Source organism: Choloepus didactylus, chromosome 3 (assembly GCF_015220235.1).
Source record: "Choloepus didactylus isolate mChoDid1 chromosome 3, mChoDid1.pri, whole genome shotgun sequence".
NCBI lineage: Eukaryota > Metazoa > Chordata > Mammalia > Pilosa > Megalonychidae > Choloepus > Choloepus didactylus.
The window spans coordinates 53,385,260-53,529,438 of record NC_051309.1 but is presented as its reverse complement, the minus strand read 5'-3'; the positions used below and the strand labels follow the sequence as shown (position 1 = coordinate 53,529,438).

The following is a 144,179-nucleotide window of genomic DNA, read 5'->3' as shown; positions in this document are numbered from 1 at the left end:
CATTTGTTTGTCTGTGAAAAATTTAAGCTCTCCCTCAAATTTGAAGGAGAGCTTTGCTGGATAAAGTATTCTTGGCTGGAAATTTTTCTCACTCAGAATTTTAAATATATCGTGCCACTGCCTTCTTGCCTCCATGGTGGCTGCTGAGTAGTCACTACTTAGTCTTATGCTGTTTCCTTTGTATGTGGTGAATTGCTTTTCTCTTGCTGCTTTCAGAACTTGCTCCTTCTCTTCTGTGTTTGACAGTGTGATCAGTATATGTCTCGGAGTGGGTTTATTTGGATTTATTCTATTTGGAGTTCGCTGAGCATTTATGATTTGTGTATTTATGTTGTTTAGAAGATTTGGGAAGTTTTCCCCAACAATTTCTTTGAATACTCTTCCTAGACCTTTACCCTTTTCTTCCCCTTCTGGGACACCAATGAGTCTTATATTTGGACGTTTCATATTATCTATCATATCCCTGAGGTCCATTTCGATTTTTTCAATTTTTTTTCCCCATTCTTTCTTTTATGCTTTCATTTTCCATTCTGTCATCTTCCAGGTCACTGATTCGTTGTTCAACTTCCTCTAGTCTTGTACTATGAGTGTCCAGAATCTTTTTAATTTGGTCAACAGTTTCTTTAATTTCCATAAGATCATCCATTTTTTTATTTAGTCTTGCAATGTCTTCTTTATGCTCTTCTAGAGTCTTCTTGATTTCCTTTATATCCCGTACTATGGTCTCATTGTTCATCTTTAGTTCTTTGAGTAGCTGCTCTAGATGCTGTGTCTCTTCTGGTCTTTTGATTTGGGTGCTTGGGCTTGGGTTATCCATATCGTCTGGTTTTTTCATATGCTTTATAATTTTCTGTTGTTTTTGGCCTCGTGGCATTTGCTGAACTTGATAGGGTTCTTTTAGGGTTTGTAGACCTATTGAAGTCCTTATCTCTAATTTATCAGATCTACAGCTTCGTGGAGTACACTTTCTCTAACTAACCAGCAGGTGGCGTCCACGAGCCACTTGTTCTCCACAAGTCAGTTCTCCCCTGCTTAGCCTTTTTGGTGAGTGGGGGAGTGAGTCTTGTGGGGCCCAATTGGTGTACCAAGCTTGCGTGTGTAGTTGGTGTTGCCTGCACTGTATGTGGGGCGTGTTTCTAGGCAGTCGGGGAGGGGGGGTGGCCCTAACAATCAAATCTCCCTGGTGATCCTAGAGTTTTAAAGCTGCTGCAATAGTCTAATCCTTCAGTTCAGTCCTGCCACAGTTTGTCTCTGCCACTGACCCACAAGTCCTTGGTATTGGTGTATGGCTTCTGAGACTTGCAAGTGGGCCCCTCTTCCAGGCTGTGCACCCCGGGTCCTCTGTTGGGGGATGACTGTGCTATGTCACAGGTGAGTGCCGTCCCCCCAGGGCAGTTCTGGGCTGCTGGGCTGTGTAGGGAGGCTCCCAGTCTGCTGAAATGATGGCTGAATGGGGCTTTGTTAATTCACACTGCTCCACCTTCCCAACTCTGGGACAACCAGCTGAGGGTGCAGGGAAGGCTAATGTCCATGCCCAGTTTTGTGGTGTGTGCCTGTTATTTGAAGCACTTCTGTCACACTGGGTTGTCTGGGGCAGTTCTGGGCTATGGGGCTGGCGATGGGCAGGAGTGTTTCCTGTCCACCAGGATGGTGGCTGTGAGCGGACACCCCCCTTTTCTTGGGAAGTTGTGGTGTTTAGTGAATTTTCTCAGCCACTGGATTATTGCCTTTTGTCTCAGAGCTCTCTTAGTTCTGCTCTTGACTTGACGTGCCCAAATTGAAAGTCTTTGAAGCTTTCTGTATTAGGCTTCTTAGAATAATTGTTTTAGAAAAAGGAAAAAGGATTTAAAAAAAAAAAACAAAACAAAAGGTCCCTCCTCAGAGATCTAATGGGTTATTGAAATGCTAATAGACACAACAACCAGGGCCATTAAGGAAAGGTCCACAGGGCAGAGAGATCAGCTTTTCTTCGGGATTTGCATATGCGCCTCAAGGCCTGAGCTCCGCCCTTCCCCTTTCTGTGTTCACCAGAACTCCAAAAATCCTCTGCTTTTATTTTGGAGCTTTTCGTGTTGTTTTTTTTTTTCTATGCCTGTCTCCTCTCTGCTGGGCTGGCTGCTCTCAGATTCTCTGGTGTCTGGTCTCAGTCTATCTATGGTTGGAGTTTGGATCAGTAGAATGAGTTTCCGATAAGGGCTGCCAGTGCCGTTCTCCCTTCTCCTTCCCGGAGCTGACAGCCCCTCCTCCCATGGGACTGAGCCTGGCAGGGAGGGGCGCGGGTCCCCTGGCCGCAAAAACTTACAGATTTCGCTGATCTCAGTAGTTCGACATTTTCATGAGTGTTGTATGAAGTATGCCCAAAGACAGATTGCTCTGTGGTGTCCAGTCCACACAGTTCCTGGCTTTCTACCTACTTTCCTGGAGGAGTAACTAAAACATACAGCTCACCAGTCTGCCATCTTTCCCCGCCTCTGCTATAGCAGCTTTATTCATAATTGCCTCAAACTACAAACCCAAATGTCCAGCAAACAGTGAATGTATAAGCAAATTGTAGTATAGCCATACAATGGAATGCTGCTCAGCAATAAAAAGTAACAAACTACAGATGAATCTCAAAAGCATCATAAGTGAAAGAAGCCAGAAAAAAAGGTTACATGGTGTAGGATTTATTTATATTTACATGACATTCTGGAAAAGGAAAAAAAAAAATCATTGGTTTCCAGGGTTTGGGGGTAGAGGGAGTGAATTTCTGCATAGAGTATCAGTGAACCAAGCACAGGTTCATATACAGGTCTTTTTGTGGATATAAGTTTTTATTTCTCTTGTGTATGTTGGAGTTTTATTTCTCTGAGTATTAATACTTAGGAGTGGGAGGCACACATACAGCTTTCATGCCTCAACCTCCTAACTCCTGGTCTGGTAGACTTTTCTTTATACTGTGTGACATACCTAGTAAATGCCTGGGGTGGAGACAGACCTGGGTTAAAATTTTAGCTTCCCCACTTTCCAGTCACGTGATTTTAGACAAGTTACTTCAACGCTCCGAACCTCAGCTTCCTCCACATACTTCACATGATTGTTGAAAGATGTTAAAAAAGTTAAACATAAAGTATGTTTCCTGGCTGTCTTTCTCTTTGAAAGGAGCTAAATGATGTCAATAAGCCACCAACAGGCTTCTTGACTATCCTTCAAATCCACTACAGCTTGCTGGCCTCCAGGCTCTGAAGCACCAACTCTGAAAACAGCTCTGAAGCACTGTGCCAGCTTGAATGTATTATGTCCCCCCAAACGCCATTATCTTTGATGTAATCTTGTGTGGGCAGATGTATTAGAGGTGATTAGACTGTAATTCTTTGAGTGTTTCCAGGGAGATGCGCCCCACCCAACTGTGGGTGATGAGTCTGAATGGATAATTTCCATGGATGTGTTGGCCTGCCTATTGGGTGGGTCTGAATTAAATTACTGGTGCATTATATAAAGATCAGACAGAAGGAACAAGCTAGGACAGCCAAGAGGGACACTTTGAAGAAAGCACAGGAAGTGCAGATGAGAGACATTTTGAAGACGGCCATTGAAAGCAAACTCTTGCTCCGGAGAAGCTGAGAGAGGACAAATACCCCAAGTGCAACAAGAGTGACATTTTTGAGGAACTGCAGCCCAGAGAGGAACATCCTGGGAGAAAGCCATTTTGAAACCAGAACTTTGGAGCAGATGCCAGCCATGTGCCTTCCCAGCTAACAGAGGTTTTCTGGATGCCATTGGCCATCCTCCAGTGAAGGTACCCCATTGCTAATGTGTTACCTTGTATTTTATGGCCTTAAGACTGTAACTGTGTAACCAAATAACCCCCATTTATAAAAGCCAATCCATCTCTGGTGTTTTGCATTCCGGCAGCATTAGCAAACTAGAATAAGCACCAACTCTGAAAACAACATCCATGAGTATGCACATTCCATCAGCATGCCAAACTAATGAGGACTGTGTTGAACCAGGGAGATAAAAAACCTATTTTTTTTCTTGTTTGGTATCTTGAACAAGATGGTCAGAATTCAACAAGTAGTTTGCCTAATAGGACCCACAAAAGACTGCTCCCTTATCTCCAAATCTTCATGCTGGGGGAGGGGAGAGATGTTTACAGGAAAGTAGCAAGGTGGAGAAATATGAAAAATGCAACCACTTAAATGCAAAGATTTTAGTGACTTGACTGAAAAGAAAACTATGCCATAATTGTATCTTAATGTTATTTAAAAAGCAAACAGCCAGGGGGAAAGTGCGGAAGTGTTGAACTTCCTCACCTGGACTGATGCTGATGTTGTCACGAACATTAGGACTGGTGGTTTGATGTGCTGAGCCCTCTATCATGGGACTTGCCCTTATGAAGCTCATTGCTGCAAAGGAGAGACCAGACTTGCATATAATTATGCCTAAGAGTCTCCCCCTGAGTACCTCTTTGTTGCTCAGATGTGGCCTTCTCTCTCCCTCTAACTAAGCCATCTCGGCAGGTGATCTCACTGCCCTCCCCACTATGTGGGACCCAACTCCCAGAGGTGTGAATCTCCCTGGCAACGCAGGATGACTCCCGGGGATGAATCTGGACCCAGTGTCATGGGATTGAGAATATCTTCTTGACCAAAAGGGGGATGCAAAATGAGACAAAATAGTTTCAGTGGCTGAGAGATTCCAAATGAAGTCGAGAGGTCACTCTGGTGGACATTCTTATGCACTATATAGATAACACCTCTTAGGGTTTAATGTATTGGAATAGCTAGAAGTAAATAACTGAAACTATCAAACTCCAACCCAGTAGTCTGGACTCCTGAAGATGACTGTATAACAATGTAGATTACAAGGGGTGACAGTGTGATTGTGAAAACCTTGTGGATCACACTCCCTTTATCTAGTGTATGGATGGATGAGTAGAAAAATGGGGACAAAAACTAAATGAAAAATAGGGTGGGATGGGGGTGATGATTTGGGTGTTCTTTTTTGCTTTTATTTTTTATTGTTATTCTGATTCTTTCTGATGTAAGGAAAATGTTCAGAAATAAATTGTGGTGATGAATGCAAAACTATATGATTGTACTGTGAACAGTTGATTGTACACCATGGATGATTGTATGGTATGTGAATATATTTCAATAAAACTAAATTTAATTAAAAAAAAAAAGCAAATAGCCTGCACTATGTGAAAACAGAAATGCTGTATAAAAACTGTCAATTCTGACTTGGTTTGCCTGCACCTCCCCCCGTAAATGTTTGAATGCTGGCAATCAATGCCTCTATGGTAGATCTGATCTACAGTATGAGTTCTAGGGCTCTGAAAATTTGCTAGCAGATAACCTTATTTCCCACTTAGTTCTCCAGCTCTCTCCCTGTCTTTCTCCACTGAGGCTTCCCCTTCACTATAACTCATTCCCTGTGTCTAGCCCTCCTCACCTCCCAGTAAATCACTTCCCTCTCCCCTTCCAGAATCTTTGGGGTCTTCATGCCATAGGCTGTCCTATCTTCGAAAATGCCTGCTGGGCCTGGGGAGCATAGTTCCTGGAAAAGTGAACTTCCCATCACCCAGTCCTGCAGTGAATGTGCTTGGGGTATTCTGCGTTGGTTACTTCAATTGGGCCAAAGTGAGTGAGAAAGGCAAAAACAGCATCTGATGCCTGGGAAAATCCTCACTCTGCAGTGGTTAAACCCATAGTTGGACACAGCGAACTTTGAGGATCCAGGAAACAGTTCCTCCACTGGGGAATATGTTTGCTATCTCCTAATTTATGTAGCTGCCATAGCACATTTCTACGTCCTTTATCATTAAAGTTCCCATCCTTTGTGTTGGCATCTTCTCCTCAACTGTATCACTATCTCTTGGTGATAACCATATCCTCTTCTACCCTGAAAAGCCTACCTCTCTGCTGCCTCTATTCTGTCCTTGCACACACTGCTAGCCTTCTCTAAGGAGAGCCCTACATTGATTCCTGACCTATTCCTATAATGTCCTACTCTCCAAAAGGAACTCTCACTCGGTGTCCTTCTGGTCCATCATTTCTAAGTGGCTCATGCCACATACAATGGTCATAAGACCTCCCATCCAGAGGTTCCTCCCAGTTTTTCAATCTGTTGATTTTCCTTCCATGTATCCTTCCCCTTTCTGCAATTACAAATGTTAATACTGATGTTGCCAGTTTCACATAGGAATTCCACTTATAAGACATTATATGTTTGTTAATATAGATGATTATGCCAAAAATTTGAAAATCAACCTTAACATAAGAGGAATAGGACTGGAAGGATTTATGAGCATTTTAAGACCTACAGAGTAAGTTGCTAAAAGGCATTTTTTTTTTCAATGATTTTGGGAGTATCTGTGATAGGATTATAGCCCTTGTCCAACTTCTACTCTCAGGATGGAATACAGAGGAGCTGCCATAGGTAATGAAGCAAAAATGAATAATAACCAAGAGGGACAGAGAAAGTGCAGTGGCTTTCAAAGTATTATACTATTCAAAGTTGGGCCCAAAACTTTTGAGAGAGTTAGTTCCCTGGTAATGAATACAGCTGCAATTCTCTTTATCATCACACATTTATCCTAAGATTTCTGCAGAATATTGGTTAGTAATTTCAGATATTCAAATTTAGACAATTTTGAGATGTCTCTGCTGGAAAGTGTCAGAGGAGAAAACAAACCCTCTTTAGCTTGCTTTCTCTCAGACAGGATTCTTCACAATCCATATTCTTCAGAGTGATTGCAAAAGAATTTCTTTCAAAGGACTGAATAAATTTCTTCAAAGAGATTTACATTTTAAGTGGTTTTTTAAAATTTCCATTTAATTACTATCACCAATTTGTTTTTCAATTTCAAATTATTATTCTCTACATAGCCCATTTAGTCATCATGATTTCTAAGCAAGTACTCCTAGACATCAGATGATTTTATTTATTGTTAAAGCAATTGGAGATAAATGCTAAGTACAAAGTCAGAGAAAAAAAATTTTTTTTCCTGCCAAATATGCCAAAAGTGGTGAATGTGCCCTATTTTGGACCACCTTCTGCCCTAAGCTTAGAAAGGGCTGGAAAGCTTGATGTGTAATTTCCTCACATGGTAGCCTCTGTTTTGATAGCTGTAACAAAGTCCCACAAGCACTCTTCTGTAATTTTCTGCCTAAAATTATTCTTCACACAGGATCTGTGGATGGCATTGAAGTTAGTCATTTCACTACAACATTAACACACATTACAACCATGGACACTGTCCTGCCTTTACGTAGGTTCAAACAAATCAAGAAAGTTGTCCAGAAGCAGCTAATCATTGAAGTAATTTTCTTCATTTCATTAGCCCTGGGGGTGGACCCAATGATCTTGTAGTTTATTCTGTGGATGTTTTTTCAGTTCACTTTGCTTTCCATCCATTATTTTGAACAACTGTGTTTACAAATGCCTTGCCTTTAAGGTTACCTTCCTGTAACTTTTTTCCTTTGTGGGTGCTATGGGTTGAACTGTGTGCCTCCTACCCACCTCCCGAACACACCCCCCAGAAAATATGTTCATGTCTTACCTCACAGGCCTATGAATGTGACCTTATTTGAAAACAGGCTCTTTGAAGAAGAGATTAGTTAAAATGAGGCCTAAGTGCACGAAGGGAGCACTAATCCAATATGACTGATCTGCTTACAAAGCGAGAATTGGATAGAGACAGAGAAGAGAACTGAGGCTGAGAACACCATAGATCATCAAGAAGCTGTGGCCAGAAGCCAGGAGAGAGGCATGGAACAGATTCTTTCCTGCAGACTTCAGAAGCACAGCCCCGCGGCAGGGCAAGGTGGCAGATTGGTGAGGTGTATGTTTTAGTTACTCCTCCAGGAAAGTAGGTAGAAAGCCAGGAACTGCGTGGACTGGACACCGCAAAGCAATTTGATTTTGGGCATACTTCATACAACACCCATGAACACGTCGAACTGCTGAGATCAGCGAAATCTGTAAGTTTTTGCGGCCAGGGAACCCGAGCCCCGACTTCCCAGGCTCAGTCCCGTGGGAGGAGGGGCTGTCAGTGCCGGGAAGGAGAAGGGAGAACTGCAGTGGCAGCCCTTGTCGGAAACTCATTCTACTGATCCAAACTCCAACCACAGATAGACTGAGACCAGACACCAGAGAATCTGACAGCAGCCAGCCCAGCAGAGAGGAGACAGGCATAGCAAAAAACAGCAAGAAAAACTCAAAAATAAAAACAGAGGCTTCTTGGAGCTCTGGTGAACATAGAAAGGGGAACGGCAGAGCTCAGGCCCTGAGGCTCATATGCAAATCCCGAAGAAAAACTGATCTCTCTGCCCCCTGGATCTTTCCTTAATGGCCCTAATTGCTTTGTCTCTAGCATTTCAATAACCCATTAGATCTGTGAGGAGGGCTTTTTTTTTTTTTACCTTTTTTTTTTCTGTTTCTAAAACAATTACTCTAAGAAACCCAATACAGAAAGCCTCAAAGACTTGCAATTTGGGCAGGTCAAGACAAGAGCAGAACCAAGAGAGCTCTGAGACAAAAGACAATAATCCAGTGGCTGAGGAAATTCACTAAACACCACAACTTCCCATGAAAAGGGGGCTGTCCGCTCACAGCCATCATCCTGGTGGACAGGAAACACTCCTGCCCATCGCCAGCCCCATAGCCCAGAGCTGCCCCAGACAACCCAGTGTGACGGAAGTGCTTCAAATAACAGGCATACACCACAAAACTGGGCATGGACATTAGCCTTCCCTGCACCCTCAGCTGGTTGTCCCAGAGTTGGGAAGGTGGAGCAGTGTGAATTAACAAAGCCCCATTCAGCCATCATTTCAGCAGACTGGGAGCCTCCCTACACAGCCCAGCAGCCCAGAACTGCCCTGGGGGGACGGCACTCACCTGTGACATAGCACAGTCATCCCTCAACAGAGGACCCGGGGTGCACGGCCTGGAAGAGGGACCCACTCGTAAGTCTCAGGAGCCAGAAACCAATACCAAGGACTTGTGGGTCAGTGGCAGAGACAAACTGTGGCAGGACTGAACTGAAGGATTAGACTATTGCAGCAGCTTTAAAACTCCAGGAACACCAGAGAGATTGATTGTTAGAGCCACCCCCTCCCTGACCGCCCAGACACACGCCCCATATACAGGGTGGGCAACACCAACTACACACACAAGCTTGGTACATCAATTGGACTCCAGAAGACACACTCCCCCACTCACCACAAAGGCAAAGCAGGGGAGAACTGGCTTCTGGAGAACAGGTGGCTCGTGGACGCCACCTGCTGGTTAGTTAGAGAAAGTGTACTCCACGAAGCTGTAGATCTGAGAAATTAGGGATAAAGACTTCAATTGGTCTACAAATCCTAAAAGAACACTATCAAGTTAAGCAAATGCCAAGAGGCCAAAAACAACAGAAAATTATAAAGCATATGAAAAAATCAGAGGATATGGGTAACCCAAGCTGAAACACCCAAATCAAAAGATCAGAAGAGACACAGTCCCTAGCACAACTAATCAAAGAACTAAAGATGAACAATGAGACCATAGTACGGGATACAAAGGATATCAAGAAGACCCTAGAAGAGCATAAAGAAGACATTGCAAGAGTAAATGAAAAAATAGATGATCTTATGGAAGTTAAAGAAACTGTTGACCAAATTAAACAGATTCTGGATACTCATAGTACAAGACTAGAGGAAGTTGAACAACGAATCAAAGACCTGGAAGATGACAGAATGGAAAATGAAAGCACAGAAGAAAGAATGGGGAAAAAAATTGAAAAAATCGAAATGGACCTCAGGGATATGATAGATAATATAAAACGTCCGAATATAAGACTCATTGGTGTTCCACAAGGGGAAGAAAAGGGTAAAGGTCTAGGAAGAGTATTCAAAGAAATTCTTGGGGAAAACTTCCCAAATCTTCTAAACACCATAAATACACAAATCATAAATGCCCAGCAAACTCCAAATAGAATAAATCCAAATAAACCCACTCCAAGACATATTCTGATCACACTGGCAAACACAGAAAAGAAGGGGCAAGTACTGAAAGCAGCAAGAGAAAACCAATTCACCACATACAAAGGAAACATAAGACTAAGTAGTGACAACTCAGCAGCCACCATGGAGGTGAGAAGGCAGTGGCACGATGTATTTAAAATTCTGAGTGAGAAAGATTTCCAACCAAGAATTCTTTATCCAGCAAAGCTCTCCTTCAAATTTGAGGGAGACATTAAATTTTTCACAGACAAACAAATGCTGAGAGAATTTGCTAACAAGAGACCTGCCATACTGGAGATACTAAAGGGAGCCCTACAGACAGAGAAACAAAGAAAGGAGAGAGAGAATTGGAGAAAGGTTCAGTACTAAAGAGATTTGGTATGGGTACATTAAAGGATACTAATAGAGAGAGGGGGAAAATATGTATGACAAACATAAACCAAAGAATAAGATGGCTGATTCAAGAAATGCCTTCACAGTTATAACGTTGAATGGAAATGGATTAAACTCCCCAATTAAAAGATATAGATTCGCAGAATGGATAAAAAAAAAAGAACCATCAATATGTTGCATACAAGAGACTCATCTTAGACACAGGGACACAAAGAAACTGAAAGTGAAAGGATGGAAAAAAATATTTCATGCAAGCTACAGCCAAAAGAAAGCAGGTGTAGCAATATTAATCTCAGATAAAATAGACTTTAAATGCAGGGATGTTTTGAGAGACAAAGAAGGCCACTACATACTAATAAAAGGGGCAATTCAACAAGAAGAAATAACAATCGTAAATGTCTATGCACCCAATCAAGGTGCCACAAAATACATGAGAGAAACACTGGCAAAACTAAAGGAAGCAATGGATGTTTCCACAATAATTGTGGGAGACTTCAACACATCACTCTCTCCTAGAGATAGATCAACCAGACAGAAGACCAATAAGGAAATTGAAAACCTAAACAATCTGATAAATGAATTAGATTTAACAGACATATACAGGACATTACATCCCAAATCACCAGGATACACATAGTTCTCTAGTGCTCACAGAACTTTCTCCAGAATAGATCATATGCTGGGACATAAAACAAGGCTCAATAAATTTAAAAAGATTGAAATTCTTCAAAGCACATTCTCTGACCATAATGGAATACAATTAGAAATCAATAACCATCAGAGACTTAGAAAATCCACAAACACCTGGAGGTTAAACAACACACTCCTAAACAATCAGTGGGTTAAAGAAGAAATAGCAAGAGAAATTGCTAAATATATAGAGATGAATGAAAATGAGAACACAACATACCAAGACATATGGGATGCAGCAAAAGCAGTACTCAGGGGGAAATTTATAGCACTAAACGCATATATTAAAAAGGAAGAAAGAGCCAAAATCAAAGAACTAATGGATCAACTGAGGAAGCTAGAATATGAACAGCAAACCAGCCCTAAACCAAGTAGAAGAAAAGAAATAACAAGGATTAAAGCACAAATAAAGGACATAGAGAACAAAAAAACAACAGAGAGGATAAATATCACCAAAAGTTGGTTCTTTGAGAAGATCAACAAGATTGACATGCCCCTAGCTAGACTGACAAAATCAAAAAGAAAGAAGACCCATATAAACAAAATAATGAATGAAAAAGGTGACATAACTGCAGATCCTAAAGAAATTTAAAAAATTATAAGAGGATACTATGAACAACTGCATGGCAACAAACTGGATAATGTAGAGGAAATGGACAATTTCCTGGAAACATATGAACAACCTAGACTGACCAGAGAAGAAATAGAAGACCTCAGATAACCCATCACAAACAAAGAGATCCAATCAGTCATCAGAAATCTTCCCACAAATAAATGCCCAGGGCCAGATGGCTTCACAGGGGAATTCTATCAAACTTTCCAGAAAGAACTGACACCAATCTTACTCAAACTCTTTCAAAATATTGAAGAAAATGGAACACTACCTAACTCATTTTATGATGCTAACATTAATCTAATACCAAAACCAGGCAAAGATGCTACAAGAAAGGAAAACTACCAGCTAATCTCCCTAATGAATATAGACGCAAAAATCCTCAACAAAATACTTACAAATCGAATCCAAAGACCCATTAAAAAAATCATACACCATGACCAAGTGGGGTTCATTCCAGGCATGCAAAGATGGTTCAACATAAGAAAATCAATCAATGTATTACAACACATTAACAATTCGAAAGGGAAAAATCAAATGATCATCTCAATAGATGCTGAAAAAGCATTTGACAAAATCCAACATCCATTTTTGATAAAAACACTTCAAAAGGTAGGAATTGAAGGAAACTTCTTCAACATGATAAAGACCATATATGAAAAACCCACACCCAGCATAGTACACAATGGTGAGAGACTGAAAGCCTTCCCTCTAAGATCAGGAATAAGACAAGGATGCCCGCTGTCACCACTGTTATTCAACATTGTGCTGGAAGTGCTAGCCAGGGCAATCCAGCAAGACAAAGAAATAAAAGCCATCCAAATTGGAAAGGAAGAAGTAAAACTGTCATTGTTTCCAGATGATATGATCTTATATCTGGAAATCGATGCTACAGCTACTAGAGCTAATAAACAAATTTAGCAAAGTAGTGGGATACAAGATTAATGCACCTAAGTCAGTAATGTTTCTATATGCTACAAATGAACAAACTGAAGAGATGCTCAAGAAAAAGATACCATTTTCAATAGCAACTAAAAAAATCAAGTACCTAGGAATAAACTTAACCAAAGATGTAAAAGACCTATACAAAGAAAACTACATAACTCTACTAAAAGAAATAGAAGGGGACCTTAAAAGATGGAAAAATATTCCATGTTCATGGATAGGAAGGCTAAATGTCATTAAGATGTCAATTCTACCCAAACTCATCTACAGATTCAATGCAATCCCAATCAAAATTCCAACAACCTACTTTGCAGACTTGGAAAAGCTAGTTATCAAATTTATTTGGAAAGGGAAGATGCCTCGAATTGCTAAAGACACTCTAAAAAAGAAAAACAAAGTGGGAGGACTTACACTCCCTGACTTTGAAGCTTATTATAAAGCCACAGTTGTCAAAACAGCATGGTACTGGCACAAAGACAGACATATAGATCAATGGAATAGAATTGAGAATTCGGAGATAGACCCCCAGATCTATGGTCGACTGATCTTTGATAAAGCCCCCAAAGTCACTGAACTGGGTCATAATGGTCTTTTCAACAAACGGGGCTGGGAGAGTTGGATATCCATATCCAAAGAATGAAAGAGGACCCCTACCTCACACCCTACACAAAAATTAACTCAAAATGGACGAAAGATCTCAATATAAAAGAAAGTACCATAAAACTCCTAGAAGATAATGTAGGAAAACATCTTCAAGACCTTGACTTAGGCGGCCACTTCCTAGACTTTACACCCAAAGCACAAGCAACAAAAGAAAAAATAGATAAATGGGAACTCTTCAAGCTTAGAAGTTTCTATACCTCAAAGGAATTTCTCAAAAAGGTAAAGAGGCAGCCAACTCAATGGGAAAAAAGTTTTGGAAATCATGTATCTGACAAAAGACTGATATCTTGCATATACAAAGAAATCCTACAACTCAATGACAATAGTACAGACAGCCCAACTATAAAATGGGCAAAAGATATGAAGACAGTTCTCTGAAGATGAAATACAAATGGCCAAGAAACACATGAAAAAATGTTCAGCTTCACTAGCTATTAGAGAGATGCAAATTAAGACCACAATGAGATACCATCTCACACCGATTAGAATGGTTGCCATTAAACAAACAGGAAACTACAAATGCTGGAGGGGATGTGGAGAAATTGGAACTCTTATTCATTGTTGGTGGGACTGTATAATGGTTCAGCCACTCTGGAAGTCAGTCTGGCAGTTCCTTAGAAAACTAGATATAGAGTTACCATTCGACCCAGCGATTGCACTTCTCGGTATATACCCGGAAGATCGGAAAGCAGTGACATGAACAGATATCTGCACACCAATGTTCATAGCAGTATTATTCACAATTGCCAAGAGATGCAAACAACCCATATGTCCTTCAACAGATGGGTGGATAAATAAAATGTGGTATATACACACGATGGAATACTACACAGCAGTAAGAAGGAATGATTTCGTGAAACATATGACAACATGGATGAACCTTGAAGACACAATGCTGAGCGAAATAAGCCAGGCACAAAAAAGAGAAATATTATATGCTACTACTAATGTGAACTTTGAAAAATGTAAAACAAATGATTTATAATGTAGAATGTAGGGGAACTATCAATAGAAAGCAATTAAGGAAGGGGGAACAATAATCCAAGAACAGATAAGCTATTGTGGGTAAATTTAACGTTCTGGGAGTGCCCAGGAATGACTATGGTGTGTTAATTTCTGATGAGTATAGTAGGAACAAGTTCACAGAAATGTTGCTATATTAGGTAACTTTCTTGGGGTAGAGTAGGAACATGTTGGAAGTAAAGTAGTTATCTTAGGTTAGTTGTCTTTTTCTCACTCCCTTGTTATGGTCTCTTTGAAATGTTGTTTTATTGTATGTTTTTTTTTAATTTTTTATTTTTTTAGTTTTTCTTACAGTTGATTTAAAAAAAAAAAAAACAAGGAAAAAGAATAGCCCCATTGACACCTTGATTTTGGACTTCTAGCCTCCAGAACTGAGACATTAAATTTCTGTTGTTTATAGCTGCCCAGTTTGTGATACTTAGTTATGGCAGCCCTAGGCAACCAAGACAGTAGCTATGTTTGCAATATACTTCAGCAGGGTTTTTATTCTTGCACAGGCACTGGTGATTTAGTCTCATCCTTGTTTCCAACTACACTGCTAGGGAACATCACTTCAATCGCTGTTAATTTACATGTGGACTGCTAGTATTGCCCAGCAGAATATATCTCATATTCCCATTTTCTACTACTGAATAATGTGCATCATGACTTTCTATTGTTTGCAACATCTCAAGTTAAGAAGTCCCTGTCCTAAGGTTTCTCACTACCCATTCCTTTCCGTTAATTTAGGATTATGGTTTTTCCATTATCTTTAACCAGCATTCACTTTTTCTGGGTGTCAGAAAGAACAGAGATTTCCTTGGTTGGAACCTCAGCTTCTGACCCAAAGTACCGTTGAAAGAATCTATGACATCACCTATTTAAACAGCAAACAGATTCTGGGTTCCACTTTTTAGGAATATTGTTTTCTACCTCCTCTCTTGCTTTCTAAAAATCTTAAAATCTTTATAAGTTCCTCCTGGATTCCCTAATCTTTACAACTAATCATTTAGCAACTAAAGGAATAAAATATCTAGGAATAAATTTAACCAAAGATGTAAAGGATTTGTACATAGTAAACTACAAAACATTGCTGAAAGAAACCAAAGAAAATCTAAATAAATGGAAGAACATTCCATATTCATGAATTGGAAGACTAAATATCATTAAGATGCCAAGTCTACTCAAACTGATTTACAGATTCAATGCAATCCCAATCAAAATTCAAAAAGCCTACTTTGCAGAAATGTAAAGGCAATCACCAAATTTATATGGAGGGTGAAAGCATTCCTAATAGGCAAAGAATGAAAAGAATGAAAGAGAAGAATGAAGTTGGAAGACTCATACATTCAATCTTAAAATGTATTATACAGCCATAGTAATCCAACCAGCATAGTACTGGTACAAGGACAGACATACAGAACAATGGAATTGAATTTAGAGTTCAGAAATCAACCCTCACATTTATGGCCAACTGATTTTTGAAAAGGGTGTCAAGTCTTGGGAAAGAATAATCCCATCAACAAATGATGCTTGAAAGCCAGATGTCCATATGCTAAAGAATGAATGTGGACCCCTACCTCACACCATTTAAAAAATGAAAATATATCAAACACCTAAATGTAAGAATCAGCACTATAGAATTCCTAGAAGAAGACACAGGGAAGCATCTTCAGGACATTGTGTTAGGGAACAATTTCTTAAGAGTTTACACCCAAAGCATAACCAACAAAAGACTGAGAAGTGGGACCTCATCAAAATTAAAAATGTTTGTGCATCAAGATGTTATCACAAAAGGGAAATGACAACCTACACAATGGAGAAAATATATTTGGAAGACACATATCTGATAAGGATTTGATATCCAGTATATATAAAGAAATCCTACAACTTAACAACAAAAGACAAACAATGCAATTTAAAAATGGGCAAAAGACTTGAATAGATATTTCTCCAACGAAGATACACAAATGGCCAATAAGCACATTAAAAGATGCTGAACATTATTAGCCATTAGGGGAATGCAAATCAAAACCACAGTGAGATATCATTTCACACCCACTAGAAAGGCTGCTACTAAAAAAATGGAAAACAACGTGTTGGAGACAATGTAGAGAAATAGGGACACTCATTCATTCTGGCGGGAATGTAAAATGATGCAGCTGCTGTGGAAGAGAGTTTGGTGGTTCCTCAGAAAGCTAAGTATAGAACTACCATATCACCTGGCAATCTCACTTCTAGGTATATACTCAAAAGAACTGAAAGCTGGGACTCGAACAGATATTCACATTGGTGTTATTCACAATTGCCAAAAGAAAAAAGTGTCCATCATCTGATGAACAGACCAATACAATGTGCTATATACATATAATGGAGTATTATTCGGCTGTGAAAAAGAATGAAGTTCTGATACATTTGACAACATGGATGAACCTTGAAGACTTCATGCTGAGTGAAATAAGCCAGACAAAAAAGGACAAATATTGTGTGATCTCACTGATAAGAAATTAGAATAAGCAAATTCAGAGAATCAGAAACTAGAATACAGGTTATTAGAAGCTGTGGTGGGTGTGGGGAATGGGGGAGTTAATGTTCAACTGGTGTATTTTCTTTGGCGTGATGGAAACGTTTTGGTAATGGATGGTGGTGATGGTAGCACAACATTGTGAATATAATTAACAGCATTGAATCATATATTTCAATGTGGTTAAAGGGGAAACTTTAGGTTTATATATGTCACTAGAATAAAGTTTTTAAGAAAATCATAGGACTGTACAACAGAAACAATGAAGTCTAATGTAAACTCTGGACTATAGTTAATAGTATAACTATAATAATATTGTTTCATCAGTTGTAACAAAGATACCACATTAATGCAAAGTGTTAAAAGTAGGGGGAGGGGGCGGGGCAAGATGGCAGACTGGTGAGCTGTATGTTTTAGTTACTCCTCCAGGAAAGTAGGTAGAAAGCCAGGAACTGCGTGGACTGGACACCACAGAGCAATCTGAATTTGGGCATACTTCATACAACACTCATGAAAACGTGGAACTGCTGAGATCAGCGAAATCTGTAAGTTTTTGCGGCCAGGGGACCCGCGCCCCTCCCTGCCAGGCTCAGTCCCGGGGGAGGAGGGGCTGTCAGCTCCGGGAAGGAGAAGGGAGAACGGCAGTGGCAGCTCTTATCGGAAACTCATTCTACTGATTCAAACTCCAACCATAGATAGACTGAGACCAGACACCAGAGAATCTGAGAGCAGCCAGCCCAGCAGAGAGGAGACAGGCATAGGAAAAAAAACAACACGAAAAACTCCAAAATAAAAGCGGAGGATTTTTGGAGTTCTGGTGAACATAGAAAGGGGAAGGGCCCTGAGGCGCATATGCAAATCCTGAAGAAAAGCTGATCTCTCTGCCCTGTGGACCTTTCCTTAATGGCCCTGGTTGATTTGTCTCTTAGCATTTCAATAACCCATTAGATCTCTGAGGAGGGCCCGTTTTTTTTGTTTTGTTTTGTTTTGTTTTGTTTTGTTTTAATCCTTTTTTCTTTTTCTAAAACAATTACTCTAAGAAGCCCAATACAGAAAGCTTCAAAGACTTGCTATTTGGGCAGGTCAAGTCAAGAGCAGAACTAGGAGAGCTCTGAGACAAAACGCAATAATCCAGTGGCTGAGAAAATTCACTAAACACCACAACTTCCCAAGAAAAGGGGGGTGTCCGCTCACAGCCATCATCCTGGTGGACAGGAAACACTCCTGCCCATCGCCAGCCCCATAGCCCAGAACTTCCCCAGACAACCCAGTGTGATGGAAGTGCTTCAAATAACAGGCACACACCACAAAACTGGGCGTGGACATTAGCCTTCCCTGCAACCTCAGCTGATTGTCCCAGAGTTGGGAAGGTAGAGCAGTGTGAATTAACAAAGCCCCATTCAGCCATCATTTCAGCAGACTGGGAGCCTCCCTACACAGCCCAGCAGCCCAGAACTGCCCTGGGGGGACGGCACTCACCTGTGACATAGCACAGTCATCCCTCAACAGAGGACCCGGGGTGCACGGCCTGGAAGAGGGGCCCACTTGCAAGTCTCAGGAGCCATACGCCAATACCAAGGACTTGTGGGTCAGTGGCAGAGACAAACTGTGGCAGGACTGAACTGAAGGATTAGACTATTGCAGCAGCTTTAAAACTCTAGGATCACCAGGGAGATTTGATTGTTAGAGCCACCCCCCCATCCCTGACTGCCCAGAAACACGCCCCATATAGAGGGCAGGCAACACCAACTACACACGCAAGCTTGGTACACCAATTGGACCCCACAAGACTCACTCCCCCACTCACCAAAAAGGCTAAGCAGGGGAGAACTGGCTTGTGGAGAACAGGTGGCTCGTGGACGCCACCTGCTGGTTAGTTAGAGAAAGTGTACTCCATGAAGCTGTATATCTGATAAATTAGAGATAAGGACTTCAATTGGTCTACAAATCCTAAAAGAACCCTATCAAGTTCAGCAAATGCCACGAGGCCAAAAACAACAGAAAATTATAAAGCATATGAAAAAAACAGACGATATGGATAACCCAAGCCCAAGCATCCAAATCAAAAGACCAGAAGAGACACAGCACCTAGAGCAACTACTCAAAGAACTAAAGATGAACAATGAGACCATAGTACGGGTGATAAAAGAAATCAAGAAGACCCTAGAAGAGCATAAAGAAGACATTGCAAGACTAAATAAAAAAATGGGTGATCTTATGGAAATTAAAGAAACTGTTGACCAAATTAAAAAGATTCTGGACACTCATAGTACAAGACTAGAGGAAGTTGAACAACGAATCAGTGACCTCGAAGATGACAGAATGGAAAATGAAAGCATAAAAGAAAGAATGGGGAAAAAAAATTGAAAAAATCGAAATGGACCTCAGGGATATGATAGATAATATGAAACGTCCAAATATAAGACTCATTGGTGTCCCAGAAGGGGAAGAAAAGGGTAAAGGTCTAGGAAGAGTATTCAAAGAAATTGTTGGGGAAAACTTCCCAAATCTTCTAAACAACATAAATACACAAATCATAAATGTTCAGCGAACTCCAAATAGAATAAATCCAAATAAACCCACTCCGAGACATATACTGATCACACTGCCAAACACAGAAGAGAAGGAGCAAGTTCTGAAAGCAGCAAGAGAAAAGCAATTCACCACATACAAAGGAAACAGCATAAGACTAAGTAGTGACTACTCAGCAGCCACCATGGAGGCAAGAAGGCAGTGGCACGATATATTTAAAATTCTGAGTGAGAAAAATTTCCAGCCAAGAACACTTTATCCAGCAAAGCTCTCCTTCAAATTTGAGGGAGTGCTTAAATTTTTCACAGACAAACAAATGCTGAGAGAATTTGCTAACAAGAGACCTGCCCTACTGGAGATACTCAAGGGAGCCCTACAGACAGAGAAACAAAGAAAGGACAGAGAGACTTGGAGAAAAGTTCAGTACTAAAGAGATTCGGTATAGGTACAATAAAGGATATTAATAGACTGAGGGGAAAAATATGACAAACATAAACCAAAGGATAAGATGGCTGATTCACGAAATCCCTTCACGGTTATAACGTTGAATGTAAATGGATTAAACTCCGCAATGAAAAGATATACATTCGCAGAATGGATCAAAAAAAATGAACCATCAATATGTTGCATACAAGAGACTCATCTTAGACACAGGGACACAAAGAAACTGAAAGTGAAAGGATGGAAAAAAATGTTTCATGCAAGCTACAGCCAAAAGAAAGCAGGTGTAGCAATATTAATCTCAGATAAAATAGACTTCAAATGCAGGGATGTTTTGAGAGACAAAGAAGGCCACTACGTACTAATAAAAGGGGAAATTCAGCAAGAAGAAATAACAATCGTAAATGTCTATGCACCCAACCAAGGTGCCACAAAATACATGAGAGAAACACTGGCAAAACTAAAGGAAGCAATTGATGTTTCCACAATAATTGTGGGAGACTTCAACACATCACTCTCTCCTATAGATAGATCAACCAGACAGAAGACCAATAAGGAAATTGAAAACCTAAACAATCTGATAAATGAATTAGATTTAACAGACATATACAGGACATTACATCCCAAATCACCAGGATACACATACTTTTCTAGGGCTCATGGAACCTTCTCCAGAATAGATCATATGCTGGGACATAAAACAAGCCTCAATAAATTTAAAAAGATTGAAATTATTCAAAGCACATTCTCTGACCACAATGGAATACAATTAGAAGTCAATAACCATCAGAGACTTAGAAAATTCACAAATACCTGGAGGTTAAACAACACACTCCTAAACAATCAGTGGGTTAAAGAAGAAATAGCAAGAGAAATTGCTAAATATATAGAGACGAATGAAAATGAGAACACAACATACCAAAACCTATGGGATGCAGCAAAAGCAGTGCTAAGGGGGAAATTTATAGCACTAAACGCATATATTAAAAAGGAAGAAAGAGCCAAAATCAAAGAACTAATGGATCAACTGAAGAAGCTAGAAAATGAACAGCAAACCAATCGTAAACCAAGTACAAGAAAAGAAATAACAAGGATTAAAGCAGAAATAAATGACATAGAGAACAAAAAAACATTAGAGAGGATAAATATCACCAAAAGTTGGTTCTTTGAGAAGATCAACAAGATTGACAAGCCCCTAGCTAGACTGACAAAATCAAAAAGAGAGAAGACCCATATAAACAAAATAATGAATGAAAAAGGTGACATAACTGCAGATCCTGAAGAAATTAAAAAAATTATAAGAGGATACTATGAACAACTGTATGGCAACAAACTGGATAATGTAGAGGAAATGGACAATTTCCTGGAAACATATGAACAACCTAGACTGACCAGAGAAGAAATAGAAGACCTCAACCAACCCATCACAAGCAAAGAGATCCAATCAGTCATCAAAAATCTTCCCAAAAATAAATGCCCAGGGCCAGATGGCTTCACAGGGGAATTCTACCAAACTTTCCAGAAAGAACTGACACCAATCTTACTCAAACTCTTTCAAAACATTGAAGAAAAGGGAACACTACCTAACTCATTTTATGAAGCTAACATCAAACTAATACCAAAACCAGGCAAAGATGTTACAAAAAAGGAAAACTACCGGCCAATCTCCCTAATGAATATAGATGCAAAAATCCTCAACAAAATACTTGCAAATCGAATCCAAAGACACATTAAAAAAATCATACACCATGACCAAGTGGGGTTTATTCCAGGCATGCAAGGATGGGTCAACATAAGAAAATCAATCAATGTATTACAACACATTAACAAGTCAAAAGGGAAAAATCAATTGATAATCTCAATAGATGCTGAAAAAGCATTTGACAAAATCCAACATCCCTTTTTGATAAAACACTTCAAAAGGTAGGAATTGAAGGAAACTTCCTCAACATGATAAAGAGCATATATGAAAAACCCACAGCCAGCATAGTACTCAATGGTGAGAGACTGAAAGCCTTCCCTCTAAGATCAGGAACAAGATAAGGATGCCCGCTATCACCACTGTTATTCAACATTGTGCTGGAAGTGCTAGCCAGGGCAATCCGGCAAGACAAAGAAATAAAAGGCATCCAAATTGGAAAAGAAGAAGTAAAACTGTCATTGTTTGCAGATGATATGATCTTATATCTAGAAAACCCTGAGAAATCGACGATACAGCTACTAGAGCTAATAAACAAATTTAGCAAAGTAGCGGGATACAAGGTTAATGCACATAAGTCAGTAATGTTTCTAAATGCTAGAAATGAACAAATTGAAGAGACACTCAAGAAAAAGATACCATTTTCAATAGCAACTAAAAAAATCAAGTATCTAGGAATAAACTTAACCAAAGATGTAAAAGACCTATACAAAGAAAACTACATAACTCTACTAAAAGAAATAGAAGGGGACCTTAAAAGATGGAAAAATATTCCATGTTCATGGATAGGAAGACTAAATGTCATTAAGATGTCAATTCTACCCAAACTCATCTACAGATTCAATGCAATCCCAATCAAAATTCCAACAACCTACTTTGCAGACTTGGAAAAGCTAGTTATCAAATTTATTTGGAAAGGGAAGATGCCTCGAATTGCTAAAGACACTCTAAAAAAGAAAAACGAAGTGGGAGGACTTACACTCCCTGACTTTGAAGCTTATTATAAAGCCACAGTTGCCAAAACAGCATGGTACTGGCACAAAGATAGACATATAGATCAATGGAATCGAATTGAGAATTCGGAGACAGACCCTCAGATCTATGGCCGACTGATCTTTCATAAGGCCCCCAAAGTCACTGAACTGAGTCATAATGGTCTTTTCAACAAATGGGGCTGGGAGAGTTGGATATACATATCCAAAAGAATGAAAGAGGACCCCTACCTCACCCCCTACGCAAAAATTAACTCAAAATGGACCAAAGATCTCAATATAAAAGAAAGCACCATAAAACTCCTAGAAGATAATGTAGGAAAACATCTTCAAGACCTTGTATTAGGCGGCCACTTCCTAGACTTTACACCCAAAGCACAAGCAACAAAAGAGAAAATAGATAAATGGGAACTCCTCAAGCTTAGAAGTTTCTGCACCTCAAAGGAATTTCTCAAAAAGGTAAAGAGGCAGCCAACTCAATGGGAAAAAATTTTTGGAAACCATGTATCTGACAAAAGACTGATATCTTGCATATATAAAGAAATCCTACAACTCAATGACAATAGTACAGTCGGCCCAATTATAAAATGGGCAAAAGATATGAAAAGACAGTTCTCTGAAGAGGAAATACAAATGGCCAAGAAACACATGAAAAAATGTTCAGCTTCACTAGCTATTAGAGAGATGCAAATTAAGACCACAATGAGATACCATCTAACACCGGTTAGAATGGCTGCCATTAAACAAACAGGAAACTACAAATGCTGGAGGGGATGTGGAGAAATTGGAACTCTTATTCACTGTTGGTGGGACTGAATAATGGTTCAGCCACTCTGGAAGTCAGTCTGGCAGTTCCTTAGAAAACTAGATATACAGTTACCATTCGATCCAGCAATTGCACTTCTCGGTATATACCCGGAAGATCGGAAAGCAGTGACACGAACAGATATCTGCACGCCAATGTTCATAGCAGCATTATTCACAATTGCCAAAAGATGGAAACAACCCAAATGTCCTTCAACAGATGAGTGGATAAATAAAATGTGGTATATATACACGATGGAATACTACACGGCAGTAAGAAGGAACGATCTCGTGAAACATATGACAACATGGATGAACCTTGAGGACATAATGCTAAGCGAAATAAGCCAGGCACAAAAAGAGAAATATTATATGCTACCACTAATGTGAACTTTGAAAAGTGTAAAACAAATGGCTTATAATGTAGAATGTAGGGGAAGTAGCAATAGAGAGCAATTAAGGAAGGGGGAACAATAATCCAAGAAGAACAGATAAGCTATTTAACGTTCTGGGGATGCCCAGGAATGACTATGGTTTGTTAATTTCTGATGGATATAGTAGGAGCAAGTTCACAGAAATGTTGCTATATTAGGTAACTTTCTTGGGGTAAAGTAGGAACATGTTGGAAGTTAAGCAGTTATCTTAGGTTAGTTGTCTTTTTCTTACTCCCTTGTTATGGTCTCTTTGAAATGTTCTTTTATTGTATGTTTGTTTTCTTTTTAACTTTTTTTTCATAGAGTTGATTTAAAAAAGAAGGGAAAGTTAAAAAAGAAAAAAAAAAAAGAAAAACAAGGAAAAAAAAAGATGTAGTGCCCCCTTGAGGAGCCTGTGGAGAATGCAGGGGTATTTGCCTACCCCACCTCCATGGCTGCTAACATGACCACAGACATAGGGGACTGGTGGTTTGATGGGTTGGGCCCTCTACCACAGGTTTTACCCTTGGGAAGACGGTTGCTGCAAAGGAGAGGCTAGGCCTCCCTATGGTTGTGCCTAAGAGCCTCCTCCCGAATGCCTCTTTGTTGCTCAGATGTGGCCCTGTCTCTCTAGCTAAGCCAACTTGAAAGGTGAAATCACTGCCCTCCCCCCTACGTGGGATCAGACACCCAGGGGAGTGAATCTCCCTGGCAATGTGGAATATGACTCCCGGGGAGGAATGTAGACCTGGCATCGTGGGACGGAGAACATCTTCTTGACCAGAAGGGGGATGTGAAAGGAAATGAAATAAGCTTCAGTGGCAGAGAGAATCCAAAAGGAGCCGAGAGGTCACTCTGGTGGGCACTCTTACGCACACTTTAGACAACCCTTTTTAGGTTCTAAAGAATTGGGGTAGCTGGTGGTGGATACCTGAAACTATCAAACTACAACCCAGAACCCATGAATCTCGAAGACAGTTGTATAAAAATGTAGCTTATGAGGGGTGACAAGGGGAATGGGAAAGCCATAAGGACCACACTCCACTTTGTCTAGTTTATGGATGGATGAGTAGAAACATAGGGGAAGGAAACAAACAGACAAAGGTACCCAGTGTTCTTTTTTACTTCAATTGCTCTTTTTCACTCTAATTATTATTCTTGTTATTCTTGTGTGTGTGCTAATGAAGGTGTCAGGGATTGATTTGGGTGATGAATGTACAACTATGTAATGGTACTGTGAACAATGGAAAGTACGATTTGTTTTGTATGACTGCGTGGTATATGAATATATCTCAATAAAATGAATATTAAAAAAAAAAAAAAAAAAAAAAAAAGACATAATGCTGAGCAAAATAAGCCAGGGACAAAAAGAGAGATATTGTATGTTACCACTAATGTGAATTCTGTGAAAAATGTACAATGTTTTATACTGTAGAATGTAGGGGACCTAGAGATACCAATTAGTGGAGGGGGAATGATAATCTAATAAGAACAGATAAACTATGGAGGGTAATCTCAAGGTTATGGGAATGCTCAGGAATGTTTATGGTTTGTAAACTTTCTTGGATATAGTAAAATCATGTTGGAAGCAATAGAGTTATTTTAGGTTTTTTTTTCTCTTATTCCATTGTTTTCTTAGGGGTTGTTAATTTTCTTGGGGTATGGTAGGAACATGTTGGAAGCAATGTAGTTATTTTAGATTATTTGTTTTTCTTACTCCTCTGTTTGGACATGGGTTGTTAATTTTCTTGGGGTATGGTAGGAACATATTGGAAGCAAAGTAGTTATTTTAGGTTATTTGTTTTCCTTAATCCATTGCTTTGTTTGAAATGTTGTGGGGTTTTTTTGGTTCTTGTTTGCCTGTTTGTTTTTAATTTTTTGATAAACAAAGTTAAAAAATTGAAAAAAAATCAGTAGTAAAAACTAAATGACAAATAGGGTGGGATGGGGGGATGGTTTGGGTATTCTCTTTTCACTTTTATTTTTTATTCTTATTCTGATTCTTTCTGATGTAAGGAAAATGTTCCGAAATAGATTGTGGTGATGAACGCATAACTCTATGATCATACTGTGAACAGCTGGTTGTATACAATGGATGACTGTATGGTTTATGAATATATTTCAATAAAACTGAATTAAAAAAAAAAGGGGGAAAGTGTGTGTGTGTGTGTGTATGTGGGGGGGTATATGGGAACTATTTTCTGCATGATTTTTCTGTAAACCTACAATTTCTCTAATTTAAAAACAATAAATAATAAAATAAGAATTATCATTTAAAAAAGAGACAGAGGCATGACAAATGTAATGCTTATCCAAACTAAAATCACGATCAAGGATATTATTGGTACAAATGCAGAGATTTTAATCTTGACTGTATGTTAGATAATAGTATTGCATCAAAGTTAAATTTCTTGAGTGTGATCATTGTATGGTGGTTTCAGGAGAATGTCCTCATTTTGAAATAATAGATGTCATGATGCTGTAATTTACTTTCAAATGATTAAAAGCATATCTATCTATTAAGAGAAGTATACATACACAAACACACATCCTGGTGGGAGAGGAAATGTGGCAAAATGTTAACTGGAAAATCTAGGTGACAGGTATATAGGTGTTCATTATATTATTCTTGCATTTTTTCTGTAGCTTTGAAAGACCATCTTGGGAAGTTTTTAAAGAAAAAAACAGAGAAGAAAAGAAAGAATTCACAAATCAGTTCTGAAACCAAACACAAATACCTTTTATTTGCGGAGTATCATTTTACATCAATTCCATTAAAACCTAAAACCAGTTTGCTGTACTCAAGTTAGGTGGCATAACAGTATTTTAGTTAAGCTTGGGAGTCACAGGACTTGCACACTTTTATGAATGTAATGCAAATACTGACGACATGAAGCATTCACAGTTATAGGTTAGCTGTTGTTCACTTAACAGTAACCCTCAACAGAAATTATTTTATGAAACAAAAGCAACCCATGTTTTGGTCTCATTTACATACACCCAACATTTTAGTTGGTCAATGAATTCTATACATTTATTATACAACATATGAAAGATAAAGAATAAGGCTTACAGAGGTATTTTAGCAGTTGTAAGAATTAAAACCAAGGACACAAACTAACTTTTAAAGTTTTCTGTATAAACTTCAAAAGCATTGTTAAAATGGAGACTGAGAGGCAACAGAAACCTGTTGTTAAATCAGAATCTAGAGTTTTAGTTAGAGTTTATAAAAACTTAATTCAGAGTTCATGCTTCAAAAAAAGGTGCACATTGCATTATCATATATGTTTGTAGAGAATTAAATAATGGAGTTTCTGGCCTACCACAGCAGTAAACACCTAAAAGCTGTATTCCATTACAACCGAGTATTACAATGTGGAGTTTAAAATACAATGGAAAGAGAGAAAAAGGTTGTATACTTAGATACTAAAGAAAAACCCAAAGAAGGCACCCTAACTTATTTAACATTAGCCAGTAAATAAGTGCTCAATGATTGTTCATCAGTTTTCTGTAACTTAGAGAAATTTTTAATAAAAAGTGTCTTGTCTTTAAAAAAAAAAAAAAACTTACTGTTTCACCCCTATTTCTCCCCTCAGTAATAACTACATAAAATGAGGAAAAACCAAGGGTAAACACTCTGCAACCCAGCAATCACAGAGGGTTTTTTTTTTTTTCCAAGGGCTTAAAGATTATTTACAGTTTTCTAAGTATGCAGGATTAAGCCTTTGGAATACTTACTTCCACATTATACATCATGAAATAGTTTTTACTTGGGCTACCCTATCATGAAAATGTTCATTTAAATGAAATGTAACAACTCCCCTTGCAAGAATTCCAGCCCCCCACCCTTTTTTAGGATTATCTGTGCTTTAGTGTTTAAAAAATTCTCCAGATTCTAACAGTAACTTTTTAAATAATTTCACTCATGATTTAATTTGCTTTAAACAAAACTACAGTTGATGAAATTTAAGGACTGTTGCTTTTAAAGTGTGATCTGTTAACTTCATAAGATACCTGTGAAAATCAAGTGTCCCACAGATCTGAATCTGCTATGGCCATTCAGCATGTAGCATACACACACCCATAAGAATCCCTTTCAACAGAGTGGTCTCAATAGCTGTTGCTTGCCATAAACAATTTCTATTATTTTTCAGATAATAATTTGTGCAAACTGGATTTTAATTTGTAAGGTGGAAGTGAGTTTACAAACAAGGAATGATTAAGTATGCTTAGTCATTACAGAGTTTTTGAAACTTCTGCTTTATTTCACAGCAAACCAAACTTTTCTATTTGGTAAAGAAAGGAAGTAGTTGCTTTCTACCATACCATGATTTTGTATATGCACTCACACTATATATACATACAAAATTTCTGTCTTTGGTGGTTCAGTTAGGAAAAAAAATGATCTGAAAATCTGAACACTGTTTACAAAGAAACTGTGAAATAGTGGTCAAGAGCAGCATTGTCTGTGTGCTTTACTTACTGAATGTCATTTAAAGGTTCACATTTAATCTGAAGGACTTTTTGGCCAGATTTTGAAATAGTCCCAAAGCTCTTCCAATCATTACGTGTTCAATCATGAATCTTGCTCACATACCATTCACTTCTTTAAATGCACCATTACTTTTATACTTAATTAAATCATTCGATTTTTATGTTTTCACAAAACCTTAGGGACTGAATTAGTTATTCAATAGCACCAGATGGTTGGGGGAAAAACATGTTAACTACATCTTCTAAACAAGAGTAAGGCAAACAAAACCAGACACTAAATACAAATCTAAAAATACCTTCCTGCTGACTATTGTTTCCTTATCCACATAAATAATGGCTATAACCTTTCTGTACAAATTACTCAGGTAATGAGGAGTGGCCCCTCCAGGAAACATCCTATCATTTAATAGATTTAACTCAATGCTGGTGGTTTTGTGTCCACTGCCTGCAATGGACATTCTGCCAGGAAAAGCCTAGCATGAAAGAAACAAAAAAAGAAAGGTGGGGAGGGGAGGCATAAAACAAAACCCAAACCTCTCACTTACAGTATCGTTCTTCTTCCAAAAAACTAGAAAATTAAGATATCATGAGAGCTTAACTAAAAATTCAAGCCACAACTAAAAGTGCTCTGCAGTTACAAATTGCCAGCAAACCATTAGGTTTTCATGGAGGCAGCAAAATAAATTTTACTTAGGATGGCATGGAAAGCATTAGCAGACCAAACAGTGACTAGAAGAATGCAAAAGTTAAAAAGTAAACCGCTAAGTAAAGTTTAGAAGAATTTAAACCCCACTTTTTTTTTAAAAAAAAATACAATTTTAATTTGTTCACTTGTACCTATACCCAAACTACTACAGTAACATTAAAAAACAAAAAACTTTACTTTGCATGGTGGAAATGATCCATAGCATGGTACATATCTGTATGTTAAAATAATTATAACTTTCATTATTTTAAGATGCTACTAGTAAGTAAACCAAATAAAATTTGACATACGTCTGAAAAATTATGATTCTCACTTTCTTCCAAAAGTTGGCCTCTTAAACAATAAGGTTAATTCTGGCAACATTTTGCTCATAGTAACAGTTGTTTTGTCTTGTTTTCTGAAATGCTACATTTGAGACCAAATAAAATATAATAGGTTCATTTGAAAAAAGGGACTAGAAATATGCCACAAAATTATTTTTACAATACATTTTTGCAGAAATAATCTCTAGGTGAAGCTTTTTCTTTTTATACACATATACAAAATTTAAACAGCAATATACACATAATCACAGTGAGGACGTTGGCAAATTGACCAATCTGTAGTGTAAATAAAAACTGCAAAGCAGCCTTCCAAGAGAACAATGCTACACAGCAAGCAGAGCTGGCCCATTCAAGCAAACACCAAAAACGTCCCTGCAAAAGGGAGACAGTGCAAGAAAAGCAGCATGCGCTTTGATACGAACAGCAATTTATGGCTAATGGTTGATATAACTGTGGTAACAGTGACTCTCTCGCTGCTATGCATAAAGTCCTATGACATCTGTTTGTCTTTATACCACTCCACAAACTCGTCCAACAAAACTGGCCCTGAAGAGAGAGGGGAAAAAAAAACAAAGCCGTGAGGCTTTTCATACGAGAAGTTGTACAAACGTACACCGCTACGGAGCAGTGAATGAACACCCAACACCAGTACTTACATGCTCCATCTTCGTCATAGTTGCTGAGGTCAAGATTAATTGTTCTGCTAAATTCTAGCACATTGCACCACTGGTCTTTGTTGATAACTTTATATTTTGATTGCTGATGGAGAAAAAAGTAATAGGAATTACTGACACTTAAAATTAACACATGGGATGGTTTAAATAGCTGTATGGATCAACTAATAAAGTTCATGTAAGGTTAACTCTTTCTATTTGAGGTGTGTTAAGCACTAAGCTAAGAGGATGGTGAGAGAGAGTAAAGAGTATAATTTAAGATGGCAATTTGCACTACAAAAATACTACGAGGGAGCAAAACAAAATGACAAGCACATCAAAGAAACATGATTTTATATCCCTGGAAATGAAATTTCTAAATATAAAATAGGGATAAATACCTGCTTCATAGAGATGTTGCAAGGATTAAAAGAGCTAATTTAATAATTTATGTAAAGCTCTTCACTCGATGCTTGGCATAAAGTAAGTGCTAAGAGTAAAGGGTAGCTCCCATTAATGCTCCCTGCCATGGCCAGCACTGCTCACTGTCAATTTGTCAGCTTAAAGTGTACGCAGCAGTGGGTCACGCGACAAGAACCTACTAAGTGCTGCAAGTAGTCTCAGAACTCAAAGCTCTCGCCAATAAAGAAAATTACTGTTCTAATAATCCAAAACCTGAATCTTATCATAAAACAAACTAGAATACCTACCAGGTTGTTTTTCTATTCCTCTTAGATAAGAAACATGCAATATCTAGATAGGTTTAAAACACAGCACCTTGTATACCAGAACCAAAAGTATTTAAATCCTCACACTAAAATATGGAACATATTAAAACAATACAAGTACATAAAAAAAGCAAAGAAATGAGCCAAGGATTTTGAGGATGCAAAGACAAGAAAAGCTGAAATTAAGAAATTAAAGGATTACTATTTAATCCTCCTTTTCAAAAGAAAAACACAAACTAACATAAGTAATCTCAGAGATAGGGAAAGACAGAAAATAAAGCACTGACTACAAAGTTTAACTTTCTAAACAATTAAAAAACAAAACCTAACAACTGAAACCCTTGATGACGCTCCTGGAATTGTGCAAAGTCAAATTTGCTCAAGCCGAGCCAGGTCTTTCCGCTAAAAAACCCTTCACATTTGGACTCAAATTCTTTTAAACTCTCTGAGAACAAGAAGCTACTTCTATTTATTTTCCAAACAGAGCTAACTTATCTCTCAGAGTTGTCAGAAAAATTAGAACAAATCATTTGTAGATATGAACTCATGTAAAAAATTTTTTCTTAGAGTAATAACTAATTTTTTATACCTTTTCTGAGCAGTCCTAGTTGGTAATGTTAAAAGCAAGTTTTATAAGAGTCCTCAAAGAATCATACCAGTTGGAAGTTTTTCTAGACCTTTACATAAAATAAGTTTTAAGAAAGATTTTAAGAGGGAAGCTAGAATCAGGGCAGGGCCCAGGATCTAAAGACCCAACACCCTCATCCTTGAATGTGAAGAACACTTTTTAAAAGGGTTTGGGGTAGGAGGGCAAGGAAGATGCCTTTTATGACAACCCAAGTAAACCAAACTTACACTGAGATACCTCCAGATTCTGCAGTATTACATTTCATCAAAACGAGCTTCTAATAGCCTGTGGCCCAAAACTTCTATCATTGATAATTAAAGCAATCAAACAAACAACAGTAAAGTGCTGGATTGTTTCTAATATAGGTCTGAAAAACACTGATGCAGAAAAATTTATTGTCTATTTGCCTAATATTTAAATTAATCTAATGTCTCCAAGTCATTTGGAGGTAAAGAGTAGATATGAGTAGATTACAAATTTTAAATACCCTAAAATAATTTTGGTAAGATGGCTGTTTTTTTTAACCTTTGCTTAATGAAAATGGAAATTCATATAAAGCCACAGAAGAAAGTGGATCCTATTTATATTTTTATAAAGAGCAATAAATCTAAGCAAAAAAGTAAAGCTTATAATGGGAATGAGAAAGGACAGGAAAGGACACAGCTGTGGCTATTTCTGATGCATTTGTAACGTGGAATGATGCAACACATTAAACGCAGACACGGATACACTCGGAGAAAACAGGTAGTTGCTGATTGACGGCAATTATGTCACCTATAAGCAGAAAAGTAAAACAAACAAAAAATTACATAAAATGGTTAAATAAAATGTATTTGGTAGTTCTAAGCAAGTAAACATACATTTCATAAAATAACTATTTGGTACCTCTAAGAATTGGTGAAAAACTGGAAAAAGGGGCCACATTTTTCCTAATAACAGTCCCAACATGCACTTGGCAGTATTTATGTCTAGGCTGCGCTGGTCCTTTTCCTGTTTAACAAATAAAAACAAGGATGAGCCAGATGCCACCAAATAATTAATACAAATAATCCAAATTTGCATTTCACATCAACAAGAAATTAGTAAACAACTCATTTATCATATACCATAAAAACCTTGAATCAAGACTAAGGCTGGGGGAGGAGGAGAGGTAGTCAAACACAATGGAAGACTCGATTCTTTTGGCACTATATAAATTTACTGTGAGAAAGATTCATCAACTGAATGATCACCCTACTGCAGAATCAATTAGTTATGTAGTAGTAGTATCCACGATTATTTCATGGGTAAGTAAATATCTGTAACTCACTCACTTGCTTGTTTGACATTCATGATAATCACCAAATTCATAATTGTTGACCCTAAAGCCTATTAGTTTAACTAGATGGAGTTTAAACATTTTGATTTCCATACTTAGGAATCAGATTTCCTTAATTAATGTCAATTTTCTAAAAATTACACTTCATTAGTAAATATTTTTTTCTACCTAAATATGATGGCATTAAATTGAGCTCATAAAAAAATTTTGGAGCTTTGGAGATTCTTTCCAAACAAGAGGATGTATCATTCGCCTGCTCTGTGGGAAGGCAATGTGTCTATCTACATAGTTCTCCTTACCTTGAATTTGTTGGATGTTAACCTCCTAGCAGAATACCCTTGACTAGTAACCAAAAGACAACATTCATCAAGGCAACCAGAAAAGAAACAGTACATAAACCAAAATATGGGCAGAAGATTGAGTTCATTCCCATTATATTTGCAATTAAGGATCCTAATTTCTCATTCCCATCTTTCTTAGAAGTTTCTATTCTGAGACTACAAGTGGGCAATTTCTATGGAAAGGCATAGAGGTCCTGGGACCTTGAATGGTAACCTTACATATGCAAAGCCAGCCTCCAGGCGGTAATCTGCAGAAGTACTTTTCAACAAAGGAAGAAAGTGCCTGGCTATCCCATCTTGGGTAGAACATAAACGTTCACCAAATTAAGGGATAATGCTGTGATCACCACTGTCAGCAACATATGTAGCCACACATACCTCCCAATAAAACAGATATCTCCAGGACTCTTAACAGTGAAGTTCTCTTTAGTACACAAAGAATTTCTTACTATGACACTGAAGTTAAAAGAACTGCACAGCAAATATTAGGGCCTCACTCAACAACAGCAAACGGGATAGATGAAGGTATAGAAACATGCTCCTAAGGAAGACGTGTGATAGGTCTGTGTTTTGGTCCCAGTCATAAAGTATTATTACCATTCATGAGCAGACCAACTCAGATGACCCTGCATTACCTTTCTCTTGTTACAGGCCACACAACTCAAGTCTGATGAGGGCAGGCATATCCCAATTCCACAGTTCTATGCAAAAAGGTGGGTCCTCCTTTCCACAGGATTCTCTGCCTGCCTTTTGGCCATGCACATAGCCCTGCTCAGGATTAGAGTACTCACTCCCAATGAAGAGGAGGACAGCAGAAAAGGCACTCTCAAGTTTGCCTGCCATTCACCAACTAAACCTCATTGGCTGCTGCATTTCAAGGGCTTACCCTTTTGCAATGCACTGTTGAAGCAAAAGGAAATCTTCCTCTTACCCTATTAACACAGGTGTGGCAGTCGGCAATAGTGCATCACACTACAAAGCAGTCCAGAAGGAAAATGAGTAAGGTGTTGAGAAACACATGCAGCAGCCACAGTATTCAGCCAAACTCCATTTGTCAAACAATAGTTCATGTAGCACTGGGTTGATGACACTGTTGCTCTAGAAAAGTATTCCTTTGTGGAGTTTGTGCTCCTTCACTAAACCCAAAATCTCTAATCTTGCCTTAATATATATTTCACCTTCTTCCAACATCAACACCTATGTCCCCATCTCAATGAACATACACTAGAATGACAAAAAAAAAAAAAAAAAAAAAAAAAAAAGATACAAAAGACCTGGACTGACTGGACAGACTCTTTGTAACAATATAATCATCTGACAAACTGATGATCATGAAAAATTTCAATGCATGTGTTTGGCAGTGATGCCAAAACATGGAGGAAAGGCATCGGACTCACAGGATTGGAAAGCTGAACAGCACTCACTTACTCCTGCTCTGCAAGGGTGCCAGACAGCAGCTCGCAATCACTAACACCATCTTCTGCCTAGCAAATAAGAGAAAGATATTATGGATGCACTCAGGATCTGAACTGTGGCATCTCACTGATAACCAACATTGCCTGCGGGTGAACTTGAGGCTAAGTGTAAATAACCATAACTGGAAACACTCCAAATTCCTGGGAGCAATAGTCAAGGAATCCCACAGCCAACATATACTAAACATTAAAATGGAGACACTCTTGAGAGGTTTCTCCGACAATGATCCTAATAGCATTCTCTGCAAATGAGTTCCCAATTAAAAATGAAACGAATCTCCCAGAATGTTATCAGGCAGCCATCAACATGAAGGGCATTAAAAAAATAATAATAATAACCAACTTAACAAATCCAAGGAGTACAGAAAAGACATTCAGAAGTTCCTTGTAAGAAATTCAACAGCACACTGCCAACACCACTCCTATAATCCACTGCTTGTGGAGTGCCAAGGAGGCAGGGGCAAACCAACAGATTCCTGTCGTCCAAGGTCAGAGTCAAGCAGAAAGTACCTAGGGATAGCCTGCCAAAGGTTACCCAGAATCTGCAGAAGGCCAGTCAAGGTGAAAAGAGAAAGAAATGGAAACTTTCCTCCCTGCCTATCGCCGGACCCAAAATGTGTGGGTATGTATTTCACAAACTTAAATTTTCCAAGATAATAAATAGAAGAATAATTGTTGTATTTTTCAGATAGTAATAGGAACTTAACAGTTTCCATACACCTAAGATGTGCTTATCACCCACAACACAGAATTAGAATCTACCTTGGTGCCCTCCTTAAAAATAGATTAAAAACAAGAGTTACAGAACGAGACCAGGCCCCTTATAATAGAGCTGCAAAGCCTAAATTTCCTACTCTGCACATCCCAAGAAATTATCTTTTATATATGGAACAGAGGCACTCAAGCTAGAGACTAATAACAGCTAATGTACAGTAGAGAAAAATTATGCTTTATTAAGAACTTATCTGGAGTTTAATATGAAAAAAGTAGTGTCTCTGTTTATGTAAAACCATTCCCATATGATTTCCTGTAAGACGTGAAAATTAAGCATTTTCTCCTAATTGGCATACAAGACTTAAGAAATAATACTGAAACAAAATAATTAATTAACCAAAATATAAATATGATCTTAAGAAAATGAATCTTCAAACATCTAGGTATTCAGATATGCTATTTCAGAGGACCCCAACTGTTTCAGATGATCTATTTCCTTTCACTTGTATGTGAACAGAAGAACCTCGAATTAATAAAATTACAAAGAAAAAAATGTTAAACAGGAAAGAAAAACCTCAAAGATTTTTAAGAGAGACTAGCTGGACTCAAGAAACATATATGGGAGTTCTGCTCCATCAAGATGGTGGTATAAGACATTTCAGGGTGCCACCCCCCCACCCCCCAAATCTTTGAACAACTAGGAAAACCTGGCAGAGTCATCTTCCTCAAAACTCCAGAAAACAAAGGGTTGCAGTAACTGGACAAGGGCCGAATCAGGAACACACAGCTCCAAAAACAGTAGGTGGAGCTGTGGCACCTGGCTGGGCTCTCCCCCACCTCCTCCCTGGTGCAGTGTAGAGCCAGTATGCATTCCCATTGTGGATCCTTGGATTTGTTCCAGAGGGAGCAGTTGACCCCCACGCACATACTGGGGTGCCGGTATGTCAGTGTCAGTCTCTCTGGTGGAAGACTGAAATATGAAACTAGGAAACTTGTCTTGGGCTCACCCTCCCAGAACTTGTCGTGTAAGCAGAAGCAGCTTGCAGACAGCTAAAGGAGCATCAGAAACAATTAAGTCAAAGTGGCAAGGGGCAAAGGATTACCTGTATTAGACATATTAATATAGCATCCAAGAGGGGAACAAAGACTATTTCACAGGAGTAGAAGGTGCATTTGAATTCCTATAAATTAGGGAATTCCTAAGGCCACAAGCAAATACAAGCTCAAGATAAGAAGCTGATTCCATGCAGGCTCAGATAAGACAGAGAAGACCCTGGACTTCACATTCACCTCAGGCTGATCTTGACTGGAGGGCCAAGCTCCGAATGACGCCAGCCAAAGAAAAGCCAATTTGAAAAGACTATGAAAAGTGCTTTTTGCTTTGGTTTGTTTGTTTTTGTTAGCTCCTGGCACTCATGGAAATCTGTCACATCACTAAATGGATATATACTTAAGGAATACACAGCTCAGGGACTAAATCCCAGAGTTAACACTTTAAGTTATTAAGGTGTACAGTGTGCAACAAAAAATTACAAGACAAACAGGAAATGATGATCCATCCAAAGGAACAAGATAAAAATCCAGAAACCATCAACCATGAGGACCAGAGTTGGGATACACTAGACAAAGACTTTAAAAAATTGATCTTCAATGTTCTCAAGAAGACAAAGGAAAACTCATAAAAACAACTAAAGGTTATGAGGAAAACAATGAATGAACAATATGGGATTTCAATAAAGAGAGAAATTTTTAAAAGGAACAAAACAGAATTACTGGAGTGGAAGACCACAATAACTGAAATGAAAAATTCCTTTGAGGGTTTTCCTCCAGGCAGGCTGGAGCTGGCAGAAGACAGAATCAGTGAACTTGAAGACAAGACAACTGAAATTATTTAGGCTAAGGAGGAAAAAGAAAAAAAAAAAAAAAAAAAGTATAAAAAAGCAAATAGAAACTAAGAGATCTGTGGAACACCATCAAGTGTACCAAATGAACACTACGAGGGTCCCAGAAGGAGACAAAAAGAGCGAGGGGAAGAAGAAATACTCAAAGAAATAATGGCAGAAAACTTCCCAAATGTAACAAAAGACATTAATATGCACATTCAAGAAGCCTAGAAAACACAAAACAGGATGAACTTGAAGAAAACCACACCCAGACACACAGTAATCAAACTATTAAATGTCAAGGACAAGGAGCGAGTTCTGAAAGCTGCAAGAGAATAGCAATGTGTTATGTACAAGGGAGTCTTAATAAAATTAAGTACTGATTTCTCATCAGAAACCATGGAGGCAAGAAGGCGGTGGGTTGAAAGAAAGAAGAGCTGAAAGAAAACTGCCAATCAATTTTATATCTGGTGAGACTTTCAAAAATGAGGGATAGATTAAGACATTCCCAGATAAACAAAAGGTGATGGAGTTCATCACCACCAGACCTGCCCTACAAACAATGCTAAAAGGGAGTTCTCCAGCGTGAAAGTAAAGGACACTAGTCAGTGGTTTGAAGCAGCATAAGAAAATAAAGATCTCTGGCAAAGGTAACCATTTGGGTAACTATAAATGCCGGTACTGTTGTGTTGTACATTTTGGTATATAACTCCACTTCTTACTTCTTACAGGTGCTAAGATTCAAATGGATAAAAAGTAACGATACATCTATGGTTTTAGATGTACAGTGTATAAAGATATAATATGTAATGAGTACAACAAAAAAGGATGGGGATGGAGGATACAGGAAGAGTGTAAGTGCATGATATTGAAGTTGATATCAAAACCAAATGTGCTTGTTATAGATGTAGAATGTTAAAATAATGGGCGTAATATGGGACCTCTATTTTCTGCACGATTATTCTGTAAACCTACAAATTCTCAGTTAAAAATTATATTAAAATATATATATATGATTCACAAACAAGCCAGAGATTAGTATATGAAATCTAAAGTCCTAAGTTGAAGACCTGTAACACATACCACGTCATTCTCATTTGAGACCACAGGGATTACAAAAAATAATGAGAAAATGGAGTCCTTCTTAACATGGCTCTCTAAGTAAAGGAACATATATAAAAATGAAGACTTCTAAAGAACATAAATCTAAAGAACACCAAGATTCAGTTTATGAAACAAATATAGCAGTTTTTTTTCTCCATATACCCCGGGATGCTCTCCCATTAAGAAAAATGAATCTGAAATAATTATGCTTTTAGGATTTAGCCAATATCAGTTTACAGATAATGTTTGCAAGGAAATTACTTAATAACCTGAACTCTTGACACTTACTTTAAAAAATGAGAAAAAAATCTGACAAGTCAGTTTTTCCTTGTCATTTTATCTGGCACAATTAGATTCTATTACTGTAAGCCCTACTCTCAGAAAACACGCCATCATTTGAAACTTGATGTTTTCAAACATATAAGTAATGTCAGTAAAGAATAATTCAACTATTTCCAATTCAATGGTTAACTTTTACTGAGAACTTACTCTGAGCCAGCAATTGTTTTAAGTGCTTTTTACTTAAACTCATTTAGTACAACAGCTCTACTGTAATAGGTGCTATTATTATCCCCAATTTATAAATAATGAAACTGAGGCCCAGAGAATTAATAGTCAATAAATGATGGGTCTAAGACTTAAGCCAGGTGGTCTGACTCCAAATCTGAGCTCTTCATTGCCCACCATATCACTTCCCTTGAAGTAAAGAGAGAAGAGAGATTTAATATCAAGAGACAGTTAATCCCATTAGCTTTACAAATAATTGTTGAACAACTCTGGGTGACTCTTCAATAACCAAAGAAGAATCTTTAAAGATAAAAATGACAAGATTTTCAGGGTAATGGACCTGTAGATGACTATGTCACATTCTTCCTATTCTTGCCCTCTCCTAGACCAACTTACCATTTTCTCTGTAACTTACAACAAAAAACATGAGAAAAAATTAGAGGGCTGTGTGTGTGCAAACACATGCACACACGTGCTGGAGGATAGTGTGGAGAGGAAAACTAGACACATACATTGGTTAAGAACTGAGAAACTGACTCAAGTTAGAAGAGGAAGTGAATCCAAATGGTAACAGATTTAGGTTAGATCTCAGGAGGAATTTTTGGATAACAAGGGCTGTTGAACACAAGACCCAGCAAAATTTTTCTTAGTAACATCCATAATTATTTCAAGCTTAAATAGGAATGACTTAGCTGTTGTTTTACTTAGAGGAGGAAGATAATATTAGCTTTAATGTAGGTGGCCTCTTGCATCTTCCTGAAACACCTCCTCGGAAAGATTCAACAAAAGTAGTTGGTACCTACTGCTGGAAAAGTGAACACATCGAGAGACAGACTGTTAAGGTCTAATGTGTAAAAATGAATCTGTCATCCACATACAAAGGAAACAGCATAAGACTAAGTAGTGACTACTCAGCAGCCAACACGGAAGCAAGAAGGCAGTGGCACGATATATTTAAAATTCTGAGTGAGAAAAATTTCCAGCCAAGAATACTTTATCCAGCAAAGCTCTCCTTCAAATTTGAGGGAGAGCTTAAATTTTTCACAGACAAACAAATGCTGAGAGAATTTGCTAACAAGAGACCTGCCCTACTGGAGATACTAAAGGGGGCCCTACAGACAGAGAAACAAAGAAAGGACAGAGAGACTTGGAGAAAGGTTCAGTACTAAAGAGATTCGGTATGGGTAAAATAAAGGATATTAATAGAGAGAGGGAAAAATATGGCAAACATAAACCAAAGGATAAGATGGCCGATTCACGAAATGCCTTCACGGTTATAACGTTGAATGTAAACGGATTAAACTCCCCAATTAAAAGATACAGATTCGCAGAATGGATCAAAAAAAATGAACCATCAATATGTTGCATACAAGAGACTCATCTTAGACACAGGGACACAAAGAAACTGAAAGTGAAAGGATGGAAAAAAATATTTCATGCAAGCTACAGCCAAAAGAAAGCAGGTGTAGCAATATTAATCTCAGATAAAATAGACTTCAAATGCAGGGATGTTTTGAGAGACAAAGAAGGCCACTACATACTAATAAAAGGGCAATTCAACAAGAAGAAATAACAATCGTAAATGTCTATGCACCCAATCAAGGTGCCACAAAATACATGAGAGAAACACTGGCAAAACTAAAGGAAGCAATTGATGTTTCCACAATAATTGTGGGAGACTTCAACACATCACTCTCTCCTATAGATAGATCAACCAGACAGAAGACCAATAAGGAAATTGAAAACCTAAACAATCTGATAAATGAATTAGATTTAACAGACATATACAGGACATTACATCCCAAATCACCAGGATACACATACTTTTCTAGTGCTCACGGAACTTTCTCCAGAATAGATCATATGCTGGGACATAAAACAAGCCTCAATAAATTTAAAAAGATTGAAATTATTCAAAGCACATTCTCTGACCACAATGGAATACAATTAGAAGTCAATAACCATCAGAGACTTAGAAAATTCACAAATACCTGGAGGTTAAACAACACACTCCTAAACAATCAGTGGGTTAAAGAAGAAATAGCAAGAGAAATTGCTAAATATATAGAGACGAATGAAAATGAGAACACACATACCAAATTCTATGGGATGCAGCAAAAGCAGTGCTAAGGGGGAAATTTATAGCACTAAACGCATATATTAAAAAGGAATAAAGAGCCAAAATCAAAGAACTAATGGATCAACTGAAAAAGCTAGAAAATGAACAGCAAACCAATCCTAAACCAAATAAAAGAAAAGAAATAACAAGGATTAAAGCAGAAATAAATGACATAGAGAACAAAAAAACAATAGAGAGGATAAATATCACCAAAAGTTGGTTCTTTGAGAAGATCAACAAGATTGACAAGCCCCTAGCTAGACTGACAAAATCAAAAAGAGAGAAGACCCATATAAACAAAATAATGAATGAAAAAGGTGACATAACTGCAGATCCTGAAGAAATTAAAAAATTATAAGAGGATATTATGAACAACTGTATGGCAACAAACTGGATAATTGTAGAAGAAATGGACAATTTCCTGGAAACATATGAACAACCTAGACTGACCAGAGAAGAAATAGAAGACCTCAACCAACCCATCACAAGCAAAGAGATCCAATCAGTCATCAAAAATCTTCCCACAAATAAATGCCCAGGGCCAGATGGCTTCACAGGGGAATTCTACCAAACTTTCCAGAAAGAACTGACACCAATCTTACTCAAACTCTTTCAAAACATTGAAGAAAAGGGAACACTACCTAACTCATTTTATGAAGCTAACATCAATCTAATACCAAAACCAGGCAAAGATGCTACAAAAAAGGAAAACTACCGGCCAATCTCCCTAATGAATATAGATGCAAAAATCCTCAACAAAATACTTGCAAATCGAATCCAAAGACACATTAAAAAAATCATACACCATGACCAAGTGGGGTTCATTCCAGGCATGCAAGGATGGTTCAACATAAGAAAAACAATCAATGTACTACAACACATTAAAAACTCGAAAGGGAAAAATCAATTGATCATCTCAATAGATGCTGAAAAAGCATTTGACAAAATCCAACATCTCTTTTTGATAAAAACACTTCAAAAGGTAGGAATTGAAGGAAACTTCCTCAACATGATAAAGAGCATATATGAAAAACCCACAGCCAGCATAGTACTCAATGGTGAGAGACTGAAAGCCTTCCCTCTAAGATCAGGAACAAGACAAGGATGCCCGCTGTCACCACTGTTATTCAACATTGTGCTGGAAGTGCTAGCCAGGGCAATCCGGCAAGACAAAGAAATAAAAGGCATCCAAATTGGAAAAGAAGAAGTAAAACTGTCATTGTTTGCAGATGATATGATCTTATATCTAGAAAACCCTGAGAAATCGACGATACAGCTACTAGAGCTAATAAACAAATTTAGCAAAGTAGCGGGATACAAGATTAATGCACCTAAGTCAGTAATGTTTCTATATGCTAGAAATGAACAAACTGAAGAGACACTCAAGAAAAAGATACCATTTTCAATAGCAACTAAAAAAATCAAGTACCTAGGAATAAACTTAACCAAAGATGTAAAAGACCTATACAAAGAAAACTACATAACTCTACTAAAAGAAATAGAAGGGGACCTTAAAAGATGGAAAAATATTCCATGTTCATGGATAGGAAGGCTAAATGTCATTAAGATGTCAATTCTACCCAAACTCATCTACAGATTCAATGCAATCCCAATCAAAATTCCAACAACCTACTTTGCAGACTTGGAAAAGCTAGTTATCAAATTTATTTGGAAAGGGAAGATGCCTCGAATTGCTAAAGACACTCTAAAAAGAAAAACGAAGTGGGAGGACTTACACTCCCTGACTTTGAAGCTTATTATAAAGCCACAGTTGCCAAAACAGCATGGTACTGGCACAAAGATAGACATATAGATCAATGGAATCGAATTGAGAATTCGGAGATAGACCCTCAGATCTATGGCCGACTGATCTTTGATAAGGCCCCCAAAGTCACTGAACTGAGCCATAATAGTCTTTTCAACAAATGGGGCTGGGAGAGTTGGATATCCATATCCAAAAGAATGAAAGAGGACCCCTACCTCACACCCTACACAAAAATTAACTCAAAATGGACCAAAGATCTCAATATAAAAGAAAGTACCATAAAACTCCTAGAAGATAATGTAGGAAAACATCTTCAAGACCTTGTATTAGGCGGCCACTTCCTAGACTTTACACCCAAAGCACAAGCAACAAAAGAGAAAATAGATAAATGGGAACTCCTCAAGCTTAGAAGTTTCTGCACCTCAAAGGAATTTCTCAAAAAGGTAAAGAGGCAGCCAACTCAATGGGAAAAAATTTTTGGAAACCATGTATCTGACAAAAGACTTATATCTTGCATATACAAAGTAATCCTACAACTCAATGACAATAGTACAGACAGCCCAATTATAAAATGGGCAAAAGATATGAAAAGACAGTTCTCTGAAGAGGAAATACAAATGGCCAAGAAACACATGAAAAAATGTTCAGCTTCACTAGCTATTAGAGAGATGCAAATTAAAACCACAATGAGATACCATCTAACACCGGTTAGAATGGCTGCCATTAAACAAACAGGAAACTACAAATGCTGGAGGGGATGTGGAGAAATTGGAACTCTTATTCATTGTTGGTGGGACTGTATAATGGTTCAGCCACTCTGGAAGTCAGTTTGGCAGTTCCTTAGAAAACTAGATATAGAGTTACCATTCAATCCAGCGATTGCACTTCTCGGTATATACCCAGAAGATCGGAAAGCAGTGACACGAACAGATATCTGCACGCCACTGTTCATGGCAGCATTATTCACAATTGCCAAGAGATGGAAACAACCCAAATGTCCTTCAACAGATGAGTGGATAAATAAAATGTGGTATATGCACACGATGAAATACTACGCGGCAGTAAGAAGGAACGATCTCGTGCAACATATGACAACATGGATGAACCTTGAAGACATAATGCTGAGCGAAATAAGCTAGGCACAAAAAGAGAAATATTATATGCTACCACTAATGTGAACTTTGAAAAATGTAAAACAAATGGTTTATAATGTAGAATGTAGGGGAACTAGCAGTAGAGAGCAATTAAGGAAGGGGGAACAATAATCCAAGAAGAACAGATAAGCTATTTAACGTTCTGGGGATGCCCAGAAATGACTATGGTCTGTTAAATTCTGATGGATATAGTAGGAACAAGTTCACAGAAATGTTGCTATATTAGGTAACTTTCTTGGGGTAAAGTAGGAACATGTTGGAAGTTAAGCAGTTATCTTAGGTTAGTTGTCTTTTTCTTATTCCCTTGTTATGGTCTCTTTGAAATGTTCTTTTATTGTATGTTTGTTTTATTTTTAACTTTTTTTTTCATACAGTTGATTTAAAAAAGAAGGGAAAGTTAAAAAAAAAAAAAAAAGAAAGAAAAACAAGGAAAAAAAAAAAGATGTAGTGCCCCCTTGAGGAGCCTGTGGAGAGTGCAGGGTTATTCGCCTACCCCACCTCCATGGTTGCTAACATGACCACAGACATAGGGGACTGGTGGTTTGATGGGTTGAGCCCTCTACCATAAGTTTTACCCTTGGGAAGACGGTTGCTGCAAAGGAGAGGCTAGGCCTCCCTATATTTGTGCCTAAGAGTCTCCTCCTGAATGCCTCTTTGTTGCTCAGATGTGGCCCTCTCTCTCTGGCTAAGCCAACTTGAAAGGTGAAATCACTGCCCTCCCCCCTACGTGGGATCAGACACCCAGGGGAGTGAATCTCCCTGGCAACGTAGAATATGACTCCCGGGGAAGAATGTAGACCCGGCATCGTGGGACGGAGAACATCTTCTTGACCAAAAGGGGGATGTGAAAGGAAATGAAATAAGCTTCAGTGGCAGAGAGATTCCAAAACGAGCCGAGAGGTCACTCTGGAGGGCACTCTTACGCACACTTTAGACAACCCTTTTTAGGTTCTAAAGAATTGGGGTAGCTGGTGGTGGATACCTGAAACTATCAAACTACAACCCAGAACCCATGAATCTCGAAGACAGTTGTATAAAAATGTAGCTTATGAGGGGTGACAATGGGATTGGGAAAGCCATAAGGACCACACTCCACTTTGTCTAGTTTATGGATGGATGAGTAGAAAAACAGGGGAAGGAAACAAACAGACAAAGGTACCCAGTGTTCTTTTTTACTTCAATTGCTCTTTGTCACTCTAATTATTATTTTTGTTATTTTTGTGTGTGTGCTAATGAAGGTGTCAGGGATTGATTTAGGTGATGAACGTACAACTATGTAATGGTTCTGTGAACAATCGAAAGTACGATTTGTTTTGTATGACTGCGTGGTATGTGAATATATCTCAATAAAATGATGTTTAAAAAAAAAAATGAATCTGTCACAAGATCACTTCTCAGAAAAAGTATTCCCACTGTTATCTTCTGCCTCCATAAAACCCTCCATTATGACTTTTTAAAGGTTTATTTTAAAGAGTAGGAAAGCAAGGACTTTTCTCCCCCGTAGAGAAATCTCCTGTTCTTTTGCTCACTCCTGTATGTTCGTCCTCACCTTCAAGGTATCCCTTTCTCTCTATTTAGCAGCTTCTCCTAACTTCACTTCCCCATTCTGTCTGGATGGCTACTCTCAAATCCCTTCTGCCCTCTGCACCCACAAACTTTTCACTCTGAATTTATCCCCTCATCCTTTCCTTTCTGCATCAAGACTGGACTGCACTGCTAGAAAAAGGCCTACTGCTATGGAGAACGGCATCACTGTAAATTCACATTCTCTCCTCTTAGCTGGATCCTCACCGTTATTGCTTAATCCATGCCCCACTTAACCCAACACAGACTCTTCTCAGAATTCCAAGTGTCAATTCTCTCAATGACTCTCAGCATAGTTACTTGCCTCTGCCACAGAGAATGGAAAAGATTTCAATTTATTCCTATTTAATAACTGTTCTCAGATCTATGAAAAATTTATGTATTTGGTCTTTTATCCCATCCTCTTTAGCCAATCTTGCTAGGTCCATTTTTACAAAGGAATCAAGAAAAAAATCGCTATTATATTTGAAGTATATTTACGAGAATATTTGTTTTTTATAGTAACTGAAGTGTACACAGGGGAAAAAAAACCCTATGCATAAAAATACTGAGACAAAATTTCACTTATATGAAAGAACCGGCCATTTCAGCCCTTGGATTTATATCGCACTATCTTCCTCTAACAAGATGCCGTAGGATGGGGGCAGTTCTCAGTCAGCAAAGGTGGTGTGGCTGTGTGGAGAGGATGCCAGCCTGTGTGTAGGGGCAGGACCTCGGGCTCACAAGTTGACCCCTCCTCTCTGGCTCTCAGTTTCATTATCTGGTTAATGACAAGACTGGACCAGATGACATCAAGATTTCTTTCAGCTTTAAAGTTCCAAAATTCTCTGGCATCTCTAAGACTATAAATAAATTCAAGTCAAGGAAAGCCTAGGAGAAAAATAATACAACTTTATAGCCAAGTACTATTTTTAATTGAGTACAAGATTCGAAGGTGAGGAAAGAAACTGTCACACCACTGGGACTGCAATCTTTCTGGGGACTTGTTAAAGGGGTCACGTCACCATTTTCTGGCATTGCACTCTAATTCCTTCCTGACAGATTAAGTAAAATTCAGAATATTTAATACATTATAGGCAATTGTTATTTGGGATCTAATATTTAGGGTTTTAAAATTGTACTGGATAGTTAAATTCTCATTAAAAGTGTTATTTTAAAAGGTCTGCTGTGACAGGGTGTTAATCTCCCTGGCAACGTTAGACATGACTCCCAGGGGGGAGCTTGGCCCTGGCATTATGGCATTGAGAAAGCCTTCTTGACCAAAAAGGGGAAGAGAAATGAAACAAAATGGAGTTTCAGTGGCTGAGAGATTTCAAATAGAGTCGACAGGTCATTCTGGAGGTTATGCTTATGCATTATATAGATATCCCTTTGTAGTTTTTAGTGTATTGGATCAGCTAGAAGGAAATAACTGAAACTGTTGAACTGGAATTCAGTAGCCTTGATTCTTGAAGATGACTGTATAATTATATAGCTCTTAAGGTATGACTGTGTGATAGCAAAAACCTTGCGACTGACACTCCCTTTATCCAGTGTATGGAAAGATGAGTAAGAAAACAAAGACAAAAAATAAATAAATAATGGGGGGGGAGATTAGAGGTATGGAATATTTTGAGTGTCCTTTTTATATTTATATTTTTATTTTTTTGGAGTAATGAAAATGTTCAAAATTGATGTGGTGATGAATGCACAACCATATGATGATACTGTGAACCACTGATTGTACACTTTGGATGATTATCTGATATGTAAATATATCTCAATAAAATTGCATTAAAAAAGGTCTGCTGAGATAATTATATGTTATTACCTAAAGGAATTATTATTTTTTTAGTATAAAAAAATAAAGACTGAAAAAGAAAAGGGATTTTGAATTCTGCTTCCAACTAAGATGAAATAACAGAGACCAAGTATAATTTCACTTCAGACAACCAGAACACGGGACAAATATACAAAACCATGGTTTGCACACATTGAACAACAGGCAGAACAGGTCTGTAATCCTTGAGAGAAGAAAAACAAATAAATTAATCCCTACCATGACACCATCTTATTGTGCAGAAGCATTTTCCAGACTGTAACTCGGCCCAAAAAGAGCCCAGCAGTCTGGCTGAGTTGGAGAAGACAGAATTTAGAGCTCAAGGAGGCAGGGGTGGCTATAATTTGAGGGGCAAAATACCAGCAATGAGGGGGCTACACAGAGAGAGATCTGGAGATTTACAGAATGGTCTCCTCAAGTCTTTGGCCGAGTAGTTATCTGCACATGTGTGAGAGGAAACTATCCACTCAAGTCCAGGGAAAGAACTACTGCAAAAGAGTAAGCAGAAATTCTCATAACTTGTAAAGTTATTATGAGAATACTATGTATTCTTACCAAGTAGAGAGGAAAGACCACATAATATACAAAGGCCTTGGGTAGAATATGCAGAAAGATGTTGCCTAGAATTAAGGATTCTCTAATCTTTCAAAGGATCAAACTGATTCCAAGTAACTTAACTATGCACCAGGAAAAAACAAACCCAATTTTATTTAAAGTAATACAACAAAACACAGCAACCAATATAAAATTCACAATATCAAATAGCTAACAAAAAATCTGCTAGGCAGGCAAAGAAGCTGGAAAATACGACCAATAACTAAGAGGAAAATCAATCAATATAATGAAACCAAGAAATAAGAGAGACAATGGAACTGGGAGACAAGGTTATAAACATGTTTTAGATATTCAAGAAGGTAGAAGAAAACATTATTATGAGTAGAGAAATGCAAGATATATAAAAAAAGAGCCAAATGGAACTTCTAGAGGTGACAATTACAGTATCTGGTATGAAAACAATACTGGCTGTAATTAACAGCATTAACAACAGATTAGACACTGCAGAAGAAAAGATTAGTAAATTTGAAGACTTAATAATATAAACTATCTTAAATAAAACACAGAGTAAAAAACTGAAAAGAAAATGAACACAGCTTCAGTGGCTTGTGGGAAAATATCAGGCAGTCCAACATAGGTATAATTATAATCCCAGAGGACAGCAAAAGGGGAACAGAAAAAAATATTTGAAGAAATAACAGCTGAAGAATGTCCTAATTTAATGTAAACTATAAACCCATAGATCCAAAAAGTTCAACAAACCCCAAGCAGAATAAACATAAGGAAAATTATGCCAAGGTACATCATCAGGAACCTGCTGAAAAGCAGTGAAAAGAGAATAAAAGTGGTCAGAAAACAAACCCAAAAAAAGATATTATGTTCAAAGGAACAAAGGTAAGAATGATACCAGACTTACCATCAGAAGCTACACATCAGAAGACAATAGAGACATCACTGAAGTACTGAAAGTATAAAACTATTAGCCTAGAATTTTTTACCCAGAAAAATTCCTTTAAAGGCAAAATAAAACTTTGGATAATTCATTACCATCAGATCTACACTATGAGAAATATTAAAGTAAATTTTTTAAGTGGAAGGAAAATGGTAACAGATGGAAATCTGGATTTATATAAAAGGAATAAAGAGCACAGAAATGGTAAATATTTGGGTAAATATAAATGATACTTTTTTTACATTTTAATCTCCAAAAAAGAGAATTCCTTTTTTAAAGTAAAAAGGGATAATCTACAGTTAAGATTTATAGTACATATTGTATGAAAACAATAGCATAAATAATGGGAAAGGAAAATGAAACATACTGTAAAAGGTTCTTACATTTATATAAAATGGTATAATAATATCTGAAGATAGACTGTGAAAATTTAAAGATATATACTGTAAAGCCTAGAACAACTACAAAAATAAAACAGAGGTATAGCTAATTCGGCAACAGTAGAAATAAAATGGAATCATTAAAAAAAAAAAACAAAAAAAAAAACAATCCAAAAGAAGGCATTGAAAAGAGGCAAAAAGGAACAAAGAGTAGATGAGACAAATATGGGGAAAAAAGCAAGACAGGAGTTGTAAACCTCACCATATCAATAATTATATTAGATGTAAATGATTTAAGCATCCCAATTAAGACAGATATTGTCACGCCCAACTATATACTATGTACAAGAAACCCACTTTAAATATAAAGACAGATGTAGGTTAAAAGTAAAAGGATAGAAAAAGATATGCCAGGCACTTAATCAAAAGAAACCTGGAGGGCTATACTGTATCAAACAAAATACACTTCGGAACAAGGAATACTGCCAGGGATAGAGAGAGACATTTCATAGTGTGAAAGGGGTCAATTCATCAAGAGGACATAACAATACTAAATGTCTATAAACCTAATATCAGCACTTCAAAATATATGAAGCAAAAACTGATAGAAGTGACAGGAGAAATAACTATAATTGGAGGGTTCAACACTCCTCTCAGAAATTGATAGAACAAGTAGACAAAAAGTCAATAAGGATATAGAAAAGCTGAACAACACTAACAACCTACTTGACCTAACTGACATTTATAGAACACTCTATCCAACGATAGCAGAAAATTCATTCTTTTCGAATATTCATCACAGCAGACCACATTTAGACCAAAAACCAAGCCTTAATAATTTTAAGCACTTAAATTAGATAGGGTTTGTTTAAAGTAGATATTAACAGAAAGATATCTGGAAAATTCACAAATATTTGGAAAATAAATAGCAAAACAACACACTTTAACATAACCAACGGGTCAAAAAAAAAGAAATCACAAAGGAAAATGGAAAACATGTTGAACTGACTGTAAAGGGAAAATACAACATATCAGAATTTATGAGATACAGTTAAAAAAATTCACTAACAAATTCATCTTAGAGCAGATTTTAGCTTAATTGAATCTATTTAGTAATTAAGTAATGGATAAACACAGGTGGTTCTTATTCACCATTAAGTAAAAGTGCTTAATTTACCAATATTTACTGAGAACCTCCTTAAAAGCAAAGAACTGTGCTGGCTGCTACTGGGAATACAAAGAAAAGACACAGTCAGTCAGTCTGCCAGGAAAACTTGACACGTGAACCCAGTCTGCAGAGCCACGCTGGAAGACAGCAGGGCTGTGTAAGTAAAGGCAGCAAGGTCCCTCTCATCAGGAAGATTCAAGGAGGCTGTGTGAAAAACGAAGCATCTGGCTGGGGCCCAGAAGCCTGGCACCAGATAGAGCTGTGAGAGAAGAAACCAGGCTCTAGGCAGGGGCTCAGCTTGACCCAGAGCAAAAATGCCAAAAGGATAGGCAGTAGGTGCAGAGAATACAGGTAATTCAGTTTCACCTCAACATGGGCCACATGTAGGAGAGGAAGCTTGGGACTCTACTGTGAGGGCCAAGAGTGACTCACAGTCTGGACCTGGAGCCAAAGACATGGGTTTATTAAAAAGGTGACCATTTTTCCACTTTTCTGAGGCCCACTTTCTCCTTGTGAAGTGGACTAAAACCATTGCTGTCTGCCACTTATGGGTGTTGCACAAGCAACTGCACTATACATGGCCTGAGGCACCACAATAATATAACGGCAATGGGAAGGCTTTGGAGAGCAGGAAGATGACCAAGTGACACTGGGGCAATGGCACCTCAATGATGTAAATGCCGTATGAGAAGTGAAAGAATGTGGAAATAGTGCAGGCAAGGAGGAACAGTGGACTCAACTGATAAGGATGCAGTAGAGACACCAAGGAAGAGGCACCCACAGGAAGCCCCTGTGAGACGGGCAACAGTGAGCAACCGAAAATGGAAGGCCAGACAGGAACAAAATGGGACCCTGCAAAGTGAGGGATATCTGGGAGAATTCTGACACCCAAACAGGAAAGTCAGAAAATAGGACTGATTTTGGAGGAGAAGGTATAATGCTCCAAACAAACTTTAACCCATACTATAAGAAACAGCTGACTGGGTGGAAAAGCTTCAAGGTAATAAAATATTTAATCCTAGAAACTACACATCTATTTTAAAAGCATTTACCAAGTAATGTCTATATATATTCACACAAATACCATTTAGCAAAATACAGCATCTGAATCTCACCTCATCATTTTCTAACATTTGTCTTTCTGCATGTTGTGATTTGATGAGAAAGCTGCAAGAATGCAAAAAATCTGAATGAGGGCACCACACAGAACTGCTAATGTTATTGCAGATGCATCAAAATTCACCACCAAATAGACCTCTGGTGCTGAAAAGCAGAGCCAAAGGGGGGTAAAAAGTGAACAAGATCAGTATGGTTGTAGGAAAAAGAAAAGAACCATCTGCTACCAAGACCGCTGCTTTAAAAAAAAATCATTAAAAAAAAAATGTTATCAATCAAGAAAGTCTGGACCCCTGAATCTATCAAATACACAGCCATAACAGAAAACACCATTCTTGAATCAAGTGTAACTGTGTGGGCTATGGGCTGTGTTTGAATTAATACGACGTCAACTGCTATTTCAGAACTCACTACCTATGGTGAACAGACAAAAAATTAAGACTTATTTCACTCCAGTAGAACCACTCTCATACATTTGGACCTGGCTCACTATGTGACAGACAGGATGACCACTCTTCAAAATGATTAGAAAAATACATTTCGAATAAAGTTAACTAAAATTAGCTTAAGTCTGAAATTCAAACGATTTCCAAATACACTTAATAGCACCCAAAATGAAACTGGATTAGATTTGATTAGCTTATTCCAGAGAAAATTCACCAGGTGAAGGTTTGCTGCTTTCTGTTAACTGAGAAGGAGAAGTCTTTCCAAGTTTATATATGAGACATTGAGAACAGTGTCTATTTCAGGACCATTTATAACCTACTTATAAGCCTACTGCAATAGCCATTAAAGATACGCCACTACAGCTTTTTGCTAACATTTTTGCCCAGAATCAGGGTTATTTTAAAAAGTGTACATGTAGAAAGAAATGCATCCTGGGAGTAACGTACTCAAATTCTTTGCTGTGGCACGTAAAAACAAACCTCCAAAGGCAATAGAGAGAGAGGAGGGAGGAGAGGGAAACATCTGGAAAGGCTCCAGAGAACTCACCCGTGCAAAGTCAAATGCATATCTGTAAATAAGTTTAAAGTTTGTAGAATCATTTAATAATGATCTTAAGTAATCCAAAGTATTTCTTAGTTTTTCTGTTGTATCACATCTAGAAAAACAGAATAAAGGCATATTATAACCTGAGTTTTTTCTTAATTGGGGCAGTAATATAAAATACAGTACCAAAGGAAAGCATAAAACCCTGAAGTTGGGAACACGTCCATGATAACCTACTTTTTTTCCTACACTATTTCAAAAACTTTCACAGAAAAGTACAGAAAAGTTTAAAGATAGTAAGCACCAATATACCCATCCTACAGATTCACCAATGGACATTCTGTCACATTTGTGTGCTCTCTCTCACACACGACACTTTTTTCTGAACCATCTGAAAAGTAAGTTGCAGACACCATGACACTTCACATCTATACTAGCTTGCATCTGGGTGCACAAGGGGTATTCTCCTACTTAACCACAAACCATCATCACTCCTAACAGTGTATCAAATGTTTAACTTTCTTAACTAATATACAATCCATACGCAGATTTCCCGTGTCGCCCAAATTTCCTGTATTGCTGCTGCGTCTATTCCATCCAGGACCCAGTCAAGATGATCATGTTTGCTTTTAGTTGTCCTATCGTTTAGTCTCTAGAAGAATGCCCTGCCTTTTTCTGTCTTTCTTGACATTGTCATTTTTAAGCGTCCAGAGCAGTTGTTTTGTAGCATCTCTTTTTGTCTTAGGATTTCTCTGTGATTATACCTAGTTGAAACACTTGTGACAGGAACACTACAGGTAACGTTGTGTCCTTCTCAGTACACCCTATCAGGAGGCTCATGATGTCAGTCTCATCCATTATTGGTGATACTATGTTAGATCATTTGGTAAAGGTGGTGTCTACCAAATTCTCCATTATACATATATCCCTCCCCCCATGTATCTGCAATAATCAGTAACCTGCGAGATGATACCTTGAGACTGTGAATAACCTGTTCCTCAAAAGTCTTTCACCCTATGGTTTTAGTATCCATTGATACCTGCCTGAATCAATTGTTATACTGCTAGATGCAAAGTGGTGGTTTGCTAATTCTATCAATCCTTCTACATTTATTGGCTAGAACTCTTCTATAAAGAAGAGCTCCACCACCACCTTTCTTATTTTCTGGGTTTATGGATTTTTGTTTTAAATTCCGTGTGCAGGTAATCTGTCACTATTTGCTTTTTTATTTTATTTTTTTTGATGCACAAACTGTCCCAGTTTGGGCACTGGTCCCTTCAAGCTGACTCCAGGGTCCTTTTGTTATGTCCCTATCAGTTTTTTTTAGTAATTCCTTGCTTTCTGGCACAAGATGTTCCAGTTCACCTTGTACTTTCTCTGCCCCAGACTTGAAAACAGACTTGAAATTTCTCCTGAGAACCCTGGGGATGATAACCTATTTTTAACTGTAACAGACACATAACTGTTTACTTTTCAGAAGTAGACTAATTAGTTATTTTTACAAATTAGTATTCTGTCCCCAATATCTAGCCCTTAAATATCAGAACCAAGAATCACCATTTTCATTGACAATATTAAAACTTTTCAATGTTGGATGTGTTCCCTTGTATTTCTCTGCTGAGTTTTTACCTACTAACAACTATAGAATAAGTAAGAAAATACATATTGAGAGTATTAGCAATATAAATATCTTTGCCTACTTTAGAAACTAAAATATGGTTCATAATAAAGTACACTAATTTATTTTTCAGCAATAAATGTTTGAAAGCTTTTTTACAGATAACTGCAAATAAGCCCCTGTGATCTACTGAGATGATAAACCATATAAAGACTAAAAATTACAGTGAATGTTTAATTTCTAAGGGCCCAGAACAATTTAGAATGTCTTTATCTCTTTTTGATGTGTCTAAAATTAAGAAGTTTAAAATTAGAGTACTGTACCAGTCAGAAAAGTTTTTCAAGGGACTGACACATAAACTGAGAAGTGAAGCATAAACTAGATTGGGTGGGGGTGGGGGTGGAGGGAGGCAGGGCTCTCCAGAAAAGAAACAGCATGTACAAAGGCCCAGTGGCAGAAGGAAACATGGCAAGACCAAAGGACTAAGAGAGTAAGAGGGAGAGTACAAGATGATGCTGAAGAGGGAAGTGGGGCCAGACCATACAGGACTTTTGTGGTCCACAGTGACTTTTTTTTTATCGAATCCTGGAAACAATAGAAGATGCTCCCCATCCTGGGAGAGAGCACGATCGACTTGCATCTTGAAAAGCTCACTCTGGCTCTCTGTGGAGAAGGGTTTGTGGAGGGACTAGAAGACATACCAATAACCCATTTAAAGATCTAGTGCCAGATCCCAAATGAGGGGTGACGGAGACTAGAAGGATGCGCAAGAAAGCATTAAGTGGGAGTCTGTGAGGCAGGAGCGTGGGTAGGGCTGACTTTGCACTGGGTGCGCTACTGTAGGACTTTTTAAAAATCATTTGTGTACAAATAATTCATAATAATTTAATAATGATGATGATGATAATAATGGGGGAGGGTCAAGGTGGAGGGAAACCAGGTAACTCAAAAATATATAAGGCTCAAGTCCCTGCTCTTCACTAGAAAGGAAGATCAAGAAACAAGCCACAGGAAATAGGCCAGATTTTGGCCAGAAGCTTAGTTTAATCCTGCCCAGTGAAGGGAAGAGCAGTTGTTTGTTTTAAAAGATACAGGTGCAGTAACAACTCATTAAGATAACCACTACACAGCTAAATGAAAATAAAGTAGCTGTGAGTATTTGGGGAGAGGTGCAAGGCCAAATGTGAAGTTCTGTAGCATCCCAGGACCGAGCCCAGCCACCGCCAAAAGACACCCCAATGTTCGAAAGATGTTCAAAGGGCTTCACTGGAGTGCAGGAAATAAACAATTTTCCTCTTTTAAGCAAAAAGTAGTATTTCCACTTTATATATGTATTAAGGATGGTTACAAGGGATAGAGCTAATACTGTCAACAAAGAGTTTCATCTGCTTTAAAGGGGACCTTGTCCCCACAGAACTTCTGGTTTCGCCCCCTTTAGAGAAACAGATGCCGAGTCACCCTGTCCGGAAGGCACCACAGGTTGCCATCTAGTGGCCACTCACCAAGAATGTCTGCAGAGGCACTGGGTTAACAAAGGGCATGGAAAGTTTAACGACCAGCCTAAGACTTTTTAGAAATTAGCCACATTTTGTATCCAAGTTTTCCCCATACCTTTCCCTACCATGTACAATAAAACTCGTAGAAGCCACAGAGTGACACTGCCACACCTCTAAGCTTCACTTTCTAAAACAAAATGCATACACAATATGGGATCATTTCTTATTTGAGTTTTGCTGCTGAACAGATTCATAAATAACAGAAATTAGGACAACAATCCTCAAAGATTATAAAATCAGACCCCTAAACATTAGCAAGGTCAATTTACTACAGAAATTTTGTATCATAGTTTCTAAGGGTTATGCCTTCGAGGTGGACAGAATTGCCTTATACTTGCCACACAGTGTAGGCAGGTGCTGCTCCTGACAGACCACAAGGCCCACACCAGAGGCAGGTTTATGAAACTGAGCTCTTACCGGGGAAAGGCCTTCACTCCTTCACTTTGTCAGCCCAAAGGTATTTTTCAGCACATCACCAGAGTTAGCTATAACTCTAACACTTTTTATTTTTTAACTTAAACACCCCTAGGAGCTTAATTTGTCAGAGATAACCTTAAACCCACAGATTGGAACAAAGTAATAAATAAAACAAATAATCAAAACAAGGGCTCTGACTTCTCTGACTAAAATTGATCTGGGGAGTTTCAGATGCATGTTCCCTACCAGCTGCTCATTTCTTCCAATACGCTCACAAAACAGCACACAGTCCAGACTGATAGGTATTGTAGAGGCCATGCACACAATTCTCTACAGCATCAAGGAAACTGATTTCTGAGGGTTCGGGTGCGAGTTACATTTCATGCTTAGCCCTCACAATTTTGGAGACGCTACCAGAGACCTTAGGAAACAGAAGAACTGTTTTGAAGCTCTATCTGGCCCTAAAACCCATGTGCTTTCTATTTTTATCATATTCCTACTTTACAGTAACAATGTTTTAAAACTTACCATTTTGACCAAATATACTAATGTATACTATCAATACAGGCTTTGTCACATATATGTTAATTCCAGTTGTGAGTCCAAAATATTTCACAGGACAGGTTTAACAAAACTAAAAATGGGCAAAAAAATCCAAAATAGAAGACAAAACAGATAATTTAAAACATTGACTACTTTAGAGCATATAAATGAATCTCCCCTGAGTTTTCTTATTTACTGGGAACACATACCTTACATATACTTAGTTAATTTAAATAGTATACAGAGAAGTGAACTTATTACTTTTGGGTCTTTTCCCTGAACATTGCTTCCAAGGCCCTGCCCCGTCATGGACTTTGTCTTTGTCTTTGTCCCTAGGGCCTAGAATGCTGTGCTTGGCACATCATTGTTATTCAAATATTTGCCAAACAAATGACTAATATAGGGAGGCTGGGAGAAGTGTCTTCAGACTTGAAATTGGACTGTTTCTGAACTGCAGAGAACCTTAAAAGTTATTCTGAATAATGATCTCTGCCTCCTTGATGAGGAAATTGATATCAGAATTTCCTATCACAAAAAGAAAGCGGATTTGCTCAATGCCTTTGAGGTTGATCAGTCTTGTCATCAAACCCTGAATTGCAAGGACCAAGTAGCAGCTTGCTACAGGAACCCACCTGCACCACCTGTGTTATACAACGTCGCATGCAGAGTTCCCAATAAAGAATCCGACAGAGGTGCTCCGAACTACTCCAGAATGCAGACTTCTAGGAAACTGCCTACGTACATCCCAAGAGGGGACAGCCCTCTAAGCAAGTGGGTAAGGCCTGGCATCCTATGATATTCCTAAGTGAAGGCAAATGTAAGAAAGAATCTAGAACTACACATGTATATTACACCATTTTAAGACAAATGAAAATGTGCCTGAAAAAAAAAATTGATGGTGTCCTCTTAAGCCTTGAAATAAAATCCTGATTATCACCGTGAGTTCATAATTACTCGACAACTTAAAAAAAAAAAAGCCATCACGTGCTCTATTCAGAAAGCAAAAAAGAAAGGCAGAGAGGAAAATAATGAAAGAGCTAGTTACCTTAAAATCATAAGCTGTTTCCCAATGACAAACACAATTTTACAGAGATTCCAAAAGGATTTAACCCTAGAATTCTAGAGCAGGAAGTATAATTGTAAAAGGATGATTAGGATTTTACCTAAAAGTCATTTGTCACCAGAGGATAGTTGTTAGATAAAGAACATGACTTAAGAATCAGAAGTCTGGGGTGTTCCCATATCCCCCCCTAAGCAGCAGTGTTCCTCATTTGTAAAATGTGCAATCTTCCTCACTAGGTAGCTGTGAGGCTAAACGGAAGAACAGTGAAAAGCCTCATAAATAACTAAAGCACAAAGTAAATACAGCATTAATAACAATGGGCAATAATACTAAAAGTTGCCAAATTCCAAAATTATTTAAATAAAACCATGAAATCATTACAACTTCAATTTTAATCAAGTAAAAATCAAAGTCCGTTAGTTCCTAGTTAAACTGAAAAGAAAAAGAGAAATCATTCCAAGTACTTTAGATCAAAGTTACTATGTTAAGAATTAATATCTTTCAATACCAGTTGAAATGTTCAGTCACCCACCTCCTTCAATGTATAATAGAGAATAACATTTTACATTTTCTTGAATGAAACTTAGCAAACACATATTCACATACATGGAAGCACAAAAGGAAAATAAAACCACTGATTTTTTTCTTATTCTGGACCAGGTAATATAAACAGAATATTATTATTTTATTATTAATCACTACAATAACAGTAATGAAGTTCTAATTTTGCCCAAGGCTAAAACCAGGATATATAAAACAGAATATATAAAATATTTTCACTTATGAAAAAAGTTCATTTTACTCAACTTTTTCTGGACTGTAAACTAGATGCTAATAAGCCTGTACTTTTTAAGATCTCGACCTGCTCTCCAATACAGTAGCCACTAGGTAGATGTGATTATTGAGCACGTGCAAACTGCAAAAGCAAACTGAGATGTGCTGTAAATGTAATATAAACATCAGATTTTGAAGACTTAGTACAAAAAAAATTGCAAAATATTTCCTTGATTTCTTAAATATTAAATTACTCTCTTGAAATGCTATTTTGGATATTTTGAGTTAAATATACTATCAAAATTAATTTCACCTGTTTCCCTTTACTTTTCTAATGTGGCTATTAGAAAATTTAAAATTACAAATGTGGCTCACATGGATGAGCAAAGTTTGACCTATTTCTTTTGGACGGAGCTGCTCTAAAAGGACATTAAAATAAACTATATATATATATATGTATGTATCTATACACATACATATATATATATATACACACACACACACATTATATAAAAACTTTAATTGCTAGAATACATCCATAATCATTCTCTCTTCCTTATCATAGAAACGGGTCTTGGCCTTTCCTTCTTTGGCCACAGGTGAAGCTTGCCCAGACCACCTGATTTACTTCCACTCACCCAACCCAGGCTCCCTGAAGTCCCAGGGAGGAAGCCACCACCTCAGGAGAGCAGGGACCCTGTAAGTGCAGCCTCAGACTTACTGTAGAGAAGTCATTCCTTTTAACCATTCCTGTAGAGTAAAATAACCCATGTTCTGTGCATCCAATTTCCAAGCCAGGACAAGCATAACTACCTGTTCAAAAAAAAACAAAAAAAAACAAAAACAAAAAAAAACTCAGCAATTACATGCATTAACATCTTGCCAAATGCTTCTGTTCACAGTAGTTTAGCCACTGAAATGTGAACAGTGTAACTCTTCAAATATAAGTTCTAGTTTGGCAAACATCTAAAATTTTGTTAACACTTTGCTGATAAGGGTTTGGAGAAATACATACTTTCATGATGTATGATGACAGAAGTATGAAGTGATTAGCCTCTTCAGGGGGCAATTTGGCAGTATCTATCAAAATTACAACCAGTTACTGACTCAGCCATTTCACCTATGGAATATTATCTTATCGATATAGCTGCACACATATGCAAAGATGTCTATTCAACAAAATTTACTGCAGCACTATTTGTAGTAACAAAAGACTGGAAACAACCAAATATCCATTAATAAAGGATTAGACACATTTGCTGAATACTTTCCAAAGAAAGAATACTATGTCACCTTTAAAACGAATAAAGCAGAGCTATCTGTACAAATATTTGCAAAAATTAAAAGGTGTGTGGTGGGAGATATTCAGTGAACTTCTATCACACATACATTACTGTTTGTGAATTCAACTCTATACATTGGGGAAAAATTATTTTGCAATAGCCTGACATTCCATAAAAGAGCACTGTGCCTGGACAAGCCCAGGATGGGTGGTATGCACATGCAGTCCTCTCGTGCCACTCATATCATGAGCCCCTCTACAGGCTCTGAGTAACTAAAGGGTTTTCCAAGGGCAAATTTGAGTACATATGATTTTTACTTATGTGCCAACTTTTGAACCTAATTCCTTGCACATTTGGGGGGGGGTGTATGATTATAAAAATAGATAAATGACAGCTTGAGCATCTCTTAAGCACACTAATTTTAAAGATGAGTCCAGGGTACCTGTGAAGAGTATAACAAATAGTTGACTTAAAAACTGGCTGAACTTAAGAGTTCTTTTGCCAAGAGGTTATTGTTTTGATGAGAAAATATGTCCTGATGTTTAAAATGATGACTGGGTTTCTGGGTCAACCCACTAAAGTATAATTTTTAAAACGTAGTAAAATGTACCATGAAGATCCCAAGCTCTGAGTCCAAGACACAGGGAGTGAGGGAGCAAAGAAAAACCCTTCAGCACTGAGCCACATGCTAGGACTACAATGCAGAACTACACACACATCCTTCCATGCTCTCGCAGAACTCAATCTGGCTGGAGTGGTAGATATTAAACAAAGGAATTAACAAAAAATCATTTCACTACAATTATAAGTGCCTTAAGTCAAGTGACAGGATACAGGAAAGATAAAAGAGGAACCTGGGGGAGGGAGGTTATCAGAGAAGCCTTCGCTGAGCAGGAGCCGTCCAGGTATAAAAGATCCCTGAATGGGTCCAAAAAAATCTCCAGCATCACCATCTTGGAAAAAGAGGGCTGGGGAATACAGGCTTAAAGGGAGATACCAGCTGAAAAAAGAAGGTGAGCAGAGGCCATTCATGAATGGTCATTTGAACATTTATACAACAAAAGTTTACAAGTTAGAGACAGTCTGCATGCCCTACATATTCATTGATTCCTGATCTCATTCCAGAAAAGAAGTATAGTAGGATTGCCTTGACTTGTATTTTCTCATTAAAAAACAACAAGCAAATCTTCACTTTTTTACCTAAACTGCCTGAAAGTCAAGCCTGAAGACTTTGCATGATTCCTGCTCAGTCAGAGACTCTTTGTATACAGACAGCAGGAATGCACAGGGCCAAGGAGATATAAGAAGTGAGCAGAGAATAAATGTCCACTTTTCTACAAATCTTTGAAACACCAATACTTGACAAAAATTGTGGTTGTAAAATATTTTAAAAATGAAAATCTAAAGCTATGAACAGAAAAACAGGATTAAAAAACACCTAAAATCTTGAAGACAATTGTATAACAATATAGCTTACAAGGGATGACAGTGTGATTGTGAAAACCTTGTGGATCACACTCCCTTTATCCAGTGCATGGATGGATGAGTAGAAAAATGGGGACAAAAACGAAATGAAAAACAGGGTGGGATGGGGGGGGTAATTTGGGTGTTCTTTTTGCTTTTATTTTTTGTTCTCATTCTGATTCTTTCTGGTGTAAGGAAAATGTTCAAAAATAGACTGGGTTGATGAATGCATGACGATATGATGGTACTGTGAACAGTTGACTGTACACCATAGATGATTGTACGGTATGTGAATATATCTCAATAAAACTGAATTTAATTTTAAAAAACACCTAAAAATTTAACAGAAAAAGAGAATCAAGAATCAAAAGTTGATAAAGCATCAAAGTCCTTCCACTATTCTGTTTTACTAGCCGTTTCTCCACCTTAATTTAAAAAAAAAAGCAAAATGCTACTGATGAGATGTCAAAATTAAGGCTGTTACTATGGGTCTCAAGGTTTTGATTTCTGAAGTTTAATTTTATTTTTCTAATAGTATACACTAACGAAATTGAAAGAGATATGAAAACAAAGTTTTTTCTTTCTTTTTTAAAAAATAAAGTATGCCATCAGGAAACAAGAAAGGAGAAACTACCTTTTAGTGGGGCTGTATTAACCTTTTTAGTGTCCATCAAATAAGGAGCTAATAACAGTAGTATATGGACAGGCAAACTCATATTCATTCAGGTTTACTAATACAATAGCAGGCCCTCTGCTCCATTAAATCTTATGCATGATGCTCGAAACTGACATTTATCAAAAACACGTATATAGATTGGATTAGCTAGAAGGAAATACCTAAAACTGGCGAACTGCAACCCAGTAGCCTTGATTCTTGAAGGTGACTGCATAACTATGCAGCTTAGATGGTGTGACTGTGATTGTGAAAACCTTGTGGCTCACACTCCCGTTGTCCAGTGTATGGACAGATTAGTAGAAAAATGAGGACAAAAATGAAATGAAAAATTGGGTGGGAAGGGGGGATGGAATGTTTTGGGTGCTCCTTTATACTTTTATTTTTTTAGAGTTAAGGAAAATGCTCAAAGTTGATTCTGGTGATGAATGCACAACTATATGATGGTACAGTCTCAATAGTTGATTGTACACTGTGGATGACTATATGGTATGCGAATGTATCTCAATAAACTGTACTAACACACACACACACACACACACGAATCTCTCTTTCACAGGATCCCTACTAATAGGGGGTTCCTGAAAGACCTGAAAACAACCTAAATATTTAATGAGCAAATACTTCCTGAGAAAAAGTCTGCTTTTGGGAAGTTTAAAGCAGAATTTTAACTTTCAGCCAACTAATGGCAATTTCAGTTAGTATACACAGCTAGCAATTGCTCCTTATTAATGATATTATTCAAAAAACTCGATATCCTTACTTCTGGTCTCTTGAACTATCTCATGCTAAGCTATTAATGATAGTCTAGCCAGGAGACTGATCTCTACTGTAGAGTTTGGTAACCTGACCCACCAACCCCACCTATACTCTCTATAAAGAATTCACATCCACTAATTTGCAGAAAATGAGTCTCTGAGGAAACAAACAAACAAAAAACAACAAAAAAGTAGAACTGTACACACTATTCATTCATTGAAGTTCAAATAAATTCAGGCAGGTCTGGAACTGGAAAGGCTCAGCAGAAAGCAAACTTCAAGGAGGGCCTGACTTAAGAGGTCACTGGAGGAGAATTTATTCTAAAGAAGGAGTCAGGCACAATCAATCAGAGAGCACAGGGTCTGGGGGTGGAAGGGAGCATAGTAGAGGGTGCAGGAGGATGCGTTGGCACTTTAACCCCTTCCAAACCAGGCCCCTGAAGAAAGTTCCTGCAGCAAGCTGGCATCTAGAATTGAGGGGGTAGCAGGGTAAGCAGCAGTGAGACTAAGTGTGGACCTGATACCGGGGGAAGAAAATAGTAGTGGATGGAGAAAGCTTGTGGTTTGGAGCCAGACACTTCAAAATTTGAAATCTAGAAATTCTGCTTAAACCAGCTTTTTTACTTTTGTGTACATTAATTAAATTTTCTGAGTTTTGCTCTCATCATCTATAAAATTGAGATAAAAATATCTACTTTGGGGTTATAAGAATAAGCAAAACTAAATGAGAATTATTAATTAGGCACTAAGAGGACATTTGTTACTTTCCTCTTTTTTAAATAGTCTTAATAAGCTCTATAACATTCTTGAGAAATTCAAGAAGAAAAATATTTTAGTGAATCTTCGGAAAATCTGAGGGTATCAGAAGGAGAACTGTGACAATTCTGGTATATGCCACTGCTTATCACCTTTACTACTTAGCTGCTTTAGAGGAAAGATGACACAGAGATACTGATAATGAGTTTTAATAAATATCTGGAGGTATGAAGACAAAATTACAGTTCAAAGGTGCATACAGCTTCAAGATATCCAGGTCCTGTAAAGGAAGAATAGGCTGAGGCCAACCATGATTTGGGCAGGGAGGCATTTCCCTCTCATCTACCTCAAAGACCCAAGATAAGGTGAGGAGCCAAAGTAACTGAAGAAGAAAGCATGTCAGTCCTAGCAGAGGGAAGAAACCAACTGTACTGAGGGAAGGGCTTTCCCAGACCGTCCTGCTGCTCTGTGGGCTGGCTGTCTCCGGACAGTCATTCATACGTAAGCGATACATAGAACTAATGTGAGGACCATACACACACTGTTTATGGGCTCATCTCCATTTGTTGTAACAACAACAACAAAAGCAATGGGAATAAAATAGAAAATGTTTCTGTAATACAGTTGGCCAGGGTCTAGCATATTCTACATATGGAAGTTAATTAATTTGCCTTTTTTACACAGAACCTGAGACTTCACTTCAAGTACTAGAAGAACTGACCAAAACCATCAAACCACCACCCAGGTGTCCATGGTCAGATGCTACTGCTGAAAGGAATAGGAATATAAAAAACATGAAATAATGAGGCAAGCAATCATTTAGAAATCATTTTAAATGATTCAATGCACTTCTTAGAGCTAGCAAGTACCTTAAGAACTCCAGAAAAAGAGTATTTGGAGGTTCAAAAGGTCTGTCTTTTTATCAGTTTACCAACAAGCTAGTTTGTAAGACTAGAAATCTCCAGTTTTGTCTAATTTATAACTGGAGGATTAATGAAAAACTTTCTCTTAATGCCAACTCCATGTTTTTCCACTTCAGAAATTATTTTCAATGAGAACCCACCAAATTTCTAGAATCTTTCATCAAATAATTAAATTAGTGAATAGCAAGTAAAAAAGGTCACTAAGTTTTTTAGATTTATAAAACCTAGATTACTAGGTGGATTACAAGGACTAAGCAGTAAACCAACATTTCTACATATTATGCAGTGTCACAAAATATGACTGTTAAAATAGGTTTAAAAATGGTGACTTAAGGGACCAATGGGCTACTAAGAAAAATCACCCACCCACCTCCCCCCCAGGTTACGTTCTACAAACTATTCACACTTTAGTGGGTTTGTGCCTTCTATTTCCTCAGTTTCTCTTGGATTTCTGACTCCTATATATCCATTTCCCCATATCTAAGTAAACTAGCCTACATTTCTTTTTAATGCAAATTACATATGTTCCTCAAACTATATCTATACCCATCTATTAGTAAGATTAAAAACTGTACCTAAACATTTATTAATTTAAAAAAAAACAACATGGTGATGACACAAACATACACCACAGATATGCATGAAATACAGTCAGACACAAAAAAGGTAATGTATTAAATAGCCAAAGCAGATATTCACAGTGGGAAACAATCATTACATGAAATAGACCTTTATTAAGTTAGCTAATAAAGAAGCTAAGTACTTAATTAAAAGATTTTGCCACTAGCTTAGTAAATGAAAGCAGACTTGAATTTTACAAGCCTGCTTAAATGTCAGAAGTTATAAATATCAGGTAAGGTGAGGGTTTCAAATATGTTTAAAGTGTTTACTCATCAATGCAGACAAGGTGTATTTCATCAGGTCTCTCAAACTGGGAAGCATCTATCACTGGTGGCATATAGCATCTATCATAGTTTAGTTAGCAACACCTTTTCTTTCTTAATGATATAATAAGAGAACTACTGGTGGCATCTCTGAAATACAGTCATAAATACCTGCAATAATATTCTGAATTTGGTCTTAGTCTTCAATATGATTCAACATTTCAAGACTATATTCCTATGGAAACAGAGTTCTAAAGGATTCATAATTATCAAAAAAGGATAATAACAGCTATCTGTTACTGAGTACTGGTGTTTGGAGATGAGGAGCCATGAAGAGCTGTGCCCACCTTTGTTTTCCAGATACAATCATCAGTGCACCCCCTGGCCCCCTTTTATCAGCTTTCCCTGCCTCTGAGGGGAAATGCTCAGCAACGCCTCTTATACCTACCTGGCACCTGACCCTTATTTCCCAAACGTTTTTTAAAAACTGTTTTATTGTAGTAACATATGTACAACTCAAATTTTCCCATTTTAACCACTTTCAAGGCTACAATTCAGTAACATTAACCGCATTTACAATAATGTGCTACCATCATCACCAACATCCATTACCCAAACTTTTTCATCATCTCAAAAGGAACTCTGCATCCATTAAGCTATAACTTCCTCTTCCCTGTTCCCTACCCCCTGCCACTGGTAACCTGTTATCTATTTTCTTTCTCTATGACTTTGCTATTCTAGGTGTTTCATATAAGTGGCATAATACGTTATCTTTTTTGTGTCTGACTTATTTCATTCAACATGATGTCTTCAAGTTCCATCCATATTATAGTATATATTAAAACTTCATTCCATTTTACAGCTGAATAATATTCCACTGGGTATATGTACCACCTTTTGTGTATCCATTCATCTGCTGATGAACACTTGGGTTGCTTTCAACTTGTGGTTATTATGAATAATGTTGCTGTGAACATTAGCGTATAAATATCTGTTTGAGTCCCCGCTTTCAATTCTTTGGGATATATACCAAGAAGTGGGATTGCCAAGCCATATGATAATTCTATGTTCAACTTTCTGAGGAACTGCCAAATGATTTCCATAGTGGCTGTACCATTTTACAATCCCACCAACAATGAAAAAGCATTGCAATTTCTCTACATCCTTGTCAACACTTGTTATTTTCTGTTTTTTAATAATAGTCATGCTAATGAGTGTGAAGTGGTATCTTAATGTGGTTTCTGAGTCTCCCAATCTTCCCACCAACTGACTTCAGGGCAGGACCCTACTGCCCACTCTTCTGACCATACACTTACTACCATCCTCTGAGTGGAGCCTCTGAGATCCTCTCTCATTCCCAACTCACTCTTGTCCTTCCAATTACACTTTACAGAAAAGACTCTGCTAAGCTTGGCCTACCTCCTGTCAGACAAGTTCCTTCTTTTAGTCAGCCAAACAGTCGTTTCCTATGCCTGCAGACTAGTCTCAGCACTACATCAGGCAAAATATTATTGACCCAGCTGTCCCCAAATCTTTACACTAAGTTAAATAATTTATTAAGATACCCACACTGGATCACATTAAAATAAAAAATACAAGACAAAAATCCATGAAATGAGTTAAAAAAAACATTCCAAAGACTCTAGAAAATGTAAAGGGTTATGCAGGAATAGGGCAGAGGCACAGAAATAGTAAAAATAAAACAAGTTTAAAGAAAAAAGTGTTAAGTCTCAATTCCTAGTCTTCTTTATACATGACATTTATGAATGAAGGAGATGAGCTCTTGAGAGTTCTGCCAGATCTAAGACATATCTGTTAAATCGGAGGCTAATGTAATATTAAACCTCATCATTTATGAGCTAGAGCACTTCTATGAGCATAATTTTTCATTTTAACATAAAATAGATGTGGGAACAAGAAGAAATATTTGACAATAGCAAGAAGCCAAGAATTAAGCAAAAATAATTAAGCTATATAAAAGTCTCTAATTTCTTTTAAGAAGATACTTAAGGCTTGTACATTCAAAAGCAATCACTTTCTCAGTTAAATTCAAATGAACATGAAAGAGCTGTGAAAAATTCTTGATAATTATCACCTACTCAAAACTCTTATGAATAAATTACTCTAAATCCTGGACTAAGTCTGCATTGGGCTCAAACAACTACTGAAGGGGACAAAAGTCCACAGAGCACAGTGACTCAGTCCCCCAGTTGATTTGTCACTGGAGGTTCACATGCCCACTCCATTTTTTAAACAGCTACTTTAATTACTTTATTGCATATCATTGTTTTCTTTAACTTTTAGATACAAGAAATTAAATGAGAGAAGAAATCACTGTCTGTAGTTACACCATACAAAGCACAAGAAAAAGTTGTGCTTACAAATCAAATTAGAATTAGAACTTATTTTTTATATTGTCTTATAAAAACTAACACACTAATACTTCTTTAATATTGCTTTTTCTGTTAAGGGACAAAATATTTAAGTAAGAAAAGAAAATCAATGGATTTACTCAACTTATTCTTTTTATATTTATTTTTATAACAAATATAAATAAACTTCTACAATTATTTGGGAAATTCAGAATTTAATCTAACCGCTTCAGAGTCCTTACATGAAAATCCTGAAACTTATCAAATTCTGCAACCCAAAGATATTATTTCTTTAATTCTATACATTAAAAACCAAAAATAAGAACTCCAAAAAGTTTTCTTGTGCTAAAAAGTAATCCCAACAAGAAACATTCCATAAAACTAAATCAATCAAGAGACTGGTGAATTTTCTAAAAGCACTCCTTTCCTTAGAATTGAAAAACTGCTATGATATGTCATCCTATCACAACACTCTGCATAAACAAAAAAGTATTTTACAATGCCTTAACATTTGAAAAGCACGTGCTCAAGTGTCAAGTGATTTCGTTTAAATCTACTACAAATGAGAAATTATCCAGACCAAACATAAACAAAAAATATCTACTATTGTATACCTCATCACATTTTCTAAGAGTTCATTAGTGTGACATTAAGGCTTTTAATTATTGGTTAAGCAACAGAAATTAGGCTAGTCATTGTTGAGGCTTAAGTAAATATTGTTTTAAATTAGACTCACATTTTCTGGCTCAACACCAATGTCTTCACAAAATTTTTCCATGCCTTCAGGACCTACAACATCATCAGTACCTGCAATGAAATACAATGTTTTATAAATTAAATCTAACCACGATGTATACTTTATTACTACTGTAGTTTTATACTTTCAAAATATTTATTATTAAAGTAAACTAAAATCAAATAAATCTTAAGGCCATAATTTTTTTCTGAAGAAAAAATTAACATTCCAAAGATAAATTGTACAACTATCTGGAATTTTAGTTATATCTTTTAAAGGATTCTCTGTACAACCATTTAAATCAATTTATTGATATGCCCTTCAGCCTTCAGACATGTGATACATAATATTCATGTCTAAAGAGATAAGGCTATCTAACTTCAATTCTTGCTCTTTAATGTAGCTTAAAGCTCTACTCTTATTTTGGTAATAATTTCAATACATACAAAAATTTTTTTGGAAACATAGTAAAAAGCCACATAACATTGTTTATAAAATAAATCAAGAAATAACAAACGTTTCTTTTACAGAAAGAAAGAAAAAAAAAAAAAAGCCAAAGCAGTCTTTTATTCTTGAGAAAGGCAAGAAAGTGTCTGTTTTCCCATTCTAGCTTCAGCCCTGTTACTTCCTGAAAGAACTGTTCCGTCTCCACTTTATTGGCAGGGTCAGCAATAACCCCCTACCTGTCAAATTTAATAGACATAGTCAATCCTTATTTTAGTTGACTGTTCTTTGATATCTGAAAATTTTAAGCAATTCTTCCTTAAATGTCTGTTCATGGCTTCCAGAAGAGCCCTCTCTCATCTGGTTTTCTTCCTACTGCTACCTCTCTTTGCTTCTTTATGGGTTCACTCACTTCTCCCAACTCTAATTTGGTGTGCAGAGTTCCACCCCTAACACTCTTCTATTCCACATTCTATTTATTATCCCTAGGAAATTTCAACCATACTCAAGGTTTCAGGTACCACCCAGACCTCTTTCTAGCCCACACATTCCCCCTTACTTTTGGACTGTTTACTGCACGTCAGAATTAGGCTATCCCACCACCTCCTAGTTCAACTGCCACAACTAAACTTATCTAGTATCCCCAACCTACCCCCATGCATTTCACATTTTCAAACACCACCTCACAAAAACTAAGCCAATCATCTCTCCATGACAAGCCTGCTTATCCTCCTATAGTCCGTCTCAATTGGTAGAGTCACCAGAAATAGAAAATGGGAAGTCATCCTTCTCCCCCACTCTCCACATCCAATCAATTTTCAAGAATACAGCCAATTTTACCTTATAACTATTTCTTTACTGCAACAATCTGCCCTGCCCAAGTTCAGGCTTTATTCTTTCAGATTACCGTAGCAGTCCCCTCAGTATCTCCCGAATTCCAGAGTCTTAACCCCTCCAACCAATCCTTAGATAGCCACCTAAGGGTTCCATCTCAAAAGCAAATCCCAGTCTAACTTAAAATCCTTCAAAGGCTCCCCACTGCCTAAAGGCAAAGTCCAAATTCTCCAGCATATGAAGTAAAGTTCTGTACAACCTAGTGTCTCCTTCCTCTTCATCCTCATATCTTTCTACTCTCAAAATAAGTTTCTAGGAAATAAATGAATCAATAAATATCTGTAGGATGAAGACACATTAAGATCCAGAAGCACCTACTTACCTGTGATTTTGTTTCACACACACATTCTGACACATTCCAAACAAGCTCCACTTCATAGATTCAGTCCATCTTCCTCTCATCCCTTTCCCCAGAAGCTCCTCCATCTTACCTGGCTGACTTACCAAACCTTTAAGACTGAAACCAGAGAGGCAGTCTTCCAAGTATCCCCACCACCACCTGCAAAGGCAGGGTCAGGCACTCCTCTGTGACTCCACGCAATACTAAGAATGGTTTGCTCACATTTAGCACAACGTATTAAATGCATTACAATTCCCTCTAAGTGCAACAGCTGTCTTATTCTTCTTACAACCTCACATACCACCTGACACAGAGTAACTGCTCAATAAAAGTTTACTGAATCAATGAATGACGAATGAATGAATGAATGCCAGAATAAAGAAATCACTCTACAATCTTTCCACAGCCTCTAGATCCACCAAGTTGCCAAATACAGCAGAATCCACCTTCTTAATATATCTCAGCTCCATCCAAGTAACATTTACTAGGCACCTCCCTGAACTATGAACCATGGCAACTGCTAGGGGTATGAAGATGAATAAAAGATGGTTCCTGCTCTCCCTGAGCTTATGGTCTCAGAAAAGGAGATAAAGATACAAGTAATTCCAATACAAAGTGATAACTACACCACAATAAAAGTATGTCTAAGCTACATAAATCTTTAAGAGACTGAAAGTACATTAGTCCTTACCTAGGGCTGGGAGCCATGGAGTAGAGAAGTGATACCTGAAGGCTATACGGTTTCTCTGGGGCATAATGAAAATGTTCTAAAATAGATTGTGATGATCGTTGCACAACTCTGAATATACTAAATATACTAAAAACCACCCCTTAAATGGGTGAGTTGTATAGTATGTCAATCATATCTCAATAATGCTGTCACAAAATAAAAAGTAAAAAAAAAAAAAAAAAAAAAAGCAAGTCTAAGGTAGGTAGCTGTTCTTAACAAAGTATGAATATTAAAACCACCTGGACAGCTTGTTTGAAGTCTTGTTACTTTTCTGCTTCAAACCTTTTAATGGTTCCGTCTAATATCTAAACTCAGCCATTCCTCATAATCTGCCCACAGCAAATACCTTTTCCTCATATTGTTATTTCCCTTTTAATCACAAATGTGTTACCCAAAAGGTTTTGTTTTATATACTCAAATCTGTCATGGAAGGTATTTCTTTTTCTCCTTTTCTTTTCTTTTACATTTTTTTCTATATTTTCCTAATTTTAACTTGACTGTTAGGGAGAAAAGTTTACTTTTAAATTTTAATCTAGTTTTTTTCCTATATTAATACATGAACATGATAAAAAATTCATTTGAAAATGAAAGTAAAAAATATTTTTAAAAGTGAAAGTTTCTCTCTAACCCCCATCCCCCCACAAAGCAACCGTTTATTAAAGAAATTCTTTAAGTATCTTTCCGAAATATGGCATCTATAGAATTCTGTATGTATAGAATATTTACTTAGTAGTTCTAAGTTTGCCTGGGCATTTCTCTTTGGTTTTCCCATTATAAAATCTTTAATCATTTCATCCTCAATGAATGATCATTTTAGCCTTCTTTTTAATTTTTATGCCCCAATAGCACCAGATAGTGCCTTCCAAAACAATGGTGAGTAAGAGTAGTTGAGTGTGGGCATAGTAATCTCATTCCTAACTCAAATGGGAATCATTTGAGATATGTTGCTAGTTTGGGGTTTGAGAATGCACATATCCTCATGTGTGCAGGCAAGTATACATTACACAAGCAATACATTTAACACATTCAATTTATAAAAAACTTAAGTACAAAGTAAAATAAATATAAAGAACCCTCCTCTTCCCCACCTGGGGAATTCCTGATATTCTTGCAAGCATTGGGGACTACCAATTTAGAAGACCGAACCCTTGATCTTGGGGCTCACCTTTATGAAGCTTGTTACTGCAGAGGATAGGCTAAGTCTACTGATAATTGTGCCTAAGAGTCACCCCAAGAGAACTTCTTTTGTTGCTCACATGTGGCCTCTCTCTCTAAGACAACTCAACAGGTGGACTCACTGCCATGCCCCCTACGTGGGACATGACTTCTAGGGAAGAGTCTGGACCTGGCAAAGTGGGACTGAGAAAGACTTCTTGACCAAAAGGGGGAAGAGAAATGAAACAAAATAAAGTTTCAGTGGCTGAGAGATTTCAAATGGAGTTGAGAGATCATTCTGGAGGTTATTCTTATGCATTATATAGATATCCCTTTTTAGCTTTTAATGTATTAGAATAGCTAGAAGGAAATACCTGAAACTGTTGAACTGCAATCCAGTAGCCTTGATTCCTGAAGACCAAAGTATGACTATATAGCTTATACGGTGTGACCATGTGATAGTGAAAACCTTGTGGCTCACACTCCCTTTATCCAACGTATGGACAGATGAGTAGAAAAATGGGAACAGAAAGTAAATGAATAATAAAGGGGGATGGGGGAGTGTGCGATGTTTTGGGTGTTCTTTTTTATTTTTTAATTTTTTGAGTAATGAAAATGCTCAAAAATTGACTGTGGTGATGAATGCCCAACAACATGATGATACTGTGAACAAACGATTGTACACTTTCGATGACTGTATGGTATGTGACTATATCCTAATAAAATTGCATAAAAAAAAAACCCTCTCCTCTCCCTTTCTCTACCAGATAGGCATGTATCCTCCCAGAAATATATTTATGTACATGCAAATACACGGTGAAATGCAGTTTTCAAATTTCTTTACATCCATGGATTCATGCTGTACCTATGATTCTACAATAGTATCTCACTTAGATCTTCCAGTGAGAATACCTATACATTTATTTTAGTCTTTTTTACTGAACCATTATTACATTACTGTGTATGTGTGTGTGTGTTTGTATCCTAGTTCTCACTATTCCACTACTGTAAGGTATATTGGTTGCGAGATTAAGAATAGTTATTCTGATAAGGAAATATCTATTTCTATTTTGCTAAGAGGTTTTATTTGTTGTTAAAATCAGGAGCAGGTGCCATTTTAGTATCTACTAAATGACTAATAGGAGGTGGTTGCATAGAGCTGGTAAAAAGTTACTTTATAACTCTTTTTAAAATCCTCTGTATTTGGTCTCTATAATCTTCCTGATTTAATAAAGCTCTTTCTCTGCCATCTATACTTGAGCCTACCAAACCACTTACATCTCCCATGCTTTCCACATGGCTTAGGAATCTCCCAGCTTGCACTCCCCCTCTCCAATTTGGCTGGTGGCTCCTGTTTCTGTCAATATTCATTACAAAGATGATGCTTCTCAACTTATTGTCTGTTTGCCTAGAAAATGAACCGTAAGCATAGTGACTAGCACCTAGAAAGGTTTATTGAGATACACTTTGCAGTGATAATATTAAGTTATCCATGCTTTTAACATTTTTCCAAATTTTATTTATTGTTGTATTACTTATGTATACATGCACACAACACAAACGTGTGTGTGCCTTTTTAAAAGAGTAAGCTTTGAGAGTATGATCAATAATGGTATGACTGCCAAAAGTAACACTTTATCCTAAGATAATTCTGCCAACTAACACAATTTTCCTTCTTCCCATTATCTTTCTCATGCACACATTTAGAGCTAGTTGTAATCACATTGTCTGTTGGAACCCTGGTTGTATTTACATTAAATTTCCTGATTTACTATTAAGGCAATAACCTTTGTCAAGAAAGCTAACAAATATGCCACAAGCTAACACTGAGCAGGTTAAGCAGGGTTTGAGGGAAATAGTTTAAAAAAAAAAAAGAAAAAAAAAAAAATTATACCTACAACAATATAATGTGGAAATCTTCAGATGACAAAAATACTATGGCAGATATACTGACAACAATCTATAAAAAATAAAAAGGGGATCCTTCCGCATTCTCTGCCATCTTAATCAGTTGCCCTAACTAAATATATTTAAACCTTTCACGATGCCTCAAAATGCTAATGTTTCCATAATTAAATCATCCTGCATCACTGAGACAAATTGACCCCCACATTGTCTCCTTTGGTAGTTTTTAATGTATCTTCCACTGCTGCCAAGACCATGTTGTCACTTTTTGCAACCATCCATATCTGACTCAAGCACCTCTTCCTGGTCCCTTATCTCTTTTTAGGAAACTAGAAAACAATTGTTATATTACTGAATCCGAAATAAAGAGTAAGGGCCTATTTAGTCAGGGCTTATGGGATTCTTATGACCTATGTGTGTAAGCTTTTCTCCAATAACTGTGAATTTGGCAATTCTGGCACCTGACTATTTGAGTTAATTCCTTATTCTTGGATATATTTCATAAATTATTTGGGTAAAACTAATTCCATTCATTCTACTGAGAAGAAATGGGATTACAGTTTCAGTTGAAGTCTAAACAACACCCTTGCCCCCTGTCCTTTCTAAAGTCTCAGAGGACTAAAGTACCAAGTGTAAAAGGGAATAAACCCGTAACCACAGAGAACAGAAGAAAAGCCCCCTGGTGGAGGAGGTTTTATTTATTAAATTTCTGAAAGTCAGAAATCGAACTGATAGGGATTTTGTTAAAAAGGTGAGACCAGAACGTTACAGACCTTGAGAACAAAGTTTCATTTTGCTGACACCTGGATTTCCGACTTCACCTAGCCTAAAACCCTCTTCAAAATCTAATTGATGAACAGAGGCTCCAGGAAGATGTTGGATTAGGAGAGACAGAGCAAAATTCTCCTCCATGAGAAACACTAGATACAGGACAAAGCACTTCAGAACAGCAGCTCCAGGGTTCCACCAGCTGAGCAGGGACTTCTACACGGACAGTGAGTGTGTACTTGGAGAAACCAAGAAACTGCGTTTATGACTGGTGAATATTTGGCCTGGAACACCACCAGGGAATGGGCGGTTGGATCCAGCTGGTGAGCATGGACAGGAGCAGCCTTCCATGCCCCAGGGACCCTCCTCGGCACCAGGCTCGCATGATAATCCTTCACGGACCCACAGCCAAGAGCCCCCATGCTAGGGACTGGCAGCTGGAGCAGGCAGACAAGTGCAGAAGGGGACAGCATTTCACGTCTCATGCAGCCATCTTTGTAGCTGGCTGGGACATAACCCTTCACAGCCCCACAGCTGAGAGCTTCCTTGAGGGAATTCAGGATTTGGCAGGCTCGTGATGGCATACACTCTTCCTCCACAGAAGCCCATGGAGTACACAGCCTAGAGGCAAGGCCACCACACTTGAATGCCAGGAGCACTCCCCCAATCCCAGGGACTTGTGGGAGCATGGCAAACAGGGACTATGGGGTATTTGAGCTGGAAGGTGAGATGTGCAGCTCTGCAGCCCAAGAGTACTCTACCCGCAGCCCCAAGAATGGCTGGGACAACTGTGTCCTGGAGTGGACTTTCTGCCAAACTGCACAGGCACAACCCCCACCCAAAGGCTGGCAGTCCCCAGTGCAAACGGAAAATTAACGCACTGATTGGACATCCACAAGGTTTGGACCCCCACTCAGTGCATAGAAGAAGTTGGGGAGAACTGACTTGAGGGTAAGCAGTGGCTCAAGAGCGACATCTGCTGGTAGGTCAGGGAAAGTGCACTCCACCAAGCTGTAGCTCTGCCAAATTATAGATAAATGTTCAAATAACCCTGCATATCATAAAAGAACCCTATCAAGATAAGCAAATGCCAAAAGGCCAAAAACAACAGAAAATTGTAAAGCATATGAAGATAACATAAAATATATATAAACCAAATTAAAAAGCCAGAGGAGAGACAGAACTTGGAGCAATTAATCAAAGAAGTACACACAAACATCAACGTCATGGCACAGGATACAAAGGAAATGAAGAAGAACCTAGGAAAGCATAAAGAATTTTCAAGACTCATAACAGCAGATTTGAAGAGGCAGAGGAATGAACTCATGAACTCGAGGACAGGAAGATGGAATGCAAAAGCACAGAGGATGAATGGTGAAAAAAATAAAAAAATTTGGAATGGATCTCAGGGAAATGATGGACAACACAAAGCACACAAATAGAAGAATCACTGGTGTTCCATAAGGGGAAGAGAAGAGTTAAGGGCTAGGAAGAGTATTCAAAGACACTGTTGGGGAAAACTTCCCAACCCTTCTAAATGACATAAATATGCAAATTATAGACGTCCAACGAACTCCAAATAGAATAAATCCAAATAATCCTACTCCGAGACATATTCTGACCATATTGTCAAATGCTGAAGTGAAGAAGAAAGTTCTGAAAGCAGCAAGAGACAAGCAATTCACCATATACAAGAGAAACAACTTAAGACTAAGTACTGACTACTAAGAAGGCCTCATGGAGGCAAGAACGCAGTGGCATGACATATTTAAAATTCTGACAGAGAAAAAAATGTCAGCTAAGAATTCTTTATGCAGCAAAGCACTCCTTCAAAATTGAGGGGGAGCTTAAAATTTTCACAGACAAACAAATGCTGAGAAAATCTGTTAACAAGAGACTGGCCCTACAAGAAATACGAAAGGGAGCTCTACTGGCTGGACAGAAAACACAGGAGAGTGAGGTCTGGAGAAGGGCACAAAAAAGGAGAGTTTTAGTAAGGGTAACTTAAAGGAAATAAAGAGAGAGAGGGAAAAAATAGGTCTGACAAATAAAACCAAAGGATAAGATAGCTGATTCAAGAACTGCCTTCACAGTAATAACACTGAATATGAATGGGTAAACTCCCCAATTAAAAGACATACATTGGCAGAATGGATCGCAAAATATGAACCTTCAATATGCTGTTTACAAGAGACTCAGACCCAGAGACACAAAGAAATTGAAAGTGAAAGGATGGAAAAAAATATTCCATGCAAGCTACAGCCAAAAGAAAGCAGAGGTAACTTCAGATAAAATAGACTTTAAATGCAAGGATGTCATACAAAACAAAGAAGGACACTATGTACTAATAAAAGGGACAATCCAACAAGAAGAAATAACAATCATAAATGTTTATGCATCCAATCAAGGTGCTCCAAAGTACATGAGACAAACATCAGCAAAACTGAAGAAAGCAATAGATGTTTCCACAATAATTGAGGGAGACTTCAATACACCACTCTCTCCTATAGATACATCAACCAGACAGAGGACCAATAAGGAAACTGAGAACCTAAACAATGTGATAAATGAATTAGACTTAACAGACATATGTAGAGCATTACATCCCAAATTACCAGGATATATAATCTTCTCTAGTGCTCACGGAACTTTCTCCAGTATAGATGATATGTTGGGGCATAAAACAAGTCTCAATAAATTTAAAAAGACTGAAATTATTCAAAGCACATTCTCTGACCACATGGAATGCAACTAGTAGTCAATAACCATCAAAGATCTAGAACATTCACAAATACCTGGATGTTAAACAACACACTCATAATCAATCAATGAGTCAAAGAGAAATTGCAAGAGAAATTTGCTAAATATCTAGAGATGAATGAAAACAAGAACACAACATATCAAAACTTATGGGGCACAGCGAAGGCAGTATTGAGGGGGAAATTTATACCTCTAAATGCGTATGTTAGGAAGGAAGAAAGAGCTAAAATCAAAGAACTAATGGAACAACTGAAGAAGCTAGAAAATCATCAGCAAACCAATCCTAAAGCAAGTATAAAAAAAGAAATAACAAGGATTAAAGCAGAATAAAGGATACGGAGAACAAAAAAAAAAAAAAAGAGAATAAATAAAACCAAAAATTGGTTCTTTTTGCAGATCAACTAGATTGACAAATCCTTAGCTAGACTAACAAAGTCAAAAAGAGAGAAGACCTAAATAAACAAAATAATAAATGAGAGAGGGGACATTACTGCGGATCCTGAAGAAATTTAAAAAATCGTTAAGAGGACATAAAGAACGACTCTACGCCAATAAACTAGACAATTTAGAGGAAATGGATAATTTCCTGGAAACACATGAACAACCTACAATGACCAGACAAGAAATAGAAGACCTCAACAAGTAAAGAGATCCAACCAGTCATCAAAAAGCCTGTGGAGAATGCAGGGGTATTGGCCTACCACACCTCGATGGTTGCTAACATGACCACAGACATAGGGGACTGGTGGTTTGCTGGGTTGAGCTCTCTACCACAGGATATACCCTTGGGAAGACTGTTGCTGCAAAGGAGAGGCTAGGCCTCCCTATAATTGTGCCTAAGAGCCTCCTCCCGAATGCCTCTTTGTTGCTCAGATGTGGCCCTCTCTCTCTGGCTAAGCCAACTTGAAAGGTGAAATCACTGCCCTCCCCACTACGTGCGATCAGACACCCAAGGGAGTGAATCTCCCTGGCAATGTGGAATATGACTCCCGGGGAGGAATGTAGACCCAGCATCGTGGGACGGAAAACATCTTCTTGACCAAAAGGGGGATGTAAAAGGAAATGAAATAAGCTTCAGTGGCAGAGACATTCCAAAAGGAGCCGAGAGGTCACTCTGGTGGGCACTCTTATGCACAATTTAGACAACCCTTTTTAGGTTCTAATGAATTGGGGTAGCTGGTGGTAGATAGCTGAAACTATCAAACTACAACCCAGAACCCATGAATTTCGAAGACAATTGTATAAAAATGTAACTTATGAGGGGTGACAATGGGATTGGGAAAGCCATAAGGACCACACTCCCCTCTGTCTAGTTTATGGATGGATGAGTAGAAAAATAGGGGAAGGAAACAAACAAACAAACAGACAAAGGCACCCAGTGTTCTTTTTTACTTTAATTGCTCTTTTTCACTTTAATTATTATTCTTGTTATTTTTGTGTGTGTGCTAATGAAGGTGTCAGGGATTGGTTTAGGTGATGAATGTACAACTATGTAATGGTACTGTGAACAATCGAATGTACGATTTGTTTTGTATGACTGCGTGGTATGTGAATGTATCTCAATAAAATGAAGATATAAAAAAAAAAAAAAAAAGCTTCCTACAAATAAAAGTCCAGGCCCAGATGGCTTCACAAGGGAATTCTATCAAACTTTCCAAAAAGAACTGACATAATTCCTACTCAAATTTTTTGAAGAAAATGGACCCTACCTAACTCATTTTAGGAAGCCAACATCACTTTAATACCAAAACCAGATAAAGATGCTACAAGAAACTAAAACTACAGGACAGTCTCCTGAACTAATACAGATGCAAAAATTCTCAACAAAATACTTGTAAAAAAAAAAACAAAGAAAGGTAACAAGCTGAAGTCACAGTGGCCGAGAGATCCCAAATAGAGTCGAGAGGCTATCTTGGAGGTTTTTCTTATGCAAGCTCCAGCCAGACATCCCAAATGGCCAGAGTATGCCATGCCCTTATCAAAAGTAGTCCCCAAATAGTGAGGTCCCTACCTGAGATTCTGTAAAAGATTCACTCACTAACTTTTATCTTTCAGAAACTTAAATCCATCAGAATGTTCCTGTGCCGGACAAGTCCTAAAACCCAGAGGCAACAGCCTCTGTAAGTTCAAAAATCAGATGCACCCTCTTCTCAATACTGTCGATATCCCCTTTCAATATGAACAAATTAGGGTGCTCACTTCCTACACACCCCTGAAGATGGAGAGATTAAGTGAGAGGAAGGGGTAGCAACAAAGACAGGATTTAGCAAAGGTCTATGAATACTGAAATTTTATATAAATATATATATACATTCTCAGATGCTAGAGTGTTGGAATAGCTGGAAGGAGGTAAGTGACATGGTGGAACTGTAACCTGTAACATCCTTTGAAATTCACTCTTTAGCTACTTGTTGAATTGTGCTTTGAAAGGCTTCACCTTTCTTATGTATCTTATATTGCATAAGGAAAGAACTGAAATGGAACTGTAACCCATAATAATTTTTGAAATTACCTATATAACTGCTTGTTGAGCTGTACATCAAAAGTTAACACTTTTCTGTATGTACGTCATATTTCACAATAATGGAAATAGCTGAAGTTGTGGAATTATGACCCATGACATTCTTTAAAATTTGCTCCTTAACTACTTGCTATATCATACTTTGAAGTTATCACTGTTATATATATATGTTAAAGCTCACAATAAAAGAATGCATTTAAAAAAAAAAAAAGGTGAGAGGTTGCATCTTCGAATGTGCTATGGAGAAGGCAGCAAAGGAGGGCTGTGGTTGTCTGGCCAGACAGTATAACAGAGAATTTAGGATTTCGGGAATAATTATGATTACTATCATTACACAGATATTCCTTTTTTTACTTTCTGGTATATTAGAGTAGGCAGGGGGAAATACCTGAAATCTCTGACCCATAATCCAGCTGCCTTGATCTCTGAAAATGACGGTATAGCCTTTATCTTGTGCTTTTGTGATTGTAAAAACCTTGTGACTGACTCTCACTTGTATCCATTTTATCTGGTTTTTCAACTTGAGAGTCTTATGATCACTAAAGACAGCCCCTAATGTTTATTAATGAAGGGCCCAGAACTAACCCACCCCAATTCCAAGCTATCTTGAAAAAGAAGCTGGATCTAACTGAAATGAGCCTGCCTGACATGGACAATAGTTTAAATTTAAATCTATAGGGGACCTATACCTCATTATACTAAAAATCGTGCCCATCATCAAATTAAGGCCATTTTCTTACATACATTCTATGACTAAGCATGTAATCAATCTGCGCATGCTTAATAATTAAATCACCTCTAATTACAGCATCTGGAGCCATTGTGCTCAATATCCTAAAACCTGCCCACCTGCCCATCTTTTGATACTACAGAACTATCAGAATTACTGCAGTTCGGGAGACAGATTTTTAGGCCGATAGGCCATCTTATCTGCTTCACGCCTAACAATAAACTCTCTCTTTGAAACCCAGGTATCTCAGGAAGTGGTCATTTAAGCACATCAGGTAAAGAACCCACCACTTTCGATAAGTATCAATAGAAGCTGGAGAGGAGCTGGGTTCAGACAGCAGGCACTGTGGAAAGCAGAGGGCAGGAGTAAAAAGCGGAACTGAAAACTATGGAAAGAACTACGGGCCATTCACCTGAAATACCTGCACTACCAGGTCCCTTTGTCCTCTCCATGACACTGAATTGTGCAGGCAGTCAGCATTTATCCTCAAACCAAACCAGATGGCTCTCCCCTTGGGAAAATGAATACAGCAAGGCTACTAATGTGGGTGTGAAAGCCTTCCTCATTATAACATCTAGGGGCCTGTGGCCTCATAGTCTGCTTATTCTTTAGCACAACCTGTCAGTCACCCGGGTTCTTCTCACAATTAGTTGTTCCTGAATAATACTGACCAACAGTTCCAGTCACATGGTTGGATAGTCAAAGTCTAAGTGGATATTATCTATCAGGGTCTCCCCCAATTTTAAGCCATTTTCCCTACTGATAAAATACAGGAAAGAGGCCAAAGGGGAGGGGGAAAGGAAGATGTAAAAATAGGGACAGCCAAACTGAGACAAACTCCTTGCAAAGATGAATTACAATGAACTACCCAGCAAGGATCTCAAGGAAGCTGAATAATTCTTTACTCACAAAACTACCCAGCAAGGATCTCAAGGAAGCTAAATAACTCTTTACTCACAAAAGGTCACCTTTCAGTAGCCTGAGAAAAGTAAACAAGAAAAAAAATTGGAGGCTGCTTTCTTTTTAAAGAAAATCCAACTGGTTTATACTGTGGAAAAACTGAAGTTTGCTTATAAAGAAAAATGCACAAAAATCAAAATAGCTGTGTAACAATGATGGGATTAACGGTACTTTTTTTCTGTTTTAAAATTTCCTTTTTATAAAAGCATTCTTACAGTAAACCAAAAGATCTTCATAATATGATAAATATGATATCAAATATGATAAAGTCTTCATTTAGTACCCTCTAAAGAGGCAGCACCTGATAAAGTGCCAACCACTTTTGCTAGGAACTAGGCATGCAAAATGTCTTCAAGAGATTCATGGTCTAATTAAGTAAACATGAAAACAAATAAATTCTAGTACTACATTTGTGTTTGTACTAGTGTCCAGGATCTAAGAACAAAATCCAGCTCAAACTAGCTGAAATAATGAAGGGGAATTCACTAGAAAGATACTGGAGCAGCTCACAGAAGTCTCAAGTACAACTACGGGAATCAGGATCACAATCCTGAAAGGAAAAAATGTTCCTCTTCCAGCTTCAATGTGAAAATCCCCAGAGATCTGTCTGACTGGCCTGGTCTGGGTTACCTGCCAGCCCCCTCGACTAATCCTGTGGCCAAAAGGGCAAGGCTCTCATCAGAAAGCAGTGGGGTGAAGGTACGGGAAAAGATGGCAAGATCAGGCCTCCGGGGGAATCCTAATTTTGGTATCCAATAAAAGGGTATCATAGCAAGTTAGGAACAATGTCCTGTGGGATTATAATGAGGTCTATTAAGCTAATTACGAAGCTTAAAAGATGTATAGCAGCTTGTCAGCTGGAAGAGTGGAGAAAAGCAACCCTTGCAAAGGGACAGAGAGTTAGCTATCTTTTTTCCTGCAGGTAGCTGGAACTTTTAGGCTGGAGGGGCAAGGGGCTGGGGGGTGGGATAGGAATGGGCAGTGGATTTTTGGGCAATGACTTTTTTTAAGTCATTTTTTAAAGGAAGGTAACAGAAGGCGCATGGAATCTGGTTGGGGCAGAAAGGGACTGATAACAGAAAAATTGATTTGAAGACTATTAGAATAGTCAGTTGATAGGTTGATAGGTTATGGGAAGGCCTTCAGTAAGGTAGGGGAAGACTAAAGATAAGAGAACCTTCAACTCAAACTTGGCTGAAAATTTTTCTTTTTTTTTTTTTCATACCATGTACAACCACAATAACAAATAAGCCCTAGATTGCAGTATTACACAGTTCAACCAATTGTAAGTCGAAAAATGGGACTTAATTTAAGAAATTTTAAATTATGAAAATTTTTCTGCCAAATGATCTTTAAAAATAAAGATAAGAAATTCCATTGCACTATATAAGGGTTCAAAAGCAGCAGAGCTTATTTTAACGTCAGTGCTTAAATCAATCACCATTCTCAGCATTCTAAATAGGTTTCCTAGCAATTCAAAGTATTTCTCCCAAGTACATTTCATCTTTTCAGTTCCCTTCCAGTGTTCTGAATTCTCTGGCTTAGCTGCTGGCTATAAATAGGGCATTGGTGATCTGTTTCAACTACATCCTTCCTCCCTCTTATTTTCTCATCTTCACACGGGGACACGCACACATACACACGCATGCACCAAATTTTAAAAGTACACATTCCTTAATTTTTTAATCTCTTCTAAGTTATCCCGTATTTTCAGAAGGCTCGGTCTTAGATGATATAAATGATTACCTACCTGCATATTCATAGAACCACTCTAAGCACCGCTTACTTGAAAAGGCTTCTTCTTCAGTCTTTATTCTAGTTGAATCGTATTTTCTATACATACTAGAAATTGAGAAAGTAGTTTTAAGTTATTCAAAGATACTGAAAAAGTAGCAGACAATTTTTATTCTTTTACCCAAACCAGACATCTATTCAATTAGCATTTCAAACACATTGTAAACATTTTACTTCCTGCACTTGGAAGCCTCAGCTTTTATAACTACACTGTTTAAAACCAGTCACACCTAATGTAGAACTATATGGTAAGCACTTTTATGGGTTCTTCTCTAATGAATAATCAGTAAGAACTGAATAGAACTGGTATTTGATACACACCCTTCTATTGTACTAGTCAGAACTAATTATAGAATGATAGTGGAATATTGTAAAAATGCCTAAGGTGTCTTCTTCAATTGACAACCCTAGCAATTGCTCATGTCTCTCCACTAAGTTCTCCTTACTCTGTGTCTTCCATGTCAGGTTGGGCTCAGAGCACAGTTTAAGTCTTGTCAATATGAGATTACCCAAGAGACTATTAAACAAACAAAAAGAAACATCAAACCATGCCCAGGCTTCCAGGAAAAATATAAAGCCAGGTGTAAGGTTGATGAGAAAAAGTTCCTTTGGATGGTTTTTTAATATGACCTTAAAAGCCTCAAGAGAGAGAAGTAAAGAGAAATCCTGGCTTCTGCCATTTTTTTAATAATACCCTAGTCTGTGGAAACACTGAATCAGGAAGCATGGCAACCTCTCCCTGCAACACCGATCTTCCACAGGAATTCCTTACTTCATTATAACCAGGGCTGGGGGCTGAGATGTTCCCTACATGGGGAGGGGAAAGGAGGCAGTATCTTTAAAATAATGATATGAATATAAAAATTATGTTTACGTACATTTTTATATTCCTTATCCATATATAAACTATCTATATAGTTATATAAATACTTATGCATAGTTTTTATTTACATAGTAATTAAGAATATAAAAATCTTATATAGTCCATTCTTCTATAAGAGGTGGCCATATTAGCTGGAAACAAAGGTGGACACTGGCCCAAGGGCTCAAATAGATACACTCTAATCCTAGACATACACGTGCCTATCTTCGTTTAAAGTCTGTAAGTGGTTAATGACCTAGAGACTTATAAAACACTAGTATGTGAATTAATAAAAATATTCTATATAAAGAAGAACCAAGACCATATCATAGAATACTATTCAGCAATAAAAAGGAACAAAATACTGATACATGCTACTTCATGGATTAAACTCAAAAATATTATGCAAAATCAAAGAAGCCTGACGCCAAAGACCATTTACATGAAATGTCCAGAAAAAGCACATCTACAGGAATAGTAAGTGGATTAGTGACTGACTGGGGTGATGGATTGGAACAGACAATGACTATAACTTAATTGGGGTGACGGAAATGTTCTAAAACAGTCTGTAGTGATGGCTGCACAACTCAATAAATTTAGTAAAAATAAATGAATTACTATAAAAACATGCTAGAAACAAACAAAAAAAGGTCCAAGAATAATAATCAGAAAATACTATATGGATCCCTATCCCTTACGTGACCAACGAAATACTATTAATAAGAGTATCTCACCATCTGCAACTTAACTGCCGGTTTTTAAATCGGCTTTATCATAATAAATTATATAAGACGTGGTGAAAAAATAGTAAGTGCTACGCAGTCAAAAATGCTACGTGATTATTAGAATTTAACAATTCTCTGAGTATAACATCCACATCACTAAAGAAGCATCAAGTAACCTGGCTTCGTAAAGTCAAAAATCATTGCTCTAAAGATTGATGGTGATTATCTTCTAAATCACTGCTTTCTTCTTTTACATAACATTTTCTACACATTTGAGATACGATCGGTGACTTCATTTCCGTATTTTCAGAGTCTGTTTCTCTATCCTGCCACTGAGTTATAACTTATAAAGTATCACAGCAAGAAAAAAAAAGAAAGAAAAATCTCATCTAATTCCCTTGATTTATAGTTGGGGAAATTGAAGCCCACATAGAGAGCCAGAATGGAGAACGGTACAAAAAGGCAGAAAAGATTAAACTATGATGCTTGCTCATCATTTTTAAAAAGGGAAGAAAAAAATGACAAAATCAGTGTCCAACAATAGAGCTGCCTAAAACAGAAAATTCTAACAGAACTTTGGTCACTTGTCTTAAAGAGAAGTGGCTTAAACAGTCTTTGTTTTTCACATTTTCCACAAATTCTAACCCATCTGAAAATAAGCCTCAGCATGGCTGATGTTCTGGACAGGCTTAGAGGCTCAGTCCAGGCCAACTGTCCCCAGCTACTCGGCCCCAGGTCCTTCACAAAGGTAATTAAGGGACTCTAGGGGCTGTATTTAGTGAGTAAGAAAGACCTGCTTAGAGAAAAGATAGCAATTCTCTGGTTCTCACATGTGGCACAAACATGGCAAACTCTTAAAAGGAAAGAATTGAACTCTATACCAGTTTGGGTGGGAGAATGTACTAAGATAGAATTTCAATTCCTAATAACTCAAATTACCTAATTTTGTCTATAAACCAACACATAAAATAAGTATTATTACTTAATTATACTTTGAAAGATCACCTGGTAGAACTAAAACAATATTCAAGCACACTTAGAAGACCCACAATGGACCAGGGAGAAACGTGCATCTTCCACCTGTACGTCATTCATTTTGATCCACTGTCTCTGTCACATACCTATCATGTCTACTTTTCTTGGCAGACAAATCATCTCCAGAGGCAGGTCTTCTCTTTTTCCTTGGCGGCATCACTTTACTAAAACAGTCCGAAGAATTGCAAGACCGAAGACTTCCTACAAAACAATGGTCAAAGAGCACAGAATTAAGGGACAGACATCAAAACACTTCCAAAGCTTATTACTATGAAATTAAAAACCTCCATGGCTTTGTATCGTAAAGGGCTTTGATGTTATCTGTAAATGCTAGAAAGTGAGAAAATGGTTTGCAGTTCTTCGAGAAAATGTTATAGAGAAACCTACTAATGACGCAAATAAGTTAATATTTTCCCTCCAATATCACACCACAAATAAAAGTTATCACAATTTCCATTTACTCTCCAAAAATACTAATATGAATCAACTAAGCTTTCAGTTGCTCTTACATGTCAATGTTTCTTCAAAAGGAATTACAATAGTATCTCATTCATGTACTTCTCTAGGTAAGGACAGCTCAACCAGTAACCTTGAGTCTAAAATACATAAAAGCACATCAGTCCCAACACTTTTAAACTTCAAAGGACACCTGAAAGAAAAAATCAGGATTTGGATTTTTGGGCAGAAGTCGGACATGATCTTGAAAAAAATTTCCATAACACTTTTTAATTTTTTTCTAGCACTTGAAGAAGATTCTCTGGCTTTCAGTCAGGGTTTTCAGAAGCATAATTTTCATTTGGTAAAAGATACTAAATTGTAGTAACAAAAGCCAACAACAACATCTAATACTTACTGAGACCTTACTGGGGGCCACAGCCTGTTCTAAGTGCTTGAATGTATTAACTCATTTAACCTCATAACAAGCCTATGAAAACAAAACTATCATAACTGTCTTTTACTGATGAGAAAATGGAGGCAGAGAGAGATTAAGTGGCAAAACTGAGATTCAAACCCAGACAGTCTTGCTCCAGACTGTCTTAAACCATTATACCACACAGTTAGGTGAAGACAATTATAAGGCAATTAAAATACCCTATTTTAGCATAAATGCTGTCAGATATGTCATTTGGCTCCCACAAAAAAATCCTGAACAGCAGGCAGAGATAATTACCTCTTTTTGACTAGAAATAGAGAAGGCTTAGGCATTCAAGTGAATTTCCAAGGCCTCAGAGGTGACAGGTGGTCAACCCTGGGTGCCATGTCTCTCCTCCTTCCACTGGCCTTGGTTCAAGGCCCTGAGTTCTCAGTGAGTCACGTGAACAGACAGAGTGTAGGGGTGTTGGGGTTTGAATGATCTGCATCTGAGTTCTAGCTCTGCACCTAACCACATACCTTAGTCAATCACTGATGTATTCTGGGTCTCCAGCTCATCATTTGAAAAATGAGAACAGTAATATTGACCTCTCAGGACTTTTATGAGGAAAAAACATCCATAAACATGCATTTGGTAAGGACTTATATGCCAAGCACTGTGTTGGACACTGGGGATACAAAGAAACAGGTTCCCAGTACCCTGATGGAGGTTGCATGCAGTGCTCATGCATGACCTCGGTGCCCATTTAATTCTCCCCAAAACTCTGTGATGTAGTACTGCTATCAACCCCATTTTGACAAACAAGGAAACTGAAGCAGAGACAATAAGTAACAACTGGAACACAGTAATGTGAAGCCAATATTTGAACCCAAGCAACTTGGCAGTAAAGCCCAAACTCTCAGCATTATTTGCTTCTGCCTCTATTAGCTGAGGCCATAAAAGCACAGAAGGAGAAGCAAAGAACTAAGGACAGAGTCCTGGGAAATGTCAATAATCAGGGGGGCTGGGAAAGGAAGGTAAAAACCTGGGTAGGGAGGAAACCTAGGAGTGTTTAATGTTCTAGAAGTCAAAGAAGAGTATCTTAAGGAGGGAGTGGTCAACTGCAGCAAACACTGCTCAAAGGTCAACTAAGGTAAGGAGTGAAGGCACACCCTGGATTTAGCAACAAAGTACAGTGTCAGTGGGGGTGGAAGCCAAATTGCAAGGGGCTGGGGAGGGATATAGGGTGAGGGAGTGGGCATAGCCATGTGGACAGCTCTTTCAAGCAACCAACTCTAGAAGGAAGGAGAGAATTGTCAGTAGTTAATACACATGACCCTGATAAGAGCAATGACCAGACTGGAACCCAAAACCCCACTTCATATTTAACCTACCATTGTACTAGGTTCCCAGGGTGAAATGCTTCAGGAACATAGTAGTCGAAAATACTCTCTCTCTGTAATAAACCAGAACTATAGCCTAAATCAGGCTCTTGTCTGGTGCCTGGTAATGGACAGTGAATAAACTCGAGGATTCTGCTTGCCCTTTTAGCATGGAACCGATCCCAAACAGGCCTAAACAGATGACCCCTTTCCAGGGGCCTCGCTTGGTCCTGTCCTTCAGAGACACAAGGGACCTGCACACCTCCCTCTCCACAACAGCAGCAAGGACTTGACAAGAAAGAGCCAGAGAAACTGCTGACTCCCACCAAAAAAAAACCTTATTCACCTTCTCTAGATAATGGCGGTACTGTTTACAAATAACAGTCAAATATACAAAAGGTCCAAAGAGTTGCACAATGACCTCGGTTTTGCAGACCACCAAAATACAAAAAAATATTGATTCTTGTCTGTAATGCCTTGGGGTAGTGCTTACAATATAAAAAAGCATGCCACACTGCCCAGAAATGCAAAAGTTGGCCTTAAATCTCCAGGCTTGCTTCTCCCTCCTTGGATGTGTTATGTGTGAAGGAGAGACACTTTCTTCCAATACTGGTTATTGTTTGTTCCTGAGCATCTGGTCTGGTAACAACTCTTGCCTTCCATGAGTGTTTGCCAAATGCAGGGAAAAATGCACTTTCTTCTGCAGCCAGGTGGGCAGCACATGCTAGAAGGAGCACTGTTTAAAATACTGTCTTCTCCAATAAGAATTGGAGCTAGTGAATTCACTAGCTCCTCTACTATCTGCTGCTTCATAGAAACACTGGTATAATGCCTGACATTCATGGAATCCTACCTGTCAAGAATGGCTTGTTCTTGGAAAACATACAAATATCCTAAGTTAACCAACTTTTCCAACTTTGGTAATTTTTTTTCCTTATTGAAAAATGTTTCCTGTTAAGTTTTACAAATCACTTTTTCTTGTTCCTATGTAAAACTCATTCACATTTAAGACCCAAGTCATCCCAAATTTGGCATTTTATTCCTTCATTTACTCAAAAATTTCTTTTCTAGTTAAGAGCCAAGACTTCTGTTTTTATGAGCTTTCCACTGTAATTATCAGCAAGTGACTCTTCTGGAGTCACTTTTCACAAATAAACCATGTCTGTTCACCTCACTTCATGTCCATTACAGTCCAAGCACTCACTGACTCAGTGACTCTCTCACACCCACCTCACAGGAAGGATGAGTCAAACTCACACCTCAAAGAAATTACAAAGGACAACACAGCACAGCTCTTAAAGCAGAACCCTAGAAGCCATGGCAGATGTATACAAAAGCTGTGACGACCACAGTCACCGTGCCTCCTGAACACCAAGGTGTTACCTAATGGCAGAAGACATGGCTAGCACCCCAACTCCCAAGCAAGGTCCTACGAGACAAATGCTCAAGGAACATTCCAGACAAGTAAACACTTTACTATAAGCTGGAGTTTCTGCCTCGATAGTATCTAAAATCCCACCTAGGTGAATTGGGCAATACAACATGAATTTCACACATCATTCTTGCCCTCTGGCAGTTGATAGCAAGACCAACTACAGGCCCAGTGATTCAGGCCCAGTGAATTTACCGAATCATAAATGCATAAGTATGTCGCTGTGTCATACCAAGAATGTCCTCACGTGATGACAGGCAGGCCCCTGAGTGCTGACCTGACCCCACCCACTAGGCACCCTTGAGGCTCTGAGACTCATGAGTGTCCACAACTTCCATATGTCAGGAGCTCCCCCACGAGGAGCAGAGGAACTGAAGAGGGAGCTTCAACCACTCACACTCTTGTACTGTTATCTTGTATACAACCTCTGCACTGGAATTCTCAGCAATCTTCGAGCCCTGGTACCAGCCCTTTGTGATCTTGCCCAGCTTACTTCTTTCAGTACAACACTGGCAGACCTGGAGAGCCCATGCCCACATTCCCTGAACACTCCCCTCGGTCCACCCTGGCCTCCCAGGCGAGCTGGTAGACTCCTCTGGCAGCAACTTCTGGTTATTTCCTAATATCTATTCTCATCGTCCTCAACAGTACACATCCTCCATTTTTAGCTTTCTCTTCCATGACATACAGAACGTCAACTTTTAGCTGAACAACTGTTCTCCAGCTAGAGACACTTCCCTGTCTCCCTTGACTAAGTTGTGGCCCAAAAGGGCAGAGTAAAAGCTACTCAAACTTCAGAGAATAGGCACTCAAAATGCCGGTTTCCTTTTCAGCAGTCCACCTTCATAAACTGCAATATCAGTAAGTGCTTAAGATAATGACATAATCATGATTAATGGTGAAAAGTTTCAGGCTACATAAAAAGCAACTTTTTAATGTTGAGAAAAACAAGTTTACTCAATATGATACTTTGCCTACATGAGCCAAGTCAACAAAACACAAATAGCCCCACAACCCAAGGCTGTTTACCACAAACCTCCCCACCAACATGACTCCTGGGAGCCTAACTGAGCAAGAGCAACGGCTAGCAACAGGTACACCTTCATTTACAGTGCCCTGTTTGGTTTTCAGGTGCTTTTCAAGCAGCTAATTCAGTATCTGGCATACAGGAGATGCACAATAAATATCTGCTGAATGAATGCATTCCTAAAACACATGTAAATCAAATTCTGCTAAAGGGTTAGTATATTTCTAGAGACTTAAAAGACCTGTGAGTAGATAATATTTCATTTGTCAAACAAATACTAGCCTTTTAAGTTTCTTGGCAGGTAGACTTTTTTTAAATTAAGTATTCTAAGAGTGTTTGCTTCTTAAAATAACTCTATGGTAAGACTTTTCATAATAAAAATACTTAAATATAAATGACTATGTTTTACAAGTTTGTCATATTAGTATCAAATACGGATTTCAATGACTCAGACCTTTTATCACTTAACCTCAATTAAACATTACCTTTGAATTATCACAAAAATGCAAATGATATAACATAAATTTTATGGGTTTTTTATCTGCTTCAGAGTGTGAACTGTTAAAAGTAACTTAGGTGCAAACAATATAACATTACACACAGAGGCAAATTATTAAGTCAGTGCTTTAATATTTACTAACAATAACTACACAGCACTTTTTATCTCATTTATCTTCACAAAACTGAGAGGTGTTATTAGTGTCCCAATTCTACAGATAAGAAAACTGGCTGATAAAGTTAAGCACTTAAGAGATCCTAGCTTGATAAATGTTTAAACTAAAAATGACTTCCTTATGAACTTTAATAAAGAAATTCATCTGAAATGATCAGAGCTGCAGGTTTTCATTTTTTTGCCAATCATCCAAGAAAAAGTAGTGATGAAAAAGATTTCGGGGATCCATCTTAAATCTCATTAGAAATATAATACAGATACACAAGAAAGAAGAAAAGCCTTTTTAAAATAATAACAATGAAGGAGGAATGGGAAGACAAGAAGTAATCCTAAACTATAAATCACTCTTCTTACTATTATCTTGGCAGCTATTCTGGAATTCAGTCAACATCTCTATATTAGTTGGACAGTAAATCTGAAATCAAGCCTTGCATCATTAGAAGGTCTTTCTTAATACTCTGGTGTTATTATATGATCCTTAAAAAGGCAATAAAAACAAATTAAATATTCTATTCACTGACTGTATTTTCAAATAAATCAGATAGTCAATGAATACAGCCTTTCTTCTAAACAATTAGAAACTCTGCAGGTCTATCTCAGTATTTGTCCCAGAAACTCAATTTTGAAAGCAACTTTAGTTCACCTGGATCAGACCAAAGGCCCTTCAATGTCTATCTAGCTTGCTGTTTTGACAATAATGTAAATATTTTATTCTTAATAAATGGGCATCTAAGTAGGTATTCCACTGTTTTTTCATCTTCTTCTTTTAATCTTTTTGTTTTAAGACTTCAAGTAAAAAGAGTCTGTAGTGGTTTCAAGCTGTACTGCAGAAAACACGTTCTTAAATCTAGTCCAGTCCTGTGGGTGTGAACCCTTTGTAAGTAGGATCTTTCAATGCATTAAGGTATGTCCCACTTCAGTCAGAATGGGTCTTAATCCTATTACCAGAATCCTTTATAAGAATAAAATTCAGTCAGAGAAAAAGAAAAGCCACAGAAGCAAGAAGCTGAAATCAATGAAACAAAGGAGAGCCCAGCAGATGCCGCCACATGCCTCACCAAGAAAGGAGTCAAGGATCACCTGCAGCCAGTTTTGGGGAAGAAAGCCTCACAACTTGATGATACCTTGATCTGGGTGTCTTCCCTGCCTCAAAACCATGAGTGAATAAATTCCCATTGTTTAACCCAACCCATTTCATGGTGTTTTCTTTCAGTAGCCTAGGAAACTAAAACAGAGTCCCTGTCAGGATTCATTTCCTATAAGACACATCAAATTATGTGTGCAATTACTAGTCACCTCCAAACAAGAGATCTAGAAAACCACAGAATTTTTCTGACCTTTCCACACTTAGTAAAAATACACGTCCCACTATAAAAATTTCACTATTTTTTCATTTTAGTGCATTTGTTGTACATTAACCTTGTTTCATTTAACAACATTTTACAAGGATCATTCTTCTTAATTAGAAGCATAAAGACGGCTTTCAAGCCACTTCCATACTTTTTATTTTTTTATTAGAGAAGTTATAAGTTTACAGAAAAAGCATGCATAAAATACACAGTTCCCATATACTATCTGTGCCAGTTTGAATGTATTATGTCCCCCAAACGCCATTGTCTTTGATGTAATCTTGTGTGAGCAGACGTTATCGGGGTTGGTTGGATTGTAATTCTTTGAGTGTTTCTTTGGAATGTGCCCCGCCCAGCTGTGGGTGATGACTCTGATTGGATGGTTTCCATGGAGGTGTTGCTCCGCCCATTCCGGGTGGGTTTAAGTTGATCAGCGGAGCCATATAAATGAGCTGACATAACAGAAGGAACTCAGTGCAGCTGTGAGTGATGTTTTGAAGAGGAGCAAGCTTGCTAGAGAGGAACATCCTGGGAGAAAGCCATTTTGAAACCAGAACTTGGAGCAGACGCCAGCTGTGTGCCTTCCCAGCTAACAGAGGTTTTTGGGTCACCATTGGCCACCCTCCCGTGAAGGTATCCGATTACTGATGTGCTACCTTGGACACTTTATGGCCTTAAGACTGTAACTGTGTAGCCAAATAAACCCCCTTTTTATAAAAGCCAATCCATCTCTGGTGTTTTGCATTCCGCAGCATTAGCAAACTAGAACACTATCCTATTATTAACACCTTGCATTAGAGAGATACATTTGTCACAACTGATGAAAGAACATTTTGAGAACATTTTTATAACTGTACTATTAACTATAGTCCATGGATTATATTAGGATTCACTGTTGGTGTTTAGTCCTATGTTATTGCTTTTTTTAAATTTTCATTCTATTAACATATATACAATGTAAGATATCCTTTTTAACTATAATCAAATATATAATTCAGTGCTATTTATTATGTTCACAATGTTGTGCTACCATAAGCACCATCCAATACTAAAACTTTTCATCACCCCAACTAGAAACTGTACAATTTAAGCCTTAACTCCCCATTTCCAATCCCCACTCTGGCCCCTAGTAAGCTATACTCCCCACCCCAGCCCCTAAATTTGATTCTATGAATTTTCTCATTCTAGTTATTTCATATCAGCGAGATCATAGCATTTGACTTTTTCTCTGTGGCTTATTTCATTCAACACCATGTCTTCAAGGTTCATTAATGTTGTCACATGTATCAGAACTTCATTCCTTCTTACGGCTGAATAATATTGCATTATAGCACATACCATATTTTATTTATCCATTCATCCATTGATGTACACTTGGATTGCTCCCATCTTTTAGCAATTGTGATGAATACTGCTAGGAACATTGGTGTACAAATATCTGAGTCCCTGCATTCAATTCTTTGGGTATATACGTAGAGGTGGGACTGCCAGGTCAATGTTAATTTTATACTTAACTTTCTAAGGAACCCTCAAACTGTCTTCCACAAGAGCTGCACATTTCACAACAAATGAGTGTTCCTACTTCTCTACATCCTTTCCAAAACATTATTTTCTGTCCTATTAATAGTAACCATTCTACTGGGTGTCAAATGGTATCTCATTATAATTTGATTTGCATTTCTCTAAGGGCTAATAATGTTGAGCATCTTTTCATGTGCTTTTCAGTCACTTGTACATCTTCTTTGGAGAAATGTCTATTCAAGTATTTCGCCTTTTAATTGGGTTGTCTGCCTTTTTGTGGTTGAGTTGTAGGATTTCTATTCTAGATATCAAACCTCTATCAAATACGCAACTTCCAAATATTTTCTCCCTTTGTGTAGGCTGTCTTTTTATTTTCATGATAAAGTCCTAGGATTCACAAAAGTTTTATTTTGATGAGGTCCCATTTATCTTTTGTTGCATGTGTCTTGAGTGTAAAGTCTAAGAAACCATTGCTTAAAACAAGATCCTGAAGACACTTTACTATGTTTTCTTCTAGGACTTTGATGGTTTTATTTTTATACTTAGGTCTTTATTCATTTTGAGTTGATTTTTGTATATGGTGTGAGGTAGGGATACACCTGCATTCTTTGCATATGGACATCCAGTTTCCCCAGCACCATTTGTCAAAGAGACTATTCTTTCCTAAGCGAGTGGACTTAGCACCCTTTTCAAAAATCTGCTGTCCACAAAGGTGAGGGATGATTTCTAAACTCTCAATTTGATTCCATGGGTCTATATGTCTGTCCTTGTGCCAACACCATGCTGTTCTGATCACTGTGGCTTTATAATAAGTTTTAAGATCCAGAAGTATGAGTCCTCTAACTTCGTTCTTCTTTTCCAAGAAGGCTTAGTATTTTAAAGTGTTGATTTCAGGGTTTAGTCCCTAAGCTGTCTGTTCCTTAAGTTTGTATCTAGCTAGTGATATGACATAGATTTTCTTGAATGCCAGTAGCTAATCAAAACAAGCAAACCAAAGCAAAAAGCACCTTTCACCATCTTTTCAAATTGGCTCTGCTTTGGCTGGTGGTCTCCTCCAGAACTAGCCCTCTTATCAAGATCATTAGCTCAAGGCAAATGGAAAGTGCAGGGTCTTCTCTGTCTTACTTGAGCCCGCATGGAACTACAGGACTTCTTTTCCTGGACTTGTGCTTGCTAGAGAACTTAGGAATTCCCTGTTGATATTTCACAGTTCACATGAATGTCCCCTCTACTGCCTTTGAATAGACTTTCACCCCCTTCTGGGTGCTCCCATGAGTGAGTTAATGCAAGTAGTCCTTTGTCCCAGGTCACTTCAACTTAATTGTTTCTCACACTGTCCCAAGCTGTCTGCAAGCCACTTCTCTGCAATCAGGACAAACTCCAAGAGAGTGAGCCTGAGACAAATTCTCCACTCAGTCTCTCAACTTCCACCTGATAGACTGGCATTGACATAAATACACCCCAGTATGTGCACAGGGGCCACTCTGCTCCCTTTGGAACAGGGCCAGGGGACCACAATGAGAGCACAGGCTAGCTCCATCTTGCAACATGGAGGGGCTGGTGTAGAGGCCAGCAAGAGTACCAGGAACTTCATCTATGGCTCTTTAAATTGTTTTCTTGATCCAGCAACTTGCCAATTAATATAGCACTTCAACTATTTTCCATAGTTTTGAGGAAGGTTACTGTCTCTAAGATCCTTCTGCCATTTTGCCTGAGCTGGGTTGGAACTACCCTCAAAGCCTGCCCTCAGCGATCTAAAGTAGCTGATCAAAAGTAGTATTCAACAATCAGACCACACATCCCTCTAGCATGGAGGACTAGGTCTTCATGTCCCACCCCAGCACTAGCATGCTATTGCAGGAGCCCAAGCACCAGTAACCACTGCTGCCCATCTCAAGGCTGAGGAAAGGGTGAGAGTAGCCAGTGCAGGAAGGGTGAAACTCACCAGTATTTACTGCAATTTACCAGCCTCTTCCTCTTGCTCCTCCCTGGATCCTACACAGTGCTCCACTAGACTCTGGAGTTTCAAAACAGTTGATTCACACAGTTCCTGCCAACTCAATAGTTGTTTTGGTTTTGGGACTGATTCCTGGAGATTCTACTTTGCCATCTTCCCACAATCCTCTGGCCTCAGTACTTTTATACGGGTACTTCACCTCACTTTTCACTGAACAATGTCACAAAGACATAGTAATTAAGTTAATAAATATATTGCATTTTAAGATATCGTGTCAATATTTTATTGCATTTTCTTGAACAGATCATGGAACTGTTTGCTCACATGGGTGAAACTATTAGTTTCAAAATGAATAACTTGTATTCTACTTATTTAAAACAAAATAAATTCCTTTCCTTCCTCTCTAAATAATACGGACTTCCAACATCTATCATCTTCTTCCTTACTTAATTTTTCTGCCTTACTTTTTGTTTTTTTGTCTTCTGTTTGGCTTTTTTACTCATTCCATTTTGGGCTACTCCACCAAGATGGACTACTACTAATATTCTCTCTCTCTCTCTCTCCCACTCTCTCCCTCTCTCTTATTTATGATGTCTAATTTTTAAAGTGTACTTGGTCAAATACAGTAATCACAAGTAATAATCACAACCAGACAGGGAAATGTTAATGAAATAGACGACTTTAACAAATTACTAAGGCCAGCTGACACTGGGAAATTACTTGGTACCAGGCTGTGCACTAGCATTTCATATAATAAACATCAGACACATCCACTGTCCCCTGGGAAAAAAGGGGAGGCATGAAGCCAAATATACTTTCCTCTTTCACTTTCCTTAATTATAGCATGCAGTTATTAAATAGTCACATTTCAGGTTAAACATTTAGATGTGAAATTACTATGGTAACAAAACCCACTTAAATCAGAAGTCCAAATTCAATGCATAATGCAGGGGAGTCAGAAGTTAGAGGTTTTATTACTACAACTAAGAGAAAGACAACCTCAGGGTTCTACAAATACAAAAATCAGTTTTAATAATTAAAACTATTTATTCCAGAATGAAAGAGAAATGTGGCTTTTTCTTAATTATTAAAACTAGCCCTGAAAATTTTATTTCAGTCTTATTGGTACATTAACAGGAGGTTGCAGAAGAATATTATGATATACTCATGAATTAAAAAATTATGCAGCCAATGTTTTATAAATGTGCTCCCATGAAAAGATCTCCAAAACATACTGATCAACAAAAACAAAAGGCACATTCAGACCTATACTTATATTTTGGGGAAAATACATATTAATAATAATAATCTGGGAAACAAATATAAGACTCTTAAGAGTTACCCCTTAAGAGGTAACTTAAGAGTACTAGCAAAGAGTACTATAGCAGACTATAGGATAGGACAGATACCTGCACTTCTGTTTTAAATCTCTTTGACTTTTTTTTTTAAAAACCACACGAAGCATTGCTTTTTAAAATATAAAGGAAATGTTCTTGACTGCCCTTGAGTCTATCTGTATTTACTGACATGTAAAGATCAGGTGAAAGGACCATCGATAGCCCTAGCCTTCTGGAACACTACTGGTCGTGGTCTTTGCCTCCTTCTCTCACTTGTCCCCCAGAAAAAGGAATGTCTCGTCTATATGGTGATCCAGGGAGAAGGAGCTAAGCAAAAGGACTGCACAGCCCTTGTAGCAGTGATTGGGTACTAGGTTATCTAAATGAGGTGACATACTGTAAAGTCTTTGCATTCTTGCACACATCTAAGCTATATTTTCCAACAAAATTGTTATTTTCACTTCTGATTCATGTGCTTAATTTTCAATTGGTTCTGAATCAATTTGGAGGGGAAGATAGGAAAAGTCCTAACCAAACAATGTCCAAGAGATATCATTAAATGAAAAAACATGCCATGTAATATTTACAGTATGATTCCACTAGTACTAAATTTTAAAAAACAAACACTATGTTATAAATATATACCTGCAGAAAAATGCCTGGAAGAACAAACATTGAACAATGTACTGTTACTTTTTGTTCCATTTACTTTTGTGCTATTCAAAATTCTCCAAGCACATATTCATATATTGCTATTGTAATTGTCAAAAATTTTTAATGTATCAACAATTTTTTGGAAGTTTTAGTTGCTATATATCAAATGCAAGTTTCTGAACTCCATGATTATCAAGTTTAGAGAAGTGGTTTTCAAAGTGTGGTCCCCAGACCAACTGTATCACCATCACCTGAGAACTTGTTAAAAATGAAAACTCTCAGGCCCCACCTCAAACCTGCAGAATCAGAAACTGCGGGTGGGGGGAGAGATGGGGGTGGAGCCTAGCAATCTGTGTTTTAACAAGCCCTCCCCAGGTAATTAAAATGCTAGCTAAAGTTTGAAAAATACAGAGCTAAACAATAATTTATAATAATCAGGTTTAATTTCCTATTCATAATCCTCAAGACCTGTACACACATTCATGTACACACACCCCTATCAAATAATTTGTCAACTCAATTCAAAATACATTTATTTCAAATTGCATTTCTGTAGCACCTTTTTAGGATAAACTAAGATACTTCAGCAGAGACACAGTATCTTGAAACCATTAGTGAGAATCCCTAGCCCCTTTAAAGTCATTAAAGTGCTTTGTCATAAACCAGAGCCCTAAAATAGACCTCCTACCGGAAGGAGCTCTAACATGGCCACCCCCCTATACCCTGAAAAACTTCCTTAATCAAGTAACAACCTGTTAATGGAGTGCATTAAAACAACACAGCATTCTCCGCTAGTATTTCTCCTTCATAAGATCTTTATATTAGGAAGTTTACTTAAAATTAAATAGTATTAGATAGAGGTACTGGTTGCATAACACTGTAAATATACTAAATACGACTGAATTATACACTTTAAAATGATTTATTTTATGCTATGTGAATTTTGCCTCAATAAAAAATAATTAAATAGTGTTAGCATTTACAGATACCTGTTTGGTGATCGTCTTGGCCAACGTCTTCTGTTAGATTCTGCAAGAAATATGTTCATCATTACCAGGAAATCATATACTATACAGCAAGTTTTAAAATTCAACATTATCATAAACAGCTCATATCATAATATCCACAATTTAAATTTTTATCAAACACACCTACACAAAACAACTACTTTAAACAGTTGGTAGTTTTGACTTTAAAAGATAGACTTACTAGCTTATTAAGGGTGTGGTAGATCTTATGAATATTTGCCAGTGTTGAGAGATGAGAGTTCAGCTGAAAGTCTTTAAAAGAAAAGGGGAAAAATTCAGTGTCATTTACTTCACGTACCGCAAAAAAGACTATTTTTAAAAATTCAGAACTGAAGACAAATAAACATTTTGATGCAATTAAATACCTGAATTTAATACTTATTAAATAAAATACAACATGCTTCTGATCTTTCTCCTATAAAGTCTGACAGAGTTAAATTCCCAACCAAATGTAAAAGTCCATTATATTTTCATGTGAATTCTAAGGTAACACAAAAATATTTCAAAATTGTAAAATTCTACCATCAATGAACTTGAACTTAATTGAAAAGTATCAAAAATGTTAGTAAATTAAACAAGTCACACAAATATAAAACACATCTCAAATGAAATATGTTCATTTTCCCTTGTTCTTCTCCAGAATTACTGGTATGGTAAGCAAAAGCTTCTGGCAAGAAGATGGTAGAAAAGAATCGCAACTATTTGGTATTTCTTTCACTGTATTTTGTTGGCTCTTACACAAACGGAGAGAAAAATGTAAGCTAAGTCCTTCCCTCTCCCATTAAACAAACAGACAAATCAAAGAACTATCTTGCAAGCTCTAAATCTGAGGCTAGAGTCCAAACTGAAGAGTTACTTGCAAGCACTGCAAGATTAAAGTTATCACAGAATCAGAAACACAGAAGCAGAAATCACACTCCTAAAGAAACATGTTCAAATCAAAGAATGTATCCACATATCAACTGCAATAATTTCAGAATTAAACACTAAGCCATACACACAAGACAAATTAAGTTGTTCCATCGCAGAATCCTGCACAGAATAAAACATTTAACTGTTAGGCTTTCGACTCTCTAATTTCAATTTTTTTTAAACATAAATTTAAGAATATTTGCACCCATATTAGGCTATGCAAATATGAGTTAAAAGTATATGAATAATATAAAATTTGAAAAAACATCAAAGAAGCATTGTCACAAAGTATCAGTTTTTATGTCAGTCCCTTTTCTTTCCTATTATAAAAGTTAATAAAAGTTAATCTGAATGTGACCTTGGAAAGATAACTCATTACTTTAACACCTTCCAAGTTATGCTATTCTGAAGGGAAAAAAAAAAAGAAAAGAAAAACATTCATCTTTTATGGAATGGTTTCCTTGGGACACGTATCAGATCCAAAGACCAGATGCTACAATATAAGTTATCTGTGCTAGGAGTGGACCCTCTGGCCTGGGCTACTATTTTGAATCCTAAATTCAAGCTGATTTCCCTGCCAGTATTTAAGAAAGCTTTACTTTTTCTTCTAAAATATGTTGGGAATCCAGTTCTAGGCAAGCCCGCAGGGCAGAGAGGCCAGTAGGTAGCAGAGCTCCCGACACTGATCCACATCACCACCAGGAAAAGCAGGGCGTACACATACACTTAGGCAGCTCTGGCCTACCCAGCAGTCACCACAGTCACATCCATCAAAAACAGTCCAAAGAACCAAGATTTCTGGCTTAGTCTCAACCAGAGCAGGGCCTCCAGCTCTAAATGGGCCTTGAATAAAGACATGTGTTCACTGGCTGGCATCTGAAAGATCTAGCCATGCTTAAGGTAAATGATGACAATGTGGTGCAAAATCTAAACTTTCCATCTCAATTTTTATGGCAGAGAAGAGGTTAGAAAGCATTTGGAATGTGCATGTATGTATGTGATGTATGTATTCAGTTATTTATGTTTATATTTAATAAGCACGGAGAATGTCTCTAAAGCTAGAAGTAACAGCCCTCTCAGTACCTAGAAGAGGTGGATGGTGGCTGGAGCACCCTCACCTACCACCCCCATCTTCTACTAAGTCATAATTCCGCTTTCTATATTCTTTCCATTTAAAAAGAGGAAGGCAAATAGATATTATCATCTTGAAATATAAATTAAACTCCTGAGCTCCTGTTCCAGTTTGCTAAAGCTGTTGAAACACAAAATACCAGAAATTGATTGACTTTTAAAAAGGGAAGTTACAAATTTATAGTTCTAAGGCCGTAAGTGTCCAAACAAAGGCATCAACAAGAGGATACCTTCACTGAAAAAAGGCCGATGGCATCTGGGGTTCCTATGTCACATGGGAAGGCACATGGCGACGTCTGCTGGTCCTTCTCTCCCAGGCTTCAAAATGGCTTCCTTCAGAGAAGGTATCATCCTACTGATGCCTTTACTGGGACATTTTCATGGCCTTAAAACTGTAAATTTGTTAACTAAGAAACCCCTATTGTAGAAGCTAATCTATGTCTGGTATTTTGCATTTTGGCAGCTTTAGCAAACCAGAAGAGCTCCCCAAAAAAAACAAAAACAGAAAACTTTAGAGTTTAGATTCTCTTTTCACCAAGGCTATATGAAATATAACAGAGGAAGGGGCTTGACAAAAGATCTTTCATGCAATGAGATCTCCTGACCCCCATGCTATGCTCACTTCACCACCCTCCTAATTCAACGGTCAAACTTCAAATAAGAGAGTTTAAAGAAATTAAAGTTGCTAAATCCCTCTCCCTCCTTTATATAAGTATTGAAGAAGTAGAAAAGATGGAAAACACAAGAGGTTCTCAATGTGGAATTTCAAGACTTTCATGAGCTGGGCCTGATCCATCTTTCTAAACTTCTTTCACCACACTGTTCCACATATAATCCTTCTCTCTAACGCTGAATTCTGCCCATTGCCCTCCTTATACCCACTGGTATGTGTACACACATGTACACATGCACTCACACACACAGTTTTTGCCAAAATACCACTGTTCAATACCACTGTTCTACCTGACTCTGGAATCTGACAGTTGATTCAAATCTCAGGTCTATTGGTGACTTAACCTAAATCTCAATTTCTTTAACTATAAAACGAGGACAAGAAATTCTCCCTCCTAGGGGTGTTCTAAGGATGAAAAAATGTGCCAAACACCCAGGATAATGCCTAGATGTGTCAGACATCCATTTCAATGCCTGGAAACTAGTAAGTACTCAACAAAAGATAGTAATTATCACCGTATTTGCCTACAACATTCTCTACTCCACACATCTAAAATGGCCTCTACTTTCCCCAAGTCCAGCTCAAGCCTTCCACTGAAGACCCCAAAGTCAGAGGTCTTCTGTAACTGAGGTGTATGGCCCAATACAGCTCTACAGCATATGAGGGCACTGATATATATATATCACTAACTGATTTTCATAATGATGGTTGCACATGATCTCAACACACTGGAAAAACATACAGGAATGTTTAAGACCAAGTTCGATTTATGTAGTTTCATTTTGTAGGCAATGAGGTTCATTTAGTAAATCACATAATGTATTTCAGCAATTCTCCATTTCCATATCCATCCTACCACCACCACCACCACCCATCATCACTTCACAAAAAAGAAAAAGAAAGAAAAGAAACCAGTAACATGAATAAATTTTCTTTAGGTTCACCAGGGTAAGGAGAAGCTAAGGGGTAGACACAAATTCTGGGAAAACAGACAAAAATTGTATTAAAAGATAAATTCACAAAGGTTAACACATATTGGATCTATGCTCAGGGCTAGTAACAGACCTTGAAATCTAAAATAGATTTTACATTCTTAAGGCACGGATGTTAAGGGTAAAGATCAAATGCTTTACAGAGAACGCATTTAGGAAAGTTTTAACTGAATCATAAAAATCTCCTTCTGCTCCTATTTCAATTCCAAAGGATAAATTAGAGTTAACTTTATTCCACTATCAAATGACTCCCCACAGAAAAACAGTGACTGGGTTTGACTCTCCTATATGACATGCAAACCCTATACTCTGAATTAAAAGCAATGAATGGCTCTGCAAAAAGGCACCTATGCTTGATAAATAGCTTGCCTAAATTATTTTCTGATTATTTTCAAAACAGTCAACAAATGTTGACTGGGTAAGTAATTTTCTGGGTTTTTGTAATTATCATTTGCTATGACCTACAGAATATAAAAGGAAGGAAAAAACCAAATGCCACCGATGGGGTCAAGGTTCATTTCCCCCAAACTATCCTAGGTAGAGTCCCAAAATAAAGACAGAGAGATATATATTAGGAATGAGACAATTATTGGTAAGTTCTGACAGTAAGTGCCAATCAAAAGAATCAAATTCAAAAATTATCAGAAACAGAATTAAGACAGAAACAGAATTTAAAAACATAAAAATATAAAGGTCCCTTTATACCAGAAACAGTCACCTGTAAAATATAATTAGGAAAAAAAAATCTCAATTATAATAGCAACATTAAGCAATAATATGTATAAGAATAAACTTATAAAGTATGTAAGATACAATAAAAGTTGACTGAAAGACAAAAATGCAGACACACACTATTATTTTTTGAATGCAAGGACCCAACATTGTAAAGTGATTGCTTCTCCCTTTACATTACAAATTAAATACGATCTGATTCCCATTCCCCCTGCCCCTCAGTCTCCCACCTCTAAACTCCTCAGCTTTCCCTAAGAAGTAGGGGGAAAAAAAGGAAGTTAGGGAAGCCAGGCAGATTGATTCTAAGTTTCATATGGAAGAATAAATATGCTACAATTCCCAAAAAAAACTCTTAAAAAAGAAAAATGAAGAACCTGCCTGCCCTATCAAATATCAATACATAGTATAAAGCAGAGATTGGCTTTACACACCAGATAGTAACAATTTTAGGCTTTGTGGCTCATACCATCTCTGCTGCAACTACTCTGCTGTTGTAGCTCTAAAGGGGACGTAAATAATACATAAACGAATGAGTGTGGCTATATGCTGAAATAAAACTTTATTTTATTTGGCCAATGGAACGTGGTTTGTTGAGTCCTGGTAAAAAAGCACAATAATTATAACAGTATGGCACTCGTGCAAAAAGACAAATCAATGAAAGAGATCTGATAAAATGATATGTGTTTATGTACATGTAAACATATATATGTTATAAAATGGCATTTTGATTCAATGGCGTAGACATCGATTATTCAGTAAATACGGGGGCAACTGCCTATCATTTAGAACAAAATAAAATTAATTCCAATCTTGCCCCAAAGTTGCAGATGAACAGGGGAGACATTTAAGGAAAATCCTTATCACAGGATCTGGGCCCCACACACTCTGCCTCTACCCATCTCTCCAACCTCGTTTCCTAGCCACAGTGACCCTCCTGCATGCTTCCCCCTCTTGACCTCTGCTCATGCTGCATGCTTCCCCCTCTGGACCTATGCCCCTGGCCTTGAACACTCTTTCCCCTAATAACGGCATGGTTCACATGCACACATCATCAGATTGTCATTTAAATATCACTTCCTTACATACCTTACCTGACCTACAAATAGGACCTGTGCTTTGCTCTTTATCACCTTACCATGCTTCCCTTTTCTTCACAGCATTTAATACTATCTGACATTATATCATATATCGGTTTGTTTTGATCATCTTCTTCTCACATTAGAAGGTAAGCTCCAAGAAGACCAGGACTTAATCTTGTCCACTGCTGTATTTCAAGCCCTCAGAATACCACCTGTCACATATTAAGTGATCAATAAATATTCAATGAATGAATGAGTGCAGGTACAAAGGTACCAAGACGTAAGCTCGTTATGTCCGTGACATTTCAAGTATTTGCACACTTTCTCACCTTTCTTTAAATGTGTATTTCTTCAAATGTGAGAAGTAACATGGTAAAAGAGGAGACTCAAAAGGAAGGCAAACAACCCACTCTGCAGGCAAACTCACTGCCCTCCCTACGTGGGACATGACTCCCAAGGGTGTAAATCTGCCTGTCAACACGGGACATGACTCCTGGGGATGAACTTGGACCTGGAAGCATGGGATTAAGAAAGCTTTCTCGACCAAAAGGGGGAAGAGAAATGAAACAAAATAAACTTTCAGTGGCTGAGAGATTTCAAATGGAGTCAAGAGGTCTCTCTGAAAGTTATTCTTATACATTATAAAGATATCCCTTTTTGGTTTTTAGTGTACTGAATAGCTAGAAGGAAATACCTGAAACTGTTGAACTGCAACTCAGTAGCCTTGATTCTTGAAGATGACTGCAAAACTATGCAGCTTACACAGTGTGACTGTGTGATGGTGAAAACCTTGTGGCTCCTGCTCCCTTTATCCAGTGCATGGACAGATAAGTAGAAAAATGGGTACAAAACTTAAATGAATAGTAGGGAGGGGATGGGAGATGGGATGTTTTAGGTGTTCTTCTTTACTTGTATTTTTGTTCTTATTTTGATTTTTGGAGTAATGAAAATGTTCAAAAATTGACTGTGGTGATGAATGCCCAACTATATGATAGTAGTGTGAACAACTGATAGTACACTGTGGATGACTGTAGGGTATGTGAATATATCTGAACAAAACTGAATTTAAAAAAAAAAGAAATCAAATGCTCTGGAAAGCAGTTGGACAGTTCCTACGGAAGCTAAATATAAAATTGCCATATGATCCAGCATTCCCATTATCAGGTACATTACTTGCAAGAACTGAAAGCAGGGACACAAATACACATTCGCACACCGATGTCTGTGGTAGCATTAGTCACGACTGCCAAAGGATGGAAGCGGCCCAAGTGTCCATCAATTGATGAGTCGATGGATGAGCTGTGGTGTATACACACAATCGAACACTGTGCAGCTACAGGAAGGAATGAAGTTGTGATGCGTGCAAGGATGTGGATGAAGCTTAAAGACATTATGTTGAGTAAAATAAGCCAAAAACAAAAGGACAAATATTATATGGTCTCACTAATATGAACTAACTATAATGAGCAAACTTGCAGAGTTAAATTCGAGAGCACAGGTTATCAGGAGATGGAAAGAGGGTAAAGACTGGGCAATTGATGCTTAAAGAGTGCAGGATGTTAAATAAGATTGATTGTAAAAATTTGGAAATGGATAGCACAATACTGTGTGATGGTAGCACAATACTGTAACTGTAAGTAACAGAGCTGAGAGTATGGTTGAAAGAGGAAGGCTAGGGTCATGAATGTCACCAGAAGGAAAGCTAGGGGATAAAAATTGGGATAGTATAACTTAGCAAGGCCTAGTGTGGACAATGACAGTGGTTAATTATACAAATATAAGAAAGTTCTTACATGAACTAGAACAAACATACATCACTATTACAAGATGTCAATAATAGGGTGGTATACAGGAAAAAATACAATTAATGCAAACTAAGGTCTATAGTTAACAGTAACATTGTAATATTCTTTCATTAACTATAACAAAGGAACTATGCCAAAACTAAATGTCAATAATAGGGGGACCTATGGGGTATAGGATTTTTTTTCCCCCAGAAGTAATGAGAATGTTCTCATACTGACTGTAGTGGTGAATTCATAACTATGTGATTATACCAAGAGCCACTGATTATACACTTAGGATGGATTGTACGGTGTGTGACTAAAACCGTTAAAATAAAAAATAAATAAAAAAATAAAAAAGGAAGGCTAAGGTCAGAAAATGAAGACTCATGAATCCTACTAAAGAATTTAGATTTAATTTCCTAAAGACTTGCATTTCCAAATGGGTCACTAGAGGGTATGTAACATAACGGATAAACATAGCACATAGCATATTCAAAAAGCAGCATCAATTCTACCCAATTCTACTCATCTAAGACAATTTTACATGAAAACAAGCCTGATGATGACACAAAACTGTAAGAAATTTCAGTGCTTTGAACTATGCTCCTAGACCCCTAACAGTACTTACTTTACTGACCTCTGACAAAGGAGAACACTGGAAGAGAAGTTTGACAAGCATTGCTGTGAGAGACTGGGTGCCAAGAAATATTTTAATCAGAGCTTTTTTAGAAACATCACACTAGGGCACATATACAGTATGGATAATGGGTGGCCTGGATTCAGTGTGACGAGTTATGGAGACCACAGGAAATGACTGAGGTGGGAAATGACTAGGGCCTTAAAATTAAACAGTGGCAATAAAGTTGGAGAGGAGAGATCCTGAATACACTGGAACTACAGCAAATCCACATTTAACTCACACAAATTCAACTTTATTCACCTCGCAAAAAGAGAAGGAGAGGAAAAAGAATTTCTGTTATTCAGGCAACCGCCCTCCCTTCAACTTATTGAGCACTGGTCAAGAAACATGAATCCACTAGTTACTCAGTCTCAATTTCCACATGCAAGTCACACTTTCTGCATCTCACAACACTGTATATGATTCTAGCATTTAAAGTTATACATTGCAGGATTGTGGGTAGATGGCAAAATAAGAAACTCTAGGAATCAGTCCCTCCACCAGAACAAACAGGAACTATCTGAATCAACTATTTTGAAACCCCAGAATCCAATAAAACATTGTAAAGCAACCAGGGAAGAGCAAGGAAAGAAGCTGGTACATTACAGAAAAGCACTCTTCACATGGCAGAGACACCGCCATGCCCCTACTCTTGCGGGAGGCAACACTGATGTACAGCCCATGGCAGAAGCTTGCTGGTGCCAGGCAGGGACATAAAAAGCCACTTCCCCAAGATCAGATGGGCACAAGCCAATCACTGATCACAGCTTTTGATTAGCAACTTTAGATCATTGGGGTCCCAGCTCTGAAGGCAGTCACCGTTCCAACTCACCCCAAATAAAGACGGTGGAGGAGACTTAAAGACAGTATGCTTCCTCAGAACTATGGAGGGCAGTTAAAGGGTTGCACTTGCTGGGCAGGTCAAAAAAGCACAGCTTTGGAGAGCCATGGAAAAAGCTCCAGGTGCCCTTCCTGGGCCTTCCCTCATCCCCTCTCCAGGAAAATTTGGAGCCAGCCATTGCTCCCTCTGTGGGTCTCTGGCCTTGTTCTGGCTGAGAAAGACTGACAGGGGAAACTCCTCCCTGGTGTGTTCCACTCTCAGAATTGCCCTCAGAAAAAGAGCCACTTGAGATAATGAAAACAGCATAAGAAACAACTGAGGTGGATGGCATGGGGCAAAGGGTTACCTGCTTTAAGTCCAGCGGTATATCCAGGAGAAGAAAGTTTCTCTCCTAGGGATTAGAGGGGGCAATCAAACTCCTGTAAACAGGGGAACTCCTAAGGCCACTAGCAAGCACAAACCCATTACAAGACACAGGCCCAGAAAAGATGGGGACCCTGTGTTTTACATTCATCTTGGGCAGAACTTCCTGACACTCAAGAAAATCTCTGTCTTATCACCAGCTGGTTACAACATCAAAAACAGACATCTCAGGAAATAAATCCCAGAGCCCACATTTTAAAATGTTAAAATGCAATGTGTTCGGGGGAAGATGGCGGCATAGAGAGGAGTGGAAGCTGGTTAGTCCCCCTGGAACAACTAATAAACAACCAGGAACAACTAGTAAATAATCCGGAATAATTGCTGGGGGACAACTGTGACTGTCGACACATCATACACCAGCCTGGATTGGGAGGAATGCCCAAGATCACAGCATAAAATCTGTAAGTAAAAACTGCGGACCTGAGTCAAGAGCTCCACCCCCACAGCAGCTCAAACTGCAAAGCCTCGCAGTGCTAGAGAGTAGCACTCTCCCAGCAAGCGAATATGCCTCAGCCCAGCTAAAATTGAGGTTTTAATTAAACAAATTTGACTACTCAATACAAGGTACAAATCCCCAACAAGCAGACAGAGGCTTTTGATGATGACTGACCTTGGAGAGCTGGAGGACCTCTCTGGGAGGGAGGGGGAGCCCAGAGGACTGGGTGCTGTCTCTGGCCGATGGGTGAAACTGAGGGTAGCCGCAGACTGGCCCGAAAGGGGGGGCTTCCTGTCCCTTTTTTTGGCTCAGTGGAGAAAGCCTCAGCCATTTTCAGTTCCCAGTGCTCTCACCCAGAAAAGGGTGGAGATAGCAGAGGCAGAGAGACTATTCAAATGCAAATGATATCTCCCCAGGGGATATATATTCCCTAAGAGGAAAGAGGTGGTGCCAAACTTCACCACCCACCTTCCATTCAGAACCAGACCCCAGAGCCTGGGGGAAAACAGCCATCTTACACTAGTCTGGAGGACAGGCTGACAGGCACCACCTGCTGGGCAGAAAAGCACAGCAGTTTGACACCTCAAAGGGTGCATCAATCTTTTAAGACACACCCTTAGGGAGACATGATACTACTGCCTCCTTCTGAGACCTGAACTCGTTCTGGTCCGGGAAAACCTGATTGGGGTAACCAAAGAAACCAGATGCCTAGACAACAGAAAACTACAACCTATACTGAGAAAAACAAAGTTATGATCCAGTTAAAGGAACAAACTTACTCTTCAACTGAGATACAGGAACTGAAACAACTAATGCTAAACCAATTCAAAAAGCTTAGGGAAGATATGGCAAAAGAGGTGAAGCATATAATGAAAACACTGGGTGTACATAAGGTAGAAATCCAAAGTTCAAAAAAAACAACTGGCAGAATCTATGGAAATGAAAAGTGTAACATAAGAGATGAAAGACTCAATGGAGACATACAACAGCAGATCTCAAGAGACAGAAGAAAACACTCAGGAACTGGAGAACAAAACACCTGAAAGCCTACACACAAAAGAACAGATAGAGAAAAGAATGGAAAAATATGAGCAACGGCTCCAGGAACTGAATGACAACACAAAACGCAGGAATGCACATATCATGGGTGTCCCAGAAGAGAAGGGAAAAGGGGCAGAAGCAACAACAGAGGAAATAATCAATGAAAATTTCCCATTTCTTTGAAAGACATAAAATTACAGCTCTAAGAAGCATACCCCAAACATAATAGATTGGAATAGGCCTATGCCAAGATACTTAATAATCAGATTATCAAACTCAAAGACAAAGAGAGAATCCTGAAAGCAGCAAGAGAAAAGCGATCCACCACATAAAAAGGAAGCTTGATAAGACTACGTATGGATTTCTCAATAGAAACCATGGAGGCAAGAAGGAAGTGGTCTGATATATTTAAGATACTGAAAGAGAAAAACCACCAACCAAAAATCCTATATCCAGTAAACTGTCCTTCAAATATGAGGGAGAGCTTAAAATATTCTCTGATAAACAGACAATGAGAGAGTTTGTGAACAAGATACCTGGCTCTACAGAAAATACCAAAGGGAGCACCACAGACAGAAAGAAAAAGACAGGAGTGAGAGGTTTGGAACACAATTTGGGGAGATAGTAGCACAGCAATGTAAGTACACTGAACAAAGATGACTGTGAGTATGGTTGAAAGAGGAAGGTTAGGAGCATGTGAGACACCAGAAGAAAAGAGGAAAGATAAAGCCTGGGACTGTATAACTCAGTGAAACCTAGGTGTTCAACATTTGTGATGAAAAGTACAAATATGTTTTTACATGAGGGAGAACAAATGAATGTCAACATTGCAAGGTGTTAAAAATAGGGTGGGAATGGAGGAAAAATACAATCAATGCAAACTAGAAACTGTAATTAACAGAAACATTGTATTACGCTTCCTTTAATGTAACAAAGGCAATATACCAAAGCTAAACGCATATGGGGGGCGGGGGGACATAGGGGAGGGGTATGGGACTCTTGGCATTGGAGATGTTGTCTGACTCTTTATTCTACTTTGGTTTAATGCTATCTTTCCTTTTATCGCTTCCTAGCTGTCATGGTTTTTTTTTCTCTTTCTTTTTTTTTCTTTGTGTCTCTACCTTCTTTGACTCTTCCTCCTTCTTTGTGGGTGAAATGGTGATGTCCTTATATAGATAGTGGTGATGGTGATGAATAAATAAATACGTGACTGTACAGGGAACCATCAATTGTTTACTTAGGACGAAATGCATGGTGTGTGAACAAAACCATCTTTAAAAAAATGGGTTGATGAAGAAACCCTGAGGGCACTATATTGAGTGAAATAAGACAGACACATAAGGAAAAACATTGTAGGGTCTCACTGATATAACTAGTTGTAATATGTAAACTCATAGACATGAACTATAAGTTACCAGGATATAGAACCAGGCTAAAGAATGGGGAGCGGTTGCTTATTATGAGCAGAATGTTCAACTAGGGTGAACTTAAACATTTGGAAATGGACAGAGGTGATGGCAGCACATTGTGAGAATGACTAACAGTGCTGAATGGTTTGTAAATGTGGTGGAAAGGGTAAGCTCAAAGTCATGTATGTCACCAGAAGGAAAGTTGGAGTTTAGAAGATGGGAATGTAAAAAACTGTGACTCTTGTAGTGGACAATGTCTGTGATTAACTGTACAAATATTAGAAATGTCTCTTACGAACTAGAGCAAATGTATGACTCTATAACTAGAAGTTAATAAGAGATGGGCATATAGGAAAAAATATATACCTATTGCAAACTATATACTAGTTAATAGTATTTTAACATTCTTTCATCAACAGTAACAAATGTACTACACCAGTACTATGAATCAATAATGGAGTGGGGTGGTTAGGGGTATGGGAGGATTGGAGTTTCCTTCTTTTGTCTATTTCTTTTCTGGAGTAATGAAAATGCTCTAAAAATTGAAAAAAAAAATTAAATTGTGGTGATGGATAACACAGCTTATGATGGTACCGTAGGCAAATGATTGTACACTTTGGATCTTTGGATAATTGTATGGTTGTGGACAATCTCAATTTAAAAAAATGTAATGTGCTCAACAAAAGAGTACAAGACAAACAAGAAACAGGAAATGATGGCCCATCAAAAGAAGAAGATAAAAATCCAGTTAAAAACAACAAAGAAAATCAAGAGTTTTAAAAAACGATCTTCAGTATGTTCAAGGTGATGAAGGAAAATACAGAGAAAGAACCAAATAATATCAGGAAAACAATGAATGAACTATATGAGAATCTCAGTAAAGAGATACAAAAGTTTTAAAGGGACCAAACAGAACTACTAGAGTTGTAAACCACAAGAACTGACATATGAAAAATTCCCAGAATCAAAAGCAGATTGGAGCTGGCAGAAAAAAAGAATCAACAAACTCAAAGACAAGCCTATTGAAATCAATCAGGCTGAGGAGCAAAAAGAAAAAAATTATAAAAAGTGAAAACGGACTAAGCGATCATTAAGACATCATCAAGTAAACCAATATATGCATTATGAGAATCCCAGAAGAAAAGAGAGAGAAAGGGCAGAAGGAATATTCAAAGAAATAATGACAGAAAATTCCCCAGTCTTAGCAAAAGACATGTAGATGCATATCCAAGAAGCCCAGAGAATACCAAACAAGACAAACTTGAACAAAAACACACCACAATACATACTGATCAAACTGTCAAATGCAAAGGACAAGGAAAGAGTTCTGAAAGCTTCAACAGAGAAGCAACATGTTATGTACAAGCAGTCCCAATTAGATGAATTGCTGATTTCTCATCAGAATCCATGGAGTAAAGAAGGCAGTGAGTTGAAATACTAAACTACTGAAAGAAAACAACTGCAAACAGGATTTTACATCCAGTGAAGCCGTTTTCAAAAATGAGGGAGATTAAGACATTCCCAGATAAACAAAAATTGAGGGGTTTCATCACCACCAGACATGCCCTACAGCAATGCTAAAGGAAGTTCTTCAGAGTGAAAGAAAAGGACACTAGACACAAAGAAATAAAGACCTCCCATAAAGGTAACCATTTGGGTAATTATAAATGTCAGTAATTTTATATTGTATTTTTTTGGTATGTAACTCCATTTCTCACTTCCTACAGGTCTTAAAATGCACATGCAGAAAAAGCTATGATAAATCTATGATACTGAACATATGACATCTAGAGATGTAATTTGTAACTAGTACCAAGAAAACATAGGAAGACAGAGGCATATAGGAACACTGTATGTATATGCTATTGAAGTCAAGTTGGTATCAAATCAAGTATGACTGCTACATTAAGGATGTTAAGTTTTAACCCCATAGTATTCACAAAGACAATATATGGAAACCATATCCAGATAAAAATGAGAAGGAAATCAGTATGGGACAATACAAAAATTCAAATAAAGATGAAATTAGGCATTAACAGAGTAATTGAGGAGGAAAAAAAAAGGTGTATGGCTTATGAAGAGACCAAACAGCAAAATGACAGAATAAATTCCTGCATTATCAGTAGTGACTTTAAATGTAAAAGGATTAAACTCCCCACTTAAAAGGCAGAGACTGGCAGAAAAGACAAAAAAGCATGACCCATCTATATGCTGTCTACAAGAGACTCACCTTAAATTCAAAGACATAAGTAGGTTAAAAGTGAAAGGATGGAAAAAAAATATATACCATGCAACTAGTAAACAAAAAAAGACCTGAGGTAACTATACTCATATCAGATAAAATAGACCTTTAGTCAAAACATTTATGAGGGACAAAGATGATCATTATATACTGATAAAAAGGTCACGCGAACAAGAAAACATAACAATTATTGAACATTTATGCACCTAACAGCAGATCCCCAACATACATGAAACAAATACCAACAGATGTGAAGGGAAAAACTGACAGTTCTACATTGAGAATTTACTACACCACATTCAGTAATGGATAGAACATCTAGACTAGATCAAAAAGGAAACAGAAGATTTGAACAATACTCGAAACCAACTAGACCTAAAAGACACATACAGAACACTTCACCCAGCTGACTATACATTCCTCTCAAGTGCATGTGGACGATTCTCCAGGACAGACCAAATGTTAGTCACAATACAAGGCTCAGTAAGTTCAAAAATAAGGAATTCACACAATGTAGCTTTTCTGACCACAAAGGAATGAAGCTGGAAATCAATAACAGAGGGAGAAATGGAAAATTCACAAATACGTGGAAATTAAATAATGTAGTCTTCAAAACCCAATGGTTTAAAGAGGAAATCGTTAGGGAAATTAGGAAAATTTTGAGGAGAATAAAAATTAAAATACAACATACCAAAACTTTGAGATGCAGCAAAGGCAGTGCTGAGAGGGAAATTTATAGATATTAATGCTTACATTAAAAAAAGAACATTTCAAAAAAAAAAATTTCAAATCAGAGACACCTGACCTCAAAAGTAGACAACCCAGAAAAAGAAGAGCAAAGAAAATACAAAGAGAGGAAAAAAGAAGGAAATAAAGACTGGGAAAGAATGAAATAGAGAACTAAAAAAAATAGAATCAACAAAATCAAAAGTTGGTTATTTGAAAGGATCCATAAAATCAACAAATATTTTGCTAGACTGAAGGAGAAAGAGGACACAAATGGCTAAAATCAGAAATGAAAAGGGAGACATTACTACCAATCCCACTAAAATAAAAAGAACTATAAGAGGATACTATGAACAACTGTACACCAATAAATTAGATAATCTAGACAAAATGGACAAAATTCCTAGAAACACACAAAGTACCTATACTTACTCAAGAAGAAATAAAAGATCTTAACAAATCAGTTGCTAAAGAGATTGAATCAGTAATCAAAAATCTGCCAACAAAGAAAAGCTCAGGACCAGATGGCTTCAGAGAAGAATTTTACCAACATTCTAAGACGAATTAACACCAATCCTACTCAAACTCTTCCAAAACATTGAAGGAATACTCCATAATTCATTCCACGAGGCCAACATCACCCTTATATCAAAGCCAGATAAAGAGACAAGAAAAGAAAATTACAGACCAATTTCTCTTACAAATACAGGTACAAAAATCCTCAACAAAATTCTAGCAAACCAAATTCAATAGCACATTAAAAGAATTATGCACTGTGATCAAGTGGAATTCATCCCAGAAATCCAAGGGTGGTTCAAAGTAAGAAAATCAGTTAATATAATACACCACATTCACAGAATGAAGGAAAAAAGAAAACACATGATCATTACAAAGGACAGAGAAAAGGCATTTGACAAAATCCAGCATGGCCTCCTGATAAAAACACTAGAAAAGGAGGAATAAAAGGAAATTTCCTCAACATGATAAAGAGTTGATATGAAAAGCCCACAGCTAACATCTTGTTTAATGGTGAAACACGAAAGCTTTCCTTCTAAGGTCAGCAACAAGACAAGAATGCCCACTGTCACCACTGTTATTCAATATTATAGTGGAATTTCTAGCCAGAGCCATTAGGCAAAAAAAGAAATAAAAGATATCCAAATTAGAAAGGAAGTAAAACTTGCCCTATTTGCAGATGACATGATCTTATATACAAAAAACCTGAAAAAATCCACAAGGCTTCTAGAGCTAATAATGAATTCAGCAAAGTGGCAGAGTACAAGATCAATATCCAAAAATCAGTAGTGTTTCTTTACACTAGCAATGAACAATCAGAAGAAATGATGGGAAAAAAATCCAACACAAATAATCAAATATCTAGCAACAATAGCAACAAAAATAATCAAATATCTAGAAATAAATCTAACCAAGGACAAACGACATATACATGATAAACTACAAAACACTGCTGAAAGAAATGGAAGGACATTCCATGCTCATGGATTAGAAGGCTATTGTTAAGATGTCAATTCTATCCAAAGCAATTTACAGATTTAATGCAATCCCAATCAAAACTCCAACAGCCTTCTTTGCAAAAATGGAAAAGCCAATTATCAAATTTATATGGAAGGGGAAGGGGCCCTGAATAGCCAAAGCCATCTTGGAAAAGAACAGAGTTTGAGGACACACACTTCCCAATCTTAAAACTTATTACAAAGTCAAGTAATGAAAACAGCATGGTACTGACATAAGGACAGACATACAGTCCAATGCAATTGAATTTGAGCTCAGAAATCCCCCCTTCACATTTATGGACAACTGATGGTGACAAGGATGCCAAGTCCACTAACTTGGGAGTGAAGAAACTCTTAACAAATGGAGCTAGGAAAACCAGATATCCATATGCAAAAGAATGAAAGTGTACCCCTACTTCAAACCATATGCAAAAATCAACTCAAAATGGATTAAAAACCTAAGTATGAAAGTCAGAACTATCAAACTCCTAGAGGAAAACGTAGGGAACCATCTTCAGGAGCTTGTGTTAGGCGATGGCATCTTAGACTTTACACCAAAAGCACAAACAACAAAAGAAAAAATAGATGAAGTGGCACCTCAGCAAAATTAAACATTTTTGGACATCAAAGGACTTTATCATGAAAGTAAAATGATAAGCTACACAGTGGGAGAAAATATTTGGAAGACATGTGATAAGAGTGTAAGACACAGAATATGTAAAGAAATACTTCTACTCAACAACAAAAAAGCAAACAACCCAGTTTTAAATGAGCAAAAGAATTGAACAGACATTTCTCTGAAGAAGATAAACAAATGGCCAAAAGCATTTCTTCAGCATCATTAGCCACCAGGAAATGCAAATCAAAACCACAGTGAGATACCATTTCACACCCATTAGAATTACTACTATTTAAAAAAATGGAAAACGGGAAAGATGAGGAGAAATAGGAACACTCGTTCATTGCTCATGGGAATGTAAAATGATACAGCCACTGTGGAAGACAGTTTGGCGGTTCCTCAGAAAGCTAACTATAGAATTACCATAAGACCCAGCAATTCCACTTCCACTTACATACCCAAAAGAATTGAAAGCAAGGACTCGAACAGTTATTTGCATACCATTGTTCAGAGCAGCATTATTCACACTTGCCAAAAGATGGAAGCAATGCAAGTGTCCATCAACTGATGAAATGATGGTATATAAACAAAATGTGGTATAAACACACAATGGAATACCCAGTCATAAAAAGGAATCAAGTTCTGAAACACATGACAACATGGATGAACCTTGAAGACATGATGTTGAATGAAATAAGCCAAACACAAAAGGACAAATACTGTATGAGCTCACTGATGTGAAATAATGAGAATAAGCAAACTCACAGAGTCAGAATCTAGAATATAGGTTTCAAGGGGACATGGAGGGGCTAGGGCACAGGAAGTTTATGCTTAAAATGTACAGAATTTCTATCTGGGACGAAAGAAAATTTTGATAATTTATGGTGGTGTCGGTAACACACTGTGAACCTAATTAACAGCACTGAAATATATATCTGTTTATGGTTAACAGGGAATATTTTAAATTATATATATTGTACTAGAATAATTTTTTTTTTAAAGTCCATGGAACTGCACACCACAAGCAGTGAACCCTAAGTGAACCACAGGCTATATTTAATAGCACAATTATAAAAACTGCTTTCATCCTTTGTAACAAATGTACCACACCAATCCAACACACAGTGTTAATAATAGTGTGGTATATGGGAATCCTGTATTTTATGCATGATGTTCTGTAAACCTACAACTTCTCTATTAAAAAAAAAAAAAACTACTTAAGAATTCAGAAGTGTTTCCTTTAAAAATATAGGCCTGAATGAGGAAAAAAAAACACAAAAAGATATATTTTTCAAAAACATGGTTCCTAAATGTAAGCCAGCTGCTTCAACTAGTGCTCAACTGAATAGCCAGTGATCTGTTCCAAGACTGGAAGAAAGAACTGGCTGTGCTAGACTTATCTGAGAGACACTCTCCAACAGTCATCTTTTAAAAGTATTGCCAGAGATATTTTTAATACAGGTAATTTTCACCTTACTTACGGACTTTAGAAAATAACCTCTATATAAAGAATGATTTACACTGTAAGTAAAAACCAATAGGACTGCAGCCAGGAAACGAGGAGGGGGAGGCTCGATATTTCATGTCCTTTTGTCCAGTTCCCCTCAATTTACCAGCTCAAGCTGGCGAAGTGACTTCCCAGGGTCAGACCACCCACTGTGGTCAAGCTGGGAATAACCCACATGTCCTAATTCCCAGTCCAAAGCTCCTTCCTCCATTCTAACTTATTTCCAATCCGGACAAAAAATGTCAATAGATTATCTCCATGCTCCAAAGAAAGGGGAAAAAGCAGGCACATTTCCCACCCCAAGTTACTTATATTCTTAAAGAAAAAGATACCAAAACTGGCTAAATCTAAAATAATCTACTTTTTTTTTTTTTTAAGAGGAAAGGTGGTACAAAAAGATATGTAACACCCAGTGTTAATTCAAGTACACTTCATTCTTCTAGTCACTAAAGAGTCACAAAAGTATCCCATTATTAGCTAAATTCCAGTCCACTGATCACTGAGCATTGTTCTCAGTATAAAAGTTTTTAATGCAGCACTATGCACAGATGTGCACTTAATAAATGCTTTTTTATAACAATGAAAATGACTAATACCTCTTTAAAGGCTATGGAGGGGAGGGGGAACAGTATAGTGACCATACTGCTGCCAAAAAGCTGATACAAAGTTGAACAAAATTAAAGGTTATCAAAATCAGCCTTCATCCTAAATGTTGCTATGACAAAACAAGAGCACAATTTAGCCATGCAGGGCTATGCCTCCCCTAAATGAGACTCAATGTGGAAAGCTTAAGGGTACTCTGAGCCACAGGTAACATGGCCCATCCTCCCCCTGATATGTCAATTTTATTCAGTGATATGGAAAAAGAAAAAATATATTGTTAAAGCAAGGGTGTACCATAGTTGACACCCACTATTTAGATTAGCCTTGTTCCTGTGGGTTTCAGACAGACTGAGAACGAGAATGTCAATGATATGGAACAGAGACCTCTCTCCCAACCTGCAAAGGACATGTAACAATCTTTTATTTCAATCACTAAGATTCTGGGGGTCATTTGCTACTGCAGCAAAACTTAGAAAAAAATCCCAAGCCCTTAAGAAGTCCTTACAAGGCTCTACAGGATCTGACCTGATTATCTCATTCCACTCTCCTTCCTCACTCCATTCTACTAACATTCTTCCTTGAATACGTCAAGTGAATTCCTAGCTCAGGGTCTTTGCATTTACAGTTACCTCTTCTGTGATGCTCCCAAAGCCCAAGAATTTACTTCATCTACACAAATGTCACCTGGTTGGAGAGGTCTCCCCTGACCTCCCTATCCAAAGCAGCACTTACCTCCCACCACCTGATTTAGATTTCTTCAAAGCACTCATCACTTCCTGATATTATATTTTTTAACAGCTTTATTGAGATATAATTCACATACCAAACAGTTTACCCATTTAAAGTATACAAGTCAATGGCTTTTAGTATGTTCACAAGTTGTACAACCATCACCACAATCTAATTTTAAAACATTCTATCACCCTATTAGCATTCACTCCCCATTCCTTCCCTCATCCCTTCAGCTACAGGGAACGACTAATCAATCTACTTTCGCCTCTGTAGATCTGCCTATTCTGGACATTTTATATCAATGGAATCATACAGTAATGTGATCCTTCATGACCCTGACATTATATTATCTATATATTTACATTTCTATCCTTTGTTACCCTCCCTCAACCCCAAGCTCCTGGAGGACAGCAAATTTGTTTTTACATTGTTCATCAATGTAGTATCCCTAATACCTAGACTAGCACGGCCCTGGCATGTGATAGGTACCAATAAAAAGCTGGACAAATGCTTTAAAGCTAGTCACTGGATTTGGCAGCATGTAGGTTACTCCATGACCTCACAAAGCTTGAGATGACAAAAGAGAGGCCAGAAGGAAGTGGACTGAGGACCAAGCAGGAGCTAAGGTAACAGCCTCTATCAAGCACAGATGTGTTCAAGAAGTCTGGTTGTGAAGGGAAAGAGGAAGACGGTAGGCAACTAAATTACACGTTGGATTGAAAGGGTGTTCAGTTTGAGGCTCATGATAGCAAGATTCGAGTCTGTTTAAAATGTTGATATTAGATTTGCTCAATATCCTGGAAGATTACAGTATCCAGAGTGTAAAGGTGCAGGTCAGAAAACAAGTCGATAGATATCTATATAATGAGCTCAGAGATATTACACACGACTTTAAAAGAAAAGTAAAAAATGCAATTTTAATTAAAAAAAAGATGACATTAAAACGAATTCTACCTCAAAAAGACTTGGAATATAAAAACTTGGCATATATAAAAATATAAGGTGATCTTTTGGTTCAAACTACAAAAAGCAGAGATTTAAATTATCTACACCAATCTACAACTCTGCATGCTAATGGACTGTCATTAGCTATATGAGATAGTACATGTCTTTGCTTCATTTGTAAATATCTGAGGCCAAATTATTAAACACAAAGATTTGGAATGAGTTTCCCATACCCCAAAACTAGGAAAAACCGAAGGCTAGATCTGTGGGTCTCTTTTACTACTACATACCCTTCACTGCTGGAAGTAGGACTTCTTTTATCTTTCAAAAGGATAACAACAATGCCGGCCTCATAAGGGCATTATGAGGGTTAAATGAGTTAATGCTGCAATGTGCTTAAACAGTACCTGGCAAACAATAAGGGAGACCTGAGTGCTGGCTCTTAGGTCGCAGGGTAAGTGGGAATAGGCCCTACTATCCCCTCAGTGCAGGGCCCATGGAAGAGATGCATCTTTTAAGCCCCTGGCTCAAACCACAGCCATCTTGCCCAGTAATTGAGCTACTTAAAACTAGTCTGATGGCTGCACGTTAGAATCACCCAGGTAGTGTGAAAAAAAACTGATGCCAGGACCCCAAACCAGATCTATTAAATAAAAATGGGGCTGGGGGCATCACTCTTTTCTCAAGCTGCCCAGGTGATTCTAAGGTGAAACCAGAATGGAAAACAAGTGTGCTATGCTGACCCTTGATTTAATTACCAACCTGCCAGCAGCCAATCCACTCCTGGAACAACCTCAGCATAGGCCAAACAGGAAATCTAACTCATTCATGTGCCTATCGGCATGTAAAAAGAGATCAAGGTCCAGGGAAAAGGCTGAACAGCTAGGCAAAATGAAACAAAAAAATTAGGAGGTGAGGAAAGTGTTAATGTCATCTCGTCACCAATAAATATTTGCTACTTAGAAGGCACAAAAGCCTTTCCAACCATGGAAAGGGGAAAATTGATAAGGAATGGGAAACAGGTCATCGTAAGTGACTCAGTGCTTTCACTGAACACAAGATCCAGCACATAGCTGCTGGCTTTTCCCTCCTACCTCTCTCAGGACCCATATAAAAGGCTTGGAGGAGAAACCCTGGGCCCAAGAGAAGCAGCATTCCCTAGCACCTGTCACCCCTGCGCTGCCTGTGCCTGCTGGTGCCATCTCAGAAGAGTCAGCCACCTTGGGACACCTGATCTGGCTGTACACCCAATGTGACAAGGAACAAGGGGTTCCAAAATTCATTCTCTTCACCCCACCCCCTTCCCACTGATGTACACAGAACCAGTTGGTAGTTCAAAGTAAAAAAAAATTCCTTAATCTCAGAAATGTTATAAGAGCCCAGAGATTGAGGTTAAAGAATGCCAGCCAGCTCTCCTAGCTGAATGACCTGCACATGTTACCCAACCGTACCATGCCTCAATGCCCTCATCTGTAGGGTTGGGATCAACAGGACCCATTTCACAGGGCTATCTATTGCAAGGATTAAATGAGACAGCACGTGTAAAACACTTAGCACAATGCTGGCACCCACTATGCACCAATAAAGGTTATTTTTATCCCTATTATTATTAGAACATTGAAGAGACTAAGACAGAAGAATCTAGAAGAGCAGAAAATAAAGAGAGCAGAAGGAGTGAAAGGGTGAAGGATCTTTAAAACTTTACCTCAATAGCCAGTTGCCTGGACTGGACTGTATAACTATCTTTTCTCATAGCTTCCTGTTTAATTAGGAACAGTGGTCTGTGGTCTAATTTTGGGAATGTAAAGATATTTTAAAGAAGAAATACTATTTCAACTCACTCTAAACTACAGAGAAAAAGGAAGAAGAAAAATTCAAAAATGTTACACAAAAACCATATTAGTGGCTCTACTGAGATGACAGAATTCTAGGTAAACTTTACATTTTCTAGCTTTTCTGCAACGTGGTTAGATATCTCCCATGTTTAAAAATAATATAAAAAGTGTGTGTTTAAAAAGTATTTAAGTGGCATATACATATAATGAAATATTATCTGGCCATAAAAAGTCATGAAGAGCGGATGCATGCAACAACATAGCTCAACCTTGAAAACACCATGTTAAGTAAAAGAAGCCAGACACAAAGGACAAATGTTATATGATTTCATTTATATGAAATATCTAGAATAAGCAAATTCATAAAGACACAAAGTAGATTAGAGGCTATCATAGGCTGTGGGGAGAACTGGAGGGGGAGTTCTTGCTTAATAGGTACAGAATTTCTGTTAGGTAGTATTGAAAACGTTTTAGTAATGGATGGTGGTGGTGGTAGTATAACACTGTATGTAATTAATACCACTGAACTGTACACTTAAAAATGGTTAAAATAGCAAATTTCTTATTTTATATAATGCCACAATAAAAAAACATTATTTAATACACACACCTTAAAATCTAAGAAGACTAAAAACTATTCCATTAATGAATTAAGAAAAAGTATAGAAATACTTTTTTTAGCCACAATTCTGCAGTTGCCCAGTTAGAATTCGTTTTTAAATGCCGACTGTCATTGTGAGCAAGCTGGCAAAAATGAGAGGAAAGAGGAGTAGAAGAGATTCAGAAATCGTAAATCCTGGTGGGACTCATAACAAGAAGAACCAAAGTAAAATGGAAATAATCGTTATCAACTGGCTCTACCATCATTCACAGACCAAAAAAATAGATTCCAATATACTCGCAGGGTTACCACAAGAATTAAATGAAAAGCACATATAAAATGTTTATTATTTTGATGGCATTGATGAGGCACCCAGACCCTTGGAGCCAGAATGCCTGCAAGCTCAGCACTTGCAAGCTTTGTGACCTTGAGAAGGTTACTTAACCTTCCTCGTCTATAAAATAAGGAAAACAGTACCTAACCTACTTCAGAAGGTTGTTGTGAGGATTAAATGAGTTACTGCAAGGCAGCAAAGCAAACAGATCCTAGAACAGACTAAGCACCATATACCTGTTAGCACCCACCACTCCTTTCTGCTCCTTTCTCTCTGTGCCCCACCTTCTCTGACCACCTCTTCTTTCATTTCCTTTCCACTCATAAACTCTCCCAGGTGCCTCTTTTCAGCCCTTCCCCATCTGGCTCCTGCCCACCCCTCTGCCTCACCTTCTCCTTCACTCTGGCCTACCAAACACCCATTCTACTACTGCAGTCCTCTGTCATCCCTGCTGTTCCCTATGCATAGAAGGCACCCTCGTACCCCACCCCCATGAGTCCATGTACAGCACAATCCTTTTCTTCATATAATAAAACCTCAAAATCTAAACTCATGGGACAATTCCTAACTCTCATCTGAAGTCTAATTTTAATGATTCTCCATCTGTTCCCAAAGCACCCTGGAGTATCCATCTAACCTAGCAGCCATCATCCTGTACTTCAATGCTTCTAGCAAAAAGAAAACCTGACATGTCTGCTGAATGGCTGCGTGAGGGGATGTCTCACTTGGTTCTTTTTCTGACAGCTCTTTTGCCCTTAAGGGTCTCCCCTTTTAGCCTACTGAGGAGACTGTCATTACACAGTAATTATTAACAAACAAAAACAAAAAAAAGTGCCAGACACTTTTCTAAACACATTACAAGGTTTATCTCATTTAATCCTCAGGACCTCTTTTGATCTCACCTCCTACCTGTTTCCTCTCTGCCTATCCCCAACACCAAGCACACTAGCCTCCTTTCTGTCCACACTCAGAGCCTCTGCATTTGTGTTCCTTCTGCCTGAAATGCTCCCTCCACCTCCATCAGGTCTTAATTTAAAACCTTCCAAGTGAGGCCTTTCCTTACCATGCTCTTTAAAATCACAACATGCTCCACTCCCCCACACAGGGGTGCCTGTGCTCTCCCCCTTACCTACTTTATTTTTCTCTACAGAACTTATTACTGTCTGACATACTACATGATTTCCTGTTTATCTGCCTCCTCCCCACACTAGAAAAAAATCTTCAATAAGCAGAGAATTTGTCTGTTCTGGTCAGCTCAGCACCTACAACAGGTGCTGCTAGTTAATAGGTGCTTAACAAATATTTGTTGACTGAATGAACAACCCTAAGCCCTGCAGTTGGTATTTTTCTTATACAGGACTCTGAAGCCCATACAGATTAAGTTAAGTAACTTACTCCCAGACAAAGAGCTAATAGATGGCAGAGAAGGAATTTGAAACTAGACATTTTTATTCTAGGGTCCACACCTAACAACCATGATTTGCTACCTCCCAACCTCACCCAGATAACAATTAAAAGAAATCATCACATCCAAGGAACAAATCCTAAAAATGTATGTCTTTGGGCCACAAGGAAAGGCCACCCCACTGGAAAACTTTTCAACTGAACAACCAATCTAACTCAAGAAAATTCCATGTGGTAAAGTATTGATTTTCAGTATTGTATGAAGCACTGACAGTTTTTCTATGGATTTAACAGCTCAATAAAAAGTACTGTATTATCTCCATGAAGAGCAAAAGGACAAATCATCAACTGACATAGCAAAAACCTAAGATGATACATATTAAAAGTCAAAAATTGGGGGAATGGAAGGTGTTGACTGCAAAGGGACAGAGGAGAACTTTCTGGGGTAATGAAAATATTCTCCATCTTAACTGAAGTAGTGGTTACACCAGTATGTATATGTACACACACACACACACACACACACACACACACACACACACACACATAAAATTCAAATTATGCACTTAAAATGGGTACAAATTTATAGTATATAAATTATATTTCAATAAAGTTGACTAAAAGCCATCAGAACTATCAGATCTATTTTGACTACAAGAATTTAACAAATATTCCAAAAATTAAAACAACAGGAATAATATTTCCATAGCTAACACTCTCAAGTCAGACCCAAAAAGATGTACAAGTTATGCATTAGCTTCTGAACATCACACCCCTCAAATTTGTTTTTTCAGGGACAAAGAGGTAAAAGGAAAGAGCAGCAGTAATGAACTCTGTAGAATGAAATCACTGGGGTGGCTGATATGTGGCTGAGAGTCCCACCTGACGACCAGCAAAAGCGATCTAAAGACCTACAACCTGGCATCACCTGTTTCCTCCTTCAGTCCTGGGGGTCACCTCTAGCCAGAACTCTGGGCCTTTGAACCAAAGCCCACAGGCAACCAAGGTGAAAAGGCAGATCACTGCTCTTCTCCACAGAGTTTTTATCAGATATTTGACCAGTGACATGTTAAAATTGTCAGAATTCCTAGTTGTGAGCTATTTAAACAGGAAAGAGATCCTTTTAGAAGAGATACTGAATCGTTCAAAGCATCTCTAGGACATCCAGAGAACCAAGCCCAGCAGACATACAACTAACACAATACCTAAGGGGATAGAGCAGAGTGCACCATCAACATAGCTAGGCCTGGACCTGGTGGCCAGGACAAGTTGTCCTAGTGAAACAGCACAGCCGACACCACTGTTGCCATGCTCTCCAAAATGGTCTCCACAAGCTGCGGCTTCAATTTTCACATTCTGGGGCAGGCACGTCTAAGTAGCTCTGCCTTCTAAAGTAGGAATTTCCCAATCAGAGGAAGAGCCACGGCCCCAAAAGACTAATAATGCCCCCTACAGACGAAGATGATTAATAAATGGATTATTTCTGTCTCTGCAAATACCTACTGATACAAGCCAGCAAGTAATGGAAGGTTTCCAAACAAATGTACATAAGAAAAAAATTCTCAAAGATGGAACTAAAAAACAGCATACCCAGAGGTAATGCTATTTGGGGAGGGTGGGGTCTTTTTCATATCACTAAATGTTTATTTTATTCAGCATATTAATTAGTTTCAAAAACTACAAGCCTCCCTTCAGAGACAGACAATAACTCATTAACAGGGTTTTCTAATTAAAAGAAAAGTAATTCAAACTTGAAGTAACAGATACTTGTCTGCTAGAATACTGGAGATTATACAAAAAGAACTTTAGGTTTTCATGCAAATAGTCATGCAATGAATATTAAAATACATAAATCTATTGAAAATGTATTTCAATACATTTTTTTAAAAACATACTTACTATGCATGTTCTACTTAAAATAAATCTCAAGAGATACTTCTTCTAACCTCAATTTCAAAACAAGAAAAAATGAATACGCTATGAAAAGCTATTAACACTAATTTCAAGCCGACCAACTATAAAAAGATACCAGTATTATATCATATTCACCTCAGAAAATTCATCTCCACCTTACAAATTTTACTTTCTAAGTGCAGAAAGCCTTTTAGCAATCTCAATGTATTGTTAATGAAGAAATAAACCCTCAGGACCAAAATCTGGTCAAAAAACAAAAAGAGTGAAAGGCAGAAACACTGCAGGCCCCTGAACATGAGGCCTGTCAGCCTCTGCGTTAACCTCCAGGCAGGTTCTGCAATACAGCAGCTCTGAAGTAGACAGGAGCACGTGGTACACAGACATGCCTTCCTTTCCCTCAGCACATCGCCAGCATTTTACTCCCTCCACAAGAAATTCTCCAAGCCAAAGACATTCTTCAAAATTGATATATCTGCATGTATTTAAAAAGAAAAACTATTTCAATTCATTTGCATATAGCTCTGTCCAAAAAAAAAGGCAGAAAATGAGTAAATCAAAAGTTTGCATTCCCTGAAAAAAAAATCTAAAGGTAAAGAAAAAAATCTAAAGACAAAATCTAAAGTTGATGGACTCAGAAGCAGGAGGAAGAATTAAAAAATTTCCAAATAATGTACTAACTATTCAAGACCTGAGTGCTTAAGCTCAATTCAGTACATATTTGAGGGCCCAAACAAAACATCATGCTAAATGCTAGAGTGGAAGCTAAGAAAGATATGGTCCCAGATCTCAAGGGGTTAACAATCTAATTGGGAGGGGGAAATACATAGATAAGCAGCTATTATTATAAAAGAGTAACAGAAGTAGGCAGTACTTCAGAGATTTGATGGAGAGAGAAAAGGTCTGCTAGAAAGGGAATGCAATAAAGAAAAATTCCATGGAAGCAGCACTGAGGGCAATGGAATTCCAGAAGGAAGAAACTGAATTTGAACTATATAGAAGCCGTTCAACCCCAGGTTCTGAGGAGTCTGTTAAGTAAGCAACTAGGAGCCCTACAGGTCTTTGGTGAGGGGAACGAGAAGAAGGTTCAATTGGTGATGGAGGGAATCAAATCAGAGGCTGAAATGGAGAAAGAATTACTGGTTGTTCTAGTTTGCTGATGCTGCCAGAATGCAAAACACCAGAAATGGATCAGCTTTTATAAAGGGGGTTTATTTGGTTACAAAGTTACAGACTTAAGGCCATAAAGTGTCCAAGGTAACTTATCAACAATCGGGTACCTTCACTGGAGAATGGCCAATGGTGTCCAGAAAACCTCTGTTAGCTGGGAAGGCTCATGGCTGGCGTCTGCTTGCTTCCAGCTTGCATTTCAAACTGGCGTTCTCCAAAATGTCTGCATCAGCTTCCAACGACCATCTTCAAAATGTCCGTCTCAGCTACAGCAGTTAGCTCCTTCTGTCTGAGCTTATATAGTGCTCTAGTAAACTAATCAAGGCTCACACTGAATGGACATGGCCACACCTCCACGGAAAAACTGAACCAATAGGTTTCAACCTAATCGACACTAACACATCTGCCACCACAAGACTGCATTAAAGAATATGGCTTTTTCTGGGGTCACAATATATACAAACCAGCACACTGGTTATTACAAAAATACAAGAATGGCTGGATCAGACTTAGGGTGATGGCAATAAGCATGGTAAAGAGAGGGCAGACACTGGAGGAGCTGCTGCCGATTCCTCCCTTTCTACTGACCAGGGAAAAAGAGGATGGAAAATGTCTTAAGATTCTAGCTTGGGTTATTATTACAAGAACTGCAGTTTCATTAGTTAGAAGAATAAAATTAATTGGTTTTGTTTGCCTCTTTGTTTTTGCTACTAGGGAGCTGAGAGCCAAATAAATATATGGCCTGTTTCTAACATATGGCAGGCAAGCATTTCTGTGCACCCTGTAATTCTAGAATTTATTTCCTTTCTCTTCACAGAATTTTATCTATATTTAGTAAGTTACTCCTAATTCTTTTATTATGAGGTAACAAGTAAATCAACAGATAAAAAAGATGAGGACGAAGCCAGAGATAGTCAGCCAAAGCTGTTGGTTCAGGGATATAACCTGTAGGCTGCCAACCCAGGACATTCCCCTCACCATGTTTCCACCCTAGCAAAGATCACATTCCACAACAGAGGCTAAAAAAATGCCAGACTTTCACTTTCTCAATGGCTTTCTCACACTGCTCATGGTGGCATGAGATAAATTGTATCCAAAGAGACTGAAGGAGAAGTCTCCTAAAGCCAACTTCTGGAAAAGACGTCTCTCTGTTAAAGGGAATTTTAAGAAATATACCTCCTTCCCTCCTCCTTGCTTTCTTACACAGACATGATGTCTGGTGCTCCAGCAACTATCTTGCAAACAAGAGGCAACAAGCCTTAGGATCAAAAGTTAAAATACTAAGAAGAAAAAAGGATGCAAAAAAGCCTACGCCCTTAACCACATCATTAAGTTACTGCATCAGCCTTAAAATCACCCATTTCTTGTTACTGGACAAGAATATCACTATTATTTAGGCCATTTTTAGTTGCCAAAGGCATCTGATACAATACAGATCATCATGAGGTCAATTTCTAACAGGCTGATTTTTATACTGCTTAGCAGGATTATTGCTATTGTTATAACTGAGATGAAAATAATACAAACATGTTTATGGTCAGATAGGAAGAAGGCAATAAGTTAATAAGAGCCGTTAGGAATAGCTAAAGATAAAACCAGAAAAAGAGATGATAAAGTTCGAAAAAAATGCAATCAGGTACTAAGCAGGGGCACTTTTTGGAGACAGGAACAAAGGAAGAGGAGGGTAAATACATCAGTCTTCTACAGAGGTGAAATTCTGGCTATGTTATATAGACAAGATAACCTAAAAATCCTCTCCAATATATAAAACACCCAGAAATTCTGGGGAAAGTATAACAAACATGCATAGCTAAGTTCACAAGAAAATAAAGGAACTCCCCAAGGGCTAAAAATCAAACTGGAACCTAAAAACCAGAGCAGAAAGTGTAAGCTGATACTGTGCAGGAGCCTAGGGTTTGGGAGACTGGAGGGGAGGCTGTGAATATGTATAAAGGACACTTGTCCTTTGGGATGTAACAGAAAAAAGAAAAAGTAAAAAAGAAAGATACGACTTGCCTAATATTTTCTTCAAAAAAAACACCATCTTGAAGACAATTATAGCTCCTGTATATTTTTCAACTTTTGAAAATAAGATAATCTTACCCTTGGCAAGATTAAAAAAAGATTATTAAATAAAAGATTAAAAATCCTTTCCAAGATTAAATGCAGTTTTTGAAAAATGTCCAGATTACATGTTTACATACTACAAAGGGATTCCTGGATATTCTACCACCAGCTGAAATAAAATATGACAAACAGATAAAAAAATTTTTACCTAGAACACCACACACTGCCCAGGTTTTCAATCATTATGAAAAGAACCACCATTACAATTAAGTAAGTAAGTCTGATATATTTGTAACCAAATTTACAAATTTCAGAGCTTCTTGGCAAAAGTTTTATCATTAGAGTCACTATGATATTCTTCTAGTGACTATGCTTCCAACAGCTTCGTAATTTCTCATATCACATGAAATAATCTGTCATCTCTCAGCTAATCTTATGGCCCCTCTCCATTACAGAGTTATTAGGAACCATCGCACATAACGGTAAAGGAAAGGGACAAAGGATGTGCTGTTTGGGGAGTCCTGGGACTGAGAGAAAGGTTTCAAATATTAAAGAGGCAGAGAGAAGGAATTACAGCCTGCGGCTAAAAGAAAAACAAACAACACAAAAAATTCTTAAGGACCTCCGCTTTTTACATAGCTTGCCTTCCTCTAGTATCATTTGCTTCTGAAACTTCATCGGAAACCAAACACATCATATATTCCCTTGGCTCACCTTCACATTTTCATACCGACTTTATAAATTGGACAATTTCAACCCCAAATACCTAAATTCCATTAAGTCGCCTCCATCATCACTGAATTCATTCCAAGCCTGACTTCTTCCCAAAAGTGCCCTTATGCTTGGGCCATCAAAATAGCCCAAGAAATACAAACACACAGTATATGTTATCTTCACAAGCGTTAAATTTGTCTCCTCTGCATTCCCAGATTTTTATAAGACTTAGCCCCTTATAACGTAGTGCTTTGTATACACTGGATGCCACAATAAATACACCATCTTACACGCTGCTGTAAATTATGTTCTAGCTTGACTATTTTTTCACAACCTAAGTTCTAGATTGAAGACGAAGTAAGCATTTATTCTGCAAATTAGTTCACCAAATACAGGGCAACACAATTAACTTGGGGATCAAGAACTCAAGAGTGAAAGAACAGTCTGCGCTCAGCTTTTGGCTTCTCCACCCCCACTGAGAGAGGAAGGTCTAAGAAACAGCTCCAGTCTCAGGGGACAGAAACGCCTCCCTGGAGCGCGCTCGGGGCGACCAGGAATAAAGCACGAGTTAGCAGAACAGGGAGGATCCGAAGGGCGCGCTGCATTCTGGGACTCGTTTCCACAGTTACCCACGTGCAACCAGCCCAACCACGGCCCGGCGCTGCCCCGACTACAAGTCCCAGAATTCCGCAGGACCGCCTTTCCCCTTCACACCCGGCAACTGGAGTCAGACCCTAAAGGAAACCCCTAAAGCGCCCACCTAGCGCTCACGGGAGAGGTCACGTCTCCGGCCCGGCCCTCCCGACAAGGCATAAGGCCCCAGGACACCAGTGTCCACACCTGCTGAGTAGAAATTAGGCAACTGCGTCACAAACTGTCAAACCCACCGACCGCCAGGGACCCTGATACCTCCCATGCGCAAAAACCCCCACCCGGACTCCAGGACCAGCCCCCTCCAGCTCCCTCCACGGAAAACCCGCAGCCCGCACCCCTGCCCCGCCTCCCAGTTCTGTAGCCGGAGCCCGCGCCAGCGCTGACCTCGCTTCCCGCCGCTCGAAGTGAGGACCGAGTCCAGCACCAACCTCGGGGAACCTCCCCCGCCCCCTGCCTGAGCCCCGCCCCCTCCTATCCTTGCACCCAGACTCTGAGGTTCCCCCTCCTGGGACTCTGCCTTGATTGGGGGAAGCAGAGGGAGGGGAGAGCACCTCCCCAAATACACAGCCCGACAGCACCCCCAGCCCCGCACCGGACCGAATCCAGACATGACATCCCTCCCCCTACCCCAGCTCCTCCCACCCTCCGCTCCCTCCCCAACTAGCTCATCACCCCCACCGCATCTTCTCTACCCCCATCCTGTTACCCGAAACCCTCCCATCCTCCTTCCTCCCCTGTTATTCACAATTACTCTGTCATCCCAACACCTGCCTCATCCTATTATCCCAACGTCTTTTCCTCTCCCACCACTCTTGTCACCCCACCATCACCCTTCCTATACCCCTGCCGCCCGCGGGACTCCCCAACTATCCCATCAAACCCCAACCCCTTCCACCGTATCGTTCTCCCGTTACATCAGTTCCCATCCCCTTGTTTGCCCTCCTGCCCGGCTCTCGGCCGCTGTCCCCATTCCCCCACCCCATTGTTCCCCCCACCCCCGTCATCTATAGCCCTTCTTCCTATTGTCCCTCCCCCGCGCTCCCGTCGCACTCACCCGCCTTTCTCGCCAAGCCGCCCGCACCGCTCAGCCCCTTGGAAATCCTCACCCCGGCGCCCTGCACGCTAGCTCCCTCCCTCCCTCCCTCCCTTCCTCCCTTCGCCGTTGCCACCCCCCGGCCCTGCCCGCAAGCGCCCGCTGCCGCCTCCACCTCCCCCCCCCCACCTCCTTTCACCCCGGACACTCGGGTCCCAGCCCTCATCACACGTCCCGCCCTCCCCCTTCCCCCAACACCGAAAAAGAGCCAGACCCCACCCCCCATCACCGCCGCCCTCCCCCGGCAGGCCGGCCCCCTCCCCCACGCCCGCCCCCGCCCCGCGCCGCCCGCAGCGTCACCGCCCGCCCAGGCCCCTGGAGGGGAAGGGGTGGCTCCCGGGCAGGGTCTCCCGAAGCGTTTCGGGACAGCAGGCAAGGGGCGACAACTGCGGGAGTCGAAGAGAGAGTGCAGAGAGCTGTCCGGCGCCGGCCCGTTCACTCCTCGTTACTCACTGACAGCGGCGGCATCCGAGTGCATTTTCGGACAACTCACACCCCGCTCGCCGCCCAGGCTCCCGCGCTCGCCTCGCGGTCCCCGCACCAGCTCGCAGCACCGTGGTTGGGAGCCGTGGACCCGCCACCAAGCACTCCCGGCCCGCCCACCTCGCCCCCTCCATTGGCTGAACTTTGGATGAGGGGCCACCTCTCCCCGTCTGTCATTCGACAAGAAGAGTGCTGATAGCGGGCGTCTGGAGCTGGCGAAGAGGCCCTGCCCCCTGGGGTCCAATGCGATTGGTTCCGGCGCCCAGTCTCCGTAACGCCCCTGGCGGAGGCCACGCTCTGGAGTAGCTGGTAGGACCCGGTTGCTGTCAGTCATCCCGGGGTCCAAAAGCGCGTGTAGAGGCGAGGCTGCGGAATTGGTCCACCTAGACCCTGAAGCCCCGCCCCGTCGCGGGGCTGGATTGGAGGAACTGGAGACCAACGGTGAAAGATGGGTCCGTGTCTCAAACAAAGCAAAAGAAGTGTTCCCTGAAAAGCGAAAAAGGGGAAGGGCCTCCAGGCAGCTTGTGATCCGGGGCACGGAGTAGGGAAGTTAGTCCATCCCTAGCCCTGGCTCGATGCTCTTGGTCTCCCACCGCTTGTCTCGCACGCTTCAAGGCGGCTCTCGGCGGGAATGAGCCCTGCGCCGAAATTGGACCCGGACTTCTCTTGCTGTCTGGATCTTAGAGCTGGAAACTGGGTAAAGAATCGTTGCGTCTTCATTTCTAGCAAGCCCTCTAGTGGGGAACAAATTCCTATTTCTTGTACAACAATCTCCCGTTTTCAAAATGCATTTCTTTTCCGAAGTCAACCTTCTTCTTCCCCTTTTGTCAAAAATGGGATGTTCCAAAGGCTTCAAATGCTACACGCTTTGTCGGTCAGTTTACAGGAAATCCAGGGCCATGCTCCAACCTTTGGGGTCAGTGGCACGTCGGCAAGTCCAGGGGACCGGTCACCAGTCCGCGAAAGACTAGTAGTGTAAACGAAGAGGACTGAAGGTACTGAGTCGGTCCAGAAATGAAACTGGCTGTTGTTATTTGGCAGAGGAAGGCGTTTATTTAGGTGAATTCTTCTGTCCCTGGAGTTGCCGAAGTCTAGAATTCGCACCATTTCTTGAGTTCTGCGTCGTTTTTCTGGTGCTTTCAAGCCAACTCATCAGACTCACCAATAATATTTTGAGATATTAACGTAGGATCTCCTTCCCCACATCCCCAACCCCAACAACAAACATATAGCACTTTCCTGTCCCTAGGCCCATCCCCAGCTCACAGCCAGGGCATTCCACGGATTTCCCCCGCTCGGAGAAGGTAACAAAACTATTGGTCGTTTTGGTTTTAGATTTCAACAGCCAAGGCTTTTGAGTTTCAGAGTTCTGAAATTTCGATTTCAAGTAGGGCATAAATGTTACACCAAATACAAGATTTGAAAGCACAGAGGACAGACAGCCCAGCTCCTGTTCCCCCCACGCCACCCCACTGTAATATTCTCCATCCCTCTTAATCACTAATTCCTCATTACTGAATTACATCCTTATAATTTTATCTATTTATATTTTGAAAGTTATGAATCACTGTATGTAACATAGAATCCAGGATTGTACTTAGCTGCTTCTCAAGACAAGAATCTCTCATAGAATATCCCTGTTGGTCACCCCTAACCTATCAGAGCCTCAGCTGCCGGAGGGAGATGGACTCTCTGAGACACACAGATCTACTTGAATGAAAACCCGCCCTTAGATTGGGTGGAAATGTTGTTCCTGCATTCTTTATCCCATTTCAGTACTCAACCTATTCTACATCTAGGGGAAAATAAAGTATATATCGTTTATACAATTTATGTAAGTAAACTTTGTATTATTTGTATTGTTCTTAACTGTTTATCATGACATCTCAAGGGCTGAGACAGATGATATTTTGCACAGAAATGGGCTTGCTTCTTCACCCCTCTAATTTAAAATAAGTCCACAATTAATTTGTTTTAGCTAGCCATTTGCTATATTGATTCATTTGCAGAGAACTTTATAATGATATGTATAATGGTTAAGCTATATGAGGGCAGGAAACTGCTGGCTGTTTTGCCCCTCACACCCAGGGCTCTGCTGGCATATGGGACGTACCCATAAAAATTTATAGAAAACACAACCTTTGTTATTTCTCAACATCATCATCACAACAGAGACTTAGAGAGTAATTTGACAGATCTTCATAGTGGGTCAGCTATAGCCTGAGGTTTAAGAGGCAGAGATCATTCTTAGTCTGCAGAACCTCACTGTCAATGCCCTGTATGTTTTATGAATAATAAAACAGGTATAATAAAAACATCTACATAATATTCTGCAAATACAAGCTTATAAACTTTTGAGGGCAGGAAGCTTATTTTATTTATCTTTTTATCGCCCTGGGACCTAGCACTGCACTTTGAAATACTAGGCACTAGCTACCTCTTCTTTAAAGAGAAATGAATGTTGACTGACTTGAAATTTTAGAACGGAAAGGGATCTTGAAGATTGCCAGATCCAACTTCCTCATTTTAAGGATAAGAGACTTGAGAGCCAAAAAAGCATTAAGTGACTAATCCAAGCCACTCAGCTAGTTAATAACAAAGCAGTAATTTAACTCAAGTTTCCCTTCTCCAAATCCAGGTCTTTCCCCTGTACCACACTGTCCAGTATCAAAGCTTTAAATTCCAAACAAGGGTAAACTACTCTCACTTCCCATTTCAAAGCTAGTGCATAAATTTACAAAATCCATACTTCATATTTGGAATATTGCCTTCTCTTTTATGAAATTCAATAAGGAATTTTTTCAGTATGCATCACAGTATTTCAATTTTTTTTTTTTTCTTATTAGTACCATTCTCAAATAACATGATTCCTGTGGGGAAATTTGCAGAGAATAATGTCACATTTCTGTACATTTATATCCAAACCTCTGGAGAAAAAAAGTAATTTTCATGGGACCATTATGGGTAAAAGATATTTGGAGATGCAGTCTTTATGCCATTTCATGTCTCCTGGTTACTGCTTTAAGGTAATATTAACACAAGGTACTTTGTGTCAACAGATAACTCTATAAATTGGAAATTTTTATCTTATTGGTTGTAGAGTCTTAATTTTAATCAGATGTATTTTGAAATACCCTAAGCCTAAATTAGGATTCGACATGAACAAACCTCATAAGAGAAAGAACAGAATTGTTGAAGCAAATTTGAAACTTTCTTCCCAATTCCATAAATTACACTATAACATGCTTTTCCTGCATGTGATGGGGGTGGGGGTGCAGAATAGAGAATGGCACAGTCCTCAGAACTGACATAAACTTGAGACTGCTCAAAGAAGTAAATGTGCCCATGGTAAGATTTGAAGAGAATGAGAAAAAACTTACACAGCAGGAAGGTATTAATTTGGCATTAAATTACAGTGAAAGAGAATATGTGGAACTCCAGTAGGGACAAAAAGTCAGGTTAAGTGAGTTTCCAGGATGTGGGGAGAAGGGAAAGCAAATAAAATACATCCTTAGAGGATAGGATAAAGATAGAGGCTAGACAGTTTGCTGTCCCAAATGGTGGCAGCTGTTTTTTTAATGCCTTCCATGTAGTATCCACTACTGTAATAGTGCTTTATTTATAAGTTATTCCACCTAATTTCATAGCCACCTAATGAGATAGATACTAATATTATCTGCAATATACAGATAAGTTAACTGACGCTTAGCTTCAGTAAGCTGCCACCTCCTAATAAATGATAGTGTCCCCAAGTAGTCAAATTCCCTGTGCCATATTATTCCCATGCTGGGCCCTCTCTTTTTAATCAGGTTAATTTGTGCCCTACATACTGCAGAGATTTATTTATACTGGTATGATATTACAGGTATACCTCATTTGATTGTGCTTCCCAGATATCGTGTTTTTCATAAATTTAAGGTTTGTGGCAACCCTTTGTCAAGCAAGTCTGTCTCCACCATTTTTCCAATAGCATGTGCTCACTTTGTGTTTCTGGATCACATTTTGGTAATTCTCACAATATTTCAAACTTTTTTATTATTATTATATCTGTTATGGTGATATGTGATCTTAAATGTTAATATTGTCATTGTTTTGGAGTGCCACAAACCGTGTCCATATAAGATGATGAACTTAAATGTTGTGTGTGTTCTGACTGCTCTACCAACAGGCAGTTTCCCCATGTCTCTCCCTCCCCTCAGGTCTCTTTATTCCCTTAAATACAACAATATTGAAATTAGGCCAGTTAATAACCCTACATTGGCCTCTAACTGTTCAAATGAGAGGAAGAGTCACACCTCTTTCACTTTAGATTAAAAGCTAGAAATGATTACACTTAGTGAGGAAGGCATGTTGAAAGCCAAGATAGAAGTGCTAGGTTTCTTGCACCAAACAACTTCTTGCTACTCAACTGAACGCATGAATGATTCAAAAGCAAAACAACCTTATCGCTGATGTGGAGAAAATTTTAATAGTCTGGATAGAAGTTCAAACCAGCCCCAGCCTTTCCATAAGTGAAAGCCCAATCCAGAGCAAGGCCCTAGGTCTCTTCAGTTCTATGAAGCCTGAGAGAGGTGAAGAAGCTGCAGGAAAAAAGTTTGAAGCTAGCAGAAGTTTAAGGAAAGAAGCCATCTCCATAACATAAAAGTGCAAGATGAAGCAATAAGTGCTGATGTGAAATTTGCAGCAAGTTAACCAGAAGATCTAGCTAAGGTAATTGATGAAGGTGGCTACACTAAACAACAAACAGCCTTCTATTGGAAGAAGATGCCATCTAGAACTTTCATAGCTAGAGAGAAGAAGTCAATGTCTGGCTTTGAAGCTTCGAAGAGACAGGCTGACTCTCTTGTTAGGGGCTAATGAAGCTGGTGACTTTAAGTTGAAGCCAGTGCTCATTTACTATTCCAGAAATCCTAGAGCACTTAAGAATGATGCTAAATCTACTCTGCCTGTGCTTTATAAATGGAACAACAAAGCCTGGATAACAGCACATCTGTTTATAGCATGGTTTACTGAATATTTTAAGCCCACTGTTGAGACCTCCTGCTCAGAAAAAAAAGATTCTTTTCAAAATATGACTGCTCATTGACAATGTACCTGGTCACCAAAGAGCTAAGATGGAGATGTGCAATGAGTTGAATGTTGTTTTCATGCCTACTAACACAATATCCATTCTGCAGCCCATGGATCAAGGAGTAATTTTGACTTTCAAGTCTTATTCTTTAAGAAATACATTTCATAAGGCTGTAACTGCCATAGATTGCGAGTCCTCTGATCGATCTGGGCCAAGTAAATTGAAACCCTTCTGGAATGGATTCACCATTCTAGATACCATGGAGAACATCAGTGATTCATCAAAGGAGGTCAAAATATCAACAGTCATAGAAGTTTGGAAGAAGTCAATTCCAACCCTCACAGATGACTTTGAAGGGTGCACGACCTCAGTGAAGGAAGTAACTGAAGAAGTGGTGAGAAATAGCAAAAGAGTTAGAATTTGAAGTGAAGCCTGAAGATGTGACTGAATTGCTGCAATCTCATGATAAAACTTTAATGGATGAGGAGTTGCTTCTTATGGATGAGGAAAAAAAGTGATTTCTTGTGATAGAATCTATTCCTGATGAAGATGCTGTGAACATTGCTGAAATGACAACAAAATTGATGTAATATTTAGAATATTACATCAACTTGGTTGATAAAGCAATGGCAGGGGTGAGAGGATTGACTCCAGTTTTGAAAGATGTTCTGCTGTGGGTAAAATGCTATCAAACAGCATGCTACAGAGAAATCTTTTGTGAAACAAAGAATCAATTGTTGCAGCAATCTTCATTGTCTTATTTTAAGAAATTGCCACAGCCATCCCAACTGTTCTAGTTTGCTAATGCTGCGGAATGCAAAACACCAGAGATGGATTGGCTTTTATGAAAAGGGGGTTTATTTGGCTACACAGTTACAGTCTTAAGGCCATAAAGTGTCCAAGGTAACAAATCAGCAATCGGGTACCTTCACAGGAGGATGGCCAATGGCGTCCGGAAAACCTCTGTTAGCTGGGAAGGCATGTGGCTGGCATCTGCTCCAAAGTTCTGGTTTCAAAATGGCTTTCTCCCAGGACGTTCCTCTCTAGCAAGCTTGCTCCTCTTCAAAATGTTACTCACAGCTGCACTCCGTTTCCTCTCCTTGAGCCAGCTCATTTATATGGCTCCACTGATCAAGGCCCACCCTGAATGGGTGGGGCCACGCCTCCATGGAAATATCCCATCAGTTATCCTCTACAGTTGGGTGGGGCGCATCTCCATGCAAACAACCTAATTCAAACGTTCCAACTTAATCCCCACTATTATGTCTGCCCTACAAGATTGCCTCAAAGAATATGGCTTTTTCTGGGGGACATAATACATTCAAACTGGCACACCAACCTTCAGCAACCAATACCCTGATCAGTCAACAACCATCAATATTGAGGCAAGACCCTCCACCAGCAAAAAGATTATGACTCACTGAAGGCTCAGATGATGGTTAGCATTGTTTAGGCAATAAAGTATTTTTTTTAACTAAGGTATGTATGTTGTTTTTTAAGACGAAATGCTATTGCACACTTAATAGACTACAGTATAGTGTAAAAACAACTTTTATATGCACTGGTTAACCAAAAAATTTGTGTGACTCATTTTATTGCAATATTTGCTTTATTGCAGTGGTCTGGAACCAAACTGGCAATGTCTCTGAGATATGCTCGTATACAGGTGAATGTGCTTTTAAAAGACAGAGAATGAAACCAGGCCTCTTTTTAAGTTGAATATCTATCATCTTAGGCTACCTGGTAGATATATATCATAAAGAACTATGAATCAGATTATTTCCTTGTTACTATATCCTTCTTATCTATTTTACCCTTTTGACCTTATTCCAACAGCAATTGTTAACTCTATGCTATATTTTTTATGAGATTATCTATACACAGACTCTAATGAGGCTGAATTAATAAATTCTCTACTCTGATAAATCACTGAGAGAGAAGCCTTTTCAACCTTACTGGAATTAACCTTTTAGCCAATGAGATCTGTTTATTGGGAAAAGATTTCATCTCTGAAGCTTTTTATTTAAGAATGTCACTGTAGGCCCCACCCTGATCAAGATGTGCAAGCTTCAGGGCTCTGTCCCCCATAGAAGTTTTGAACAACCAGGAAGAACTGGCAGAAACATCTTTCTCAAAGCTACACAAAACTTAAAGGACTAGAGTAACAGGGCATGGGCAGAATCAAGAAAAAAACTACTTAAAAGCAGTAGGAATTCCCAATGTGGGAAACAAAAATAAAACTGTTTGTAGGGGCCACCAGTTTAGTGGGCTGATCTCTTCATCTTGGGGCTTGCCCTTATGAAGCTTTTTACTGCAAAGGAGAGATTAAGCCTATTTATAATCGTGCTTGTCACCCCCAAAGAATCTGTTTTGTTGCTCAGATGTGGCCTCTCTTTCTAAGCCAACTCTGCAGATAAACTCACTGCTCTCCCCCCTATATGGGACATGACTCCCAGGGGTGTAAATCTCCCTGGCAACATGAGACATGACTCTCAGGGATGAGCCTGGACCCAGCATCATAAGATTGATAAAGACTTCTGGGACAAAAGGGGCAAGAGAAATGAACCAAAAAGTTTTCAGTGGCTGAGAGATCTCAAATGGATTGCATGAGATCATTCTGGAGGTTATTTTTAGGCATTATATAGATATCCCTTTTAAGTTTTTAGTGTATTAGAATAGCTATAAGGAAATACCTGAAACTGTTGCCCTGCAACCCAGTATCCTTGATTCTTGAAGATGATTGTATAACTATATAGCTTACATGGTGTGACCATGAGATTGTGAAAACCTTATGGCTCACACTCCCTTTATCTAGTGTATGGACAGATGAGTAGAAAAATGATGACAAAAAGTAAATGAATAATGGGGGGAAGGAGGGGTTTGAGATATTTTGGGAGTTCTTTTTTACTTCTATTTGTATTTGTATTTGTATTTGTATTTTTTTTTTGGAGTAATGAAAATGTTCAAAAACTGTGAAAATGAAGGCACAACTATATAATGATATTGTGATCAATTGATTGTGCACTTCGGATGATTGTATCATATGTGAATATATTTCAATAAAATTTCATTTAAAAAACTAAAATAGGAAAAAACTGTAAAAAATTGTTTATAAAAAATTTTTAGTTTTTAAAGGGAGTAAGATTATTAATAATTTTATTGGAAGTTAATTATAATTTCATCAACACATAGGCTTTTTTATAGTATTGTTTTTATAAGAGCCTGAGTGCTTTTATAAAAGCCTGGCTGGCTTCTCCCCCATCTGCTTCCAGTGGGGATCCATGTTCCCAGTTCTGGAGGGAGCACAGTAACCCTCATGCACATACTGGGAGCAGGTATGCCTGGCCCAATCTGACTGGTGGTGTTCTTAGGGACTTGCCGTCTCAGAACCTACCCTGTGTGTAGAAGGCAGTTCACAAAGCTCTCCTCCAGAACACTGTGTAAGAGTAGACACGTTGATGCTGGGGGCAAGTGATTGCTGTCGTGGGACATTTAATGCAATGCCCCAGAATTGTTAGGAAACTGTTTCCTAGGGAAGAGGGGACAATCCTATTAGTGTAAATGGGGGAATTCCTAGGGCCACACCACACATGCCCAAAATGAGATGCATGCCCAAAATGAGATGCATGCACAAAAAGGATCGGCCAGCCCCTAAACTTTGGCTTGGAGCTATTCTTTTTAAATCATTGTATGGATAAACTCTGAAGGACAGCACTCATGCAGGTCAATATTCAAAGACTAGGAAAGGATTTTTCTTGTTTTCTGTCTTTTATTTTTATTTTATTTTTTTGTTAACCCTTGGCATGCAAGAAATGCTTTGTCATAATACTAGCTGAATACAAGCTTAAGGAGCAAGTCCCTCCGAGTCTAACTTCCAGTGACAACGCATTAAAATATCAAAAAGATTAGGTTTCAACAAATTATTACAAACATACAGGAAATAATGGGGCAGGCAAAGGAGAAGATTAAAACATTAGAAACCATCAGTGAGGAGGATCAGTCCTAGGACATTCCGTACGAAGACTTTTAAAAAATAGTCCTAAATATGCTCAAAGAGCTAAAGGAAAATCAGGAACTAAAGTTAATCAGGAAAAAGATAGATGAACCCAAGGAGATGGGAGCTGGTGAGGATATAGCAACATTGTGACTGTGGTTAATCTCATTGAATGGTATCCTTGGGTGGGGTTGGAATGGGAAGATTTATATTGGCTATATGCTTCCACAATTAAAAGCCATAGAAAGAAACTAAAGAGATGATGGCAATTAAGTGCAATGAATGATACTGGATAAGTCTATGAATGGAGGAGAAAAGGCTAAAAAGGTCATTATTGGAACATAAGAAAAATGGAACATAAAATGTAAGCTTTGTATCAGTTAAACTTCTTGAACTTGTTAACTTCAAGTGATTACATAAATAAATATTCTTGTTTGTAAAGAGTGTACATGGAAGTATGTGTTCAAGGATTATGATGTATGAAACCTACTCTCAAATGTTTGGAAGATAGAAAGGAAGGAAGGAAAGAAGGAAGGAAAAAAAGAAAGAAAGGGAAAATGTGGCAAATGTTAAAATTGGTGGATCTGGATATTTTGAGCATGGAGCTATGTTGGAGTTTTCTGTATTGGGTTTGTATTATTCTTGCAACTTCTCTCTAAGTCTGAAATTATATTAAAATAAAAAGTTACAAAAAAAAAGAATGTCACTGTAACATATATAGATATGTATGTAGAAGAGTTTTACAGATAGCCAGTTACTAAGGTAATAAAAATGTTGCTTTCATTTTTCAATACCTGCATACAGGTAGTCCCAATTATCAGGCTAATAAAGAAAGCATAGATGAGAGAAATTTTCCTCATTGTTATCAATAAGGACAGCCCCTCCTCAAACTGGTGGTCACTAACAAACTGAAATAATGGCACCATTTGTGATCCATCTCCTTTCACATACCTTTCCTTTCATCAGCTTTCTTTGCCACTATCTAACTTACACTAGAGGTCAGAACACTGAATTTTTAAATACAAGTAACCTCTTTTAAAATCAGTACAGATTGCTTGATAGAATTAATACGTTCCTGCAATGTGGGCTTGTAATGCTCATTCAAGGGATTTCCATTTTTTTCATCAGCCTCTATTGGGGCTATGATATAGTCAAAAAAAAAAGGAATAACCTTAACAGAGGGAATTGAAACTGTGACAGGAACATAGGCTTTCTGGAGCTAGATAGCCCAGATTAAAATCCTATTGACTCAAGGAGGGCAAATTACTTCACATCCTTGTGCCTTGGTTTCCTCATTCTTAAAACAGTAAAAACAATAGGATCCACCTCCTAGGGATGTTATAAGGATAAAATGAATGAATGTAAGTAAAGCACTCTAAACAGTGCCTAGTGCATAGAAGTGCTCAATAAATGTTAGGTGTCATTGTCATTGTGACGCTCTGCAGTACTCAGTACACCCTGAAATAAACCCTTTCCTATCACATCCAGCTTCTTACCCTAAATCTTTCTTTTCTTCTAGGCTAGTCTCTGACTCCAAGAAGATTCCTTCTTCCCTTCTAGAGTTTATGGTGAACATTGAGTTGGGATGCAAAAGCACCCTTCACCAGACCATGACACCAAGGTAACTTAGCCTACTTTGAAGCTGAAAAGTGAGGCTTTACACAGTAAAGAAAAAGTGAGTACCCAGTACTAATGGCACATGGTTCAAACCCTTTGAAAACTAGCTTAATGAAAAGTGATTGACACTAGGAGTTCAACTGGAGTTAGGAAATTCCTGTGATTGTAGAAAGATGATGTCCTAAACAAGTAAACAGATTGTAACCGATTATAAGGGATTCTATATGAATAGAGGAACAAATTGTGTTCCCATAATGTATGATTTCTCATCCTTATACTTTGAAGTATTATTACCTGTCTTTGAAAGCCACAGTTACTGGTGTAGAACATTTGTAATCTGCTAAACCTGAGGCAAAGGCAAAATGTCTTTAAGTATTACCCTTGTGCAACCTGGATTAAGACTCAGATGCTAACACAATCCTTGAACAAGGCATTAAACTTGTCTGGGCTTCAGTTCCTTCATCTGTGAAAACGGGGCTGTTTTAGTTTCCTCTGTTGCTCAAGCAAATACTATGCAATGGGTTGTCTTAAACAATGGGAATTTGTTGGATCCCAATTTTGAGGCTAGGAGAAGTCCAAATCAAGCTTCATCAAGGCGATGCTGTTCCAGTTTGCTAATGCTGCTGTTTACAAAACACCAGAGATGGATAGGCTTTTATAAAGGGGGGTTATTTGGTTGCAAAGTTACAGTCTGAAGGCCATAAAGTGTCCAAGGTAAGGCATCAACAATTGGGGACCTTCACTGGAGGATGGCCAATGGCATGCGGAAAACCTCTGTTAGCTGGGAAGGCACGAGGCTGGTGTCTGCTTGCTCTTAGGCTGCATTTCAGCTCCTCTCTCAGCTTCTGTGCATTCTTCAAAGTGTCCCTCATGGCTGCAGCTTCTTTGAAGTCCTTCTACTTCTGCGCTTTTATAAGGTTCCAGTAAACTAATCAAGGCCCACACAGAATGGGCGGGGTCACACCTCCATGGAAATTATCTAATCAGATTTATCACCCACAGTTAGGTTGGTCACATCTCCATGGAAACAACCTAATCCAAAGGTTCCAAACTAATCAATACTAATATGTCTGCCTCCACAAGATTGCATTAAAGAATATGGCTTTTGGCGGGACATAATATATTGAAACTAGCACAGATGCTTTCTTCCCAAATACTGGCATTCTGGGGCTGGCTGCCGGCAATACATGGTCCTTAGCTTCTTGTAACATGGCAATGACAATGCACATGTCGTCCTCTCCTGGCCCCTCTCTTCCAGGTTCCATTGACTTGCAGCTCCTGGTTCTTCCCTTTGTTTTTTCTCTCTATATATCTGAATTTCATTCTGCTTATAAAGGATTCCAGTAATGGGATTAGATCCATCCAGATTGAGGTGG

At 38.3% G+C, this 144,179-nt stretch overlaps 1 protein-coding gene across 8 annotated transcripts; it reads right to left on the bottom strand.

Moving 5' to 3' along the window:
* Positions 1-26,416: 26,416 nt before the first annotated feature.
* On the bottom strand, positions 26,417-132,210 carry DCUN1D4 (defective in cullin neddylation 1 domain containing 4). Of its 8 annotated transcripts, XM_037829779.1 has the most exons (12): positions 132,092-132,210; positions 99,014-99,084; positions 98,794-98,833; positions 85,706-85,820; positions 82,954-83,045; positions 67,997-68,067; positions 58,869-58,960; positions 52,180-52,288; positions 34,320-34,375; positions 32,118-32,222; positions 29,880-32,006; positions 29,723-29,769 (listed from the first exon to the last, which is right to left on the bottom strand). In XM_037829779.1, the coding sequence occupies exons 1-10, from the start codon at positions 132,114-132,116 to the stop codon at positions 32,201-32,203; spliced, it is 693 nt and encodes a 230-aa protein (XP_037685707.1). In that variant the 5' UTR covers positions 132,117-132,210; the 3' UTR covers positions 29,723-29,769; positions 29,880-32,006; positions 32,118-32,200. The 8 variants fall into 8 exon arrangements, with proteins under 8 accessions (XP_037685706.1, XP_037685712.1, XP_037685707.1 ...); XM_037829778.1 differs by lacking the exons at positions 34,320-34,375; positions 132,092-132,210 and adding an exon at positions 127,221-127,278 and having other exon boundaries at positions 26,417-29,769; positions 29,880-29,982; XM_037829777.1 differs by lacking the exon at positions 34,320-34,375.
* Between the last annotated feature and the right edge of the window lie 11,969 nt (positions 132,211-144,179).

Bases quoted from the DNA above. Each gene is read 5' to 3' on its own strand.
- DCUN1D4 (XM_037829777.1), bottom strand. From the start codon at position 132,116: ATGCACTCGGATGCCGCCGCTGTCA. The intron at 58,961-67,996 runs GTGAGTCTAATT...TTTTTTGAACAG, and splicing joins TTGGTGTTGAGCCAGAAAAT to GTAGTTATGCTTGTCCTGGC. The intron at 52,289-58,868 runs GTAAGTCTGAGG...CTGTTTTTCTAG, and splicing joins AAAGGAATGACTTCTCTACA to ATGTGATACAACAGAAAAAC.